This window comes from Dryas octopetala, chromosome 3, assembly GCF_963921425.1.
Source record: "Dryas octopetala chromosome 3, drDryOcto1.1, whole genome shotgun sequence".
Lineage (NCBI taxonomy): Eukaryota > Viridiplantae > Streptophyta > Magnoliopsida > Rosales > Rosaceae > Dryas > Dryas octopetala.
Window position 1 is genome coordinate 10,075,657 of NC_141368.1, and position 118,721 is coordinate 10,194,377.

The following is a 118,721-nucleotide window of genomic DNA, read 5'->3' on the forward strand; positions in this document are numbered from 1 at the left end:
CAGCATTAACGACCAAGTCATCATTTTTAACAGAATTTTTGATAGAATAAAATAAAATGAGACATAAATATAAGTTACAGATGATAATTTGAGATAAAAACGTTTTCAAATAACAATATAAAAATGAATTACAATTTTGAGTGATAAATTGATAGTTAAGACTTTAATATTTAGAGATTTTTTTATTAACGGGTAAAGACCATAAAGTTAAGAAGTGGGCAAAAAAAAAAAAAAAAAAGGGTAAAGTTAAGAGTTGTAAGACTCATCCCTCTCTGCAAGTTGTGTGCTGTTGAGTTGCTGAGTATGATTAGATTGATAGTGAGAGGTTTTGTTTGCTTCGTTAACAGCACAGCCCCCTACTGGTCTATTTTAAATGGAGTGTTGTGTTGTGTTTCTTTGGTTGGCTTGGCTTGGTCTCTTTCCTTTACTTGGCCTCTTTCATGTTAACATAAGATTGCCCATTATTAATTACAAACATTATGTAACATAAAATGGGGTCAATGGGTCATACCTAGGAATTAATAATTGATGACCAGTGGTTTGCATTCATTGTTTATTCTTTTTGTTTTTCTCTTTGAAATGGGGTCATAGAAATTAATAATTCACATTTTTTTTGTACTAAGTTTGGAGTATGCTATGTCTATTCCTCTTTCTATTTCTTGTTTTGCTATGTTCAACCCTCTATGTATTCCTCGTAGAGGTTTTTATACAATGGTGAATTATTATATGATTTCAAAAATTATTTAAGTTCATTATCAAGTAATCCATTTATTTACATATACAATGTTAATTAGGGAAATTGAAAGAATTTTTTTATATCTTTTAAAACGTATGAACATATTTAAACAAAAAATATACCCCAATTTAAGATGTCTCATATGTGTGTATGTATAAAGTTTGTCGTTAGGGCAGTTGTTAGGCTCATTGTAAATAACAACATCGATCCACCAACAAGTGCAAGTTTTATATATTTTCGAGTACAGATTGATCAATACTATTTTAGATTTTAGCTATTAAATTTACTATTTTAGGTTATTGAGAATGAATGAAAATAAATTACAAATAGACAAATTCAAGTTTTCGATTGGTCACGATCGGTTGGCTTAATTACGAGATTTTTTATTTATTTTTTAGTTGAGAGAGGAGATCAAATTTGAGTGCATTATGAATAATTTTACAACCCTTCTAATTGAACTAGTCAACAACTACAATTGCCTACGATGAGATTAACCACTCTAGTTATCATATAAGATTAATGAAAAAACAATCAAAGAGCTAGAACCAACCAGCATCTATTGTCCAAGCTAATTTTTGATCATCACATAGTTAAATAATTTATTTTTTATAAAATGATTTGAGAGATCATTATCAAATTATCAAAGATGTTGCCAAAGATATCCTTATTCCAGATTTTTGTTTTATGCTCTTAAGTCTCTGAAAAATATGTCACGAGTTCTAAGTTTCTAACTTCTAAGAACAAAATTTGACAAAATTGATCACACTGGCAACATGGACATCGCCCACCTGGCTAATTTGTCATTGTACATATATCTATATACACAGAAATGATCGACACAATTTTAGGAGGGTGCATGATTATCAGTAACTTTCTTGATATTTGTGTTATTATACAAACAATATATAATAATTTTTACTTAATATTTTTATATTTTATTCATGTATAATTTTTAGAATTAAATACAAAAATGATTTATGAACTAGCTTTATATTAATTCTCAATTTGATTCACTCTATAAAAAATGTCAATTTGGTTTACGAATTTTTCAAGTTGTATCAAAATTAACTTCCATCCGAAAATTAACAGAATAAGTCACATAAAAATATGATAAACGGACTGAAATGCTCCTGAAAATGTGGTCACTTACTATATACATGACTAGTTTTCTATGAAAATTAACGTTTTTAAAAACTTTCGTCTTTTTCTTCAAATTTAAAAAATAATAATATTTTTAAAAAATTTTGAATAAATTTTTTTTAAAAAAATTAAAACTAAAAAAAAAAAAACAAATGGGGGGGTGGGGGGAGTTGGGCAGGGGGAGGGTCGGGGGTTTGGGTAAGGGGTGAGAGGGCTAGGTTGGGTAAGGTGGGGAAAGGGGCGACGAGATTGAGGGTGGGTCGGGCAAGGAAAGAGGGGATGATGGCTGGGGGCGGGGAGGGGATGGGTGTGCGATGGAGCTGGGGCTGGGGGGAGGAGGTGCAACGAAGGCTGGGGGTTGGGGGTGCGACGACGTTGGGGTTGGGGGGGAGGGGGTGGGTCGGGCAGGGAGAAGAGGAGAAGGAAGAGGAAGGGGAAAGGGAAGGGGTGGGGCTGGGGGGAGGGGGTGGGTATGGCAGGGAGAGGGGAAGAGGGGGATGGGAAAAAAAGTTTAAGAAATTTTTAAAAATATTCAAAAATTTTAAGAAATTTTAGAAAATTTTTTAGTAAAAAGTTTTTTAAAATATTATTATTTTTAAAATTTAAAGAAAAAGACAAAAATACCCCTACCATGTCAGCAGATAACGGTTTATTTGACAAAAAAACTAACGGAGGTACTATTTTGACACAAAATGAAAGTTGAAATACTTTTTTGAAAGTTTTCAAAGTTAGGGTACTAAATTGAAACAACATATAAAATTGAAGTCCTAATTTGTAATTTTCTCAATTTATATAGACTAACAAAAATATAGTACCATGCAGAATTAAATATATACCAATTTTGTTTGACTGTTACATGTATATAAATTTATTAATATATTTGACTAATATAAAAAGAATTTATCAATATTTATTGTTATAAAATTAATTTGCCGTAAGGAAGAGGGGCCGGCCCACTGGGACTGGTGAGTGGTGACGACGTGACGTGTTTCCTGGGTGAGTCTCCAGCGGCTTAGGGTGCTCTGTCGTATATTGGGATTCTTGTACGTTGAGGATGTCAGACCATGTGCCACGTGGCGAAAAGTGATTGGGCAACGGAAGAGGTCCCAAGTGGATATTCCCTACCCGAGAAAACGCCATCTGGTTACACCTGAAAAACGTGTCATGGTATCGGAATTTGGGTTTGGAAACCCTTTGAGAACCGTGAGCTTCTTCAATGAAGTGTCACGCAGCAGCTTTTGAAGATCCAGTGCCCCGCGCGCACTGCCTTTAATGTACATATCTTCAACTTCATCCACCGCATATTAATACATGGAAGACAATAAATATGTTTATTAATGCATGGAAGATATGGTCCATGACACCATGGCTAGTAGCCTAGTAATGTCATGGAGACTACATTTTAATATTACATAGTTTCTTACTTTTTTAATAGAGATATGTAGTTATATTAATTGATCACACATTTAAGGTATATAATATGGTATTGTATAATTATATATCTTGGTGGAGAGATCTAACTCCTTAGGAGTCATTATGCTTTTCCAATATGAGATATTTCTCTTAGGGTCTGTTTGGTTTGCGAAATTATTTTTTTGGACAATTAATTCTTATGAATTTTTCAGAGAGAAAGAAATGTAAGATTCTCATTTATGTGTTTGATAATGCTAAAAAAGTAAATAGGAATAGATTTTTATTTCTATTCCCATGTTTGATTTGTACAACAATATAAAATAAAAATGGTTCAGTTTTAAAGTATACCCTCATTTATTATATATATAATAAATAAATTAAATGTGTACAGTTTTTTGATAGAGACAATATTTTCAAATATTGAAATGGGTAAAATGGTCTTGGAAAAGTATCATTAATGGTTTTTCATTAGAAGGAAAAACCAAACCCAAGCTAAGTAAAAAAAAAAAGATTTTTGATGTCTGCACTTATCAAAAATGAGAATGCAATTATTTTGCCATTCCCAAACTTCCAAACCTTGAACCAAATGATCCCTTAAAAGTCACTCAAGTTTAATACATAAACAATTTATAATAAATAATGTGAAAGCAAATGTAGCTGTTGGGTCAACAAATATTACATACTATGGTATATATATCACATGGATAGTTTCACCCCATTAACATATACGTACGTTGTGAAAACTCCCAAGTCCTAAACTTATGAAACCGATGATCACTACATATCACGAAACTTGATTTTGATGCATCATATGGTGTCACAGAACTTAATGGTGATGGTTCAAGTATGGAGGGTTACATATAAGTTGACTATTACTAGTACGCATGCTTTAATGTTAATTAGCAATTGTTTTATTCACGTAGTGAGACCAAAGAACATTTCAGTTGAAATTGTAAAACACTAATGTTAGAAATCACCAAACTTACTCGTTCAATGATATATACACATATTTGTATTTTATATGTTAGATATATATATGTAAAGTTTAGAGTGAGTTCATATTTAAATAAATTAAAGACTATCATAATATCTTATGAATAAAATTTATATGAACAAATATGACTATTCTTTTACACCATATATATATATTTGTTTCTTTAACTATAATCTATATATTCTAATCATGTTGTAAATGTAAATACGGAGTGAGATTAAGTTTTTATATGATGTTAAGAGGTTTCTTCAACTAAGATTTTGAGGTTGGGGTTAACACAAGCGGTGAAAGTAAAGTGAAATAAGGATTCAAAATAAATTATGTCCAATGTTCCATTCCCTCAAATATAACAACAAAAAAAAATTATTAGTCTGGTGCACGAAAGTTGGCCTAAATACCCTCGGCTACAAAAAAAAAAAAAAGTTTTTTCAATTCCAAAAAGCTACCAAATAGGATTAAGGCCCCGTTTGGGATTGCGGTGGAAGACCCAAAAGTTGCTGTGGATGACAATTCTCAATCACCTACAGCAGTTTTGGTGTTTGGTAAAAAAATTAAAACCTGATTTTTCTCACAATTCTCAACTTTTCACAACAAAAACAGAAAGCAGGTTTCTAGGTGCTTTTGAAAGCTGCAGTGAATCACAGGAACAATGAATATTTTATTTTACCCATAATATCCTCATTGATTTCTATATTTTTAATTTGTTTATTTTAAATTAAAAAATATGTCTATTGTTAGTTATATTTTATATTGTGATAATTAATTATGATATTTTATTTGCATGATTAAAATTATAATATACCTAAAAAAAAATATACATACTTATTTAATAATGTTATTCTTAGAAAAATTAATGCTAATAAAAATTTGTAGCCAAAAATTTAAAAAACAAGTAAAACACATTTTATTTTTACCAAACAAATAAGTGAAAGACATTTTTAGCATCATGTTTATTTTAGTAATTATACACAGTCACAACACTTTTACATTAATATTTACCAAACACTTTGATACTGTTTTTTGCACTAACAACACTTTTGAAAACATACTTTACCAAACACTCGGTTGCTTTACTTTACAGCTGACTTTACTTCACAGCTGTTTTACCTCACAACTGTTTTTTCACACAGCAATACCAAACTGGCCTATTAGGTTTCTTCCATTATAAATGTAAACAAATAGATTATTAATTTATAGTGGTATTCTCTCTCTAATATATGTTACAAAATACAAATGTTTCAAATCCAAATACCTAAATAAGAAAAACAATATAATCAATAAATATATTATAAATCATCTTATATGACAGGAGTGAGAAAATCTCTTCTTTTGATTTTGCATTTTTTTTATCGTAGTGGTTCAATTCTCATATAATAACTTAATCATTATCCAATAATCGTGACATGAAGTGTTTGCATTATCATAAAAGTGTTCAACAAGGTGATAACATCCAATTATCCTTAGTAAGCAACCAAAGATTAGCCAATAAAATGGCCACTATTAAGCACGAAACCTCATCATTTGGAAAAGAAATTGAAAGGCCAACCAATTGCTTTTTTATATGGTGCTGCATTTGTATATTTATATGAGAAATGGAGAGAATCATTTGTTTGTTTCGATTTTTGTATTAAGAGTGAATTTTATACAAATATGATATGTGTCTTAATGTTTCATAGTTAAATTAATCAATGTTCTTCACTATATAATAAAATATTAGTATGGGCATCAATTTATTTTAGAAAGAAAATTGTCTCACCACCATTAACATCAAGTATTAGTGTATTGCACATATTACATCTTGGTTTTGTTACACTCGGGTTAACATTGACACATGTCACGGTGAGTACAATTGAACTAGTACTTGTGCATTGTCATGAAGCGACATAATTCACTTTTATTACATGAGACATATAATTACGAGACTTCATCTCACAATAAAGTGTGGAAACTACAAATATGAGTCTCACGCAATAACAGATTCAGAAATGTTTCTTTACCAGATAAAACGAAGAAATATCTTGTTTCGCTTATTTTAATTTATGAGTGAGTTAGTGAAAACAAAATAACTTTCAAATACACGCATTGATGTAAAAAAATTATTGTATATAATCAATACATCGTTGTGACATAACATATTTTTCTTACAAAATTAATTGTCTCTTAAAACATTTCTACAAACACATTACCCCAACTTTAAAGATCAAATTAATATTTCTTGGGTCAAACATCTCATATTTGATCAAGAGAAGAAATATGAGTTTATGGAGTCAATTAAACCATATTACTACTCTAATTAAGAACATTTTGAGAGTTTCGCAATAATTAAAATCCCATTATAATTAAACAAAGTTTCATTCAATTAAAGAATATTTTTGAATTAATCAACTAGTCCAATGTCGACCCAATGTAGAAAACAAATACATCATTAAGGTTTCATCAAAAGAAAATGTTATTAGAAGTTTTAAGGGATTTAAAGAGGGAGACAAGAATGAGACAAGAATCAAACTCTTACTCTTACTCTAGTATCCAGATTGAGTTAAACCAAAATTTTTCACAAAAAAAAAAAGGAAAAAAGAAATGTATACATATTTAAAGGAGACTTATTTAATGATTTATTGAAAGAGGTACACAAAAATAATGAAAGAGCCAACCCACAGCATATAAAATCCCAACCAAAGTCACCAATTGATAAGGATATATATATTAACTTATTAAGAAGTCTGCAAACTCGTAATTACCTGAAAACGAAGACTTCTCCCCCCTCTAAATTCTCTCTGCAAGTTGCCAGCCAACCCAGAGAGACAAAGAGAAAGAGGGCGATAAAATCATAAAAGAGCTCTCCAATACAGTAAAAAAACTATCCCTCCTCTCTTTCTCTCTCTCTCTCTCTCTCGTCCTCACTTTCTCTCTCTAGATTTTCCATGTATGGTACTCTCATTCTTTATGGCAAATACTAAATAGTCACCGTAATCAACCCGATACCATCATATTCCCCTTATATATATTTATTTATATATAAAATCGTTTCTCTTTCTTTGTTTTGGGAAGGTCAACATGCAAGTGTGTCACCAGCCATAATGAATTTCATATATTCCCGCATTGGTTTTTGATCATATAGAGTATTAGAGTTAGACCATTTCTCAAAGCCTTTCTTCTTTTTCTTCTTCTTCTTCCCTAGTCTCGTTGATTTTGAGCTTTCTGTGAGTTGTGTACCCAATACCCAATATCCATTTACCCAATACTGAGTTGGGTCGGTCTCTGTGAGAGAAAAAAGGGATTGAAAGCGATGAAGAACGAAGAGCAAGCGAGGTTCCTTTTTGGGATTTCGCTCTCTGACAGACCAAAATGGAAACAATTCCTCCTTTGCTCTTCTGGGTTCTTCTTTGGCTACCTTGTCAACGGTATCTGTGAGGTATTTCACTCTCCTTTTTGAATTTTTATAATTATTAAAAGTTTTTTTGTAGTCGGTTCCTGTTTGGTTGCCGAGAAACTGGAAATGACGCAAAATCGGTGATCTAAAGTTTTGTTTTTTTGTTTGGTTCGTGGGAAATTTTTTCTGAATGTGTCATTCTTTTGTCTTTGGTTATTCAATTTTCTGTTTGTTTTCTTAGAAACCAAGCAAAGGCAAGCATTAGCTTTTGAGCAAGGTTTATGATTTGTCTAATAAGAATTTTACTGTTCTTCTCTTTGTTTGGTTGCAGAGAAAATTGAGCAAATAAATATAAAATGCAACTTTATTCCTCTGTTCTGTTACGGGACCAAATGACTTATTATTTTATGAGTTTTCTTTATCAGGAATCAAAAATATTATTTTTGATTGAATACAATTCATTGCACGTTCAGGAATGAATTAAATTTTGGTACAATGCATCAAAATTAGTCCATTTTTCTAAATATTTATTTTTTAAATTGCTAATAAGTAATAACCTTAATTTTTGTCTAATTTTCAGGAATATGTGTATAACAGGCTGCACTTCAGGTAAGTTTGCCATATGGGTATTTCTTTTTTCATTTGCGAAGTGTTTGGTTTTGGGTTTCAATTATAACCTGTTTGTTTAAGTTTCTGACGGATTTCTTGTTCCAGCTATGGTTGGTACTTCACATTTGTACAAGGATTTGTGTATCTTTTTCTTATTTACTTCCAAGGCTTCACCACCAAGCAAATGGTGAACCCATGGAAGACTTATGTGAAGCTCTCTGCTGTGCTTATGGGTTCCCATGGGCTCACCAAAGGCTCCTTGGCTTTTCTCAACTATCCTGCACAGCTCATGTTCAAATCAACAAAGGTAAACAGCAAATACCATTATAATTAAACTTGTTTTTTTCTTCTAAGCAGTCGATTTTAGCTGGATAATTATTAACTGCTGAAACAAATTCAGAGTAAAAAAAGGTTTCTCTTCTTCTTCTTCGTCTTCAATTTTGGGGTGGGCGTTTTTACCTTTTAGAGTTAAAGAGTTCAGTTTGAGTTGCTTATAAAACGCATTATTTTTAAAGCTAGTTGATGCTTTTTTGGTTACAAGCTATTTGATGCTTTTGGAATATTAGATCTCTGATATATGGCAGTTATACATTATTATACTCTCTATTTTTCATTGTTGGAATTGTCAACTGTAACGGACTGTATATGCCAAGTGCCAACTACAGTTACTCTGTATCTTCTGATGTTTAGCTTCATGCTTTTGGCATTTCAGGTTCTGCCTGTGATGGTAATGGGAGCCTTCATACCCGGTCTGAGACGGAAATACCCTCCTCATGAATACGTTTCTGCAATACTTTTGGTTGTGGGTTTGATCCTATTCACCTTAGCAGATGCACAAACATCTCCCAACTTCAGCGTGATCGGAGTTTTGATGGTATCAGGTGCTCTAGTCATGGATTCCTTTTTGGGTAATTTGCAAGAAGCAATATTTACCATGAATCCCGAAACCACACAGGTGATATTTTCCTCCTATATTTCTCTTTTCGGGTTCTTAAAAACGTGAATTAGAAACATGTTCATGGAAAAGTTGTGACTTCACATATGATTTTGCTCTTTCTTTAATTCCTAATACACAGATGGAGATGCTGTTTTGCTCTACAGTAGTTGGTCTGCCTTTCTTGATTCCACCCATGCTTTTGACAGGGGAATTATTCAAAGCATGGAGTGCATGTTATCAGGTAACTTACAATTGCAAAATCCTTTTATTCCACTTTGTTCCATGCCTCACAAACCTCACACTTTCTAAGCAATCTTTTGGTATTATATTGCAGCATCCATACGTGTATGGCATATTAGTCTTCGAAGCCATGGCAACGTTTATTGGCCAAGTCTCCGTCCTTTCCCTCATTGCGCTTTTTGGTGCTGCCACCACAGCCATGGTACATTCTTCTCACAAGCCTTGTTTGGCCTAGATTTGTGAAAATTTGATATCAAAACCTGTTATATACATATGACCACTCACATTTAATGGGATTAGTCTTTATTTCAACTGGCATTTTCAAAGCAAGGACCTTGTTTCCTGGTTTCTAGGAACATTAATTGAATAGAGTACAATGTGAATTCTATAAATTCTTCTTGGGATTGTATTTTTCATTGAACTTTTTAATGACAGATTACAACGGCTAGAAAGGCAGTGACATTACTGCTATCATACTTGATATTCACAAAGCCATTAACTGAAGAGCATGGGACTGGACTTCTGCTCATAGCTATGGGGATCACATTGAAGCTCTTACCTGAGAACAAACCCAACCAGAGGGTTTCTGCAAAACCCAAGAGTTCAAAACCAGCTCATAAGGAAGACCAAAGAATTCAACTTGAAAATGGTGGAGAAAATGAAGAAAAGAGTCCATTGGTCTGAAATCATGAACTCTGCGTCAAAGAGCACCTCATTAATTTATGTTATTAGCTTTTTATTTCTTTATTTGGTTATTTTTTTCAATTCTTTCTATTTTTGTCAAGTGTTAGTAATCCCAAAGTTACCAGCTGTCTTTTTCTTTTTGTTAATGTTTTGGACTATGAAGGAATTTTAGATGTTATGATTTATTAAATATACTGAAGCTTTTAGTTCCATTCACACCTAAAATAACCCAACAAATTATTTTTAGAAGCAAGGGAAACTCATTTTTGCTTGCTCAACATTGAATTATTGAAGGAATGGGGAAAATCTTGCTCAATGGGTTGACCCTTTACCTCTTCTAATTTATACTTTCTTACATGTGTGAAGCTCATAATTCAATGTTGGTACAATTTGAATATAGAGTATAATTGTTATTTAATAATGCCACTTAACTGACCACGTGGACAGAGCCCAACATGTTAAACGGCACGTGGTCTTACTTGGAATGTAAGAATGAAGAATTCAATAGCTAGCCCTATTATGTGTAGGTTAAGCTTAACATAAGCTGGTTTATCAAGAATTCTCTAATACGGATAGAAAATGTGAGCTTAATGCAGGATATTAGTCAAGAAATCTCGACACTATAAAAAACAGAAAAAAAAGAAAAAGACAAATTGTATGAAAAATGATCACAAGATTGGCTAAACAAGAATTATAGACTTATAGTGAAACTAAAATCAAGGTTTTCTGGGTCAAAAAACTAAAATCAAGTTTGAATTATAGTGAAATTAATCTTATAATCCTTAATTTTATTGAAATCAATTATGACATATAAGGACAAAATTTGAAATTAGAATCTCCTCTTTAGATTAGAGATGTGACTGCCAATTGATTTACATGGTGATCATAAATGAAGTTACTTAAGGTGTGATTATCGCCATTAAGAAGGTTACTTGTGTATTTAATGAAGATAATTATTCATAAAAGTAGTTGTTTGGAAAGATAATCCCATTGCTATGGATTTTCGTGTATAATGTGAAAGTCGACAAATTATGTATTGTTATTAACTTATTATTGTTCAACTCGTGACTGAAACGACAAAAAAAGAAATTAACTAAATGAATTTTGAAGTATTTTTATTTTCTATTTTGGGTTTTCATTGATTGTTTCGTGGAGAAACGACAATCAATTGAAGCTGCCTGCACTTCTATAATATGATAAGCTAGCAATTGAGTTCGGTTCACCGTCAATTTGCTTCGGTTGGGTTAAGTAAGAAGAAGATGAAGAATAGAAAGGTGAAGAGAATTGGTTTGGTTTCTTCTACACTTTGACTCACTCATTGAACAATATGTGAGGGGTTGGACACTTGGACATTGCTTAATGAGACTACATTTTTTGTACTGTTTTTCTCTTTCTTGTTGTATTGGAGGGAATCAAACTCTGAATTTAATCTAATTCTAATTCTTACCCTACCCACTCACCACTTGGACTAATCAAATGACTTACTTTTCTCCTAAAGATATAACTTACTTGTATGGACGGGTCCATTTTTATTTAAGAAATAGAATACATATGGTACATGTAATATTATTGTTATTTGAAACTTTAAAGAACCACATATGCTGAACAACTTGCGTGGACACATGTGAGAGGGAGATTGTGGACATTAAAATTTGGGAACAATTCACCTCTCATTGATGTCCTGTCACTCTAACAAAGATATGAAGATTTCTCTCATAAGCTTCAATGACTACACTTGTACTAGTCTTTGGATGTTATGTGAGCAAAATGATCAATTAAGCATAACTTACTAGCGTCCTTAATTATGTTATTTTTTTTGTATCTTCAGTTCGTTCAATATCCAAAAATTGATCAACAAGAGTCAGACAAGTGGGGAATGTTGTGGTAAACCAAAAAAATTTGGGTAAAGCCGGATCTAAATGTTGGCTAGGTAAGCGTCTTATGGTAAGAGGAGTTGTTATGAACCCTGTAAACCACCCTTATGAGGTGGTGAAGGGAGGGCCCCAATTGGTAAGAAAAATCCCACAATCCCTTGGGGTTATCCTGCACTTGGAAGAACAAGTAGAAAAAAGAATAAATATTATTGCAGAAAAAAAAGGAATAAATATAGAGATAATTTTTGGTTACATTGGAAGGAATCGAAATCGAAACCTAAACCTAATCTAATTTTAACTCTCACGGTCTTACCCCACCCACCCTCACCACTTGTGCTAACTTCATGGGCTTAAATATAGAGATAAATTGATTCTTCGCAAAATGTGTTTATATTATGATTATCTTAGAAAAACGTCACCAACTCAGCGTTTATAATTTAGAATTTAAATGTTTTGGGTTTAAAATTTGTATATTAAAATTTATATTAGAAAGATAATTAATAGAAATATAAATAACACATTTTTTGAACAAAAAAATAATATTAACACAAAAAATCCATCAAGAGAGTATCTGGCCAACTATTCTCATGAAGAGTCAATCTCATTTGTTAATGTTTTTAATGTTGATATTGTACCTATGTGAAATTTGTACGAAATGTTGGAATCATTCTTTGGCCCATTTTGCTTTGAGTTGTAACCAAATGGCTTGTTGGTTTGGTGAGATCCCCCCTTGGTTGGATCCTCTCCCCTAATATTTATTTGTAATCCCCTCCTCTTACTTCAATAATACCAGCATATATAGGCTCTCAAAAAATAAACAATAAAAATGTACTCGATGCGAGAGCATACAAACACTCTCTCACTTTTTAATAATATTCCCCGATATAAAATAAGGTCCGTTGATTTTAGGTACCAAATTATAATATTTTTTCATTTTAACTACCAAAATATTTATGTCATTTTACTTTAGGTACTAAATTTCAGTTTAGGTACCAATTTTAAAAAACATAGTTATATCGAGCTGTGACTGTCTAACAGTCATAACGTTTTTATTGATTTGTTGTTTTTTCAATATTTGCAAGGCTTAAACTTTAATATTTAGTTTTTGAGTTATATGACTTCATCCCCCAAGCTTAAATCAAAAGTATTAAACTCTTAAAAATTTTAAATTTTTATAAATTTGAAACAGTCACAGTTTAATCACAACTGTGACTGTTCGATAGTCACAACTATATAACAAACTGATTTGTGACCTAATCCAAAATGTCTTACTCTAGGTTAGTACCTAAACTAAAAAAAATTAATGACTTGCTGCTTTATTGTGATGTAGGACGAGTTAGGGTTCGATTTAAGAAAAATAAAAGCAGGAAAAGAAAGCGGCTGAAAATTAGCAAGAAAACACGAAATAAAGAAACAAATCATATGCAGTTAATATGGCGACATAAAAGGCAGGAAAGAATATTTTGGTGTCAGAATTGGGCGCATAATATATCGATTTCAAGGGAAACGACGAGATCTACAAGACTCATAGTAAAACTATGAGCCCGTTCAGTTTTTGGCCAAATTCCTTTGTTTAGGGCCTCAAAATAGCGTTTTAATTATTTTCCGAATTTTCAGACATTTTATTTATTTTCGCTTCTATTTTATTTGGGTTTCCTAATGTATGTGGGCTTTAGTTATGAGGTTGTTAGTGCCCTAGGGTTTTCCTAAACATATTTAAGCAATTTTATAATTGCTTGGAGGGGGATTATTCAGTTTATCAATATTAAAAAACGAGGGTTTTCTCTCAATCTCTCTGGTGGACTCCAGAATTTGTTACTTTTAGGGTTTCGCTTGAATCCCTTAGATTCTCGCTGCGTCATATTGAAAAACTATTGATATTTGATATTTAATCCTAATTTTCTATATAAAATACTATTAAAAATTGTACGAATTTGTCATTGTACTTATATTCAAAACTATTAAATCCTAAATAAAAATTACCTAATTCTATTTTGATAGCAATATCATTTTGGATATAAATATAAGCAAAACATTGTATTTCGTTGATGTGAAATGTATGTTGCTTTTATAGTCTCTATTCCAACATATTTAGTGTACATACATCTCAAGCCCATTAAGTAATCCACATTGATTAATTTCGATTCAAGACTAATTTTGGATTTGCATTTTTGTTATATAATATCAAAGTTCAAAGTTTGTAAATGAATTAAGGACCACTAGGGATTACAAATGATGTGCAATGTTGATTCATATATCATATATGTGTCCACTTGGCTGTAAATTTAGAACAATAATTTTGGAATTCCCAACATTATTTAATTTTTGTAATAAGTTGATTGGATATTTTTGAGGCACACGAGAATGCCACGAACCTTATCCAACATCCATGCATAAGGCAGACGACTCATCACTCATACATAACACCAAGAAAGTGAGGCTTCTGGCCACGTGTCAAGCCAATTGCATGCATGACGACACTTTATCTTAATTTGTTTATATATTTACCCTTGAAACCATATATGAAACTGTGAAAACATTTGGACCATAAACAGTAAAATTATTGAAGTTGGTTCAAAAAAAGGTTTGAAAATTTAGAAATTGAATGGCAGCTGAGAGCAACAGCACCAGCACCAGGTGCAGGCTAATCCAAGCAGATGGGGATATTGAAAATGGAGAAAGCAATGGAAAGAAGAGTGAGAGACCAAAAGAGCCATGGAAAGGAGAGTATGCCAAAAGCATTCTCTATGCTGGTCTTGATGCCATTGTCACTTGCTTTTCTCTCATCGCTTCTATCTCTGCTAGCCGCAGTTCCTCTGGTAATCAATCACAATTTTCTTTTTTCTTCTCTTTTCTTGAACATGATGTATATATATACCCAAAGGAACTAATCACTATCACTGCTTATCTTTTTAAGTGCTTTCTGGATAAGAGTACTGTTATTTGGACTATCTTATTTTTATCTATAATTTTTCTAATAGATGTGAAACTTATTAATATAGGGCCTACACAAGTGAGTTACACTTCTATTAAAGAGGCGATACACAAAGATGTCAATTGAAATTGTCTAAATAATTTATTCAATTTAGATAGCCACTTTATATGAAGTGCTTCTACATGTCTTGTTTTACGTGTTTCTAACAAAAGTGCTGCCAACAAGTCCTACGCTATTAAGTAAAAGCGCTTCGTAAATAAGCACTCTAGACAAGCGCTTTATATCTTCATTGAATTCATTGGATTAGATAAGTTGAATGGTGGAAGAGCAATGATGTTAGCACACTAATGTGACAAATAGATTGAATTATAAGAAACCAGCTCTAGAATGCATTATCTCACACTTGTCCCTTAGAATATATAGTGAAGTACTATCTGTTTGGAGGGCCATCAAATTGTTTTGGTTCTATATAATATAATATAGTAGTGTTATATAGAATAGTATCTTACAACTCAAAAAGGAATACAGAAAACAAATCCAAATAATTAATTAAAATCAATTAACTTCTTATATAGTGTGGTTGAGCTTGTATAATTCTTGTATCACCAAGTTGATCACTATAATTGATAAACTCCTTTGTTCATTAACAACTGTGTTTGTAGTGGAAGTGCTGGTGCTTGGATTTTCAAACCTGGTGGCAGATGGGATATCCATGGGGTTTGGAGATTTTATGTCCAGCAGCAGCGAGAAGGATGTGACTGCCAAAGAAAGGCAACTGACTGAATGGGATGTCACTAATCACAGTGTTCCTGAGCAGATGAAGTTGCTTCACCAATATCAAGCACTTGGGATGGATGTTAATGATGCCACCACGGTATATAATATATTATGCTGCATCTTAATCCCTCTAAAATTATTTGGATCACATTTACTGACTAAATCTAATATATTAGAGATGTGGTCGACAATATAGTCAATAAATGTAATTCAAATAGCAGCACTTTTGGACTTGGTATCAAGTTGTTTATTATACCACTTGCGGAGAATCATTGTTACTGGAACTTTATTACTCTGTACAAGGTTGTCACCATTTTCGCAAAATACAAGAACATTTTGGTGCATGAGAAGATGATGGCTAAAGAAATGCAACCGTCCGATCAAGCAGAAAAGCCATGGAAGAATGGCCTTGTCACGTTCGCCGCCTTCCTCGTGTTTGGCAGTGCTCCTCTCCTCTCTTTCATCATCCTTATCCCATTTACAAAGAATGACTCGGTTAAGTTTGCTGGCGCTTGTGTGCTCTCTGCACTTGCCCTCGCGCTTCTTGGGGCTGCAAAGGCCAAGATTGCAGGCCAGAACTATGCATTTTCTGTGGCTATTACTCTCTTCAATGGTGCCATTGCTGCAACTTCTGCTTATGGCTTAGGGTGGACACTAAAGAACATAGCTGGTCTAGAAGACTGAAGACAATGAGCAAGAAAAAGAAGCGAAGACTCTCCTTGATTTCAAAATTTTTGGAGGCTTTTCTGGGGCTAGCATTGTAGATATATGTGGTATATGCAAAAGCTTATGGACAGTGAACTATGTGGCCGGCCTAATTTTCTTTTCTTGCACACTACGTCTACAAGATAATGTGTGCCAATATACTAGGCCATGAGCTACACTATTGGCTTGACTTCCAACAATGAATACAGAATAAGACTACATAGGCTTGCATAATTTATTCAAGTATTTACCAAAATAGTTAGCACTCGAGATTGGCATATTGTCAAAACTCTTTTCATTTCACTTGGGAATAAACATGTGTTTCAGTTTACAGAGGTTAGTAACCAAAGAATTTGGGAATGAAAAGGTCTACCCTTATTACATGAAGCAAATCAATACATGATGACTAGCATGCACCAGAAAGAATAATTACAAGCACTAACAGAGTCTAAGATTCAGCTTTCGTAAATAACACTATCTTCTGATGTACATCACTGCCCTCAAGGTTCAACTAGGCAACAATGCAAGATTTTATGTAACCAATTAGTTCCCTTCGCTGAGGGCTAATTGCAGGGCGTGTTCTGCTTCCTTGAGGAATAATCGAGTGAGTTGCTTTTGGCCTCGCCTATATACTATGCTAGACCACATGTTTCTACTCATCAACTTGTCTTGTGTAGTTCCATTTGTCTGTTCACTGCAGCCAGCAAATGAGAATGGAAATCCAAGATTAGCAAGCATATTGAGTTTTTCTGCAAGGATTCTTATGTTGAAAAGAGACTGATTGGAGTTAGAGATGCAAAACAACAACAATCGAGTTGATGCAAAATACTAGGGAAGTTCAGTCTAGGTAACAAACATAAGGAAAGTTCCAATACCACATAAAAAACCAAAAATTTCAAATGCTCCTTTCCATGTTACCATCTTAAATCAGTCTGCGCATGGTGCGGCTTAAGTTTTGAAGACGATCGGCAATATATCACTTTCTTTGTTTTTCCTTTAAAATAACTGATTGATTTGAGTGAGAAACAATACTCAAGGCAAGGATGGTACCTTAAATTGTTCTCATGACCCATATGCTGATTTTCACTTTCAATAATGTGTGCGTTTTTAAGCAAATTGGTGTCACTGTCCTCTGTACCAGAACAATCTTGAAGATCCGTCATCCTTGCATACAGAAAATTTGGTTAGGTAGCCAAAAATACGTATTATATTATATGTTACATTTCTTTGGACACTAGCTGGTATATCAACTATGGTATCCCCTTTAATATGCTCAATTATGTCAGTTTCTGATCAATCTCATAGTGTCGGCATGTAGATTGGGAAGTTTAATCCTTATTATAATAAATTGCCAAATTATCAGCGAACTAACATTCAATGATGGTTTCCAGTGGTCACCTCATATTAAGAAGATCAACAAGTATTTGCAAAGCTCCAGAATCGCCGCAAGCCTCCCATACTGCCGCTCGAACTTCTGAATCAGATGGTTGCCCTCCCCCTCCAGATCTAACAAGCTTTAAAATAACAGATTCAACTAGGGGTAGAGTCAGGGAAGCAAATGATTCAAAACAGACGTGTTTGTAACTTTCTTATAAATGATAATGCAGAGCATAGCTGAAACACCATATGTCTATGCATAGCTAGTAAAACTGAAATGGCAAAGTATTTGATGAAAGAAATTACATAGCTAAAGAATCAGTACCTCTTCCAGCAACGATGAAACATGAAACAGTTCATCCTCCTGCATGGCTATGGTCCTCAAGGCTGTCAAAAAGTTTTCAGGGAAAACCAAGCTGTGTAAATATGATGGCATCTTGCGCTGACCACTCCAACTATAGCTGCAAACATGGTCAAGCTTGCACTTATCACTTCCTTCATCATTTGAGTTGCCTACTGGGAAAAAGCCATGATCCAATAAACTTCTAGGTAAGAGACACCTCATTTCGGCCTTCTGTGAACAACCAGGTTTATGAATAATGAAGAAATGAAAAAGAATAAAAAAATTTAGAAAAAATTCCATTGGTCCACTTTAAGTTCCCTCACATTATTAATGTTCTCCTTGATTTAACAGAAGTCAGAAGTAGCATAACATGAAGTTCAAAAACAGAAAATAGCGGACCTGTGCTTCAAGAAGCTGTGCTTTCGAGTCAGAAAATGGAACATTTTGAATGGCTTCTACTGGATAATGGACCTGTATAGATCATCGTACCATTAATTATTCATGTACCAAGTCTTAATCAGCTCAGATAAGTTGTGTTATTAATTTTTGTATCAAGTTTAAGATGGAACAAAACGACAGAAACAGGGATAAAAAGATCCATACATCTATAACACCAAAGAGTAAGGGTTAAGATTCTTTGTATCAAGTTTGAAACAATATCAGCATTGAGGAGTATTTTAAATAACAAAAGAACATTTAAGACAAGTCCATACAACCTACATCAAATATAGAGGCATTACCATGAGATAGTCATCTGGATTACCATCAAGGACGAAACCATACAGATAAAGTAGTTCCTGCATCAAACATAAGATAATTGCCCTTACTCAGAAAGTTGATGAAGCTGTTCAAATGATAAAGTGGATAGAAAAACAAGGTCAGTGATATGACATCAGAGACCAAATAGTTGAAATAAGGCTTTCTTCAATTTAAGTTTGAATTAAGTGATTTCCAAACATAAACAACAATGGCAAGTCAAAACTAAGTGAAATGTCAAAATTTGTCAGTCTCATTTCATAACCCTAAGTAAGAAATGTATGCTCAAAGGATAAAAACTTCACATGAAATGAAGGAAAGTAGCACATGAATGAAACAAGGTTCCAGAATATAAGCAGATGCAAGGATACTCCAGGACAAAGGTAACCTTTTTGAAGAAATTATGTTAAGTTACTAGGAAGAAGATCAAGTCTCATGGCACCAGTTATGAGATATACAGAGTTAACTAGTACAATTTATAAGTAATTTTGGAATCAGATATAAAAAATATCTAAATGAAAACAGACAGTACCTCATTTCCTTTGTTACCATAACTTATGGAAATTTCTCCCCCAATCTGAAAGGGTTGTCCAGCTGAAAAAAGAGAAATGCCATGGTAAGTAAGATAACCCAGATTATTAGACCAAAGAAGAGAAATGAAAACAAGTTTAGGAAAACTTCAATAGCAACTTTAACAGTTACATAAAACTTGTAAGTGATGGAAACAATGTGAAATGTCATAAACCTGCCACATAGAAAAAAGAAGAGAAATGGTAACGAGTATTGCGACATTTGAATAGCAACGGTCACATTACATAAAGCTCATACGCTATGGAACCAATACAAGATCATATGGTTGGACAAAACATAAAACTACTGAATTCCAGCAAACGAAAAAAACGCTACTGATGAAAAGAGGATACTACCAGAAAGAAGGTACATAGAAAAAGGAACTCCAGTAATCGATCCTGTTTCATCAACTTCCCACGTTGCTGCTGCCTTTAGATCTGAATAGCCACATGATTTCAGCTAGTAAGGTATAACTGCAAGCATATAAGAAAATGAAGATATTCTCTCTCTCACCCTCTCCCTCTCCCTCCAAAAATCTGGTTCCAGGTCCTGGTGAGGCTTGAATTCATTCAAGATACTTTTATGCAAAATAAAATAATGGAACCAATGCCAATGTGAAAAACTCATTCAGTTGTTTAGTTGGTGGAAGAACCTTTAAAAAAAAAAAAACTCAGAAGATACATGGAGAAAAGTATAGGAACTAGCATTCACTAGAGTAGAATGAGTTGAACTGCTACAGGCTCCACAGGTTATTAGAATATTGTAACAAAAATATTTCTAAAAAATAGACTTGATGAACAACTGGCATACCATGGTTGCAAAAGTCAATGCCAGGAACAAGACCCTCCACCCAGACAGTCTCTTTTTGTTTTGACATGGTTGTCACTCCATCAACTTCAGTATCACCCCTGTCAACCTGACATCCTAATTAGAGAAATCACTAATATTAGTTCATTTTATATCAAAAAATACCAAATCCAGCATCCAGAATATAATGATAAAGTACATTGAAAGATTTCTCATCAATAATTAGTGAGGGAGAAATATGGCTTTACCTTTGCCGTCCATTCCATTAACCAACTCTTCTCTGCAAGTATCATTAGTAGAAGAAACCTCATAATTTTTGTCATTTGGAGCACTGCCATTAGTGTTTTCTTGAATTTTGGGAAATACATAAGAATGCGGAAGGGGAATGTTTAAAGCACGAGTCCAAAATACAGAATTAGCCCTAGCATGATAGCAATTGTGAAATATAAGCAACAAAAGTCTAAAGCACCATGAACAGACATTATTAAGGAGAGGATTCAATTAAGAAATCATAAAGTTAATTTCTGAAGATGGTACCTACCAAAGGAAATCTTCAAAGCACACATCTCTGCAAAAGGAAGCAACAACAATTGTAAATGGTCAGTAATTAGAAACCATAGTAAGCATTTAAGATGCATATAACTTATCATAATGTTTATCATCCTGAATGTTGTTCAACGAGCAATTTTAGATAGCATCTTACAATATTACATGTTCACTAGTCACCAGTCACTAGTACCATAATGACAGATGAAGGCTCAATATCACAAAAAATTGGACAATCTGCCATCAAATACCAGATCTCAAGAATTTGGACCTTTGGTTTAAGGAGAACCACAAAATCATTTAAAAGCAGCATGAGCACACAGACAACTAACACCTCAATTATGTGACTACATAGGTCCACTAACTGGGTGGTGATTCCATGATAAATTGTGGTCTGGAGCCTGAGAGCCTAACTTTATCTATCATAACAAATTGCTTAATAATGTTTCCATAGGATTTCAACATCAGCTGTATATTTATCAATCCAACATTATTTAGGACAAAGTCTTGGGACTGGGCATGAGAAGCACAACAAGAAAAGTTTCGCACAGACCTAACTTTATTCTAGGGGTTTACTACGAAGCCCAAAAATGATAATGATGCCAGGATGATTTCAATGTTAGTATCTAATGTACTGGAATCTTCTAATAAAACGAACAAAAAGTATACAATTAATTATTACAAAACTAATCATTCATATCATAGAGTACCTCTGTGATTCCCGAAATAAATACTTACAAACATAGAAAATTTAGTAAAAAAATATATATGACCATTGACTTGATAGGACCTACTAATTTAGTTCTCAAATGAAAATTAAAGTAAAAAAATCCATTTCTGACACACCTTTCTGAATTCCCGTCAAGAGTTAACAGTTTCTTCACCAGAGCCTTCAGTTTATCCTCATATACAGACAGCAAGTTTTTCTTCTGTAAGATAAACCTGACTTTGGTCACATATACTACACAAAGAAGATAAAACTTCAACCATTGATAGAAGTATATATCATAAATGATGTCTAGATATTTTGCCAAACTACATAAAACAAAGAAAGCTTTGGTATGCTAGGAAGCCAAATGAGCTAAGAGTGAGAAACCATATAGAAATAAATTTCAGCATTAATATCAATACCATTGAAGTTAGCTTTTCATGATGTGCAAATTACCCCCACAAATGGCAGTATCAATATCACATCAATACTAGTTTATGCTAAATGCCCACCACACACCCTGAATACTAGCTAAAACTTAAAAGCATTTGTGGGCATGCCATAAGAATAATTTGCATAAGTGTATCGTACATATTATTATCTATACCATTCATCTTCTTAGAAGGACCACAATAAACCACCATTGCATCAATTTATCCACATTAAATCACATGTATCTGTATATAACCTACATTTGAATCTTTATATTCCATGGCTACATGCCCAAACATCTTTTACCTGCATTTCAGTAGCTCGATGCAATGTTGTCCCTTTTAGCTCCAAAAGCTCATCATCAGTAAACCAAAGTGGATTGCCAAAAGTGGTCGGAAGCATATCAAGGTACCTGATGTTATCTTCCACCCAAATGAAGCTCAGCCACCAAAGAAACAAAGAAATTTGTAATTGACAATTCAACAAATGCATTCTATACATACGGCTTCCAAGAAGAATTCTTGCGGAGGCGCTCCACTGTTAGAAACAAAATCATCAAGAACCTATCATCTACGTCTCCTTCTTCAAACATTGCTCTACATTCTGGTCCAATAAGAGGATCTTGCAAAACTCTCATAGGAGTTATTGCTAAATCCAGAGGAACAACTAATAGGACCCCTGAAATATATTTCCAAAAATCAACCAAAATTATGCTCTGCTTGTCAGAGTGTTACAACCTATTTCCACATAAAAAATAAAAAAAGAATATCTTGAACTAGTATATGAAATTTTGGACACCCTTCTCTTACAGTTACAATGCAGTTTTATAGGGATAAATTCTGACCCACATGTTCTCAGCTGTCAAAATGAGCAAATACATAGATAAACAAAAACCCACTAACTTATGCGTAAGAGGAAGAGTTGGGTTACCATTAGAAACATCATTAGCCGAAAAAATACCAAACCCTTTGTTGGAATCAGAGTACTTGATCTCGCACCCACGTAGCTCCACCCCATTAACCTGAATTCAAAACCCAAATGATCAAAAACACAGTTGCACTGTTTGGTTGATGATCAGAGCTTATAGGATAGTGTAAAAACTATGGGCACCTGTAACCACTGGAGGAATCGTTCGAGTTTGGCCTCTTCTTGTGGGCTCGCCATTGCTGAAGTTGACTGTTTCTAGAGAGAGAGTGAGAGTGAGGGGTTTAGCAATTAGCAGCTTCAGCTTGAAGTGTAGCAATTAGCAGCTTCTTCAAGTTTTTCAATGTCGTATTATATATGGGGTCGTCAAAAGGTTCAAGGCCAACCTCAGCAAAAAATAAAATAAAAAGAATAATAAAAAGAAAAGAAAAAAGAAAAAACGAATGTGATCATCATCGTATATCATTTCTATAGACGTGGCAAAATCAGATGCGTCCACTAGAAAAACAGTGGCGGGTAAATCACACAGAAGAAGCCTCCGGCCAGACAGATCCGAACGATACACAAAGTCACAAACTTGCAATTGTTTTAGCCCATAATCGGTAATCAAACGCTTCCCATTATCTGTAATTCGCTTTCGTTTTTTTGAATGTTGTGAAGAAAAATATGTATAACTCATTTGCGACATTGCATTGCATTCTCTTATTCACCAAAAAAACAAGACATTGCACTGCATTCTCTTAGTTGTCCATTGTGTTTTTTTTTTTTTTTTACCGGTTTTGCTATCTGGGTATGTGCCTGTGATACTGATTTTTGCCATGTTTTGGTATGTCCTTACAGGTCAAGTTTTAGCTAAGCTTAAAAAAAATGCTGAGCTTGTTTTTTCTTTTTGGTGCACATAATCTTAAACAGTAAAAAAAAAGTGTTGTATAAAAGTGGCGTTTTCATGTCGTAGCTATTGCAAATTATATATCCTGTTGGTTTAGAAATAAAGTTGTCACAAATGATTATTAGATTATGATTTGTGAGTGCACTAGTATAGTTATAGCTGTGATTCAATATCGGGGCATTAGTTTTTTTTTATATCTTTTTAAAATTATTGTAGTGTTCAGGGGGTGCTCATTGTTGTTTTTGCTCTTTGATGAAACCAAAATTGATTATTTTTTGACAGTTATTCATGTGTTCACGCATGTACGCAATTACTATGATAAGCTCTTCCTAAAGCGAATGTGATTATTATCCTTTCATATATCTACAATGTGCAAATATTGTGTAGTTTGGAGATGACATATAAGTGGACATACATTTTTAACTTGTCTGTCTCTAAGATTTGTATATGAGCATTTTGATACTCAAGCCCCATACCCTTTTTAACCTTGCGGATGAGATCAATTGATAGTTGAACCCTACTTTGGGTCGTGATAAATGCTTCTTGGTGTTCTTAATTTGTATACATTTTTTGACTATTTATTTCCAAATAGTGGATACCGTGTACATGAATTGAAGAGTCCAAGTTCACAGATGCCTAGTGCTGCGATATTGCCATCTCCAGTTTTGTTATGGAGGTTCAAGGTTTGGTTTTTTAATTATTCCATAACTTTCCAGTTTATAGCATTCATATTCATCTTTGTCATTGATCCTCTAGCACATTAACTTTTCAGGTTCTACTTTTCATGATATGGGGATTCAGCTGTTGCAAGGTCACTGTTAATCCTTCCGTTCTTAATCTACATGTAGAAGGTTATGGATGCTTTTGGGGCATTGTTTGGGACATTCTTTATGATTTTGTTACCATGCTTAAACTTGAAATTTTGTTTTCAAACAGATTGGATGGGATTCTGTCATGATAATGAATGCAGACTTGCGTAATTTATTCTTATATGAGGTGTTTTTGTATTATAACCCTCTCCTCCTCGTGGTGAGCTTTGATAGTTTTTTTTTAACTTGTTCTTAACGTTGATTAATTTTAGATGAAGATTTTATAGCAGCTTACCTATTAATCTTGTTGCAGACTTTGATGGTTTGGCTCTGGGGAGTGAACTTATGGGTTTTTTCACAGGCCAATGTTGGTTATGCAAAAGTATTTGATCTTGATCAAAATCACCTAACTCACAAAGAAATATGGAAGGTATTCCTGCATTTGGGTATAATTGGATGTTAACTGTCACTTCGTCTGCTTTCCTTATGTCTCTTTGCCCCCCCACCTCACCCTCTTCATTTTTTTAAAAAAAGTCTGATATCTCTCGTCTTTTGTGGTTGTATTAAATATTGTGGAACACGAGAAGAAAATACTAATACATATGCTGAGATATAAATTTTTGGATGGCCTTTCTTGAGCCTTTATATGCAAGAAAAAAAGTTTCAAATTTCCACCACCTCTCGAGCTTTCTTTTGGCAACATTAATCCTCCTCTCTGAAGATTTATTCATCAACTCCAAGAATGGTGCCTTTGAATATGGAAATAAGAGGATAATAGTACACAGTAAGTTTTACGACAAATTATAATATGTTAAGGTAGTAAATTTTACAGGATTAGGTTCCCTAATATTGGGGGGGGGGGGGGGTGTGTGGGCTGGAATTGCTCACTCTAGTTTTTGGAAATTTACATTGTACATGCATGGACATGTCACCAATGTATGTTCATGTGCCTGTTCTTGTACTCGTATGTGCATACGTATATGTAACTTGCACATGACCAAGGCAGATCCATGCTATAACATTGATATTGTGCAAACCATAAAGACTGCTGAGTTGCATTGTCCAGAGGCTCTTCTGGTCTAAACCCTTATATTAGAACTCTGCTCTTTACACCATTCAATAATATTATACATTGTATGTTCCATCTTAATTATTCAATTAATAATTGACCACTATAACTGATCTTTTTTTTTCTCCTATGACACATGTAAGTGATTGCCTTCTCAAAGCAATCTGTCTGTTTCATGTAGCCATCTTTTAATACATTGGTTGTTATTATGTCAAGAAGTTGCTTCATACTTGTATGTTTATCCTGATTGACCTTGTTGAGATATAGTTAGTGTCATCAGAATGCATGTTTCTTTTTTTCTTTTTCCTTCCTAGTATTGAGTTTACAATTGTTTGGCTTTTTTATGTGCAGTGTAGCACTTGGATGACAATCATTGTCCCTACTAGCATGACCACGTACCTCTATCTTTACTCTCATGGAAAAGTATCATTGGCAGCATCACAACCAGTGTATTATCAACCCCGTCTCTTAATTTGCTCCTAGCTTTGGTTTCCTTTAATTTTGATTGCACGCTTAAGACAGTAGTTTCCATTGGTTTATTGATCACCTTCCTCTAATATTATGATGTGTAGAAGATATTGATCACTCTTAGTTTCTGATTTAACCTTTTTGTCTGCTATTATAACCTGTGTGATGTAGTCTTTATTTACTGCAAATAAAAGATGCCAGCAAATGAACTGCATCACGCTTTACAAATAAATGCAGTTTTTGTATGTATTATATGTGTCTCTTTTGTATTGCACTAGAATTGCAATGGCTCACTAGTCTTGCCATTATATTTTCTGCATCGGATAAGTGTTTCTAAGTTGTCTGTATACTTATTGCAGGTAACCCTGTATATTGCTTCTGCTATGGTTCTGATATTCCCCTTTGATATTTTTTATTTGTCTTCTCGTTACTTCTTGTTAAGGACGCTATGGAGGATAGCTCTTCCATTGCAGGCAAGTTTTTGTCATGTAGTTTGTACTCGTGGTACTTGACAAGGGCACATTTTACAAAAAAATCCTTAGGCAAAATTAATATTATGGAATGCTGTGCTTTCCTGTCTTCCCTCAGGACTTAGTCTTACTCAATGTTTGACAAGATTACATAAGTTTAAAACCAAAAAAGTATTTGTCAACTCCTGGAATCCATAAGATTACATAAGCTAAAAAATTTGAGGTTCCTGCTAAATTGACAAGACTTACTGTGTTTTTGGGTGTAGAAATAAAATAGCCTGATAAGTACAATAAGTATTTGATCTTTTAATTGTGCTTATAGTAAATCTATGAAGGAAAACTTATCATAAGAAAAGAATCATCAAATGAGGGAAACAAAAAAACTGTATCTATTCAAAGCACCATGGATCATTTTGGTCTCTTGGTGGATGACATTCATAGAGCTAAGTTAGCTAAACATTTGTCAATTAAGTGAAATAGATCTTTTCAAAATGCAGGCTATAACATTTCCTGACTTTTTCTTGGCTGATATCCTAACTTCTATGGCAAAGGTATGAATCTATAGCCCTTGAAGTCATTGTCTTTAAACAATCACTTGTTTCTCTGCCTTTGAATATTAGACACTTTTTATTACATTTAAGTTGCTACTTTCCCATTGGCCAAAAAAAAAAAGTTGCTACTTTTCCCATCTGTCATCCTACCTCCAAAGTTTTTCTGTTGAAATAATTTTGTTCTTAATAGATTAATTACATTTATTCTTGTAACAGCTTGTAATTTTTAATTGTATACAGGTATTTTCAGATTTGGAACGTTCAGTCTGTAGAATGGTTCATCAGCAGGTAAGTGTTCAAGCATTGAATTTATTTCCTTACGCATGCTGATCTTCCAAAGCCAACTAACCTTCACCATGGTTCTTTTTGGAGGATTATGCTTCCATTCTTCCTTTCATATCTACAATTTTGATTTGTGTTTCTGTATCATTTAAATGTGTTTGTCATAAGGATTTGCTAAGCTCACTGAAAAATTTGAAGCTCAATGACCAAGGAAAAATTGTATAATAATTATCATTACAGTATAAAACAAAATCCCACCCATTAATTGGCTTATTCCTAATGAATGAATTATATAGGTTCTGTTTATTAATCCATTTCTGAGTTATTTTTAAGGAAACAAGACTGCAAATTATCCTTTGCACAGTTTCCATTTCATATTTGTTTTGTAATAGGTCAGCAAAGTTTTGTGACAAATTTTGGTCTATAACTCTCTCTCTTCTATGTTCATGTGGGTTTTAGTTTGTTACTTAACATGATGTGGAAGAATTTGTTTTTATGTTTCTTTAATTTCAACCTTTGGCCTGTATGTGTGAATTTTCTCCAGATCTGGCAGAGATTATTAAGATGATTTTTTTTTTTTTAATATGCAGGTTGCAACTATTGCATGGCTGGAAGCTGATTCAGTTTGTGGCAGCCATTCAATTGCAATCCCTCTAGTGCTTGTGTTTCCTTATCTTTTCCGTTTATTTCAATGTCTTCGTCAATACAAGGATACAAAAGAAAAGACAACCCTTTTCAATGGTAATAGCTCTTGATACCTTCCTCCCTCTTTGAGTGCTTGTTACCTATAATTGCCATTTTGGTGAATTGTAAAATGTGCTAGCTATCCTTTTTTCACTTTCAGATGAATTGCAATTGTGCTTGGTTCTAAAGTTACATGGCATTGGATGGTATAATTTGGTTTTGTTGGATTATTGTGGAAGTTCTCCATAAAGCTTTATAACTAATTAAAAACACTATCTTGGGCCTCAAAATTTGTTTTAGTATGTTAATGCATGAGAAGAGAATTTTATGGAGGGAAAAAAAGAAAAGAGTGAATTATTCATAATTTATGAATTTATTATTCAAGCACCAGTTTCTAGCTACTATTCTTTTTTTTAATAGAAAGAGGCTACGTCATAAGTGTATGATTTGTTGCTCTTATATGTAGGCAAACTATCTAAAGGTGCTACGCAAATGGTTTTCCTATGATCTATATATAACAAAACCAATTGACTGAATTCCTTTTCCTTCTTCTAAGCATCAATCTAACCCACATATTGACAAATTTACTTTTGAAATTATTGTGGCTGTTATGTGGCATATAATCACTTGAAGTTTTTGGTTCTTAAATTTGTGCATATGAAGCTCCTTTTAGCATGGTGTCCTCTTTGTCTTCAAATTTTGTACATTCTTTTTGGATCCCTTAAGCGGAATTGGCATTTTAAGCTAAATCACTATAGATGTAGCCTATGTTAAAGAAACCTATTTTTTCATTTGTACTCGTATCTATAGATGTAGCCTATGTTAAAGAAGCCTAAAGGCATGCACCTTTAGTATATTGCTTCTCTCAATAGAATCATGCCCTACTTTTTTTCTGCTGCTGCTATCATATCATTTTAACTCCATATGAATGTGCTTTTCAGCTTTAAAATATTCGACTGCAGTCCCAGTGATTTTTCTTTCGGCCCTTAAATATCATCTCTTCCCTGATAGGTGGACAAACTTTTATCGCCCACTTTGGCTTCTGTCGAGTGTTGTTAACTCACTTTATTCGTTCTACTGGGATATAGCTCGAGATTGGGACTTGAGGTATGATAGCTTAGGCCATTTTGGATTTTTCTTCTTACATTGAAATTGAATCCGTTTATATTTGCAAGCATTTTGAGGGCTGAAACTGGAAGCCATGGTATATAGTATATAGTACTCTAAAGTGGACATTCACTGCACAACATTCTTCGAGTCTACCCTGCAATGTGGTCCAATGATCCTAACTGTCGATATTTTAGAGTCTTCATTGTTATTTCTTCGTTTAAATCTCAATTTTCCCCTTTGTTCAACAGTGGTTTCTCTCGGAATTTCAAGTTCAGCAAACCGAGTTTATTTTCCAACCTGTTCTGTGGAAGGAAAAGGGTAAGTAGTTAGTGAGTCAGATAGACTTGGTTTTATTATATATCAGTTTGCAGAGCTTTTATTAGAAACGTTGTCTACCTTTCACAATGCAGATATATTACTGGGCAATAGGAAGCAACCTGATTCTGCGATGCACATGGACATACAAATTCTCGGCTCATCTCCGTCACAACTACTTGACAGTGTTTACAGTCACTGCATTGGAGATTCTTCGACGCTTTCAATGGATATTCTTTCGAGTCGAAAATGAGTTCAATAAGATCAGCAGGTCAAACCTTGATCAGCTTCCCTTGACTGTTATCCAGGCAGAAGAAGAGAAGTTACTTGGCACTATCAATCACAGTGTATAGAGTATTTTTAGCAACCAATTTCAACCCCTGAGTTCTTTTTCTCTTTGATAACAGGCTTAGCTTTAGCTAGTATCATGTTTCAGCCTCAAGCCTCAAGCATTGCACGACAATTATATTTGTAAAGCACAAGTGCAAGTTTTGACCTTTCTCTATCCCAATCCAGATTTCTATAAATTCTATTTATTGTCCAAGTTTTGTTTCCAAACTCAGTCCTTATTTAATGTTTGACCTTCCTCAACCCTCAAGCATTGCAGTACAATTATATTTCAATTCAAAGATTGTAACATTCATTTCTAGTTGAGATTAAATACCAGGTCTAACACATTTTCTATTTCAACTACTAAAATTTTTTGTCATTTAAGTTTGAGTACCAGGTTTAAGTTTAACCAAAACGTTTGTTTTAGTGTTTGCATTTTAGTTTAAGGTTTTAAATTTAGTGTTTAATCTTTAGGCTTTAAGATTTCAACTCTCAATCCTAAATCCCTGAAGCCTTAAACTCTTAAATAAAACTTAAACTTTATGAACTCTAATGTGAGCAGTCACAATAATATACAAAACACTATTGATTGATTCATGTATCAGCAGATCAGTCCAATACTAATTTATCGATTGGATCACCCTTTATTATTCTGATCACAATGCAGATTTCATTTTTCAAATCACTCTTAAAATATTACTTCTGTAAAAATTCAACAAAATAAAAAATCGTTTAGTTATGCAATTGTGATAAAATAAACATATAATTTTGTAAAAGTTAGATAATAGCCACGTAACTAAATGATTTTCGATTTATTTAACATTTTGCAAAAATGATTTTTAAAGTGAAATTTTGAAAATGTACAATTAGAAACTACACTGCATAATAAAATAGTAAAACAAATATCAGTGAAAAAAAAAAAAAGGAAAAAGTAAATAGCATTCCTGGTGGGACTAACAAAGGTGGGTTCAAACTTCGAAACTAAAGCGTGGGAGCTACGCAAAACTATTCGTAAGAAAGTAATGAAACGATTCGTTCTGTACTTTTTCCTTGGGCGGGTAGGACTCCCGCTAAAGCGTGGGAGCTACGCAAAACTACGATACTATATAAACCTCTCGATCACTGTCTATCAACTACAATTAGCGTACAATCAAATCTCCAAACACCAAACTCTTTCTGATTCATTAGGGTTTCGCATTCACTCGCTCTCTCTCGCTCTCCTCTCTCTCCTCTCTCTGTCATTGTTCGGCGATTTACATTGATCGATCGATTGGGCTTCGCAATCAGCTAAAAGAGAAGACCCAAGACTAGGAATCGATCGAATTAGCTTCAAAGCTCTCTCTCTCTCAGGTTTGCTTCTTCTCCGTACTCCGTACGCGTCTCTGCAATCGCACTGTACGATTTAGGGGTTTCTTCTTTTTACGTGTTACCCGCCATTGATGAATCCCCAAGAGGCTGTTTTTTGGCCGATCGCGCCTACATTAAGGATGATGATGCTGTTGTTGTCTGGGTCTGATGCTGGGTCAGGCTCGGTGTCTAGGGTTTCCATATTAGGGTTAATTTTATTTTTATTTAGGATACGCGACAATTTAGTTTGAAAATTTTGCGTATTACAATTTTCATGGATTTGAAGGATTCGACATCGAGGGTTTCTCGAATCTTGCAGTGTAGGGTTTCTCCAATCTTACAGTGTTCTTCCTCCGTCGATTGGAATTTCAATATTTGTTGGGTTTCGTATATTAGTTATATGAAGAATGGACGAAATATTGAAATTGGGAATCTGGGGCATCAGAGATCAAGGGTTCTGTGGCACTTGTTAGTATTTTTAGTCATTCATTGTGTTCATGCTGTCCGAGAAATTAAGGGTTTTCTATATTTTTTTGTTTATAGTATGGCCGTTAAGGTAGAAAGGAGACACAGACAGATACCGGAGAGATCAGTGTATGCTCGACCAGCAGGAGCACCTTCAAAAACTGTTTGCGCGTTTTGGCTTAAAGGAAGATGCACTAAGCCAAACTGTAGGTTCCTGCACTCGGATGCACCACTCCCACCGATGAACCCTCCTCATATTACAAAGCAGAAGGCTTTTGTTTGGACCAAGGAGGGAAATACTACTGAAAAGGGCAATGCTTGTACTGCAACCCAGAAGAGCAATGCTTGTACTGCTACTCAGAAGAGCTGTGGTTCTACTGCTACTCAGAAAAGCAATGTTTGTGCTGCTACTCAGAAAAGCAATGTTTGTGTTGCTGCCCAGAAAAGCAATGATATTACTGTTGTCCAGAAAAGCAATGCTTCTACTGCTGCCCAGAAAAGCAATGCTTCTACTGCTGCCCAGAAAAGCAATGCTTCTACTGATACCCAGAAAAGCAATGCTTCTACTGACACCAAGAAAAGCAATGCAATTCAGACGTCCCCAGAACAGGTCATTCAGACGTCCCCAGAACAGGTCTGCAAGTTCTGGGTAAGAGGAAACTGTGTCAAAGGTGATCAGTGCCCATATTTGCATAAATGGTTTTGTGGAGATGGCTTCTCAATGTTGGCAAAGCTCCAAGGGCACAAGAAGGTAGTTGTAATTGTAAATATGTATTTTTGTGAATTTGTGCTGTTCTCTGTTTATATCTTAAGAGCAAAAACTAAGTTTGCTGTTACTTTTTATGTTCATGTTAGTGTGTAATTATATCAGTTATTGGCGACTTTCAAAATTATAATTTTTATACTGTCAAACTCAGTTGTTTATAGAAGATAAAAACACACACAAAGTAAGTTTTTTCTTTTTTGCATATTTTGATATCCTAAAGAAAAAAAAGCAAATTTACCTTTACCTTTTTTTCTCCACTTTTATTAGACATAGATAACTCTATTTTCTTCCTCTTCATTTACGAATTTGGACAATCATTTAATGGTTAAATGTATGTTAACAGGCTGTCACTGGTATTGCGCTTCCTGAAGGATCTGACCAGCTTTATTCAGCCGGTATAGATGGAACAGCCAGAATTTGGGACTGCCGTACTGGTCAGTGTGGCAGAGTGATTAATCTGGGTGGTGAAGCAGGCTCTTTAATTAGTGAGGGCCCATGGGTTTTTGTTGGTGTACCAAATGTTGTTAAGGTATTTGAGCATGGTCATCTTTATTTCATTGTTGTAATTGTTACATATGGTACTTGTAGCTTGGTTGTATGAATTTATATGCTGATTGTGCTTGATGCTGCAGGCATGGAACATTCAGACAAATGCTGAATTTTGCCTGAACGGACCTGTTGGCCAAGTGCACGCCATGGTAGTTGCTAATGAAATGCTTTTTGCCGGGGCACAGGTAAAGAGCCTACCAGTTCTGCAAATTTCTTAATTGTTGCATTGCTGGGATTTTAGGATATATCTTCATCCATTTATTCATAGTGCATTGGCTTAAAATATCTGCTTCCTTTTATTCCGCAGGATGGTGCTATATGGGTGTGGAAAGGTTGTTCCGAAACTAATCCATTTCATCTTGCTGCAACTCTGAAAGGCCACACTCGTCCTGTGGTATGTTTAACTGTTGGGCGCAACAGGCTTTACTCGGGATCTGTGGACAATACAATCAGGGTAAGTTTGTGCCGAATTTGTTTGGTCTGATTCTGAATTCTGAAGTACTTTGGTAGTCAATGTGTGCTAGAATGATTTATTGATATCTTATTTTTGTTTCAGGTGTGGGACCTTGTTACTTTACAGTGTATTAGGACACTAAATGGGCATTCTGATGCGGTGATGTCTCTTCTTTGCTGGGATCAGTTTTTGTTCTCATGCTCATTGGACCACACAATAAAGGTGTGGGTTGCCACTGAAGAAGACAACTTGGAAGTGACCTATACTCACTCTGAAGAACATGTATGTTATTATCTCAACCCCTTCCATATTCATTATATAGTTTCAGTAATCTTATGTAGATTTACGTTGTTTATAGTTTTATAGCCATACGGTATCAGGTCATCTGGGGTTCCTAGTGAACTAGAAAAACAAGTAGACCATCAATTTGTCTCATTCAATTTCCTCTTCTGCTGTAATATTTTTGCATGAACTGTTGGCTGTTGCTATGTTGGTGTTCTCAAATGTGTAGTTATTAGGAGAATTATCTATTTGATAAAATTTTGTTTGGTGTGCTCAGTTTTAGAATGACGTTTCAAAATGTTTTCTGTTATAGTGGATCTATAAAATAATCGAGTTTCTGATTTTAGTATGTTTTAGATTTAAGTGAGCATTGTTTTTAGGATATGGTCACTAACCAAATTTTATTATGCTATTCTACATGCAACAGGGTGTTCTTGCTCTTTGCGGAATGACAGACACAGAAGATAAGCCAATCTTGTTCTGCTCATGCAATGACAATTCTGTTCGCCTATACGAACTGCCTTCGTAAGTACACTACGCCAGATTCTTCTTGCTCTAAATCTAATTCTTTTTTATAAGAAATTCCATTTCTCACTTTAAAATTGATTCTATGATCTGTTGTTGTAGATTTACTGAGAGGGGTAGATTATTTGCCAGAAAAGAAGTTCAAACGATTCAAGTAGCACCTGGGGGACTATTCTTCAGTGGGGATGCCACTGGTCTCCTTTCTGTTTGGAAGTGGCTGGAGCCTGGCCTCAAGGCAGCGTCTTCATGAGCGGGCTTCCACCAACAGCTCCTCCCCAACATTTTATTAGAACCCAATTGTTTTGGTTCTTCGATGCCTATATTGGTAGCAATTTTGTATATAAATTTTACAACTATTCAGTTATAAAAATTAAATGTTCATTGCATATCAAATTGTCGACCGAAAAAAAAAAGAGTTGAGAATCTATTATTGTCCTTTGACATATTTAATGGAAGAACCCCTATAATCAAAACATTCAAACCTACCAAGTAGAATGTGAGATAGCATTTGAATATTCATGACTCGTACAGCATCCCGCATTAGAGAAATTCGAAGATCAACTGCAATTATTGTTTTTTTTATAATATAGATCCAAGTGCAATTAGTAGTGATCCCATCATTATAAATTGTCAGTCGAACAATTTCTGTCACACGTCAATCCAAAATGAGATGATGTTGCTATATAATGCACCAAACAAATGGTTAAGATCAGCAGTGAGACCCACTTTGACACTTACTGTAATGCACTTGCACTTCGTAAAACAATATTTTAGCATAATGTGCGAAACGAGAGAAGTAGCACTGACTTTGGAATTGGCTAGGGAGAGGACCCGATGTTGCTAACATGTCCTGGATGGTTTTCATTTTTCTTGAAAGAATCTTTAGTGGTTAAGAAAAACCAACCACATGATGAAGAGACTTCGTAATGTTTGCATGATCTATTCTCCATAGTTTGTTTGTAAAAGATATTCACAATATTTTGGTAGTGTAATATACTATATATATGGTAAATATCACCTCAAAAAAATATATGGTAAATAAGATTATCAATTATATGTACTAATTGTAGAGCTCTTATGGTGTTAGACTTTCAATAAACAAATGAGTTATTGGGGGAAATTAAAGAGTTGGTAAGTTATGAAAACATATATGCAACCACACAGTGAAAAGTGTGTTGTCAATTCAAAATTAAAATACTTGAGAACTCCAATATAAGCATTTTCATCCATTATTCTTCAACATCACTAATAGACCAGAGTATCGTACTACTATTTCCACCCAATACCTCCAAAACATATCCTTGTTCATCGAACTTTACTGCTATGAGATCTACTGTTAACCATGGAACAACCGAAGTTTGTGGAAGCTCCTTAATTCCCCTCCTCCTATTCAGTGTTACCCAAAATTCTCCTTTGTTATTTCTCTTAATATTATCCACAACCCTTTACAATTGAGAAACAAGTTTAATCGTATAAGTTTTGGGTCCCTGAAGTAAAGCCTATTAATTTTACTTTTGGCGCTTCCATCTATTAATATGAATTTTTTCTCCTTATTGTAATCATAATATTTTTTGATCTTTTAACAAAAAAAAATTCAAAAGACAATAAATTCTGATGCATTTTAATATTTATATTAAGATGTAATTAAACTATATGTCCAATTTAAAAAGAATATACAAAATATTATTTTAAATAACATTTAGAACCATACCATACCATAAAAAAAATATATAGAAAAACAGGAAAAAAACAAAGAAATAATCTACCAAGTTTTCATTGCATGGAAAAACAAGGAGGTAGTATTTGCACTTGCTTTTATAAACTAAATAAATGATAAAATATATAATATTAATATAAATACGTAATCAATTGGCATAATTTCATAAATATTGGATTGGATTGCCTTCGGAATTTTTCGGATAGGAATTCGGATTAAATCGGAATTTACATAAACATTTCAATTCCAATTCAATTTTTTTCTAAATTTTTGGATTTTGAATTTGATGCGGGCGGTCCAAAATTGGAAACTTCAAATTGAAATTGGTCAAATTCGAATTTTCCAATTCAAATCACATCCCTAGTTTAGGCCCAAAACCAAATAGACCAAATCGTGCCTCACCCTAATAGATTTGTTTCTCACATTTCTGTTTTTTAAAAGACTCAAGATTGTTATCAACTTTGAGAAGAAGCTCTTCCCACCACATATACACTTAAATACAAGACATACGATTCAACAATGGGATTCCACTTGCTGCCGCGACTAATCATACAAGTCTTTATTGTCTATAGGTCATCTTTACTTGGAACCATTTAGTTTCAATTTGTAATTGATCATATTTACAATATTGCCTTCTATCCCATTACTATTATCTAAATCGAAATAGAAAGAATGGGTATCATCAATAGGAAGATTGATAAGCTATTCACCATGAACTGCTCCCTAAATGCCCACCATTCATCCTTGAATGAATCATTTGATTTATTATGATGATGCATCCAAATTTGTAATACCACTTGTCCCATGACCCATGACCCATGGATTCTTTGCATCCACAATTAGGATTCAAAAGCAATTGATCTGTTTTGGTCCTAGAAAAAGACTTGGGAATCTTAAAGGGACCATTCACAAAATTTGTAACTAACCTTGGGCCCAAAAGTACTCTTCAACAAAATGGACCACATTACTTTAAAAACAAAAAAAATTAAAAAACACATTACATTGGTGGGGGTTTAATGGTTTATAACTACAGTAATAAAACACTTAGGAGGGTATATTCAATTAAGATTTTAAATGATTTTGGTGAAATTAAAAAGTCTGGTGGTATTCAATCAAAACTTTTAAAGAATTTATAAAAGTCTTGTACTATTCAATCAATACTTTTAAAAAGTCTATGGTATTCAATTAAGACTTTTAGAGAGTCTATAAAAGTGACATGGTATTCAAAAAATCATTGACTTTATTAAATGATAGACTTTAAAAGACTTTCATGGACTTTGTAGTGTAAATTATGTTATATCAAAGTCAATAATTCTCCAGCGTTTTACCCTGCAGATTTCAAATGATTTCAAATATTAAAAAGCTATTAAAAAAGTTGTATTTATTTATTTTTTTAAGAGTGATGCCAAAACCCCCTAATCTTATTTTTTCACCCACCTCTTAATTTATTTTTTTCTAATTACTATATTCTCTTATATTAATTTTCTTTTTCTCTTATATTTAATTGACTCATCATCCTGGGTTGGAACCAACAGCGCTGCCACAATGCAATGTAACAACAAAATATTCAAACCAACCACTTCACAGTCTTTAAGTACTCAACAAAATCACAAGATTATATATTCATAATTTGAGAAATAATGTTACCACCACATCATATCATGTTCTCAACCTGTCAATTCAATTAGACAAATTCTAACAACTCGTTAAAACACAATATTTGACAGTCTAACAACATAAAATTCATAACACTTATAATAAATTATGGAACAAAATAATTTTGGTCCCTACAATTCTAGCCCCAACTTTTTATATTGTTTGCAATATTAGGACAATTTATAACACATGCATCTCGGTCTTGAAGCTCATCCCCATTCCACTCACTCACGGAGGACAAAAAAATAAAAATCATATTGGAGAAATCCTAAAATAAGTAATAAAAAATTATATCAAAGTTATTAGAAAGTCTATAAAAATCCTTCAAATTATATGAGAAAAGTCAGGGAAACTCTAAATAGAATTCTGTCAAAGTCTATGTGGAGTTTATGAAAGTCATTAAAAATTCATCAACTCTACCAAAGTCAATGACTTTTAAAAACTCTACAAAAGTCCATTAAAATCTTAATTAAATACACCCCCCTTAACTTTTTTGGTTGCTGCTATTTAGACTTGTCCAATCTATCAGTGTCCTCAATATATTTTATATACTCCACATAAATTTAAAATTATTTAAATTAAAATTTTTTTACATTTTATCCATCTGAATTTTGAGCTTAATCTCATTTTACCACCTAAAAAAAAATTATATCAATTTATCATCTAAATTAAAAATTTGTTATAATGTATCACTTTTGTCTCATTTTGTTTAAATTTTTGTTAAAAATAAGAGTGTTTTGCTCCTTTTCAAGTTCCTATTGTTAGAAAAAATAATTTTTTTTACATTTTATTTGCTTTAACATAATAAAAAACTGACTTAAAAGACCAAAACACTCTTATTTTTAACAAAAATTTAGACAAAATGAATCATAAATAGTACATTACAACAAATTTTTAATGGTAAATTGACACAATTTTTTGTTTAGATGTTGAAATGAAATTGAGCTCAAAGTTCAGGTGGGTAAAATGTAATAAAGCCTACTCAAAATTTATTAACATACCCAACATTTTTTTCCCAAAATACCCTTACTCAAACCAACAAATAGCTAACCTATTCTCACTATGTACACCCAACACACACCCAATTTTACCAAACACCATCCAACACCTTCACCACTACCAAACACCCTTTGAAAACGTCGGTGACTTACCAGAAAACACTCTTTGAAACGTTTGGTGGCTTACCATCATCATCTCTAACTCCACGACACAGTAGGAAGCAAATCCCCTACAAGCAGACCTTGACATCCAACATCCGCCGATCTCGACTTCAGCCTCGGCAAGGCCCAACACCAAAACTTTCTTTGTTCCAGAGGAAGCGTAGGTAGTCATGGTGAACTTATGGTCGCTCTGTTAATCCTCAAAGAAAATCTTTAGCTTTCTTGAGATATCAATGTAAGGACATGGACTGCCCATTTTTTCCAGAAAAGATTGCAATCAGAATACACAAAAACTATGAAAAGCCCAAAAGGGATTGATTCTCTGTAGTTCTAAGAAGCAGAAATTCAACACCAAAACTTCACTCTCTCTCTCGTCTTCTCCCTTGGAATTCACTCAAAGTCACCATTAAAATTTCTTGAAGAAAACCCAAATCTCAAAAGCATCGACAGTATGTAAGATTGTAAGGTTGAGAGCATCGCCCCCTTTCATTCTTCCTAAAAATTACCCTTTTTTGCTGCAATCCAATTTCATCAGTAATTGCTATATATCTTTATAATTAATAGTTTTCTATCTCCATGACCACAACTTCTATTTCAATTGAGTCAAAACATGGAGCCCTGTAAGCGTTTTTTCGTTTTTTTTTTTTTTTTTTTGCAAAAGTTGTGTAAGCTTTTGTAGGAGTGCATTTTCCAGAGAAATACTTAATGCTACATGTCCTTCAATTAATTTAATTTTTTAAAAGCTAATCATCAAACTAAATGACAAATGGAATTCTGTAATTTTTCCTTTGCCTTGGAGATCTGGTGTACGTTGGGAGAGGAGAGGGAAGGTCAAGTTTCAGCGTTTGATACTTTGAGGGAGAGAAAGAAGAGAGGAAGAGTGTCCTGACTCATGGGGTTCAAAATTAGTGGACAAATGTCAGATTTTAATTGGTTATCCATGCCACGTCAGTGGCATGACATGCAGTACGTCCCTACAGAAGTTTTTCTCCTTTGGGTAAGATGAAGTTGGGTACAGAGATCATGTTGAGTTCGGGAATAGGTTGAAGTTTGTATTTTAATTAATTGTATGTCCTTTTTAGTCAATTTACATTAGATTATAATAGGAATATATTATTTATTAAAGTGTTGAGAATACTAATAAATTTGTTAAGTCTAAATAGCAGCACCCAACTTTTTTTTAATTAAATCCTATTTTAATGGGATGCAGTCATATTTTTTTAAGGCATGGTCTTGAATTATAGCCACTTAACTGTGTTTTCTTTGGCTAACACAAAACTTAAAGTTGATATGGTGGATTGGTTCAGGTTGGTTTCCCCACTAATGAAGTTTGCTTTTTACCTAGAAATTTTCTCGTTCAACACCAAAAAGTTTCTTGTACATGCATGTACCTCAATTAGTGTCACTTATCTTATAGTTAATTTGATGTTTGTGACTTTGTGCTTTTAATTTGGTTTCTGCAGTTGATTAATTTATTCCTCTGCTTTTAGAGCGTGCTTTTTCTTAAAGTCAAGACAGGTCTAATTGAGAGGTAGATCCAAGGAATGAAATTTCGTTTTTTTGGGTCACCGAAATTTTATCACATACCCAATTGTTTTCGGTAATTATTTCGGCGAAATTGGCGAAATTTCGCCGAAATTTGGGGGCTGGTTTCGGAAAAATGACAAAATCTTCGATCCGCCGCCGTGCGGGGTCGTCGGAGCCAGGGAAGCACATGGGCAGACTCACCGTGACGAGAGGAAGACAACCCAGGTGATGGGAGGTCGCGTCGTCGCCGGAAAAGTGAGATCGCCGCCGGAGCTCCAAGGATCGGCCTCAGCTGGTTCGCGACTCGGGGGAGGTTTCTGGGCTGCGCCGCCACCAGGGGGAGGAAGAAAGATGAACGGCGACGAGATCTGGGCCGGTCCCGCTGCCAGCCATGGCTGGACGCGCCGCCACGCGCCGGTGGCAGGCGCGGCGAAGGTGAGGCACGCGAGAGAGAGAGAGAGAGAGAGAGAGAGAGAGAGAGAGAGAGAGAGAGAGAGAGAGAGAGAGAGAGAGAACCAGGAGAGAGGAGAGAGAAAGGGATAAAAATCTGATTTTTGGGTTTTAAAACCCCTTTTGTAAAAATTACAAAATTGCCCTTTACTTCAAATGTCCGTAACTTTCAAACCATAACTTCGATCGACGGGTGCTACGTGTCTACGAACTCGTGAACTCGAGACCTATCCAACGTGCCCAAAGTCCGAATCAAAAGTCCACTAAATTTAAAAGTTAACTTTGGGTCAAGCCTAATTTAAAACAAAAATAATTAAATAATTAAAATTAAATTAAAACCTTTTTAAATTCCAAATAAATTCTCAAAATCCTTAAAATAAATTCTCAAAATATTTAAAATAATTATTTGGAAAATACAGGGTTTCACAGAAAAGGGGCTGGGAGGGGCTGGGTGAGGGGGGGTGTGTCGGGGATGGACTGGGTTGGGGGGAGAGAGGCAGGGGCTGGTGCTTGGTGGGGAAGAATACCCTAAAGGGCCTAAATCATAATATCTTATACCATATGGTCCATATCTTAAAGAACATACAGTATATAGAGTTTAGTGCATAGATTATAGAGTATAAAGAGTATTAGAATATATAGAGTATATAGGGTTTAGTATTAGGGTTAGTGTATAAATTATAGAGTATAAAGAATATACTGATTTCATTATTCATTATACTAATTTTGTTTAACAGTTTTTGCCTCCAACGCGCATTATATTCATCTTATATCACATGAAACCTATTATATAATTTGGTTTCTTCAATGTTTTTTATTAATATAGTAGATAATATGTTAAATAAACATATGGTCAAGTTTCATTCAAAATTTCCATATTTTGATAACAATTTCCGTCGTTTTTATCTAATTTTATCGAAATCGAAATTTTAATCGAAATTTCCACGAAAATTTCCGTCGAAATTTCCATCGAAAATTTCCTCGAAACCGAAATTTTACTCCTTGGGTAGATCCCTTTTAAACACCAATAAGCTGTCATATATGAATATCTAAAATCTTGCAGCACTGTTTTCTATTTTTAACACAAACAGTTTGAAAGGAAAAGAAAAATATTGGGCTATATGTCGATGGTTGAAGACATGATTTTATCATACTGTAAATTTGGATAATTAATTTGCCAGATTTAATTTTAACTATTAATTATGTTGACCGGCCAGAATACAAAATCTGACAATATAAACATGTTTAACCACATATAACTTATCTCAACAGTGAACAATTAAAATATATATTTGCATGGCTTATGTTTCTTTTTAGTCTTTTACATGGCTTATGTTGATTCTGGCCGAGGAGTAAAATTTCAGATTTTGCAGAAATTTTGATGGAAATTTTAAGAAATTTTAAATTTCGATAAAAATTAGACAGAAATGACGAAAATTGCTATCAAAATACGAAAATTTTGAATGAAATTTTACCATATGTTTATTTAATATATTATTTACTACATTGATAAAAAATATTGAAGAAATTTAATTATATAACAGGTTTTATGTTATTTAAGATGAATATAATGCGCGCTGGAGACAAATACTATTAAATAAAATTAGTATAATGAATAAATGAAATTAGTATATTCTTTATACTCTATAATCTATATACTAAACATATAGACTCTATATTATTTATGATATGGTATAATATATTAGGGTTTAGGTCTTTAAGGGTATTTTTAATTATTTTTTATATAGAAATATATTAGGATTTAGAGTTTAAAAACAACTAAACGAAACCCCAAAATTTTTTTTTTCTTTCCAATTGCCCAAATGCCCCAAACCCCAATCAACCCCTTAACCCTCTTCTTTTTTTCTTTTTTTTTTCTTTTTTCTTCCTTTTCCTTCCTGTGAGTCATTTCTTTATTTGTTGTTCACTTTTTCACTTTCCAAACCTTTTTCTTTCTTTTATTTTATTTTATTCTTTCTCTATCCAGCCAATCCCACATTCCTAGTTTCCCACCTCCTTTTCTCTTTAACTCCCAAAAGGGCCAAAACAACATAGCTCGTTCTCTTCTTTTATTTTATACTGACATTACATTTATTTCCTCTTGGCATCTTCCCCACTCAGCAAATCTCTTCTGATACTTGCATTTGTGATGTATTTTGAAATCAAACTGTATTTTTTGGGTCCTACGGCCGTGACTTTCCTCTCATCTCTCTCCCTGCCCAGTCACATCTTTTCCTCCTTCCTCATTTTTTTCTCCCTCCTCTTCTCCTTGATCTCTTCTCCTTCTCTTGGGCCGCCGAGATCTGGCCAGATTTGGTTGGGTTTGTGCAATTAAGTGAGCGAAGAGTTGGGCCAGTTGGGTTTATTTTCGTTGGCTGGGTTTGATAGTTCAGTTGTTTGAACTGTTTTATTTTGCCAAAGACAGAAAAGGAGAAGACAAGGAGAGGACATGGAGAAGACAGAGAGAAGCGGTAAGAGCAAAATTTCACAAATTTCGGCGAAATCTTGACGAATGCTTGTTAAAATTTCGATACCACTAAAAATTGAAATTTAACTCCTTTTTCTTATACTTGTGGCTTCATGACCGCATTTTTAATAGGAATTTTTGTTTTCTTTCACCACACCTTTGATACCTCCACCAGTCAGTGTTTAAAAATCTTTCAATTTATTGTACAAGTTCCAAAACAATTCTAATTTGGAGCTGAAGATAAAGAAAGAAATTGGTGGGTGGTGAGTTCTTTTTTCCTTCTTTGGAGAATAGAGATATCGCATTTATATGGGTCAAATATCAGTAACAATTACAACATAGATAACCAAGAAGAAGAAAAATCAATAGTAAATTAGGATAAACCACTCGAAACATATTTTTTCTTAAGAGTAACCCACCATAATTTTTTTTGGGAAGTTTAACCCTTTGACTAATGTCCACATAAACAACTTTCCTTATATTATTGGATGAGTCAGCTTAATTTAAAACTAAAAGTTTATTTTTTTCTAAGATACCCTTTATCATATTTAGGTAATATTACGAGTAGTTAATGCTATTTATCTCTATTAATTAATAATATTTCAGTTGTTTATCTCTATTAATCAATAATATCTCTATTAATTATATATATACGTATATCACATGTCTTAAATTAAGTGTTTTAATGAATTTTAGGGGATTCATTTTCTAGGAAAATTGGAGAATTAATGGCAATTAAAGAGTGACAATTTGAAAACAAATATTAATTACATAATGGCATAATTTGTAAATAGTAGAAATCTAATGGAATATTGTAATCCTACGTGGAGTAGGATTTTAAATATGGGCTTTAACTATTAAAAAAAAGTAATGGTCTTAAACTCTAAAAAAATGCAATTTAATGGACTAATGTCGAAATCAACAAAAAATCAATAACGATTAACGGTTGTGGTTCAAAGTTATGACATTAGACGACTATAACTATATTACTTGTCATTAAATTGTCCTAGCAACTCATGCATTTGATGTTTTCTTTAAAAGTAACACACGGTGTTTGATAAAATGACTCAAAAAAACCAACATATGGACAAACAAAATAAGCTTATTCCTTTTTCATAAGGCTAAATTTCACTTTTAGTCCATGTAGTTTGGATTAAGTTTCATTTTAGTTTCTATAGTTTCAGTTATTTTGATTTTGGTCATGTAGTTTACCAATTATTGTAATTCAAGAACACATTAACATTTTTGTCAATTAATTTATTAAATTCGTCATTAAATCGCTATTAGTATATAAAGTATATGACCAAATCACAATAGTTTATAAAATATGTGACCAAAAAGATAATAAATTTAACGATTTGATAAACGAAAATATTAACATATTCTTGAATTACAACGATTTATAATTGAAACTAAATGACCAAAATTATAATAATTAAAACTATATGAATCAAAGTAAAACTTAATTGAAATTACATGAACTAGTAAAATTTAACTTTTTCATAATTCCCTCGTTTATCATAAAAGTTTTAAAACCAATTCGTTGTTCTTCTAAGATTTTTGAAAGGTGGGAAACCCTTGTAAACAATGGAGTATAACACAAAAGAGACAAGTTGATATTTACCGAAATGGATAAAATTGTGGTGAGAATATTCCTAGTGGACCATATAGAACACATAAAGTTAATTAACACGTGATTTGGTACAACAAAGTATATGCCAACCAAATTGACCTATTGATGCTTCCTGTCCCTAGTAAATTAAGGACTCCAGTCCACCGTCCACGTGGAAGATATGCTGTCCTGAACAAAAGATTTGATCCTACAAAATCATATAATATTAACATTTTACTTTTAACGTACACGTGTCGCTCCCCATTCATAATAAGAAAGTATGTGTCACACATCACATTGCACGTGGAATACGTTGGTTTGTTTAACTTTTTTTTTTTTTTTCTTTTTTTGGTTTAGGGTTTAGGCTTGGCTATAACTTTATGTTTTGGAACCTATCTAAAGTCCAAACTGTTAAAGTTGAGTGTTTGTTTATTTGTTTGAGAGGTATTTGTTTGTTTTTTTGTTAGAGATCGAGGTGTTTGTTTGTTACTTCCAGAAAGAAATGTGGTGTTTGTAACTTTGTACATTATTTTTCTCTCTTTATTGTGTGAAGAGAGTGGATATATACGCAATAATGCAATATGCCCTTTCAAGTTATTATTTTATGTTTTAATGCATGAATGTTAGAGTTAATTACCATTTGATTTAGTGGATGATATACATACAATCTCTTTTTAACAGAATAAGTCATGAATTTAAATCTTATGTACATATGTCAATTGATTTAGGAAAAAAAAATATGCATGCTAAAAGTTAAAGCATCAAATCCTACACAAATTGCAAAATGGAGTGAAAACGATCATGGTAACCAATCTACACGAATTGGGTTATCTTGAGCAAATATGCTAAGTTGCTAACCAATCTAAACATTTATGTTTTTGAATTTAGATATTCAATTTGTCAAAAGCGTACGTGGAAACCATTAAAAATGAATTGGAGCGGAGTGAATTAGTCTATTTGGATTGATTGATTTTGAACATTCTCTTTTATTCTTATAGACTTATAGTTTGACATATATTATTGTTAGATTGTCTAATCAATATCACTGATCATAGAAATAGAGTTTAATTTAAACATATAATTTTGGTTAAAAATTGATAACATAACTAAATAGATTGTTTGAATAAAAATCATTTATCAATCCCTTAGTGTAGGTATAAATTGATCGATGAACGCTCTAAAACTAACTGATTAGTAAGTTAATACAAAATTAACCACCATTTTGAACCCATCACATGAGTAATTTTAAAATTCGAACCGTTAATTTTTTAGACTCCACTTCAAAGATTTTTATTACAAAAAATCAACTAAATCAGATATCATTTAATAATCTAAATGTGATTAAATAAATAGTCGAACGTTATATTTCGATAAAAACATATAAATTATTGTTATTATAATTAAATAGCTAAAATACTTTTGATTTTAAATTTTTTTTACAGTGATGATCCTTACAGTGGGTCTAAAAAATAAACAGTTCGAATTATAAAATTATATTATGTGGTAGGTTAAAAAAAATAATTAACTTCGTATTAATTAATTAATTTATTAACTAATTACTTTTGACCATTTCTTAAATTTATATATATATATATATCTCTCTACTTTACTCTGGTTGCATTTCGCCCCCACTCCCTACCCCTACCCATAGCACTCGACCTGAGATCACGTGGCTTTGAGACGCTCACCTATAATATGAGATAAAATCTGTTTTGAGGGCCACAAAAAAAAGAACATGCACCACACATTGGAGACATCAAGTTAATCAATAAGGTCCCATTTATTCATTATTGCAAAAAGCAGAAAGTTGGGTGTTGAACTGTTTGGTGGCAGGTCATACTCGATCTAAAGAACTCCTTGTTTTATTCACCAGGCTAGTTCAACATGTAAATCATTAATTATTAAGGCTAAAGCTAGTGATCTCTCTCTCTCTCTCTCTCTCTCTCTCTCTCTCTCTCTCTCTCTCTCTCTCTCTCTCTCTCTCTCCTCCCACTTAACGTACTATATATGCTGTTAAGTACTCCTACTCTTTTGCAGTGCAAATATATATATATTCAGGAATCCACTGAAGGGTTTCAATGTACTTCATGAATTAATTGAACTTCCACGACCACGGAGAGCTACTCTTTAACTGTAAGTGCTTTGCATTATGCATGTACATATATATATAGGTAAGTTTAAGTGTATATACTTACACATACACACTGTATATATGAAAATTCTTCTTTTTTCTTTTGCTAAATAGTTTGGAAACATAACAATATTATGTTGACTTCTAATTGGATGTGTAAAACATGCATTATTAGGCAGCTTTAAGTACGCATGCTTAATTATACTTACAAATTAACCTATAGTTTTTCAACAACATTACTTTAGCTATGACCGCCCAATACGTACATGAAAAGATGTATGCATACCGCGATATATGTTAATAATGCTGGTGTACGCTATTGCATGCCTTTAATAATGTGGTTATAGCTAGCATTTCTATAATATGGGCTAATTGACCTATATATAAAGCATAAGTAACTGGCTTATTGCATCATCATAACATGTATGACTGTAACAGTACGTAACGATGTGGTTAATATATTCAAATTATAACACGTATATAATTTTAAAAATATTATTCAAAATTTAAAATTTTGGATGTTAATATTTAATTATTCATATAATTATAATTTAAATTAATTAATCACATCATCACGTCACAACAGTTATATAAGAAAATTTCTCATATCATGACCATGTTTTAATTTCCATAACGAGGTAATTGTCTTATATTTTTTTGTAAAGTACATAGACGGGTTTTCGGTGTACGTGTATATAAAACGAACTCATTTAATTTTAGGGAAAAAAATAATTTTGGTCCCTGTGTTTTACTCCGAAAACATATTTAGTCTTTGTGATTTCAAAATTTCACATTTGGTTCTTGTGTTTTATATTGTTTGCAATCTTAAGACATTTGGTACTCAACAAGAAATTTGTTCTCAAAATGAAACTAATAACTTGCTTATACTTGAGATCTCAATAATTTTGGGTCAAAAATCATGTTTGTAGCCTTCAATTTGATTTTCAAACAAAAATTTAAAGAAATCCCAAACTTATAGTTCAAACTAAAAAAATTTTGTGACCCTCAATTCTTTAGCAAATAAATACGAAAATGAAAATGAAATTAGTTTTAGAAAACTCATGGTCCTTTAATCCCCCAACAAAAATTTTCTTAATAACACATCGATTAATTATCCCCAAATTGAAATTTTGAGTTTTTTAAAATTGTCCTAAAATTGTAAAGAACAAAAAACATAGATCAAATATAGAGTTTTGAAGAGGAGTGCTCTAAAGCTAACTAGTTAGCAAGTTAATAAGAAACTAACCATGCTTTTGGGCTCACCACATAACTAATTTCATAATTTGAACTATCAATTATTTAGGCCCTACTTCAAAAATCATTATTGCAAAAAATTAACTAAATTTAAAATCATGTAGTCATCTAATTGAGATCAAATAAATAGACGATCAGTATTTTCGATAAAAGCATATAAATAGTTGTTATTATAATCAAATGGCTAAATGACTTCCGATTTTAAAAATTTTTTACAGGGATAATCTTTGAAGTAGGGGTTAAAAAATAGACGGTTCGGATTTTGATATTACATTATGCAGTGGACCCAATAGGGTGGTTAGTTTTGTATTAACTTACTAACCAGTTAATTTTAGAGTATTCTTAGAGTTTTGAAACCACGGACACCAAATTTGTTACCAAAAACGTTTTTTTCCCTTAATTTTATGCATGGCTTGTAAGCCTTTCCAAACGACGACACGTGTATATGTACCCGTTCCCGGAAATTGGCCACATAAACAAATTTCGCGCGAGATTCATGACATTGTACTCTCTCTTTCAGTTAACAGAACAGAACAGACTACAGAGCTCCTCTCTCTCTCTCTCTCTCTCTCTCTCTCTCTCTCTCTCTCTCTCTCTCTCTCTTTCTCTCTCCCTCTTTCTCTGAGGTTTGCATTAGAATTTGGAATCCGTTTCCTACAGCTTTCAAGATTCTGGAATCCCATTCCACCAGATTTGGATTCCATACTTATATGGACTTTCTTGCTCTGCTCTGCTCTGCTCCGCTCCCTCCTAACCCATTCTTTGAAAAGTCACTTGGGCATTTACCAAAACATGTTTACAAATTACAACCTGTAGAAGATGAACAATAGGGTTTTCAGTTTGGATTGGTAATATTCTCTTTCTCAAGTCCCTAACTTCTGGGTTTGTTTTTAACTTTGTGTAGGACCAAGTTTATGAACCCACCAGTACTGGGGAACCCCATTACTGTTTCAGGGTTTGGATTTGATTTTGTTCTCTTCTAGGGTATCTAAGATTTCATTTTGGTTAATTACATATCTGGGTATTTTTTTTCTATGTTTATTTCTTCAACTATTTTATTGGAAATTTAATGTTGACTACAAAACTTGAGAGTTGACTTTTGTGAATTTGAAAGTTTTTCTCAGAAGGAGAGTGAAGTTGAGAAAAATGGGGCAAATCAAAGATTTAATTTTTTTGTTTGAATTAATTCCATTTCTGTAGTGTTTCCTATTATCTTTCTTGTATTTCTTTTGGAAGGAAATGGAACCCAACAAAATGAATTATCATAGAGAAATTTTCTCCAATATGTCCTTCTGTTTTGTAAGGTTACATGATGTTAGGTACAAAATAATGAAAATGTTATATTACAAAATCTTGTATTCATTTTTCTGGTCAACCAAACATATAATTAACATTTAAAAAGAAAGAAACTGTTACCATGTATGAGTTGATTTCCATTTGTTGCTTTGTCAATTCTTATAAGTAGTCGAGAAAAATATACTACACTAGTACCTAAGTTTCTATCTGCTTTAATCTTTGATGTGCTGCTCATCTTCTGTTTACAGAATAATTGATTCTGAAAGATGGTTGCCTTTGGGAAGAAGTTAAGAGAATTACAAGTTCAAGAATGGCAAGGGTATTTTCGAATAGTTTTAATCAGTAATTTGACCTGAAAATGCTTTTTTGCTAGACTTAATTCGTTTATTTCGTTTCAGATACTATATTGACTATAAGTTAATGAAGAAGAAACTCCACCGATATACACAACAAATTGAAGTTGGAACACAAAATCGTCTCCATGTTCTCAAGGACTTCTCTAGATTGCTGGATAGTCAGGTAACCATTATTGCATATAGGACTTATGTTCTTATTTACATGACCAATAAAAGTATGACTCAAACTGATAATCACATAAAGGATATTCTAATTGACTCAAATATGGTTTTTTTTTTTACCAAAAAAAAAAAAAAATTGAACTTTTTAACTTTTTGCCATATCATTTCATTTTTGTTCTTATTGACATCAAAGCATAAACTTTGCCAGTGGACAATTTAAGTGTTAGACATATACTGTGAGCATGAAAGAAATTCTTCTTTTTCTTGTTTTAAATTTCAGATTGAAAAGATTGTCATGTTTCTGCTGGAGCAACAAGGAGTGCTTGCAAGCAGGTTATCCAATCTTGGAGAACACTATGATTCCATCTTACAGCAGGTAGATGGAGCAAAAATATCTGAACTGCAAGAAGCATATAGATCAGTTGGACAAGATCTTTTAAGAATTCTCGTTTTTGTTGAGATGAATGCTATCGGGCTGCGTAAGATATTGAAGAAGTTTGATAAGCGGTTTGGCTATAAATTTGCTGATTACTATGTCAAAACTCGTGCGAATCATCCTTATTCTCAGCTACGACAAGTGTGCAAGCATGTGGTAATGTGTCGAATTTGTTCTCTTTCTTAATTATTTTTCACTTTCAGCTGAAGCTTAGTGATTTGTTGGTATATTGTAACAACTATGCAAAAATAAATTAGCTTCTACTGTCTCTACATTGAATACAAGCATCAAAAGCTAGTGGCTATATGTGCAGGGTATTGGGGCTGTTGTTGGAGCCATATCAAGAAACCTTGCAAATCTTCAAGATCATTGTGGGAGCTACATATCAATATATGATCAGCCTGCTTTTTCCCACCCGGTTTACTCTAATATCCATTGAAGTATTACATGCAACGTTGATACTCTCTTCTAATATATGTTATTGAATTTCAAAATGTTTTTGCTAGAACTAGAATTTTTCTTATGTTCATGGCCAGTCATCTATATTCACAAGGCATAATGTATTGGCAAACATCTAATGATGGCTTCCACTGCAATTATATTTTTAATATGTTAATATTTCTTAGAAATCAATATTTACCAAATTAAGTTTTTAATAGGAATCACTCAACATGTCAATCCTCTCTCTCTCTCTCTCTCTCTCTCGTTTCTGCTGTTCCTTCTCATATAACCTTATACTTCTATGTGTTGTTGAAGTTTTGTTTAAGTAATATATACTAGGAGCTAATAATTTAATTTTTTGGCCTCAAATTTTCAGATCCAGACACAATAACAAATTTAGGATAAAAACAACGGACAATTTCTGGCTAAAGTGTTTTGTTTTGTTTCCAGTGTAATGTAACACACAACTTATCATAAAGTCTAAGTTATGGAGTACATTTATGTATGAACCGTTAGATATGAAAAGTTTATTTGAACCATAAATAATTATGACCAAGTCCAAATATGAGTGGCATGCATAATTTCAGTACTGAAATTTCCATGTGTTTAAGTTTTTTTTTTTATAGTTTTTTACATGATAATTATGTGTTTACATATGGGGGTATTATATGAATAATTCTAATACTTTACACCAGCATATGGTAGCGGTCACCTTTTAGATGGTTCACTTTATACATTACAACTGACATTTAAATATTTAATGAATCCTATTTTGCAGGATCCTGTTGTTCATTCTATTAGAGCAGCTGTGGACAGGTTATCAAACTCAACAAGTTTCCTTCATTATTTGGGAAAACATGCACTTATTATGCAGGACGAGTTACCAAGTCCATCTATGGATCAGGCTGATGACCAAAGATATCATTTCATGTCACTTCTCTTGAACTTGGCAAACACATTTCTGTATATGGTTAATACATATATAATTGTCCCAACAGCTGACAATTATTCCATGACCCTTGGAGCAGCAGCAACAGTCTGTGGTGTTGTGATTGGGTCAATGGCTGTTGCCCAGGTGTTTTCTTCAGTTTATTTCAGTGCATGGTCAAATAGATCATACATGAGACCACTTGTATTCAGTAGCATCATTCTTCTTGTGGGAAATACTTTATATGCACTGGCTTATGATCTTAATTCAATATCAGTACTTCTGATTGGTCGACTATGCTGTGGGTAAGTGAGTATTTTATAGTGAAACTTACATTTGATTTTCGATTAGCCGATTACTATTGCATGTCATTTTTTAATGTTGATTGCAATTTTGGAATATATTATGCATGATCTCTGCTTTCATGTCATAAGTAGTATGTAGTATCCTTTGTAAGTGATTAGGGTGTATTTGTTCTTTTGCATTATGTTTTTCAAAAGGATTTTGGTTTTACTCCAAACTTTCATTTAGAGTTGTTTTTGATTGTGTGAAATTACTGTGAATAAGCATAGTGCTGATTATGCTTGTTTAAGATCTTGTGATTCTGTTACTGCATTAGTACAAAGTTTATATTCGTATTCAGGATTTCTTTTCAAAGGATTCAGTATGTTCGTTTTGCTTTATTAATCTACATACTGATGCTATCAATTTTGCAGGTTAGGTTCTGCAAGAGCAGTTAATAGGCGTTACATCAGTGATTGTGTACCTCTTAAATTGCGAATGCAGGCTTCTGCTGGTTTTGTAAGCGCTGGTGCACTTGGAATGGCATGTGGTCCTGCTCTTGCTTGTTTACTCCAAACTAATTTCAAGATTTACAATTTGACATTCAATGAAGACACATTACCTGGTTGGATTATGGCTCTCGCATGGCTTATGTATTTGCTGTGGTTGTGGATTTCTTTTAGAGAGCCTTCTTATGAGACTAAAGAAAATCTTGTTCCACAGGAAGCTAATTCTGGTTTGTAAACAAGATTGCTTAGTTATTTTGAACAGACAATTTTTCCTGATGATGTCCCAATTTATACAATAAAATTTTGGATCCTTTATCCTTTGTGCTATTAATGTTCACTCTTGTCATCTCTTATGCCACAATTTTCTCCATTACTAATGCAGAGTTTGTTTGGAACAGGGAAATCTGTAAATATTTCTGTGGAGAATGGTTCTACACAACCATTGTTGATGAACTCCAAAGCTAAGCAACCAGATAAAGATGACGACGAAGACTGTGATGATGCTGAAGAAGATTCTGAGGAAATCCAGAAACCAGTCAATTCGCTCATGTCAGCATATAGATTACTTACACCATCAGTAAAGGTCTGGAGTTTTACTAATTCTCATTTGAAATCATCAACTATTATGCACTTATTTCTGTGTTAGAATAGGTGGCTATTTGATGCTTTCCTTCAAGGAATATGGTAGAACAATCTCTATTTTATACAGAAAATTTAAATGTGGTATTTTGTATTATCAAGTTAATCATCTATTAGATTCAACTTTGAAACTCACACACTAACATTTTAGAGACAAAATACTCTTCTCCTTGTAGTTGAAATCGTCATGCATAAAAGGGAGAGGGTGGAACATTCACCAAAGCAACTTAAAGATTACTAGTTTTTGGGGGGCTCTAGAATTTGCATATTGGTTTTCTAAAACTACAGAAACAAAGATTACATAATTTATTAAGATCAAAAGAGGGCAATACATCTTATAATTTATTATAACATTGACAGCATGAAGTCAGAAAGTTAAATGTAGGTCACAAAATTCAGGCATTTTGTGGCTTTTGGGAGACAAATCTATTTAGGTATGTGAAAATCTGAAGAATGGAGCTACATGATGTTGTAATTGAACATTTTAGATCCTCTCAATCCTATTTTACTTTGGTTTTCTTAGATGTTCTTCATTCATTTCACCTTTTTCATCTCTCAAGCTGGCTTGGTATGGTAAAGCAGGATCATCTATCACTGGTTTATATCTTTCTTCTCCTTTGAACTTGTTCCTATCTCTGTCATGATATCTTACTTGAATCTTGCTACTGCTCACCAGGTTCAATTATTCATATATTTTATGCTCAAATATGCTATGGAGATTGTACTTGCTGAATCCAGTGTCATCACTGGATATTATTTTATTTGGTCAAATAGCAGTGTGGCAATCTTTCTTGCATGTCTCGGGCTAACCGTGCTTCCAGTCAATGCTATTGTTGGAAGCTACATTGGCAACATGTTTGAAGAAAGGTAGACCTTCAAGTATGAGAAGTACTATATTATTATTATCTGCTATTACTCACCAACTGATGCATATTTCTTCTCACTGCTTACCTGGTTGCAGGCAAGTTCTACTGGCATCTGAAATTTTGGTATGCATAGGTATTCTGCTAAGCTTCAACATATTGATCCCTTACTCTGTGCCTCAATATGTCGGCTCAGCCCTTATAACATTCGTGTCAGCTGAAGTCCTTGAAGGTAAGCATTTGACACATTTTGCCCCAAAGAATCCTCAATTTGTTTTTGGATTCACCAAATTATAAGGGAACAATGCTGTAAATCATTATTCCATTTTTTGGTGGGTTGCTTTTGAAATGTTCTCAAAGTTCCCTTTGCCTCTCAACCATGCGCTCTTCATTAGAAAAGATGGCATCATTCTACAAGTTGCTATATATCACATTTCTTTTCTCAACATTGCTTTACCTCCTCGACATGAACAAATGACAGTTGCTACACTAATCCAGGTGTGAACTTATCACTCCTATCTCGTGTCATGTCATCGAGGCTTTCTCGTGGGACTTACAATGGTGGACTGCTTTCAACGGAAGCAGGGACTCTGGCTCGGGTAATTGCAGATGGAACAATAACCCTGTCTGGGTATTTGGGTGAGAGCAAGCTCTTGAATACCACCTTAGTTCCTTCACTGTTCATCTGTGTCTGCTCCATTGTGGCCACCTGCTTCACCTACAACTCTCTCTACTAATTTCCATCCCTTCTCTTGTTTTTAATGTTGTATATTAAAACTAAACTCACTCAGTATGAGTCAATGTCAACAATGCTTTTTTATTGCTGGTCTTCATATCATTTCAAATGAAAATGACATGAGCCTTTTACATATATTATATATATATATATATATGTTTACCATGTGCTCCAAATGGTATAGGAGCTTAATAAGACACCTTAATTTTCATGTTTCATTTGACATTCTCCAATTAAGAAAATTTCAATAGAAATGAGAATTTTTCATCGTCCAAATAGGAAAGTCGAACAAACAAACATATTCTTTGTGAATGTTAAGGACAGCCACTTATACAGCCGTGAGTGATAATCAACTTTGTTTGGATTTTATAATAAATTCCACACACATCAACAATTGATAAACGTTCACATACCATATGCGGCGACTGTCCAAAGCAAAACTCAACATATCCGATTATTAAATGATTTGGTCCAAGTACGACACAAAGCACCTTCAAAAGTGCTTGGAAGATTGTGAGTCAAGATGTGATAGAAGCCATAAAGTCTTTCTTTGCTTCAGGCAGAGCCCATTTTACATGGGCCGGGCTGGCCCGTTTTACACCCAGGTGGACCAAGTATTTCCCTCCCTTTCCAAAATTTCGAGATTTTAGGGACTGACGTGACGGTTATCCAAAATTTTGCACACTACAAAGATCGTTCACACGAAACCGTAAATCCATTGATTTTGTACAGAGACAGAGACAGAGAAAGAGAGAAAGATGAAGATCACGGCCTTGCTGGTCCTCAAGTGTGACCCGGAAGGATCCGACCCGATCATTTTAGCCATTGCCTCCGATACCAAGCAGTTCGGCTTCTTCCAGAGCTCCTTTGCCAAGGAATTCATCGTCTTCGGCGCTCGCACCGCCTCCAAACGGACAACGACTTTCCGTCAAGCACCAAGGTTGAGTCAGAGTTTAAGATTTTCGCCAATATTTAACTCTGACATATTATTATTATTATTATTATTCCAATTTGTGTTTCTTTGTAAAATTGCAAATTGGGTCACTGTGGACATGTGGGACAAATGGTCTTGCTCCCAGAGTCTCAGGTTTAGCAATGCAATCATTTTGAATATGTTTCTTGGACACCCATTTGCTTTTTTTTTTTTTTTGGTCAGAATCCGTGTATAACATCTGCATTTCTTTTTTTTGCTTCTTCATATATTTATTAGAGTATAAAGTGCATTCTTACAACAGCAATGGTCTTTGTGCGTTGGGCTTTATAGATGACCACTATCCAGTCCGAAGTGCATTTTCTCTGCTCAACCAGGTTACTCCATGCTCATTAAATCAATTCATTTCACTATTTTGGTCAATGTATGCCTTCTCTAGGAGCAGAATTGTATTCATACATTCTATAATCCGCCTCATTTGTTGTTCCTTGCCTCCTGTGTAACTTGTTACTCAAGATATGTTTGGTAGTTTGGATTATGTTCTATGAGATATGATTCCCATGGTACAAACTTTAGTGTTATACGCGCGGTTAGGAATTTCTGAGTGGCTTCTACTTATTGAAATGACACAATCATTGGCTGAAATTAATGCTTTATCGCTGCTAATTTGGGGCGTGTCTTCCATGGCCTTCACCATTCCCCAATAACAAACTATTGAAGTTTCTGGCTAGTTGTGTCAACTAAGTAGACACCTGGTAAGATGCTGTGGTCCAATTGGCTTTGGATTACAATTACTTGTGTCTGAGATTTTTGCAAATTTGGTTTAATGGACTGCCTTATATATGGTGCTCCAAATTTGTTTAATCTTGTGTTATCAGTAGTGATTAATTGGTATGATTTCCAGGTGCTAGATGAATATCAGAAAAAATTCGGTGATTCTTGGAGGACCACACAAGAGGACAACACACAACCATGGCCCTATTTGAATGAGGCTCTGACAAAATTCCAGGTGTGCCTGTTAATCTGTTTTCTTGTTTATTTAGCTGGAATCATAAGCCAGCAGATGGTTAATTTTGTTTTGTTTTAACATAAGTTATTAAATGAAGATTGTGTTTTCTGTTTTTACAAAATGATGAAGTTTCATGAGTTATAACTGAAGCCACTTTTCTTCTTTCTTTCTTCATTTTCAAATTTCAGGACCCTGAAGAGGCTGATAAGTTGTTGAAAATTAATAGGGAATTGGATGAAACAAAAATTATCCTTGTGAGTATAGTGAATTACTTTAGCTACATCTTGCTTGACCTACTGTTGTCTTGCTTTTTTTTATTTTTTATTTTTTATTTTTTTATAACCTTTGCAACAGTTGATTTAGTACATTCGTTTGTTGGATGTCTTTTTTCTATTTATGTGGAACCGTCAACTTGACATATTCATTTTGTTTAGTTATCTTCAACTTAAATACTTATCAACTGAAAATTTTTCCCTGAAATATGTTGTGGCAGACATCTTTTACCTTATAATTTATCTGCAATATGCCCTATCATATTGGTCACCTCCTGCATTTCTCTTCCGGCTTACTTATTTCCTTCTTTGCTGCAGCATAAGACCATTGATAGTGTGCTTGCACGAGGTGAGAGACTGGACAGTTTAGTTGAGAAGAGTTCAGATCTTAGTGCAGCATCACAGGTACATGCACACAATGTTTGTGCTACGATTATGCATTTGCCACTGCACACTCACATCGTACATATTATCTTCATGTGTGCGTAATCCCATGTTAATTACCTATTATTTCAAGCCTGATGTCAAACGCTTCGAAATCCTTTAATATCAAGAGAAGTTGGTAGAACACTACATAGGTTCTTTGCATACCATTCATTTAATGGTTAAAGTACTTAATGATGTGATACTCTACCCATCACTAGAAAGTGCCATTGTTTAAAATGACCTATTGTCTGGCTGCCTCATGTTCATTGCAAAGAGTTGTTTTTTAGGGTTTGCATACTGGCATTTGCCTAGTAGCTCGTGATATAAAGCCTTATTTTGGTTCTTTGTTTCATATCTTCGGGTTGTGGCTGTGAGGATTCAATAGACTAATACCCTCAGTGTCAGTTTCACTTTTTCCTTTTTTTAATTTATTCCTGGTTTAGGAAAATTGACTTCATGAATCTGTTTGCTAAATTTTGCCAAAGTTATTTGTGTTCGTATTTCAAGCTTGCATGGATCATTGGAGAGATAGACATTCTGACCTTCTTTTTTTTTTTTTTGCCCTTTTTTCTTTAATTACTTAGTGAGGAAAGGATCATGTTCTGTAATTCCTTCTGCAAACGAAAATATGTTAAACCACACTTTTTGCTTCTTAGATTTTTGGAAGTAACTGTACCTGAAGTTTATTTCTAATCTGAGAATCTGATGAGACAATTGTTTTTGAAACAGATGTTCTACAGCCAAGCAAGAAACGCCAATCGGTGTTGTACCATATTATAAGCTTCTGAGGCAAGCAGCTATCCTGCAATGACAATCCCTTGATATGGTGTTGAAGCTGATGGATGACAAATTGATGATTGTAATATGTTCATATCATTTGTCAACTGTTTGCTAGGCAGAATTTTGTAGATTTTTCTCATTTTCTTATACATCAAAGAAAGAAGGGAAACCAAATATTATTGATGGAAAGAACTGAGATTTAGTACGATCATACATATATAAAAGGTCCACGATTGTTCGGCACGTTTTAGTTCTGTATTAAAGAGTTACAGGCTTGTCTGTGAGGTACTGTTTGTTTTGTGAGTACTTCGATGCTCAACCCACATCTTTGTCAAGATGAGTTGGCTAGACTTGAGTGTGAATTAATTACACTGTTATGGTCCATATAGCTTGGGTAGTGGAAGCTGTGGATCATCACAGGTTGATCACATAATTTGAAGTTAACATGATCAATGATGTTGGGGGACATGATGGACATCAAACCATAGCTGGGTTGAAAGATAATAATTAACCGAAAGAGTAAAGTTTAAAGATGTATGGATCCAAGTGCCATCCTTGGATTCTTTATAATAACTAATAATCTTGAAATATCATTCAGACAAAACAAAATAAAGAAAGTCCACACAGGCCAAAAACAGAAAAATAACCGGATGGAAATTCTTAGGCACATTTTGTTCGCATGTACACCTTTAAACTATAGGTTTCAGACTTTGCATCCACAAAAAAAAATTGATAAACAAAAACTAAACATAAATGAAAATATTGTAGAAGAGGTTTTACTTTTTTTTTTTTGGCCAGGAAGAGATTCTACTTTTAAAAGTTCACAAAAATTCCTAAAAAACTGAACTACCCTTGTTTAAAGAATTGAATACCCTTTCCTTACCACCGTTTTCCTTCAATCTTTTATAGTTTTATGAGTAGAGGCTCATTTGAAAGAGTCTTTCTCTACAGGATTTAATTTTTTACAAGGATATGACAGTTGCGTAGTTGAGAAGGTTGAGTTTGGATATGAGATGTACTTTGGGTTTTTCACAGTTAGAATAAGAGGAAAAAAACTTGAGAAACTTTAGGATATAATTTTAGAAGTGTCAAAATATACATTAGGAGGTCACTAGGTACAATTTAAAATGCATTAAGGGTATAAACATTTAAAATGTCTCGAGCTACGAACTGAAATTCTTAAGAAATGACTTGGGATACCCTAAGGAACGACTTGAGATGCCCTAAGGCACGACTTGAGAAATTATAGGGTATGACTTTAGAAGTGTCAAACATGACTTGAGATGTCACTAGGTACAATTTGAAATGCATCAAAAATATAAATATTTAAAATTTACAATGAACGACTTGAGATGCCCTAAGACACGACTTGAGAAACTCCAGGATATGACTTTAGAAGTGTTAAAATATAACTTGGGATGTCACTAGGTCCAATTTGAAATGCATCAAGGGTATAAACATTTAAAATTCTCAAGGAACGACTTGGCATGCCCTAAGGAATTACTTGAGATGCGCTAAGGCACGACTTAAGAAACTCTAGGGTATGACTTTAGAAGTGTCAGAACATGACTTGAGATGTCACTATGTACAATTTGAAATGCATCAAGGGTATAAACATTTAAAATGCCTTGAGCTATGAATTGAAATTCTCAATGAACGACTAAGGATGCCCTAATGAACGACTAAAGATGCCTTAATGAACGACTTGAGATGCCCTAAGGAACGTGAGAAACTCTATGCTATGACTTCAGAAGTGTCAAAATATGACTTTTGATGTCACTAGGTACAATTTTAAATGCATCAAGGGTATAAACATTTAAAATTCTCAATGAACGACTTGGGATGTCTTAAAAAACGACTTAGGATGCTCTAAGGTACGATTTGAGAAACTCAAGTGTATGACTTAAGAAGTGTCAAAACATGACTTGAGATGTCAGTAGGTACAATTTGAAATACATTAAGGGTATAAAACATTTAAAATGTCTCGAGCTACGAACTAAAATTCTCAAGAAATGACTTGAGATGCCTTAAGGAACGACTTGAGATGCCCTAAGACACGACTTGAGAAACTCTAGAGTTTGACTTTAGAAGTGTCAAAACATGACTTAAGATGTCACTAGCTATAATTTGAAATGTATCAAGAGCATAAATATTTAAAATTTTCAAGGAACGACTTGAGATGTCCTGAGGAACGACTTGAGATGTTCTAAGGCACGACTTGAGAAACTCTAGGATATGACTTTAAAAGTGTTAAAATATGACTTGAGATGTCACTAGATACAATTTGAAATGCATCAAGAGTATAAACATTTAAAATTCTCAAGGAACGACTTGGGATGCCCTAATGAATGACTTGAGATGCTCTAAGGCACGACTTAAGAAAGTCTAGGGTATGATTTTAGAAGTGTCAAAGCATGACTTAAGATGTCACTAAATACAATTTGAAATGCATTAAGGATATAAACATTTAAAATATCTTGAGTTATGAATTGAAATTCTCAATGAACGACTAAGGATGCCTTAAGGAACGACTTGAGATGCCTTAAGGAACTACTTGAGAAACTCTATGATATGACTTTAGAAGAGTCAAAACATAACTTGGGATGTCACTAGATATAATTTAAAATACATTAAGGGTATAAACATTTTAAATGACTCGAGCTACGAACTGAAATTCTCAAAAAATGACTTAGGATGCCCTAAGCAATGACTTGAGATGCCTTAAAAGACGACTTGAGAAACTCTTGGGATTGACTTTAAAAGTGTCAAAATATGAGTTGGGATATTACTAGCTACAATTTGAAATGCATCAAGGGTATAAACATTTAAATGACACGAACTACGAACTGAAATTATCAAGGAACGCTTAGGATGCCTTAAGGAACGACTTGAGATGCCCTAAGAGACTACTTGAGAAACTCTAGGGTATGACTTTAGAAGTGTCAAAACATGATTTGAGATGTCACTAGGTACAAATTGAAATGCATCAAGGGTACAAACTTTTAAAATTCTTAAGAAACGACTTGGGATGCCCTAAGGTACGACTTGAGAAACTTTAGGGTATGACTTTGGAAGTGTCAAAACATGAATTGAGATGTCACTAGGTACAATTTGAAATGCATCGAGCTACGAACTGAAATTCTCAAGGAACGACTTGAGATGTCCTAACTCCTAAGAAACGACTTGAGAAACTCTAAGGTATGAAAGAAGTATCAAAACATGACTTGAGATGTCACTAGGTACAATTTGAAATGCATAAAAAATATAAACATTTAAAATTCTCAAGTAACGACTTGGAATGGCCTTAGAAACAACTTAGAATGCCCTAAGGAATGACTTGAGATGCCCGAAGACACAACTTGAAAAACTTTAGGATATGACTTTGGAATCGTCAAAACATGACTTGAGATGTCACTAAGTACAATTTGAAATGCATCAAGGGTATAAACATTTTAAATGCCTCGAGCTACGAACTGAATTCTCAAGGAACGACTTATGATGCTTTAAGAAACGACTTAAGATGCCCTAAGGCACAACTTGAGAAACTCTAGGGGTATGATTTTAGAAGTGTCAAAACATGACTTACGATGTCACTTGGTACAATTTGAAATGCATCAAGGGTATAAACATTTAAAATGCCTCGAGCTACGAACTGAAATTCTCAAGGAATGACTTGAGATGCCCTAAGGAACGACTTGAAAAACTCTAGGGTATGACTTTAGAAGTGTCAAAACATAACTTGGGATGTTACTAGGTACAATTTGAAATGCATCAAGGGTATAAACATTTAAAATTCTCAAGGAACGACTTAGGATGCCCTAAGAAACGACTTGGGATGCTCTAAGGAACGACTTGAGATGCCCTAAGGTACGACTTGAGATACTCTAGGGTATGACTTTAGAAGTGCCAAAACATGACTTAGTATGTTACTAGGTACAATTTGAAATGCATCAAGGGTATAAACATTTAAAATGCCTCGAGCTACGAATTGAAATTCTTAAGGAACGACTTGGGATGTCTTAAGGAACGACTTGAGATATCTTAAGATACGACTTGAAAAACTTTAGGGTATGACTTTAGAAGTGTCAAAACATGACTTTGGATGTGACTAGGTACAATTTGATATTCATCAAGAGTATAAACATTTAAAATTCTCAAGGAATGACTTGAGATGTCCTAAGACACAACTTGAGAAACTCTAGGGTATGACTTTGGAAGCGTCAAAACACGAAATAGGATGTCACTAAGTACAACTTGAAATGCATCAAGGGAATAAATATTAAAAATGCCTTGAGCTACGAACTGAAATTCTCAAAGAATGACTTGGGATGCTCTAAGGAACGACTTGAGATGCCTTAAGGCACAACTTGAGAAATTTTAGGGTATAACTTGAAAAGTGTCAAAATAAGACTTGAGATGTCACTAGGTACAATTGGAAATGCATCAAGGGTATAAGCATTTAAAATTCTCAAGGAACTACTTGGGATTCTCTAAGACAATCATTTAAATGAGTAGTTTTCTTAAAAGTTATGTTTTATATATTAATTTCTACAAGATTTTAGTAGAGTCAAGATTGTTGAATTTGGACATTTAGTTGAGAGGAGTATAATAATTGGCAATTGGTATCCATTCGCAGGTGCAGCGTGACTTCATGGTACATATTATGTGGTTATACAATACCTTATACATATATGTGAACATGCTCTAATATCATTAAAAAAATTGGAGCAGCAAATCCAAAATTAATTAAAAATAGGAAGAAAACTTCAAGACCCTTATAAACACTTATACAAAGTTATAACTTATAACTATAAACTCTATTTTCTTACATACAATCGATATATCTATCTCTGATCATCAGGTAATATATCATGATCCTTCTTTTATAGTGAAAAAAATAGTGACTTTTTTCCTTCTAGATTTGTAAAGTTTGAGTTATTTCTCTAAAGATGTCATTAAAATGGACAGTTTGTACAAGATTGCTAGACAGCTAGACTGCTAAACTTATGGCCAAAAGGGGTATCTTGATCTAAATTTCTTTTATCTTTTTCGTATTTTGATACGAATTTATTTTAAATTTTCGAAAAATAAAAAGGAAATCCTAAATACAAATATTAAATAGTAAATACTGACATGCCAGCAGAAAGCTCGTAAGTCCGAGGCTTGGGAAGAGTTCGAAACCGAACCAGAAACTAGCACCGCAATACTTCAACTTCCTCCAGACACTGCCTCATCCAACTGTGTCTCGTTCTCTCTCTAGACTTCTGGGTTCCAATTAATTCTAGTCTCTAGAGAGAGCGAGAGTGATAAACGAGAGGGCTCTGTGAATAAATGGCAGCAGCAGCGTCTGATTTGCCTGAGGGGACTGTGCAGAACGTACTGGAACAAGACACCCTCAAGTGGGTCTTTGTTGGTGGCAAAGGTGGTGTGGGCAAAACCACTTGTAGCTCAATCCTCTCGATCCTTCTCTCCAGGGTCAGATCCTCTGTTTTGATTATCTCCACCGACCCTGCTCACAATCTCAGCGATGCTTTTCAACAAAAGTTCACCAAGACTCCAACTTTGGTTAATGGGTTCTCCAATCTCTATGCTATGGTGCGCTTTTCAATTCACAATTTTGTCTCTTTTCTATTATTTATACTGTTTTTCTGTTGTTGGTGTTTTTCTGAATTTTGGATTTTGGCAATTTTTTGTTTTTTTTGTTGAATTTGGGAAATACCCGGTTGTTGGATATATTGTTTTGATTGATTATGAAGGTGTATTTCTTAGAATTTGGTGATATTTAATAACATTGAGAATTCCCAGTTCATAGATTTGAGTTTTGTTTTAGCTCTGTGAACAATTAGTTGAGAATTTGATTTTCCTTTTCTCAAAGTAGAGCATTCCCTGGCCTAATTTATGCTGCCGAATCTTTACCTCTTTATCCATGCCTGATATTTGTATGTATTATTTATATTCTCATGTTACTTACATGTGTGTGTGTGTGTGTGTGTGCATGCATGTGTTTGTGTATGTCTGGTTTGCATTTTATGCAGTCTCATTCTTTGGTTATGATCCTACATAGGAAGTGGATCCTACTGTTGAGCATGAAGACATGGGCGGGGCAGATGGAATGGATAGTTTGTTTTCTGAGCTAGCAAGTGCCATTCCGGGAATTGATGAGGCCATGAGCTTTGCAGAGATGTTAAAGTGAGACTGATGTTCCCTTATGTTTTTTTCTTTGCAACTCATACTTGCTGTTTATTGGTAGAGTTCCTTGCATATGCTTATTTTACTTTAGTAATTTACCAACCAATGTTCTAAATCATTTGCGCGAATTATTCCCTGCAGATTGGTCCAAACAATGGATTATTCTGTTATAGTATTTGACACTGCACCAACCGGGCATACACTTCGTCTGTTGCAGTTTCCATCAACTTTGGAGAAAGGTCTAGCGAAAGTGATGTCTTTGAAAAATAAATTTGGCGGTTTAATGAGTCAGGTATTTATAGAGTTATAGTGAGTACAAAAATCCATCTTTAGCATGCCCCCCATCGCCAAAAATACACCATATTATTTTCAGAAAATATTTTGGCTAGTATTATGTATCTATCCCTTAATATTGAGATTCCATGTTACTTTCTTAAGTGGGGTATGATGATCTTGTCTTAGTTATGTGCTGTTCTGAAATACACTCTATTTTCTTTTGCAAGGATTAGGCTTACTGGGTTCATCTAATATTTTATTGGGGCTCCTTAAGTTTGCAGATTCCATGGTAATTTTCACCAAAATATGTGGATTTAAAATGAGAGATTTAGGTTTCAATTTTAAATTTTTCATGTTAATAAAGTTCATATTGCAAATCTGACTATTTGAGATAAGGTGTACTTCAAATAATCAAGAAAAAATGTCATTTCAAAATCACTTAAATATACAATTTTATTTTCAATTCCTAGCAAAAATATCAAACTGTCTGTTTTAATGTTTTCTTAATGGCGTTTGATGTAAATATTACTAAGTAGTCAAATCCAAACCCCTTCTTGAAAATCCAGATATCCCAATGCAATCTTAGTGAATTCTGAAATCCTGGGCTTCCAGTAGATTTTTCCATTGACCAACAGTTCCCATTATGGTAATTTATATGTTAAATCAAAATAATGTGCTTCAGGGTACACTATGCACAGTTTGTCCTTGTGTGTTCATTTTTCATGAAATATATGTTCCTTTGGGTCATGTATCTGATCTCAAATCAAGTGGTCTTTTACTCCAATTGGACCAGGAGTGAAGGTTGTTTGTTTGTGAAACACGTGTCTTCATCCCTGCTTTTAGCATGTCTGCATGTTTGAAGCTCCTATTGATCTTAGGACTGAATCAGGAAGGATAATACTTTCAATTTTACGGGTGCTGCACATCCTTTTTGCCAGTATTTTAGTCAAATAATTATGTTGCAATTGCCATTGCCGTTTTTGAACCCCTTTGTCATATCTTCCCTTGTATGCAAACTTGTTTCAATTTTTTTTGGGCTGAGTTTTGTAAGCTTTTAATTGTTTGGTTACTACTGTTTCTATGTTGATGATATTAAGTTTTTATAAATTGTTTGAGACAGATGACCCGCATGTTTGGTGTTGATGATGAATTTGGAGAGGATGCAATTCTGGGAAAGCTTGAGGGCATGAAAGACGTGATTGAGCAAGTTAATAGGCAATTCAAAGACCCAGTAAGTCTGCCAATTCAATTTTCTTGAACTGTTGGTTTTGTAGGTATCAAGTTTATGGTTTTGGAAAGGATGGCTATTGTGTGGTGACAAACAGTGTTTTGGATCTGTAGTACATTAGAATAAAGCTATAAAATGTGAATGAAAATAAGAATAAAGTATTTTCCTTGTTTGGGTTTTGGGTCCTTTGAAGAAAGAAAGTATTTTTGCCACTTTAGTGGACAGAAGCTAACCCTTCTGGTTTCTTCTTTATCATGAATCTACAGTAGTTATACTTTTAGCATTCTCAGGTTTGAAAGGACAAGGAATTTTGAGGTTCTTTTCAAAGTCATAGGTGACTTTCCAAATTTCATCAATCTTGCTTGCCTTTTTGGGGTTTTGGGGTTTTGGGGAGAGAGGGGCGTGTGTTGGAACCCTTATGTCAGTTTCTTGGAGTTGTGTATTTAGAATCATCATGAAAACCAAATGAAAATTTCCAAATTTATAGGCATTTGTGGATGCACTGATGTCTCACTTTTTGGCAGGACATGACAACCTTTGTCTGTGTTTGCATCCCAGAGTTCCTCTCTCTGTATGAAACAGAGAGACTGGTGCAGGAACTCGCCAAATTTGAGATAGATACACACAATATTATCATCAACCAAGTACTTTATGACGAAGAAGGTAAGCCTTTCATGTCCTTTTATGTCCTTTTACTTTTGACTTTTTAATGGTTTGAGTATAGGTTTTAACTATTGCCTATTGGTAATTCTTTTGTTGTAGGTTCAGAATCCAAATTACTCAAAGCAAGAATGCGAATGCAACAAAAGTACCTTGACCAGTTCTACATGTTGTATGATGACTTTCACATCACCAAGCTGCCATTGCTGCCAGAAGAGGTAAACCACAGTGCCAAAATTTATGGAACTTTGACTTCTTGTTCTGTGAAGAAGGGGGTTGCTAATTTGTGTACTTTACAATGTGCTTCCCTTTACTCTCAATTTGAGCAATGTCAGTGTTAAGGTCACTTTAATATGGTCCATTTCTATCTACAATTGTAGTAACTGTGGACCCATTTCAAGGATGGAATTTTCGCATGATTTACCCACCTACAATTGCTTTTGTTCTCTTTAGTTCTTGAGAATTAATCCTTTCTCTGGTTTTTAATTTGCTTTGCAAGTATTCTGTGCGCTTAATCTTTTTGTTTAGTTATTTTTTGTTCAAATTCTCTTATATTTTTTGGTAGAATAATTAACTAGCTGTGGGAAAAGTGAGAAATGTGATTCTAAGGGGAAGTATTGGCATGATGTTAGAGGATGAAACTAATATTTGTTAGTTGATGGGCTCTGTAAGACCCCACCTGATAATTTCTATCCACCAAAATCTGAGGCCTTTATATTATAGTGTTTGATTTTATTCAAATTTTTATATCGTACTCTTATACAATGAGATGACATTTCATAGGGAACATTGCAAATGAGTATTATTTTCTGTGGTATGTTGTGATTAACCCATCACTTTTCATGGCTTCTACTCTTGGTTATCATAACTTTTGAAATTTGTATGAATATTTTCATCAAACTTATCCCAAACCTGAAAGTTGTCATTGTATATGCAATATAACAATCATTGGCTGTTTTTTATTTATCAACCCTTTGATTATTGTTGGGTTTTGTAGGTTACTGGAGTCGAACCTTTGAAAGCATTTTCAAATAATTTTTTGACACCGTATCAACCTTCCACTGGCAGAGGCACAGTAGAAGAGTTAGAGCAAAGGGTGTCCATGCTAAGGCAGCAGTTGAAAGATGCCGAAACAGAACTAGAAAGACTAAGAAAAGGAAAGCAAAAGGTCTGATGATGCCATATTCACCAGTATTTCCATTCTTTTCTAGTTTAGCCTATCAGATGGCGTCGGCTCCCCAGCGTTGGGCTACCAGGAGAATTCAAGTCTCCCTTTTTACTGCTGATTGATGTTTTCAGGTTGTTTGTTTCATTTAATGATTTTTTTCGGTTCTCTAAGTTAGATAATAATAATTGCCATGTCTTATACAGACCTATGTGTATACTCTAATTAATGTGATTTATTTCATTCAAGATGTTTAAAACAGAACAAATTATAGAAGAAACTCTTTTCTTTTTCCTTCTCTCTTCTAGTTGATAAGTATGTCAGATAATGTTGCAATTTTGTTCTGGAAGCAATAGTTAATTGATTTTAAGATTGTATACATTGGATTCTGGGACTATTGTGGATATGAATTAGCATTTTATAGTGATTTAAATAATTTGTTTTTCTCTTTTTAGTACTTTCTAATCAGAAAGTTTGGGATGGCAATTAAGATCATTGATTAGGCGAGAGCACTGACAATAGAGACTACAATCAAATGCCGTGTTAAACATAGAAGACTTACAAAATACTGTCAAATAACGTATTAAAAATGCCATGTTTGGTTTCTATGTAACTTTCTAAATGTGGTTTCTGTTTTAATAAATACCATTACTAAATGGATTTTTGCAGTGAGAAATGAGAATGCCCATCCAAGACATGCATGCATATAGAAATCATTTCCTTAGGAAGTTGGAGAGATAATTATACTTACACCCTCTGAGGTTTATCATTTTTTCACGTACACCCCCTGAGGTTTCAAAACGGTTGCATATAACCTCCTATAGTAAGACAAAAATGATAAGAAATTATGCAAAAAAGCATGTTAAGGGGTGAAATAGCCTAATAAGATTACTTAAAGTGTAAGGTCCAACCTCAATATAAATATTTTTTTTTTGTTTATTTTTTTTTTGTAGGGGGTTATATGCAATAGTTTTGAAACCTCAGGGGGTATATGTGAAAAGATGATAAACTTCAAGAACTGTAAGTGTAATTAACTCGAAAGTTGGAAAAAGGAAATAAAACAATACCGCATTCTTACAATTGGTCACTACTATTGGTACAATGATATTTTTCACTATTTTATTGGAAGATGTTACAAGTTGGAATCTTCCACCTCTAAGATTAACAAAAGAGCTAATTAGGTTTAGATCCCTTAAATTTTTTTTTTGGGATAATCATTAACTTAAAATTAGGAAAAGACAATTTGGATATTGAAAAGATAAAACTTTTTAGAAAAAAATTCAGAAATGCTGACATATAATTAATAGTCTGATGTAGCATTGAAAAAAGAACTTAAATACCAATGTAAAGGACTTAAATATTAATTTGAAATCACTACCAACTTTTGTCTAAACATTTTTGTTTCAGGGATCTAAGCCTAATTGGCTCTTAAAAAATCAGTTGTGAATGAATAACGAGAGGAACCCGAATTACGAAGTATCAAATAGTTTTGCATGCCCTTGCTTTTGTTGTGATTTAATTTCAACGTTTATGCATATATATAATTTCTTGACTTAGCTTTTACTTAATTGGGATTTCCCTTGGTCATTTCTATCAATGAAAATTATTTCCGACTTGAAAAAAAAAAAAAATTCCCGCAGTTTTGGTTACCAACATAATGAAAACTTCTATATAATGAATATATGCACTTATTGTTTTTATGTCTATCAATACATGATTTAACGCGTAATAAAAAAGATAGACACATCAAATCTATACACCCATGTCAATTTTTTTCCTCTCCAGATCTATAAAACCGAATCCAGCAACGGTAAATAAATGAAATGGAAAATCCTTTTATCTTTGGTAAAAAATGAGGACCTCAACTTTACACTAATAGAACCCCATCTGGTCAACTAGCAGACGCACATATGGTTTATGGTCTAGTAATTTATATCCACCCATTTGACGAAAATCCTATGACTAAGAAACAATTGTGAGAAAAAGAATATCATCTCATAAAACCGCTCAAAAAGTTAGTACAAGTACCGATTGTAAACTATCAACAGTTAGAACTGTATGGCACATTTACGAGTAGTCATGGATTCAAAAGATTCAACACTGCCTGATCTCCCAATATGCCACATCAAAGATCCACGTCCAACAAATTTCTTGGGAGTTTCCCATCATTTCAACAATCAAGAATTTGCATGTAGTTCTGCAATGAGTATTTTTCCTTGCTGCTAGTGCTGGTTAAGGTTTATAAAATCCACTAACGAACCAACATTCGTGCAGCAGCAGCATGCTACCGACGAAATTGCTACCGATGTACATTAGCCCACATTTGCACCTGCATGAGAAAGTATAATCAGGAGAGAGAGAGAGAGAGAGAGAGAGAGAGAGAGAGAGAGAGAGATGTAATCAGTGTGAATGCAAACAACTACCTGCTACTTCCAAAATACTGGGTTTTTTATTGAGTCTAAAGTACTGATTTTATAATGGAAAAACTAATTAAAAAACAAAAGTTTATTCACTTCTATAAAATCCTACTGTCACTGCAACATTAGTTTCTCACATATTTGGATTTAGTAAACACTGTCAATATTATGCACCCTCTGTGTGTGTGTGCGTTCTGGTTTATGAGGGTGGGACGATCCTCATTTCTATATGTCTGCCTCCTTTGTTTCATAACCCTTCAGACTTCTATGGATTCATAATTCTGCTAAAACCTTTAAATTCTCACATTATTTTAGCTATATGACATCATCCATATGTCTATAACTTTTAAGACTACCATTTACAATAAATTATCATAGAAAATAGACGTGAGAAACTTGTAAGCAAATGATAAATACAACCATGTAATCAAATAAACATACTTCAAGTTGGAAGCGAAGACATCTGAATTTGGTCCCCCAACATCTCATTTGATGGATCAGAAGTTTGAAAAGAATCTTTTCTACCACGTTCCAAAGAAGTTGCCTCATATATCCCTGCAATTGTTATTCAAATTTATGGACAAGTTAAGCAAAATTTAACTATAAAAAATATAGCAGAAAAAAGAAAAAAGCAGATAACCCCCATAATCCAATCTGTATCAGATACCAAAACCAACAAGTGTGCACGTGTGTGCTTCCTTGCAGAAATGAGACACAGAACTTTGCAGCAAAGGCAAGAGGAAATGCAAAGAAGTGAACGAAAAATTAACAGAAAATACTTACTAAATAAATGAAATCTAGTCTACCAATAAATACTTCATTTTCAGTAAAATTAAAAAGACATGAAATAAGAAAACGAGAATAATGTTGATCACAATCTCAATCACAATGATACCAACAATGCAGTAATAAATGTTATAAACATACCAAAGCCCAAAATTAAGCAGCAAATTAGGAAGCCTGTAAGAGAAAAGTCCATTTTGTACACAATCTCCATAACGATTATGCATCCTCCAGCTACCATTAGATGCCTTGGAGAAGAGAAAACCATGTGTAATCTACAAAGCATTAAGAGCATTACTGATCAAACCCAAAGTATATAAAAAAGAAAACAGCTTAGTCAATTCAATATAGTAACAACATTATATAGCATATCCTCTATCTTTTATAGTTTTAGCAGATTTATTTTATATGACAAAGATTACTCTTGGTCTGTCCATGGCACCCAAAAAATAAAAGATAATAATACAAATATCATGTCTTGCATATAGTTGATCTGGTATTAATAGCCATCACTTTGTAGTGAAGGGCCACCAAACAAGAATCTGGAAGAAAAATATGCATCATTGTTTTGTTATTTCTTTAGAAGTATAAGAACCATATGCAATTTTTTTCATCAAAATCAATTGTTCAGAATTAACTATGAACAGCCAGTGGAGCAAGATCACTAAATGCTATTGCTAGAAAACATTTAAGTAAAAAATTTCCACAAAGGCATGAAAGAACTTTAATCAAGCACTTTTACATAGCAATGGCCAGAACTGCAGTGAAAAGTTGTAAAATATACCTCTCTTCCGCGATACTATCAACATAGAATACCAAGATAACTCCAAACAGAATGGTGCTCAAAAAAGCCCAAGTAGAGAATGGCACCTTGTTGCTGCTAGTTGAAGGTGACCCCTACGTGCTCCAACAAAAAGAACAGGAAAAATTAGAAGACAAAGAAAAAGGGGAGGGAGGCAAAGAAAAATAAGAAAACAGACATTAAACAAGGCAGGCCCCATAAAATCAAACTACTCCAGGAAATGTAAATCTAATCAAATTCAACCTAGGACCTCAGATCATATCATAGAACTTACTATGATTATGTCCCACATGGCCACAGGAAACAGGAAACACGTTGCAGAAGCAATAGTTAATGCATGAAGTCGCCTTTTAAGTTGATTCTGAAAGCACAGAAATCAGCAACAATGATTTTTTAATTGTTTATATAAATTGAAAAATAAACAGAGATATACTCCCTGGGATGTTTAGAACAAAATAGTATGAATAAGATAACTGAAGATAGATGAATATCAGAAATTAGCACCTTCAGTGAAACACGCCGCGCAATCACCCTCCTCAATGTTGACAAGATTCCAGCAAAGATTGGAACTGCCATCTCTTTCATACCCAATACTTGTTCTGTCTGAACCTCAGCATCAGGGCTATCTTTAAATGGTAGCTTCAGGTTAAGTCACAATAACACACTAAAAAACATGATCATTGTTTTCATAACAGAACATGAAATTGAAGAAATGGGAACGAGGGAATAACAATAAAACACCATTAACTTAAATAATCCTATGCAGTGGTGAAAGAACAGCAGTTTCAATATAAGAGAGGATATAGAATGGAGAATATGTCGCCATGGCCCACCCTTGAGATAAGAAGTAGAAAGATGCCACCATTGCAATAAGCCCGCCCACCTGGTAAAAGATGAAACATCCATGTGAGTAAAGAAGAATTGGATATCTCTTATTTTTCAATTAAAACATTTTGGTTTCAAGTCACCAGGACTGTAGATTTTGTACTTCTATTCCTTTTGATAAATCTTGAATAAAGCTTGAATGCATAAAAGTCCATACTCCAACCAGCCTAATTGGTTAAGTCTATTTGATATAGCTTGAGAGAAAATAATGGCATCTTTTGTCCCACTTTAGATAATTATAATGAAGCGATAAAGTGGCCAATGACTTTAGAGAAGGCTTTCACTTAAAGAAAAACATGCTGAACATAAAACCTTAGCTTATGTGCTCAAAGGATAATGGTAGACAATTGATATGAAGCAAACAATCTAAGCAAAGAATCAGGCATTAAGCAAGCTACCTTTTTCCAAATGTGGCCCTTCCGCCCATACAATACTGCAGACAGTACTCCAAGGATAGCACCAGAATACTCTGCCAATATAGCTCTACCATAATATGGAATGATAAAAAAATCAGTTCTATTTGTTCAAATTATGTAAATTTTGATATCAAGTCACCATATGTTTATTGCTACTGGCTGATTGTTCCTCAAAGTCAGTAGCAGGGTGTTGTAGCCAGCATTATCATAAGAGGAGTGAGATACACTAATGCATTTCATGCCAATCTTATTATAATATTTTCAACTATAATTTGGTGTGACCTCTCTTCTTCGTTTTTCTGGATTGAATTGAGAACATGAATAGACATAATTTTGACTACAAGGGGTTGAGAACATGAATAGACATAATTTGAAATTTTGAATAAATAGAAAAAGAAAAAGTAATTAAATTAATTCATACAATTGAAACCTATATAAACAAGTACTTGAAGTGCTTAGTAGTAGTATCTGAAATATTATAAACTGAGCCTACCTAAGAGGTCCACATGATTTAAGGCCCTTTCCCCATAAAATGAAGTATAAAGCTGTTATTCCACCATTTATTATAGAAGGCACGACCTGTAAAACAACTGGAACTACTCAATAAGTATAAAATGGGAATCATATGAGTAAATTTTTTTGATGCCTTTTTCATGTATTCTCTAATAAAAGCAATAATTTTAAGGAACCTGTGTATTTGAGAGTGGCCTGCCCTTCCAAGGCTTTTGCAAGATTAGAAATAGGATGGATGCTGGGATCAGACAAGTGAAGAGAAAAAGTACAACTGAAGCTCCCGTTTCAGACAAATAGCGGTACAGGGAGTAAATTGACCATATTCTCAAGAAATTGCCAACAATATGGATTATTTGCAAAGGAGTTTGCCTACATTAAGGTAATATCATTGGTACAATTAGTTGCAGTTAAAAAGAACAACAAAGTAAAAACACATAATATACTTAACCCACCCAAAAGAAAAATATTATAATTATATATTGACATATTAGATATAAAATGATAAGGCTCAGGACTTCATAGGTTCTTCCATTAGGGCTTTTTTCTATTTTTTTCTTTTGGGCACCAGAGGTTTAACAAAACAACAAACCAAAAATGAGGCCTTGCTAACACACCAGAAAAAAAAAAAAAAAAAAAAAAAGCAAGAAAAACCTAATTCCTAGTCAAGCTGCAATCTGATTACAACAACAAAACCCAGACTCAATAGTAGACCATGCAGCAGCCACATGTCTTCCTTCAACATTGTACATTAGCTACTGAGAACAGCTTCTGTACTTACCCAGGTGTTAATGCTCCTTATTAGTTACTACAAAGTGAAAATTTATAATTCCTTAACCTGTAGCCACAGATTGAACCTCCTTAAAAATGCAATTAATACCTGCTGATTCATGGGTTAAGGAAATAAACATAATTTCCATTACATTAACAGTAAAACCTAATGATAGCTGGTAAATGGTATCAATCAACTCGTTGGCAAACCAAGGTGGGGGATATCATAGAGTTGAGGTGGGGGGAAGGAGACCCATTCACTATATCCATTCATGCGGCAACTAAAATAACCATCATTTTCCTGGCTACAACTGAACTTTAAATTACCATATAAGTAGTGTTAAAAAAAGGAATAATAATCAACATCAATTGTATAACGCATTATGCTTAATTAGACAATGGTCCCTCGAATCCACCACTGCATTCTTAACCTTCCTCACAGAATAGAAAGTTGGGCAGAACATCTCAAAGCAGGCAGCTAATTGCCACCCAACCAAAGTTACAACTAGTTCATACTCAACCAAGCCCAACTTAACATTTTGACTAAGCTAAGCTTATTTTTCTTCTATTTTCATCCTTTTTTATCATATTTATTCACTTATTCAATCACTCATATTCTCGAACCCTTCAACACCAAGAAAACTAAGAACCAAATTTCCTACGCAACCAAAAGATTGGCAGTTTCATGAAAACCATAACCAAGATTTTATACTCGGAAGTAGTCTAAATAAATACAACAGTTAACAACAAAAAATTCGTATATTTTTCTGAGAAACCAAACACAACCTTAAGGTTTTACCATTCAAATCTTCAAAAAACAAAAAATTCACAGGAATGAGATTGGATTGGCTCACCTGAAATGAGGAGGAGATCCTCGATCTTCAGCAATTTTTCCCGGAGACATCATTTTCGAAACGAATGCTTAATCGCAAAGTTAATCACAGAAATTTAAACATTCACACATTTAATCGCTGATTATATGCTCCTCTGTTGCTTCATCAGTCATAGCCATACGAATCGCCGAAACTTGGATTCCTTCAGTAGCGAAGAAGAAAGCAAACGTGGCTTGGCTTGAGGCTTGAGCAGACCTTGAGCAAACACCTTCAAGCTTTTCTCTCAGCTTCCATTTCATCAGTTCAGGCTGTTCAGCTTCTGTAATAAGGCTTCCATCGGCCCACTCTGAGCTCCGGAATCGGAGAATTTCTTGGGCTTAAGTCACTGGGCCTGGACTCGGATATGATTGACATTGGGCCGGAGAAGTGCCTCCTCGCTTCCTTTCTTTCTCTCCCTATTTTCTTTTTGGGTTATTTTTTTCAAAGTTCACTTTAAAAATGAAGTTGATAACTCAGCCCACTTACTACAGAAAATCTTAGTCTGGTACACTTTAATGAGAAGTGTGCAACATAGAAGTTTCCGAGCACTCGACAATTGTCATTGTGTGACAATAGCTAATTAAATTGCAAAAAACATTTGTGTTATATTGTTATTAACAAACAATGGAAATCATTGTCACTGTGTGATAGTGACAATTTGCCAAGTTTTCAAAAAAAAAAATTCATTGAGCGCTCGACGCAAAAGACATAACGTGAGTTTTATTTGTATGAAGTTGACCTATTTATTATTGCAACTTTTTAGGTGAGTTTGTTTATCATTAAAAACTTTAAAATGAATTTTAGAGTATTTGTTTTTCTTTTCCTCACGTGAACGGCATGTATTATTGGCTGAACAAAAATATGAATGAAATAATGAGTAATTAACGGAATGGGCCACATTGGCCTACTTAAAAGTTTTCGGGAATGATTAGCCAAATTTTTAGTTTGAGGGGTAATTTGACATTCTAGTCATTGTTAAGAGGGCAAAATAAGAATCCTAACCCAATTAGGAATTAATTCCTTGGCGATCAAGTAATGGATAGATCGATGAGTTTGAATCCTATAAATAAGTAGGGGTGCGATATATTGAGGCTCAAAGGACTTGGCTCTCTGACTTGTCTAATATTCTTCTTGGTCTTGTACACTTTGATTACGCCGGCCAGAATTTTATTTAATGGAAGGGATGGATGATTTGGCTGTTATAATGGACAAATTGGGGTCTCTAAACCTCAATAAGGAAGAGGAGATGCCATCACGGGAGCAGGCGGCTAAGCCGGTACTTAATGTAGCGATGCTGAATTGGATCAGAACAAGGTTGACTGAGTTTGATGTTGCACTGGATGCGTTTGAGGGAAGGGATTTACCTGACTTTAAAAAAAAGAAACTCACTGCCATAAGAGCTTCAGTGCAATCTGCCAAAGCCCTCCTGGAACATGTAGCTACCCGCATAGTGCATTGAGACATTAATTACTTTTCTTTTTTTTGGTTTCGATCTTAATTTTCTCAATTTTCTGGATGTTATATTAATTAGCAGCCGATTCAATTTATGAATTTGCGCATCGATTATAATAAGAAAGATATTAATCGATCTCTTTTAATTGAGGTTTTATATATATTGCTACTTACCCTAGCTACTTTGTTTCTGTGTGTGCATGCCCCACTTGGTAATATGCAATTATATATAGTATGTTCTTCATCAGTTCAGCTTCTGTAATATACAAGCCTTCCATTGGTCCAGAATCGGACACGATTAATATTGGGCCGGGGCACCTCTTTCCTCTCTTTCTCTCTTTTCTTTTTTAATTTTCTTTGGACACTCGAATATTTACAACATTTCTATAAATCTATAACCAAAACAATGTACAACTTGACGTAACATAACCCTAAAAAGTAAGGAAATATAGGAAATTATTATGATAAGCTTAGAAACAGCAGGCCGAAGATATATATATATATATTGATCATTATATTGATGTTTTATGAATTAAAAAAAGTAAGGAAGAGGAGATGCAATCAGCGTTGCAGGTGGCGCAGACAAAGTTTGAAGAAGCGATGCGCAATTGCAATTGCATCGATCAGACAAAGGTTGACTAAGATTGAAGTTGAACTGGATGCATTTGAGGGAAAGGATTTACCTCACTTGACCAAAAAATTAAAAACTAAGGACTTTATTTAGAAAAAATAAGGGCTTTATTTAGAAAAAAAAAAAAAAGTCATAAAGTTTTTTTCTAAATAAGAAACGTTAGAAAGATTAAACTGTAATTTTCCCAAAAAAAAAAAAATCCTATTTGTGACAATTTTGGATTAGGGTTTTCTAAGGAAAATGGACAGCCCAGATTTGAAGTCCCCGACCCTTCTACCACTATAAATTAAACTCAACCCTTCTTCTCGATCTCAAGTATTGATCTGAGGTCTAAACCCTAGCCGCCCAACTGCCGAAGCCTGCGCGTCACAAATGGGTACTCTACTCTCTGTTTCTCTCTCACACTACCCACACCCTAGATACAGTTCCATTTTCATATGAAACGTACTCATGGGTACGTCGATCTCTTCCTATATATATATTATAACATGATTATGTTGGTTTTCCTTTGTTTTGGTGACATTATATAGGAGCTTACAAGTATTTGGCGGAGCTATGGAAGAAGAAGCAATCCGATGTGATGAGCTGCCTGGATAGGGTTCGCTGTTGGTCGTATCGTCAGCATCCTTCTATAGTTCGAGTCACAAGGCCCACACGCCCTGATAAGGCTCATACCTTGGGTTACAAGGCCAAACAAGTAATGATCGTTAATAATTTCATTATTATTATTATTATTTTTGAATTAACAATTTCATTAATATATGACATTCAGTTGATCTCACTGTTGATATTCTGTTATTCTACTTGTTTTGTTTGTTTTGTTATTCTACTTGTTTGTATGGCCAAGGTTACTAACGTACAGGGTTGATTATGGTCTTATTTTAATTTGGTGCATATATATCTATTATATATATATATAGACGTCTAGTGCTTTATTGGTTACTTCATGCCCTTCTTCAATGGAACATATATATCACGTACACGTACTGTTTCAATTAATGAGCATGCATATATGTAGGCCAGGCTTTGTCTTGGGCACTGTTTCTTTATGATGTGCACCAGTAGGCCTGCATTCATTCTGCTATATATATTGTATGTCGTGTGGTTAAGTACGTAGCATGATCTGATGCTTATGCTCCTAATTAAGTAGAGGTTGCTTGTTATTTTCTTATCTTTTCATGCTTCACACAAGTGGCTATCTTTTTAGGTAAGTAAATTAGTGGTTTGTCATTTACAGTTAGCAGACTCTTAGTTAATTTTTATTAATTTCGATCTTGTGGCCCTTGAATATGTAATCTAGTACGTACAAATGAATTGTTCCTGCAGGGTTATGTGGTTTATCGTGTGCGTGTAAGGCGTGGTGGTCGCAAGAGGTTGGTTCCCAAGGGCATTGTATATGGGAAGCCTAGAAACCAAGGTGTGACCCAACTCAAGTCCCAGCGCAGCAATAGATGTGTTGCTGAGGAGCGGGCTAGTCGTAAGTTGGGAGGCCTTAGGGTTCTCAACTCCTACTGGATCAGTGAGGATTCGACGTTCAAGTACTTTGAGGTAATTCTGGTTGATGTTGCACAAAATGCTATTCGAAACGACCCAAGAATCAACTGGCTGTGCAATCCTGTTCACAAGCACAGAGAGCTTCGCGGGCTCACTTCTGCTGGGAAGAAATGCAAGGGAATGCGTGGAAAGGGAAACTTGCGCCACAAGGCACGACCTTCCCGCAGGGCAAACTGGAAGAGAAACAACACCCTCTCCCTTCCACGCTTGCGTTGATTAATGGTCGTCGATCTCTTTCGACTTTCTTTTGTTGGATTTGCTTGCATTGCTTGATACTTTTGCTTGTTTCAATTTTCTAGTGGCTATTGTTTTATATATTATGTCGTACGTTATGGTTTGCACACCTATATATATTTTTGACTTTACATAGGCTGAGGGGGTATTATAATTTTAAGGTTGTCAAATATGATTCATATTCATCATCCATGAATTATGAATTGGTGCAAATCTTGTTGTCACATACTTCAGCGTGGGGATATGACATCATTATCTTTCTCTTTTTTGGTTTCTTTTCTTTATTTTCTTGGATGTTTTATTAGCAGCCGATATTGAATTTATGAATGCGCGCATTCGATTACAATAAGAAAGATATAAATATCTTTTTATTGAGGTTTAATATATATTGCTACTTAGCTATATGTTTTTAATATATACATTCTCATTTTAATATATGTTCTTTTTGTATTATGGGATTTCTTCGCCTTACCAGTCAATAGATCGAGGAAGCTTTTTTTTTTTTTTTGTTTGGTGAGGAATAGAAGCAGCTTCAACTCGGTATGATATATATTAAACGAGTAGAGCATTTCTTAATCTGATTTAGCCATGAATCTCTCTATAAGTATACTATATATAGTACGTACAGATTCTTCCACCGGCCATTTTCTAAGAAGACATGATAACTCTGGTTCCTAATATATCTTGTTTCATGGTGTGACCGTGGTACTTGAACTCAATTATTGTATTGAAAAACAAGCATATTGTTTATTGTTTATTTCTAGCCAACTGTAATTTATAAACGGTTACAATTTTGATAATTAATGTACTATACATCAATAGTAATTCAAGAGCAAATTGAACGACTTAATGGATGAAAGATGTGTATACAATAGTCCATAGCAATTTTGATAACTAATGTTAATGTATCCCCTCATATTAAAGATGTGTATACATGTATTACAAAAGTGTAGTAATTTTTTTTTTTTTTAAATAATAGCTAGGTATCCCACCTTTTTTTTAGAGTGTTGTTATATGCATACCCTATTTCCTCTCACTACACACCCCTTTCTCATTACACACCCCTCACATTACCAAACTATACCTATTACATTCAAATTAATTTCTATCACCAAATTTTCTCACTACATACCCACCCCACACTCCCAAACCACCACACAACCATAGCCATTGTTAACACTTAGAGATATGCCCTAACTTCAAATTTTTTTCATTCAAATATAAATCTAAGGTTTCCTATCTAATTTCAATTGTTTAATCAATTGGGGTGAACATGTTCGCAGCTTGTTTGGCACCGATCTGCCGAACCAATTAGGTTCATTAGGCAGCAATCTGTTGAACAAAATATTTCCTTGTCTCTCTTCTTCTTCCCTCTATCTTTTTCTCTTTCTCTCATTTCTCTCTCTCTCTCTCTTTCTATTTCTTTTGTCTCGTTGACCAGGACCTATAGGGACAAAAGAGAGAGAGAGAGAGAGAGAGAGAGAGAGTGCGAAGAGAGAGAAGGGGAAGAAAGAAAGAGAGAGAGAAGGGAAGAAATAGAGAGACAGAGAGGGGAAGGGGTAGGTTGAACTGCCAGCGACGAGGGTAGCTAAAGATAGGTTGCCGCCAACGGGGGTGGCTGAGGGTAAGGTGTTTAGTTGTTGTTTTTTTAATTTTTAATTTTTCCTTTTTTCCTTTATTGTCTTTTTATATTTTGTTAAATTTATAATTTTAAAAAGGGGGGGGCTATTCAGACCACCCCATTTTGCTGAGTTGACCACCCCCCTAATTTTTTGCCCATTTTTGCCCATTTTGCCCTCCTCTCCTCCTCCCCCACCCAGCCACCACTCCCCCACCGATCCCCTCCCCTCCCCAGCCCGCCCCCAGCCAGCCCACCCCTACCCAGCCAGCCCGCACCCCCTCACCTCAAGCCCCGCCGCCGTCGCACCCATCCCCAGCCCGCCCGCACCCCCTCACCCAAGCCCAGCCCCCGTCGCACCCATCCCCAGCCCGCCCGCACCCCCGTCGCACCCATCCCCAGCCCGCCCGCACCCCCTCACCTCAAGCCCCGCCGCCGTCGCACCCATCCCCAGCCCGCCCGCACACCCATCCCCAAGCCCAGCCCCCGTCGCACCCATCCCCAGCCCGCCCACAGAGAGAGGGAAGAGAGAGAGAGAGAGAAGGGAGATCGGGCGGCAGGGAGGGCTGGGTGGGTCGCGCCGGCGATGGGGAGGGGCGGGGTCGACCGGCGAAGGGGAGGAGTGGGTCGCGCTGGCGGCGGGGAGAGCTGGGTGGGTCGCGCAGGCGGCGGGGAGGGTGGCCGGCCAAAATTGGAGGGTGAGGTTTTTTTTTTATGTAGGGGCAAAATGGGCAAAAAAAGATAAAAAATTAATGGGGTGGTGAACTCAGCATTTTTGGCTGGTGGGAATAGCCCCCCCCCCCTTTTAAAAATTCAAAAGAAGGGGTATATAGTGAGGAAAAATGAGTTGTGACCCAAATCCTACCCCTTTTTTTGGACTGACCCAAATCCTACCCTTACGAATGCACTCATTGGGGTGTGCAAAACCCATATCCAATTCATTTGATTCTATGCTCCCCTAGCCTATAATCTTATCAGGCCGCAAAATCTCAGCCATCCAAGTAGGAGACACCTTAAGAACCACACCGTCCAGACTCGAGTCTATATTCAGAAATAAATAAATATAAAGTATACAGTATCACGGCTAGAAACCTTTACAAATCTACAAATCTAACCCGATCAACGGTCCAGATCAAAGGACCCATTTGCAGCATAAAACAGAAACCATACCACAGCGAGCCCTCTCTCTGCGCATCTTGCAGTTTCGCATCAGCGGCCGAGAAGTCCATAGCCAAATTACCTAAAAGGGCTTCTCCGGTTCTCCCTCTGCGTCTCTGGTATTCTGGGTCGTGTCCAAAAGGGCCAAAAGGCGCAAAGACTGAGTACGAGGGTGGCTTTGCCTTAGCGAAGTTTGGGTTGATTGTTGGGACAGGCAGAGTCTTTCCATCTGTTCCTTTTGGTTTTTCTGAGAGAGATTGGGAGACTATGGAGGCTTATAAGAGATGGGTTAGGGAGAACAAGGACTATGTGCACTCGCTGGAGTCTCTGGCCAATGTGAACTTTCTCAAATTCTATAAATTTCATTACTTTCTCTGTTCATGTTTATCAATTTGATGTGAATTTATCGGCATATTCTGTGCTTTTTTCTAGTTTATTGGATTGTCTATGCTATTTGGTTGACTGTGTTTTCAATGTTCTTAGAAATGGAGAAAATCTGATAAAAATGCAATATTTTTTTTTTGGTACAACATAAAAGGGCAATACTTAATATCGTTATAACTATAAATATGAATTCAGTGTCAAGTGTCAACTCATATGGATGTTGATTCTCACCAAGAAAAGAAAAAACTCATATGGCTGTTGACCATTTGTCATACATAACTTTTTATTTTTGAGGAAACAAGAGTCATATATACTTGGGAAGCAGTATTTGTGGCATACTTTTTGGAGTCTCGGGCTAATGTATAACTCTTTAGTAAAAAATTACACTCACAAATTACTTTGTACCCTTGTTTAGTTTTTTTGTATGGTTGGTTTTCCTTTTTCTTCTTTATAATATCCATGGTAGCTCAAAAATGGTGGCTCTGAGAAGAATCTGGTCATGACTGTTTTGGAAAGTAATGTCATGCAAGTGCTCTCGCTAGTGGTTAATGCAAGCCATTTCAAGTACCAGCAGTCCTTATTTATTCTCTGATCATTAATATTGAACCAATCAGCCTTGTTTATGCATGTTGATGATGCCAATTGTTTAGGTTTCTCTTTGTGGGTTTTCTTTATCGACCATGGTAACTTATAATTGTAGAAAATTCATGGGATGGTTGGCCTTCAATTGTGTGTAATTTTAAAATTCTTGGTATCTTATCTAGTGTTCAAAACTTCTGTACAGGGATTCACGTGGCTTCTACCTGAACGGTTTTCTGAATCAGAGATAGGACCAGAAGCAGGTTTTTTGAAACTTTGGTAACATTTGGCTACTTCTTGGAGCTTAGAAATTGACAGGGCTTCTTTTCTTTTTCTGAGTAATTATATAGTTTTCTCTGAAGTAATTGTAGATTTTATAAAAATAAGATGTTTGGCTGCTGAGAAAATGATGGAATATTATTAAAATTCAAAATTTAAATTTTACATTTAAACATTTTCAATTACCTCAAAATCGGAATTAGACACATAATTTCTTGGACTTATTGAGCAGACCTTTACTTTTCTGGTTTCCGAATAATGAACACTCTGGAAAGCATATTTAATTACATTATTTTTCCAGCATTTGTCTTGCCAATTGAATAACATATAATTAATGTCTCATTCTGATTTTTTATTCTCTTCGTCGTGCATATGTGTGTGAATATACATCAGTGTAATGCAGAGATTGGTAATTTTTATTGAATATGATCTTGTGCAGTAACTACTCTCTTGGGAATTATAACTGCTATCAATGAACATATAATCGACACAGCTCCTCCTCCAAGGCACATTGGCTCTGCTGAGAGTTATTCGTTTCCTTATTCATTGTGTATATCTGCACTAAAGGACTTGGAAACATTGGTTGAAGTTGTTGCTCAACAGTATTTTGGTGATGAGAAGAAATGGAATTTCATTGCTATTATGGAGGCCACCAAGTAAGGACTGTTTGTTTTTTTAGCATAAGTCACTTGATAGTTTCAAGCAATTATTGTGTGTAGGCTTCTGTTTATTACCTCATTACGGGACTTCATTGTTTATCAGGGTGCTAGTTAGGTTAGCTTTGTTCCGGAACAGTGGATATAAGATGCTTCTGCACGGAGGACAGACACCAAATGATGAAAAGCATTTGGATGCTTCAAATCCTCAACGTATAATTGGTGGTTTTTTAAAGCCTGGAGGGCAAAATGGGCCTGGCCACTTGAGAAGTAATCATAGACTGGACCCATGGAATTTGGAAGGAAGTGCACTATCTGCTTTGAGTAGGTTTGGAGAAAATGCTAGGACAGTTTCAGATCCTGTATGGTTGCGTAGGGTTCAACACCAGCGTGCAATTATGGAGCCTCCACGTAACTATACATATACAATTTACAGACTGAATAAGATATGTAACTACAATTTATATTAAGTTTTTATTAATATAGATATTGGTTTCTTACAGCTCCAGTGGTTGAGAGGTTGACTCTATCCAGAATATTGTCTGAAAAGGGTCTTCATGGTGCTTTATTTGTGATTGGGGAAGCGCTGTTTATAACAAGACCACTTATCTATGTTTTATTTATTCGAAAATATGGAGTTCGCTCATGGATTCCTTGGTTTCTTTCGCTGGCTATGGACTTCACTGGGATGGGCATTCTTTCAAAAATTACTTCTTCCACGGGTGGTACAAAAGAGCAGCAGTTTCATCTTTCTGTCTCCGAAAAGGATGAGGTTAGGTTTTCCAAAATGCTTAGCTTTTAGACTTTGAGGACCTGGCTTGTTAACCTTCTACAAAGTATGGTATATATTATCTTTGAAATTGACTATCCATTGGCAATAGTCCCTCACCACAGTTGGTGCTGAATAGCTCTTAATATTATGGCATGGATTCAGGTTAGGAGAAGAAAGCTGTTATGGGCACTTTACCTCATGAGAGATCCGTTTTTCAGCAAGTATACCAGGTACTGCTGATAGTTTTAAATAGAGAGTGGTGCCATTGCCACCCTACAAACTACTCACCCCACCTACATAGGTCATGGAGCAGCCTGCACCCCTCCCCCCCTTCCCCTTTTTTGGTTTTATGCCGGCAGCCCCATGCTTGGGATGTTTGGGCAGTTCAATTTTTTTTAAATCTTTGTCCTTTTAGGTAATTATGTAAAAGGACAAACTTATAACTAAAATTTTATTAAATAGGAGGTGGGGAAGTAAAGTGGTAGGTGGCAATAGCACCACTCTTGAATAAATTGATAATAGGTTCCTGATTTTCCTAAGGAAGAATAAATCATGTGTTCTGTGACTATTGTTGTCAAACATTTTAGGCAAAGACTTGAAAGCACGGAGAAAGTGTTGGAACCTGTACCTATTATTGGGTTTCTTGCAGGTTGGTTTAACATTTTCTTTTTGTTCATTTTATGCTGTATTGCTACTTTTCAAAGCTGAGTTTTTTATGTATTTAGAATTTGATCCTTAAAAAAAAAATCTTTGGTCTGTGCAGCAAAACTAGTAGAGCTTCTTATAGGAGCTCAGACGAGGTATACTTACATGTCAGGATCATAAGATGGAGGCTTCAATGAGTTATGGCTCTTAGAGTTCGCATTTGTTTAGGTGAAGTAATACCCCCAACTGTATGATGTATTTTGAAGTGTTCTAAACTTCTGAACACTGACAAATGTATCAAATGGCTGTTTCAAGTTTGTTACATTGTCAAAAGAAAAAGGAAATGAGAAAATGCTATCGATCAACATGTGGTGTGCATGTAATAGGGATCAGGTGAAAGCTTTCTCAGATAACATAGAGAAGAATTAGAAATTGCTCTTTAGTTGTCTCTTTGAGTAAGTTTGGATTAATATTGGTTATGTTTTCTTTCACTGTTCCAATTTTCATTTGATATACCGTGAGTGGTTTCAACCTTATAGCTAATTGGCTGCTCATACATGGCTACGAAATTCAAATACATAACATTCAATCTCAGTTGTCTTATAACTGCTCATTGGCATCTCTCACTACAGGCCATCGTATCCAATATTTGTTGACAAACTAAAGTAAATTAATCTGGAAAGCAGTGTGTTAACTCTCCTTTTTTTTTTTTGGGTGATTAGTGTGTTAACTCTTGATGGGTGTACAAATTTACTTATAAAACCAAGTTTTGCAATGCCGTTTTTTTTATGTGGTATCCTTCTTGGCAAGGCTGCGAATCTTGTCATTGTATTCCATATAGCTTAAAGACATAAATATGCATAAATTAAACCCTTATTTGTGAAGGGACCCAACCGTGTTTATAGCAACACCCAAAAAGTACATATGTTAAGAGAAGAATGCTCGACCTCCTTTTAACTTTCTTCTACCTTCTTTCTCTTTACTGGACTAATGTACATGAATAGATTCATGATGGACGGTGAGGGTTGAAAGCCAGTGGTAATTAAGTTAGGCAAATATTCTAGTCAAGAACTCTCCCACCACCATGTTGTTTTTTGGATTTACTCCACTACTATATAAGAAAATCTTAAACCATAGGTGTATCATTTGCAGAGTCACCAGACTCAACAGTCACCACAAATTTTTTATTTTTTGGTAAGCAGTCAACACAATTTGCTTCCCCCACCATAATTATTCGTTCCTATTTGATAATTTTAAACATGCATACATCCCTTCCATAGCTTAATTGTCAAGTAGGAGAAAACATTTTATGGCTTATATCCAAGTCTAAGTTTTTAAAAGTAAGAAGCCAAAATGAGTAAATTTACTTAAAAGCTGTGTCATCAATTAAACCAGTTTATCATAGTGATTGGTATATCACATTGTTCCCCTTCTCCATCCCATTCCTAAGTAACTGAGGTTCTGCCAATGGGATGGGACTAGAACTACAAATGATCTAAGGTGTTAGTGAGTAGAGTTGTAGCTCAAGCTTCAAGCATGATCAAGGCAAAGAATGGCATTAATTTCAACCCCCCAACACCACCATAGACAAGAGAAAACAGTAACATGCAGCATATGATGCATAATATTGAACACTCATTTACCCAAAAGAAAGAATGCCAGCAAACGAGGAGGTGAAAAGTTGTAGATTGCTGCTTAATACTAATAACATGGCAAAGTAGTTTGAACATTTGACTGGAGTAAATTCACAATCACACTTGAGCAGGCAAATTCTTAAAAAAAATACAATGGCTCCAGTTGAACTAACAAAAGTTAAAAGACAAGAATAAAGTCAAATATAAAAAGAGGATAGACATGAGAGGTTGAGACCCCTCCTTGACACTGCCAAAGCAGAAAGTGCAAAGAAGATCCAAAAACTTGAGTAAGTGCATGGAAAATCCGGTACTCGACCACATGACGGTTCTAATGACCATACTTCTGAAACTCCCACTCGCTGTTATCTGTATTAACAAGACAACGACAACAAAAATTAGAAACAACAAAACATTAATGTGCTATAAGAGCATCAGGGAAAGAAAATATAATAGAAGGCCAGTAAGGGAAGAGGATTTAAGGCCTAAACCATACCCAGTGGACACACTTGGCGGGTCTTCAGCCATCGGCTGATGCAGTGGAAGTGGAAAGCATGGTTACAAACCCCTACAGAGATAAAAAGAACCAACACTTCAGACAAGGAGACACCACATGTTTAATGCTAGATGCAACTATAATCAGAATAATTTTAGTCCAAAAGAAAAGATAACTGGGGTGCCCACACACACAAGGAAGACTATCAATTCCAACACATTTCAAGCATGAATTCACAAAGATCAGTATATGATGTGTGCCACCAGTTTCAAACAATAATAGAGACCAGTGCCATAAGGTGAATGAGTGGTATACACACAGTAAAATACACATTCGAGGGCAGAGAGAATTCATATCAATAAAAGATATTCAAGCAAGATAATGTCAGAGAATGTGATGATATAGTTTTGGAATACATTTCTTTTGATCAAACAAGAATCTCCCCTTTTGAAAGGAGTTTTCCTTTTATTTTCTTCTTTACATGTAAAGAGCCTAACACACCGACTAAAAAACTCAGGGAGACGTAGATGTATAATTTCTCAAGCACCATGTAAATATTTGCATGATCTCAAGTGCGGAATAAAAATATAGTAATACACTGAATTCTTTTCTTTCACTATATATATTATATCAGACCGAAAAAAAACTTCAATGATAAAGAATTAAAGATAATATGCTGCCCAATTAAAACATGGGAAAAAAGAAAACAAATAGGGCATCCAAGAAAAACCACAAAGGATTTAACATTAAATACAAGAAACTTTTTAGATACCCATGAACCAGATTGATGGTGAAATAATATAAATGCGATCTATACAAACTATACTGAAACTGAATCAATATCAAGGGAATAGCAAACATAACAAAGTCTTAAATTATTTGCATATATATATAAACTTGATGAAATTAGGGTTTGAAAGCTGAAGCATACCCCAAGCAACTGTACACTCCTCGCTTGTGGCACTTGCCTGGTTCGCTTGGCACTCGATGCCTACTCACAACCAAACCAGAAAGAAAATAAATAAATAAATAATATAATCAAGAAAAATGAAACCGAAGAAACTAATTAAAAAAAGAAACTCACAGAGATCCATGATATGGTTCCTGCAGATGGCACAGTTATCAACCACAATATCTGCACACCACAAACCAAAACAACATCACTACATGATTCAAATACCAAATTAATTGAAACCCTAAATCCAAAAGAAAATCAGAGGAATTATGGTTAGGGTTTGAAGTGGTTACCCCAAGCCCAGAGAGCTACGGCGTTCCACTTCTTGATCTCGAAACGCTTGGGCTTCTTGGTGGAAGAAGGACCTGCACTACTGGAGGCCTCGCCTACTGGAACCATAGGTACGTCAGAGTCCAATGTCGCCATTGCTTCGCTGCAAAATTAGCAAAAAAAACTTCAAAAAGTCAAAAAAACCGCATCGAATATCTCCCAATATGGGATTAATTTATATCACCACGAGTTCAAAAAATGGATTAAGTTATAATTAACCACATAATTACAATTTACAAGAACCCAGTAATACTTCCATGCTTGGTCCCAAAATTCCAACAATCCCGGAAAATTGAATTCATGAATTATCAACGTACGTACCGAATAGTGATTATCTCTCTCTCTCTCTCTCTCGAAAAGAGAACGCACGAGATTTCTTAGAACAGGAGACAGAGATCGAGCAAGACTTGGAGAGACTGAAACCGATGGTGGCGAATCGAGTTTGCCGGGTATTTTAAATTGGGTCGGGTCTTTTATGTTGGTTCCGGGTATTCCTATTGCTAATGGAATTTATTTTGTTGACTATATACTATAGTATACTATCAAAAACACAATTTGTGATTGGCATAAAAATAAAAAAAAACACAATTTGTGATTAAAAAAAATAAAGAAAGTTTGTTGATATTGTTCGTGCTAATCTTGTATTTTTAGTTGTATTCTTTTTAGGATACTATGTTGTCATCCCATATTTTTCAACCACATAGTTGCATCTTATGACACTATTATGTTGTCATCCCAAAGCTTCTATCACAAAAGTTATTAACAAAATAATTTTGGAGTTGTCTTGGTGGTTACCAGTGCCCTACGAGTCTTAGGGGAAGGCCTATCGATCCCCTCAATTTGCTTACTATACCCATCCGATGAATTTTTTTTTATAAAATTCTTATTTTTACTCTTTGAATAAGATTTTATCAGACCGAAACTCCCTTGCAACCTCTCTCTCTTTATTTTCCTCCAACTTTGGCAATAAGAGTAGGGCGACAACCTCGTTGGCCTTCTGATCCAAGAATGGCGACCGTTATTCTAGAGGCTAGTAAGGCCTATGATGAGAGCCAAAATTTGTGACCTAAACTCATTTTGGGTCTCAAATAGTGTTTATAAACTTTCATGTTTGCAAAAATTATATCATTGTTAATATTTTAATAAATCTTCAAAATGAGATTAATATTAAATATATTGATGAAATTTTTGTGTACAAGATAAAAGAATGTGAAGAATAACTATGAATTAATAAGGTATATATAGGGCTTTGGGTTTTTTAGCCTCTAGAAATTTAGGGGGATTTTTAAAAACTATAAATTGATATAGTCAAAACTATTTGTGTAAAATCTACCTCAGCTATAGTTCATGGGACCCCCTTAGGATCGCTTCGCCTATGGCAACATAGGTGGGTGTGGGTGGAAAGGAAATACCAAAAGAGAAAAATAGAGAGAGATAGAGAGAGAGAGAGAGAGAGAGAGAGAGGAGGTGAGTGTGCCGGTGGTGGGGGCGACCATAAGGTCAGGAGAGGATGAATTGGGTTGGGGTGTTGGGACTTGGGAGGTTCTAGAAAATTTTTCTTTTTTTGTGTCTATTTTTTTATTTTATTTTAATTTTTTAGTTTTATAATTCATTTAGGGGCAAAATTGGAATGTTTGAAAAAAATTACTTTTGGGGTTAACTCAGTAATTATGGTTGGTGTATTTATAATTATTTCCAAAAATAAGTTGTTTTCTTTTAATTTATGTATAAATTTACTAATAAAAATTGAACAGTATTAGAAATTTTAAATTTGAATTTCAAATGATGTATTAATATTTTATTAATTCATATATGATCCCTCTAAAGATTATTTATTTCACAACAAATAACTAATATATATAATAATACATCATTTAAGATACAAATTTAAAATATAAATTTAGAATCTCTAATAATATTATTGATAAAAACTACCGAGGGCAATGCCATTTGTCGATGAGGTGGCCTATTTGGCAAGGCAGTAAAACCTGTGAGGCTGTGATGGGTCCCATATAGCATAAAGAAAATTGGGCCCCGAAGGGTAGCCATTTAGAAAGTAGAAAGTAGAAGGGACCACTTAAGCAAGTGGGTCTCAGCCCTACCCCATTGTGCCCTACGCAAGCAGTGAGGCCCATCACTGAGATCAGGGAGAACCTGTGGGGCCCACCACTCTAGAGTCCCTCCCCAACACAGCGGCACAACTCTGACCCACTTTGTAAAAAAGACTATATCCCTATGTGGTAAGGTCCACCATAGATGGTGGGATTCACAAATAAAAAAATGCTAAATGGATGACATTAACCCTATTCTATTTATAATCTGATTATCATATTCAACTTATCAACTCAAATTCGATTAACAACAAATTTGGATCGATTGGTGTAAATTATTAACCCTAATGCATATTTGATTGTCAAACTAATCAGTCTAGAGCTTTTCATTGCTATATATTTGTCCAACTTACATATATTTTAGAACAAATTTCACTTTGCACACTTAAGGTTTGCCTTGATTCATAATTAAGTTTTTGTGGTTTTAATTTTCTCAAATTGAAACCTAACATTTGAAATTTTATACAATGTGGACCCTCAATTAAAACGTTAAGTGATGATGTGGCAAAGTAGGGGCCCACTTTTTACTGACATAACATGCTTTTGGGCCCACCTTTATAATTGTGTGGAAGCTAAGTAGATGCCACATAGATAGTAATTGATAATTTTTTTTTTAAAAGAATATATTCTTTGCAAATTATTGAAAGCAATTAAAATGTCAATTCAATATAAGAAAATTTAAAAAATCCAAATGAAATTACACCTCTTTTCTTTCCTCACAAGAAAAAAGGTGGGACCCAAGGGTGCTATGTCAGCAAAAGTAGGTTCTTACTTTTGCCACATCATCACTTAACATCTTAATTTACAATTAAACAAACAGAGGGTCTATATTATAAGATATTTCAATGTTGGGTTTCAATTTGAAAAATTAAAACCATAGGAACCAAGTTATGAATTAAGACAAACCTTAAAGGTGCAAAGTGAAATTTACTTTATATTTTATGTGTTATGTTTCTCTCATTGGATGTTTTACTACTATTAGAAGGCTCCTTATGCACCTAATCTCACAAACACAGTCATAAAACTGTTTTGGTGGTTCTATCAAAAAAACCTGTTTTAGTGGTCTTTTGACACTAGCATATAACGAAGGTGTTTGGGCCACACCTAGGAGGAATGACCTTGTAGCACATTAATGGGCCAATTAAAATTGGTAACCACATTAATAAAACGCATTTCACTGTTGGTTTCAACTTTCAACTCACTTATGGAGCCATTACTTTTACCCTTTTTTCTAGTATGTGGCTATTTGACAACGAGGGATGACAAATATGTGTAACTAATATAAAGAGCTATAGATATCTTTCAAGTACAGTATGCCTAATCCAGCATAGGAAATTAAAGTGAAATTGGAATGGTAGAAGAAAAAAAAATCAGAATGATATTTATTCAATATTAATTAATATTTTCTGTTTTTTTTTTTGTTATATCAAATTTTGCATCGTGTTCATATAGAAGATGAGTTGTCAGAAAATTGTGGTAAGCTGCATTTGGGGCATGATAGAAGGTTTACAAGAATTTGGTGTTGGAGTAGAAGCTTGTCGGATTTTTGTGCTTTGTTAAACCATTATTAAACCTCGAGAATTTAAGTTGTTAGAAAATAAACCATAAAATATATTAAGATAACACTTTTTCACACGTGTAACCCCATATTACAAGAAATATGTTAAAGGTTTCAAACTCAAAAGCTTCTAAAATTATAGATCTAACACCATATTGAACGACCACTAAACCTAAATTATTAATGAATGAGCCTACAAATACAATGTATATCAATCCGACAATTTATTTATTGCACACCAAAAATATCATGCTTCAGTTTCCCAAATATCATACCCACAACTTTTATTCTTTTCTTTATCTGCTTTTTGTGTGCTTCGTATTGTCTAAGATACATGTTAGGCATGGTTCCCTTTATAGCAAGGAAAATTCTCTTAGGATTCATTAGGCTTGTGAATGAAATTGGTGTTTTTATGATATGCCGCGCTCTAAACTAAGATAGAGTTGGGTCCACAAGAGTGTGAGTTAAGGCCTTTCACACAACTTATTGGCATTGGAACTGTTGGATGACAAAAGTGTTAATTCGATCTCCTTCGTTGGAGGGCATACTCTTTTCAATGTTAGTGACTATAAAGATGTGTGTGTGTGTGTGTGTATGCGTTGTACATTAACATGATAATTATATTAGGTGATGTTATTGGCACTAAGAAAAACCTTCTAAACTCACTCAAAAAGCTCCATAAAGAAAAAGAAATCAAATTAGATTAAAATAAGATGAGAAATTGATAGGACTTAGATTAAAACTTTTGTTGCGAAAAAAAGGGCCCAAATTTGGTTTACTCATTTCGCGTCTAAATTATAAAGGTTCGTTGATGGATTTTCTTTAAGAAGATGCTATTTATCTTAACACTTTCTTTAAATTACTCTTTTTCAACTTACATGACATTCTTACATTGAACTTTATAAAAAAATAAAAACTAAAAAAGATAAAGATAAATCATGTTGAATGAATTAATGCCATGTATGTTGGGAAAAGTGTCGGGACAATTAGTATTATCCTTTTCTTTAATAAAAAGAGTTGTGCGTTTCAAATTTTACTTTTCCTATTTAGTTTTGCAGAGCAACAACCGTGTCCGGATTTGATCTATGTACTCGGAAATTCATTCAATGACTTCATGGTCGGCAAAGAAGTCTCAAGAAGCATCTGGACTTGCGATGCACTCACTCCTGTTACGAGAATGAAATCACGCCCCAACTTGACTCGAGACCAAGACTTCTTACAATTAATACACAACTTTTTCTTGAATCAACAAATAATTATTAATAAATACATAATGAAAGCTAATGCGTTTTCCAAAAGGGAATTTTGTAAAAAAGGCTTTATCAAGTCATTTCTTACATCAACCCCCGTCATATTATAATACGTAAATTAGTTACACTACATTACATGTTTTAAGTTTATACAAAACTATTGCTTGAATAGTAGAGGGAAATTTCAAAACACTCATTTAAAATTGAATCGGGTGATGTATTTGTGAATGTGTAGGCTAATTGGTCTATTGGAACTTCAAATTTGTTCCTAATAGTAAATGACTCTAAATAATATTAGTGCATTTTCTCTCATTGGACCCATCACCACCTTTTTTTTTTTTTTTTTTTTTTCCCAAATGATACTTTAAGTCTATGTACTTTCATGATATTTTTACTTTGGTAATGTTATTTTAATTTTGGCAATTTTAATCATGTTTTTTTCAATATGATAGCAATTAGTCTAAATCATTAACCTCGTTTAAATTTATGATGGAAAATTAGATGTGCATTGCACATGAGTGACATTTCAGACATCTTACTCCACCCACCTAAATACTTATATAATCTCATACCCGCCCTTACATGCACTTAGTATGAAAAATAAGAAATTTCAACGACAAACTAAATATGTTAAATGACGAGTAGGGAATTAAAATGTATTTAGGTGGACTTAAATATTCAAAATGATACTTATGTGCAGAGTACGTGCTTCCATGTCGAATTTCCGTTAACAATTTAATCAATGTAAATTATTTGGACTTAATTACTATTGTATAGAAAGTATAAGACCAAAATCATTGAAAATAAAAGTACATGACCAAATTGGAAATATTGTGAAAGTATAGGGACCAAAAGTGTTATTTGGTCCTTTTTTTTTTTTTTTTTTAAACCCATCACCACCTTTGACTCAACCGAAAAGATAAAACCCTATCACATGGGCCCACTCCGCGTCATCATCCGTGTGCCCAACTCGATGTGTGATGGCCATCAGACCGCAGATTTCTTCATCCTTGTTTTTTTTTTTCTTGCTAATAATCAAATAGTTAAATGAAATCTCTCATATTATGTCACCCATCCCAGACTATAAATACCACAGTACATAACTACATATAGAAACGCTGTTTATGTTTAAGCTTCCCTCCAGTCTCTCTGTGTTGTACTCCAACTTCGCAACTCTTTTTCCCGAGAAAATTTCATCTCTCTGCAACTTATAATCTGTGATTCTATCTGGGTTTTGCTCCTTCTCAACTGGGTCTTCCTTATTTCTGCTCTATAAGATGGCTATGATTCAAAAACAGCAACTCGAAGCAGACCACGACACCCCAGCCGTCTATCTCAGAATCAACGGTGGTGGTGGAGAAGGAGGAGATCACTCGGAGGAGCAGCCAAATGGCCACCACCACCGCAACATCAACAACAACGTGGGCCCCACCAACCGCACCGAGTCTCCACCGCCGCAACAGGTGCAGGCTCTCGTGCTTGCGCCGAAGCAAGAGCCAGAAGCAGAGCACAGGCCACCGGCTAATCCGGTCATGCCAGTTGCCGCGCACGTGCCAAAGCGGGCCTCCACGAAGGACCGTCACACGAAAGTGGAGGGGCGCGGTCGAAGGATCCGAATGCCCGCCACGTGCGCGGCCCGGATCTTCCAGCTGACCCGGGAGCTCGGGCACAAGTCCGACGGCGAGACCATCCGGTGGCTGTTGGAGCATGCCGAGCCGGCCATCGTCGCCGCCACCGGAACCGGAACAGTCCCGGCTATCGCCATGTCCGTGAACGGTTCCCTCAAAATCCCCACCACCGCTCCCAACCCGAAACCCGGCGACCCGCCCGACAAGAAAAAGCGCAAACGGGCCTCCAACAGCGAGTACGTGGACTTAAACGACGGCGTTTCTCTCTCAGCCGGCTTGGCTCCTTTAACCACCCAACAACAACAACAACAACAACAACCACCGCTTCCGCCACCACCGACAACACCACAAGCGGTGATTCCTCAAGGGATGGTCCCCATGTGGGCCATACCATCAAACGCCGTTGTTCCGGGCACGTTCTTCATGGTCCCGCCCATGGCTTCCATTACCACAGCATCGACCCAACCTCACATATTCACATTTCCAGCCACTGCCGGCCCTTTTATCAACATTTCAGCCAGACCCATATCCGCTTTTGTCTCCTCCATGGCCAATATGGTCACCCCCGTTCAACTCCAAACGACGTCGTTTATGGCTCCCAGTTCAGCCACTACAACGAATAGTACCATTGCCACCACCACCACCACCGCCACCACTCAGACGCTCAGAGACTTCTCTCTAGAAATCCGCGACAAAAAGGAGCTTCAGTTCATGTCTCGCCTTTCAAAACATTGACGAACGCAAAAAACCCAGAAACTGCTTTTTGGCGGCGAAATCTCGACGTCGACGATCTTGGCATGACCTTCGTTCTCGGCGTCGTATGGGGTTTAGTTTTTTTTTTTTTTTTCTCTATTTGTTTGGGGGAAGGGGATCACGTGGTCACGTGAGGGAGGGATTTAAGGGGACGCACGTGTGAAGTGGGGTCGGATTAGGCGGAGGTGGGGACCACATAGGGGGGTTTTGCTCTGTGGACCGGGTAAAGGATGGTGCCTGGTGGTGGGTGAGAGTATAATATTTTATAGAAGGTGGGCCCACCCCATCTCTCTGTCCATGTGATGCTGGTTGCGGGGCCCAAGAGGAGGGGGCACCACGGTGGGGCCCAAGTGGACCGCTGGAGCACTATTACCAAGGCGGCCTTCGCGTGTGGTGGTCCCCACGGAGGGGGTTGAGGGGGGCCGACGGGAATGCCGACACGTGTCCGCTTTATAGGTGTTTGTTGTTGTTGGGGACCTGGGGTTGTGGAATGTGCAATGTGGGCCTTCGCAAAATGGAAACATGACGGTGATGAGGATGAAGATGGGCGCATTAGATGATACGCCTAGTCGTATTATTAACTTTTGTTTTTTTTTTGTTTTTTTTGTTTTTTTTTCATGTTTGGTGTCATTAGATGAGAATTGTAAATGTACCCGTACGGCCGTACCGTACAGCACTATTTAGTCATTGACCTAATTTTCTCCTAATTTTTTTTGGGGTCTGAATTTTCTCCTAATTTTGACATCCACTTCTATTACTCATTTACTCTACTCTTTTATTTTTGTAATTTTTCATTGGAAATCTTTGCATTCTCTTCTCCACAATTATATTTTGCATTTAAACTCGGGAGGTGTTTTAGACTAATAAACATTTGGTTAAGTGAGTGACACACGATCTTCATTTGTTCCAACTCAAAAGATAATTAATTAATAAGAAATAAAAACTAAAACTCCAGTACTTTTAGAGTTTGCACACTCAATATTTTTCTATGTTTAGTGTACTTGCGGTTAACTGTAGTAGAGAAACTCTCTAAATGATTATATTGGACAAGCTTAAATCACAAAATAATAGTACTCATGTTCATGGGACATAGAGGCTATTGGCACCTGGTGACAAATTATGTTTTGGGAAAATTTATCTAAATTTGATAAGCCCATTTGTGTGTTTTCACTTTTTATGAATACTAAGATAAATAAATATAGCCAATTTGGAAAGTGAGGATTGGTCCCTAAGCCAATGAAAAAAATTGATTCTATTAACTATAGTTATTTTTGGAAATTAGACTAGAACTAAAAAGACATTTTATTCGTTATTTTTCATCCAAAAAGAGAAGAAACAATAAACTCAAGTTGTGTAATACCAATAAAAATACCAAAAAGGCAAATCAGATAATATTCCATGCTTCTTTTAACCTCACCATCAAAGCTGACCTTTCATGCTCCATTTTGAAGTTCAACATTGACATTATTATTCATGATCAAAATTCAAACACCTCTATAATTCATATAGACAATACAACATTAGGTGGTACAAGCTTTTCAACCTTTATACCTAATCAAACTTTCAGGGCTTTCTAGTTTCTATCATGATGCAACACTTGCAGATGACTTCAACTTCTTCGGTGGTGGGTTTCCTCCAGAGAAGACGACATATGAATAGAAGCATAACATTGCAGCACTAATGGCAGCATAAAAACCTGTTGGAAATACTTTCTTTGTCAATGAGTAGGTCTGCAGGTTCTTCCACAGAAGGACGACTGCCAAAGCTGCTTGCCCCAGAATGAATGGTAAACTGGATTTCCCTTGTCTCCATATCTTTAAGCTGAAGGTGCTAAGGGCTAGCAATGCCCCTCCGAACAGGATGCCAGAGGTCAGGGAGGCCGGATTTCTAGAAATGACAAAACCAATAAGTCCACCACCTAGAACCATCCCGCCAAATGGAATGCCGAAACAGAAATCATGAATCTTGGCTGCTCTCTTTGGTGGAACAACGTGGTCATCACCTAAGATGGGATCTGACTTTGCTGTGGATGCATCACCTGTGTAACTGGAACTAGTCTTGATGTTGGAACCGCCTTCAAGACTCATAACAATAGTCGACAAAGACTTGGGGTGGAGAGTGGTTGGATAAAGGAGCGTCCGCTTCGGGAGGTGGAAGTGGCGACGATTCATGGCAGAGAAGCATGAGAGTTGTGAGGTTGTTGTTGCTGCCATTGCTCTCATGTAGTTTGGGTTTGACAGCCAAAAGTCTAAGTATTGGGAACTAGCAAACATATAAGGCAAAATGGGTTATTAGTTCTGTGCTGACAGAACTCCAAATTTCAGTTAATGTAATTTCCTGCATAAGTATATCAAATATTTAAAGAAATAAAAGAAATTTTATTCAAAAACAATTTTCAAAATATTTCTTGCATACATATCGAGGATGAAAAACAAACAGTTTTTGTGAAGGATACCAAACTCCACATTAGTTTCTTCTAAAGTCTCATATAAAATGATTCTCTCGCATGGAAATGAATCTGAAATGACAGGATATATGGAGTAGTTCAATGATATTCATTTTCCCCACAAAAACATTCAAATTGATAGCTATCAAGAAAATGGAAAACCCAAATTTGATCATTGTTGCTCACTATCATGTTAACAATAACACCATGCCCATAATCACTCACTCACACACACACACACACACACACATTGAATGCTCATACTGTCGTACTAGTCACAGAGTCAGTAGGAGAATTACATTCATGTCAAGCCAATACCTTGAAAAGGTATCAGATACAATTCTAACGATTGATTCCTAATCATGAAAAAAAAGAAATAAAAATACCCATCTTTAAATCCCAGCCGCCAGAAATCAAATAAATAAACAAATAAATCCCAGCTTACAAATCACCAGTAATTGCACTTAATTACAAGAATTCAGTAATATATGCATGCTTGGTCCCAAAATTTTAGAAATCACGGAAAAAGGAAAGCTTTCATGAAATCTGGAGTTTACCTGCAGATCGGGAACAAGGGAATCTAACGGGGGATGAAGAGTGAGAGAATGAGCAAGAGGGAGTGAGGGAACAGTGAACGATTGGGATGTGACGGAGTGGATGACGCCTTGAACAGAGCGAGCTTTGGTAGCAGTCTTCAATGGAGGCTCAAGGAAAAGAGAAAACAACGTGTCTGCCAGGGCTCTGAGCCTCTGATTCTGATGTTGTTTTACAAGGCTTTTTTGGTCCTTTTCTAGTTTTTTTTGCTTATTTTAACATTTTCTAAAATTTTCAAAAAATGAAATTTTTTTTTTAAATATTTAAAGAATAAATTTAGAATGCTATCTAGTATCTACCTCTCTTTCCTACTTCTTCACCCGCCTTCTTCTTTATTTTTCTCACTTTACGGTGTAATATTATGATCATAATTGTTCATTTTTTATATCACCTTTTAAATATTATTTTTATAAAAAATTAACTAAATCAAAAATCATTTAATCATATAATAGTTATCAAATACACAGACGATGAATTTAAATATTACAAAAATTATTTATTTATTTGATCACAGTTACATAACCAAACGATTTACGATTTAGTTAATTTTTTTAAGAGATGATCTTTAAAAAGTAATCTAAAAAAAGAACGGTTTCGATTATTAAACTACACTGCAGAATAAGAAAAATAAAAAAAAAGGTCGGTAAAAAAGGTAAAAAAGAGAAAATAGATAGCATTTCTCGAGAAGTATTATCGGTATGATTACAAGTAGATGGTCAAGTGAAGTGAAGTCAAATGGAATTGGCCTAAATCCAAATTCCATTAATTTATAACTGTATTATTAAATTTGGATCATATATATTCAGATTATGGAGTCCTCAACACATAAATCATTTATTTAAGGACCTATATATGATAGTTGACGGGGTAGCTCCATTAGAAGAGCTGTAGGAATGCCCTAACCCCTAAGTCAGTCCCAAGTGCACTCAAGTTCGACCCCTCCCCTAATCCAAAAAACATAAAATTTTAGTAGTGTCATATTTAATGCTGTTATTTTCTTGTATGTATTTCTTTTTTATTTTGAATGTAAATGTATGGCCTGTATGGGTATTTTCAATAAATAAAAAACTTTAAATTCCTCTCATACAATATTTATTTAAGGAGGAAATTACAGATTTGGTTCATTTATTTTATATCTAGTTCAATTTTCGTCAACGATCTTTTTTAAGTTATGTTTTGGTTCACTAATTGTTTTATTTGTTCAATAAAGGTCCAGATTTGTGACTTTAAATCTTTTGGGTTGTGTTTTCTTCAATTATAAATGAAGTATAAGTTATATTTCATCATTTTTTAGTCATAAAAACAAATTTAGAGTATTAGAATTTAAGAGAATTGAGATTGGGTGAAGTTTGAAAAATTGACAGTTTCGAGTACCCTACTTTGGGGTCAATTATCTTGAGTTTTAGAACTCTAATTTGAATGATCTTTATATGGTTGTAAAGAAGAAATGTATACCTTTAAAACAAGTATATGTTTGCTGAATTTGAGTGAAATTTGATAGGGTAAAAGACAGACCAAATTTGAGAAATAAATCTGGACCTTTATTGAACAAATGAAACAATTAGTGAACCAAAACAGAACTTAAAAAAGATTGTGGACCAAAATTGAACTAGGCATAAAATAACTGGACTAAATATGTAATTTCCTCTTTATTTAAGATATTGAATTATTGAAAAAGTACATTATATATCATATTAAATCAAATTAGATTAGCACTATTTCGTATTTGATTTTTTTTCCTTGGCCAAGATATTTGATTTGTTAATTAACAAATTATCTTTTTCTAGAAGTTTTTGGGAACTCAAAATCGTCCAAGGAAAATTTTACCATACTAAAAAATCATAATAATAAATTTTTTGTCATTATGACAATTATTTTTTGAATGGTAAATCATGTGTAAAGTGAAAATTTTCAAGTTTCAATTTTTTTACGCAATCTGGAGAGATAAGCAAATGAGCTTCATCCAATCATGTATATGCTAAAATAAAAACATCACAAATACTCATGTATAAATCAATTATGATGAAATGAGTCAAATGTTTTTTCCCTTATCTTAAAAAAAAAAAACATTAAACAAATTCACAACTGTAAATAGCATTTCCAACAGTTGGCACCAAAGAGGAAATTGAAAACTCACTCAACTCAAATTTTGAATTTTCTCCCAATTCCTTTGTGAAAGTTACACGAGCATATATTTCTCTTGAGTGAGTATATAACATCCCAAATTATATGACAATGAATAAATTTAACTATACCAATCAAGAAAGATAATCGAAAAAGTAAGTACAAATAGGAAGAGCAAAAGAAAGGTCCTGCTGCTGCTATTTCGCTGAATCGCTTGGGAGAGCTCTTTGTTGCCAAGCTGTACATTCATTGTAGCTTCAACTGCCTGTTGAAGGGAACAGGGATAATTAGCAGTAGACCTTGGAAATACATATATAACAATTCCTTTATATAAGATTCAAACATATACCAGAAATTCAGAGGTAATAGGACCAAATAATAAGCTACGGACAAACATATATCATATATTCATATATCTAACCACCTGATCATACAGTTGCTCTATTTGTTGAGCTTGTTGGAGAACATGTGTGGAGATAAGGTGATTCAGTGCAGACATTTCGACCATCTTAGTTTCAGTTTGTTGAACTGCATCTAGAAGGCTAGTCAGCTCTACCTGCATTACATACCAAGAACAGCAGTAAGCAACTTTATACACTTGAGGGTTTTGACACAACAGGAGGTAAAAAAATCAACAGAGAGCAAAGATTCTGATGACCTGAAGGGCACGCGTTTCATCATCCAAGAGTTGTTGTTGGACTGTTAACGGCTCAGGTTGAAATTCATCAGGTTCCTTGCGCTCCAAATTGTTAGAGTTAGAGGTCTCTGCAGATTTTGAATTCGTAATCCGGTTAAGTTTTCTTCTTGGTATTGCCCTATTAATGGAATCTTGGAAGCGTATGGCTCTTAGCCGATCAAACTGTGACGTGACTGAATGGAGTCTCTCGCTTAAAATCAAAACCTGCAGTTTAAAAACATGCATTATATAATTAAATTACCAAATGACGTTTTCATTCCAAGCAAATATTTTTACATTGAGGAATATGAAGGTTCTAATTAACTTGATTGGATAACAGTCACCCAATAATCTGGTAAGATAAAATTTAGCTCAAGAAAGAACAAAGAAAATGGACAGGAGTTCCCAATCCAACACAACCAGGGTGGAGAAAAGAGTGGTTTCTGTCTTGGAGTGCATAGGCATACGTGGAACAAATATATAATTTCAATTGATATACTTAATATAACATGAGAAAGAATCATACCACACCATGTTTGTGTGCTATAGTATCCACATTAGAGTAATCGGTCCTAATGCCAAGCCAGCCCTTTGAGTTTGCCTCCTCATCATTTATGCTATTTTTGAGAACATCAATTTGTTCTTGGCATGCTTTAATAAAAGCACCAACCTGCACATGATGATCCATGGAAATAAGTAAGCACAATATAAAACCATACAGCTTCATCCAAAAGAATCCAAGAAGCAAAGCAAAAGAATTTTAATAAATTATAGTCCACAACCAATTTACCAAACATCGTTCTTACAAATATATGCAAGTGATATAAAGGAACTAAGTTCAACATTACAGAAACTACAATTTATTGTTGCATATACACATCAATACACTTTGGAAGACAAATTGAACAGCATGCACATTCGAATACTAAAGAGTTGTACAATGAACCGATTTTTGTAAACACCCACAATTCTAATAATTAGTAAACGAGAAAAAAAAACCCAGTAAATTTATTAAATAAAATGAGAAAAAATTTGTCATTTTGACTATGATAACTTACTTCATGCTCAATGCTATCTCTTTCCTGTTCAGTGGTGCGATGCAGATCCACATAATCCTTTCGATGTTTCAACATGAACTGTTCCAGAGCTCCAATGCTTTCAAGCTGGTTCATTTAACAAATTAAATGAATTAAATACAAGGAAAATTAGCAAAGATGAAGAAGAAGAAGAAGAAGAATAAGCACAGTGGCAAATGTGTAAATAAATACCGTCTTGAGGGCAGCTCTGGTGAAAGGGGACCTTTGCCGAGGTTGATGTATAATGAAATTTGCCAAAATGGCTGCCAATTTGGACTGTAAATTTGCAGATAAAGACTTTGATTTGCAACCAAAAAAAATCGTAATTTCAATAAATTAAAGAGAGTAATGATGGAATTAATTTACAAACCTCATTGTAACCCAGAGAAAGAGCAGTGTGGCGCACAGCGTCTTTGAAATCTTCCATTCTATCCCTGACTTTGGCCATTCTATACGATCGAAGCCCTAACCCTAACCCTAATTATCCCCAATTCCAAATTGCTTATATTAGCTAAAAAATATATTGAAAATTGAAGAACTGAGACCAATTAACAGCTTGAGAACAATGGACAATCCAAGATCAAGAGAAGTAGTGAAGAGTGAGCCTTGAGTAGAGAAGAAAATCGAAAACTGAGAAAGTGAGAGAGCGGAGGGCAGAAGATTGGGCCTGGGGTGGGCCGGACCCTGTAAATTTGGGCCTGGAAATAAATTCAACGAATAGCCCATAAGAAAGAAGTCCAGCCCATATTGTAGGTTTCTCAAACTTTCTAGGACTCTCGGAGCAACAACCACTTCGATTCGTAGCTGAGCAAATTTTCAATTGGGGTTTTTGTTTTGGCCATCAATTTTCAATTGGCGTTTGTATTGGCCTTTTGCCAGGTACAAGTTTCTGTATTTATTCAGATAGTTTCGTTGTCAATCAGAGTTTTGATATGGCCTTATAATTTGGTGTTTTATTTTTGTTATAGATTTTGAATATAGGGTTTCTTTTTTTGTTTTTAATTTTTATTTATTTATTTGGGCTCTGTGTTTTGGTATAGAAATGCGGAAGTTCCTGGACCTGTGATTCTGGGTTTAGTGTTTTTTGCTTTGTTTCAAACAGTGAGCATGAGGTTTGTGCTTTATTGTCTGGAAAAGAAGAATAGTTGTTATACTTCAATTAGAAAAACATGTTTTTTTTTTTTAATTTCTTATTATGTAGTGTTTATAATGATTGAGAGTGAGTTAAATATGGATGAGAGATGGGTTTCAAGGTTGAGTGGATATGGGACATTATACAACAGCAGTGCATAGTTTTAGGAATATACATTTTACTTGTTAGATTATGATTCTGTGTTTATAATCTCACACTATATGCAGTAAGTTTACTATTTTATTGTGTTTTTTTTATCCATGCAGGATTATATATAATACTTGTGATTTTTTAACAAAGTGTTATTTATCACCAATTTAGCTATTGGATTTTTCTGCTTCCTTTTTCTTTCATTGTTGGTTAATTGAATGAGTAATGGATCATAACGCACTGCAAGAGTTCTCTGTGCCTGACGATGTTTCTCAAACACTTTTAAGTGTGTCAAACTCATCCACCCTCATAGAATCCTTGGAAAATTTAACACAAGTTTGTAGGACGGCTGATGGTCGCGAAGATCTTGCCTCTAAGAATATTCTCCCCACAGTCATCCAGCTCATCCAATCTCTCCCTTGCACTTCTGGTCGCCACCTTCTTGCATTATCTTTAAAGCTCCTACGAAATCTTTGTGCGGGGGTGGTTGCAAATCAGAACTCATTTGTTGAACAAAATGGAGTTGCAATCATAGCAAATGTTTTGAGCTCTGTAAATCTTTCTTCGGAGCCAGATTCTGGGTTCATTCGTATGGGGTTGCAAGTGCTTGCTAATGTTTCATTGGCTGGAGAACGACATCAGCATGCAATTTGGCAGCAACTTTTTCCGGAAGAATTTGTTGCTCTTGCAAGAGTGCGGCGCCGGGAGACTTGTGATCCATTGTGCATGATTATCTATGCTTGCTGTGATGGAAGCCCTGAACTGGTTGAAAAGCTATGCAGTGATTGTGGATTAACTATTGTGAAAGAGACTGTAAAGACTACTGCTGCAGGTGACTTTGTATATTCTTTTCTTGTATCTTACATTTATTTAATTGTTCACTTTTTATCTTACACTAATATTCTATTTTTTTGTATCTTACATTTAATTCATTGCTACCTTAGCTTCAATTAAGTTTCTCCGTTGAAATCTAATTATTAATGAAATGAGCCCTAATTTGTACCTTTCTATCTTTTGGGTGCCTTAACAGTTGGTTTTGGAGAAGATTGGCTCAAGTTGCTTCTTTCAAGAATCTGCTTAGAAGGACCTTACTTCCAGTCACTTTTCTCTAATTTAGGCTTTGTTGGTGATACTGAGAATGGTGAAGATACTGAACTTAGAGAAGACTTTTTCTCAACTGAGCAAGCATTTTTGTTGAGAATCGTATCAGACATCTTGAATGAGCGCCTTCAAGAGATTACCGTTCCTATTGGTTTTGCTTTGTGTGCTTTTGGAATATTCAAGAAATCTGTTGGGGCTTTTAATCATGCCACAAGAAGCGAGTCCGGACTTCCAACTGGCTCTATTCCAATAGATGTTCTAGGATACTCACTCATCATTTTGAGAGATATATGTGCCCAACAGACTTTAGGAGGCTCTAAAGAGAAATTGGTGGATGCTGTTGATGTTTTGATATCCTATGGTCTCATCGAATTACTTTTATGTTTGCTTCGTGATCTTGAGCCGCCAGAAATAATTAGGAAAGCTATCAAACAAGGTGAGAACCGAGATGGAACAAATTCTTGTTCGTCAAAACCCTGCCCTTACAAAGGATTTCGGAGAGACATAGTTGCAGTCATTGGCAATTGTGCATGGGGAAGGAAACATGTACAAGATGAGGTCAGACAAAAGGATGGGATTCTTCTGCTCTTACAACAGTGTGTTGTTGATGAAGACAACCCATTCTTAAGGGAGTGGGGCATTTGGGCTGTCAAGAACTTATTGGAGAGGAATGAAGAAAACCAGCAGGCAGTGGCTGAATTGCAGCTTCAAGGGTCTGTTGAAGTGCCTGAACTTGCTAGACTTGGTCTCCGAGTAGAGGTGAACCCAGAAACTAGACGCCCAAGGCTTGTTAATGTCTCATGAAGAATTTAGTTAAGCCAAAGCTGATTACTGATGCTGGTCATGTATTTCAAACGCTTGATGGTATTCTGATCATAAATTTTTGCAAAGCTTAACTTAATATTGTTCGCATGTGGTCTCTTTGTAATCTGGTCTGATTGGCAAACAAAATTTGACGAGAATTTGCCTTTGATTATGTCATTATATAGGAGTTAAGTGATCAGGCACAAATTATGCATCATTAGACACAATTTGTTAGTTTTTGCTTGTATTACTTACTAGTAAAATCTCTCTTGATGTTCATTAGGAGCAATATATTAGAGAATTGATGGATGGTTCTTTCTCATTTTATAACAATGGTACTGTTATCAGACTGCTTTTCCCCCTCCCTTCCTCTAAATAATTAATTACCATCACTCTTCCTTCCTCTAAATTAATTACTCACTGATATATTTGCTATATATGCCTGATGGTTATGTTTTGGTGACGGAAATGTCTGCTGGGAACATACAATCGACCGCTACCTATATATTAATTATTCCTTCTCTGTTAATGCATGTTTCTATTACTGTGGCTTAACTTTATGGGTTAATGGTTTTCTAATCATTAATTTTTACCAAGCTTAACATAATTTTGTTCTCCTGTGGTCTCTTTGTATACTGGTCTCATTGGCAAATAGAGTTATGTTATGGAAAGAGCACGACAGAAAATTGAGGGCACAGCTCAATATGCAACAAGGCAAACTCATAATGGACTACTACTGTATGATGATGGAAGCCATTAAGTTAAAGCTAATCTTTAAGAACTTGAACGGATGAACGTATATGAGGGAGCAATTTTGTGAGAAAGATGTAGTTAACAGTAAAGATGCACAATCAGAAGTATAATAAGAACTAATCATTTCCTTTCATTCATGTTCGTATAAGAAAAAGTTCTGTATAATTTGAACAGTGTTTCAAGTTGACCACAAACAAAAAACAAAAGATGCAAAATCTGAAGTATAACAATCTACAAAGCAGGTGGGGGTCTAACAATGTCCTATACCAAATGGTCAAAAAGTTGTACAAAGGGTTTGCTCAAGAAAGAAAAATCCAAAATTGTTGTACTCTGTATTTGAAGTCGTCTTTGATATCCCACAACTGGATGTGTTCACAGATCATATGGTCAGGTTTTCTTGAATGCCAAGGAACGAACCGGTTATATTTCCTCCCACATCCGGGAAATTCTCAGATCCAGGAAGCGGCGTCACTTTGCCTTTTCGATCAACTTCAACTGGATACTTCAATAAATGACCCCTCATCTCTGTTACCTCCTCGGCAGCAAATTGTTTCCAGTTCATCTCACCCATTGATCTAATTCTCCTTACACATTCAAGACTCTCTGGTTCTGTGAAACAGTCCTCGATAGTTCCGGTGTGCTCTGCCCATAGCGACATTCTGTATCCAAATATCTATGAAGCAGACATTCACAACAACAGGAAATTAGGTACCATATATGAACTTAATTTAACATCCTTGAAACAATGAAATGATTAAACAACATATATATTCTTTCATGACATTTTATAATTTGTCTTTCTTAAGAATGACACCAGTTGTGCTAAGTGTTCCACTCTAGAAATTCTATTAGTGCCTCCAAATGTTGAGGATAATGATCAAGAACACTCTGTTCTTGGCAGACTTGCTTCTTACCTAGTCCTATGGCAAATTATGACTTGTAGAATATGCTTCATCAAATATTTATGCTTCAATTAAAACAAAGTTGAAGTGAAGCATACATAAAATCACCATTATGTTCCTTTTATAGATGATAATAACTCAAAACCAACATATAATCTCATTTTATGGTTACCTGTCCACGAGGACTACACAGCTTTCTCGCCCAGGTACTATGAGGTTGGTAGGCCCCCATTGCAATTTCAGTGTCTCTTGTCCCTTCCATAGAGCGCTGATTGATGTTTGCAGATCCAATTATTACATACTCGTCATCAACTATCATACCTTTTGAATGAACATAAATCATAAATCGCCTGCTTTTTTGACTAAGTGCCTGGAAACATGAGATACAACACATAAGTATACTTATGGTAAAAATGCATACAATGAAAAATAAGTAATTAATAAAAATAAAACATTTGATAAATGTCAACTCTCTCTCTCTCTCTCTCTCAATTTACATCAAAACCAGAATGTAAATAGAACATCTGGTGTGGTGCTAGTAGGCGACTCCTGCCTACAGGAGTAAATGAACCCAATATTGTTGGTAATAAAAAATATACCTGAGGAGTGTTTGCTGCAGTAGGACTTCCAGAGACTAATGTTTCATTTCCATCTACAGCCTCACGATTGCCAAGACAGAAGAAGTTTAAATAGTCTTGCGGGGAGAATGCACCCTCCAGCCCAGCTTCCACTAAAGCCTTGTAAATCGTCTCATACATCATTTGCATTGTCTTGTGCTGCAACAAGTAACAAAAGATCCCAGATAAACAAAATGCAGAGCTCAAGGGTGAAGCTATTGTGCATTAAATGTTTTACTAGTCCACTGTAGTTTCTACCTTACCATCCACTCACATGAAAACATGATTAATCTTTTTAATTTACTTTAATAATTTGTCCTTCCTTTAAACGACAGTTTTCACAATGATATAATAAGAAAAAGCAATGTAACAACCCAATAATGTCTCCTCTAAAGGTGCTAATTTCAATTGAAATTTGGGTTCCGAGGTCATTTAACTCCCCTAGATCTCCCACAATGCATAACCGATGTAGAACTTAGGGGCAACACAATCTTCCTTACTTTAAGCCCTGATGTCCTCGTCAGGAGAGGAATTACATGTATTCCAATGGACAAACCTTTCCGATGGGGAATAAAACCATTTACCAACCCACAGAATGAGTATCACAAATACCCTCAATTCTTTCTGATTTACACATATGACAGAGATATTCCATGTTAAGCAATCCAACTTGTGTGTTAAAATCAATATATATGCCAAATCAAATTTTGCTTATTACAGAAATTAAACGGAATAGGTAGAAGTATTAATTAATGGCATTCTTGACAAGCATAGGTTTCAACTACCAAGTTAATAATTGAAGCCCACCTGCCAAAATAGAATTCTTTGTGTTGCTGCACCAGTTGGAACACCCTCCGGCCACATTGGAATGACGATATATGCAGCAAATCTCTCATTTGCTCTGATTTTACTAGCAATCTTAAGGGCAATTTCCATAGGAATCAAATTATTAGCACCTGCATAAAGATCCAAAAATAGTATGACCATATGAGCATGATTCTAGATTCAAAATATACAGTTCACAATGACAATAGAAGTATTTTGATTGTTTTGGAGGTCAGGTGACAAATTTAAATTGGGGTAAAAGGTTTTCCAGTACCCCACCTTACCACTCCACAATACTGCTAAGCAACAAAAAAACAAAACAAAATTCCACTTTTGTTTTGCCTTTTTATAATTTATAATTAATAAAATTGATATTAATAATAAAATATAACCTCAGTAAACAGATGTTATATATTTATTACATAGAACGAATATAATTTCCTATATAATAAAAAAAAGCAATTATACACAATTTAAGTTACACAGATATTAAATCAAAATTTAGTATATATAAAAAATTTACTGCATTACAATTATAAAGGTTTTGAAATAATATACTTGTCTAGTCAATGAAACCAAAAGGACAATTGCAAAAAATTGCAGTTTCTATGGTGCCAGAGATACATAAATATTCGTTGAAAGTGACACATACCATGCTTTAATGTCTCATTCTAACATTTTAAAATATCATAAATTGTTGGACACAATTCCATACAAGTAGGCCATGACCACTACAAAAATTCTGAGATTAGGCATTGTTAACATGACTTGACCAAAAATAAAAACTAGAACTCTTTTCCATTTCCCATCAATGTGTTTTAAGATTTCAATTATTTTTCTCTATTAACAATATCAGTACATTTGTTTGGTTTACTTAATAGTGTACTCAATTACTGTAACATTTTATCATGTCTAGGTCCATGTCCAGCCCAGGTAACTAAGAAAAAGGGGAAAGTTTTAAAACTGATTAGGATCTTATGTAACTTATCCACTAGCCATATCAAATTGTGGAGGTTGACAAAATAATAATAATAAGTATATATGGTAGAGATTTGGGGACATGTCAGACAATGCATGTGCATTTTGATATTCTATTAAATGAATGATTGACCTGTTTAATTAGGGTCATCCAAAAGGTCAAAGAAAATTTCCAATTCTAGCTGTCACTCCATTTGACGTAAAACAGTGGCTATTTAAGTAATATTCATTAGCTCTTATATATAGGTTCAAGTTCTAGATGCTTTTCTATTATGGACCTAATGTTTTGAACTTTTTACACACTCAAGTGCTTCCATATTAACCCCATACAACTGTAAAACTTATGTCCATTCATCATTTTGTGTTGACTGAAAAGATGACTATAAATGCATTCTTTAAAGAAGCACATTTTACCTATTTGTAGCTATCAATATGGTCTCTTCACACAAAAATGTTCCTCACCTAATTCTTTATGTGAATTCCAATTGAATGAGGACCCAATGAAATACTGATTCTCTATATAAATGAAATGCTGGGCAGCACGGATGGCCTTCACGTATGCTGTATGTATGCTCATGTCAATCAGCACATTCTTTCCGCACACCAAGTTCTGTTACAATGGATCATTAATCACCAGTCCAAATTTCAACTACCAAAAGATCACAGTAAAGAGAAAATTATAAGTAAATGTTCTTTCACCTTGCTAGTGGCTTCTTTTGGATCCTTTGGGAAAAAACCTTTAACAGAATTTGAATCAATTGAACGAAAAATCTGCATTGTTGAAACACCAAGAAAAAATATTTCCATTTGTAAGTGAATAAATATATGCAAATTAATTCAATAAATAATCAGTTACGACCTTATTACCTGAACATGCCAAGTTTCAGGATCATTCTCACTAGTGGAGGCAGCATGGGACGCTCCTATGATGTCTGGAATCCTTTCTAACCTGAGCAAAGAATCACCATATGCACTTTTCTTCAGTTTTTTCATCCCGTGTGGTTTTGAAGCCTTTACCCAGCGCTCCTCAAAGTTGGTCAGAACATCATATGCTGCTGGACCATCAAGTCTAGAGTGCAAGTCATGCCAAGGCTCTCTTGGACAACCAGCAGTGCTACCCTTCGAAGTGATAACCCATATAGATAAATAGCAGAGAAAAATTGCCATTAAGTTTTTTATTTATGTAAAGTTGACATTAATCTTGTAAAGTTCTCTAGTATGAACATTAAGAAAAAAAAAACATAGATTGCATAATCTAATAGGACATCAATGGATGAATGGTGACTAGATTATGCATACTGGGGAAAAAATAATAATGACATTGATTGTGAAGTTAACACTAGTTAAGAACAATTGTATTGTAATGAATAGAAATTATATCTATTAATATTGAAGTTTTAATGTATACTATGACCTCAAAAAGAATTTATATGATTTGTGAGTGCCCCTCTAAATTAAAATTTCTGGCTATACCACCAAGTAAAATATAGTACTCTATAATAAGGTTATAATTTGAGCTATAACCTACCATTTATTTTCTTGAATGGAGTACAAATAAAATGTAAAGTGTGTTACTACTTAACTATATAGCTACTCATTACTATGAATATTAAGAGATGGTTTAATAATTACCGTGTATGTTGGGTTGTGATAGTCATCTTTATGCAGCGTTTGTAACGTCCTAAATAGAGGATGATGTGGATTATCATACCGCCCATCACATAAGTCAAGTCCTCCAACAAAAGCTATGATTTTCCTCCTATTGTTGCCAGCATCAGCATCCACAATTACAGTTTTCTGATGGTGTGTATAGATCGTCCCAACTTCCTAGGAATCCAAAATACAGGAAACAGTTCAATGCAAAACATTGCACAACAAAGGAAAAATTATAGAATTTAATCAATAACACAATACACCTAAAGCAGTTATATCACTGGATTGAGTTAAGCCTTAATCCCAGCTAATTGAGGTCAGAAAAACAGTTATCTTACGGCTAACATAAAAATCAATAACACAATATTGTTCTGCTGTTTCACTTACATATATTAAATTGCTTAGTTTTCAATTAATATGCAAAAAGAAAGCTTTAGATATATACTGATATTTCCCAAAACTACAATAAACTGTGAAAGCTTACGGAATCTCCAAAATTTTGTAATACTATAAAGCCTGTGGAGAGCTATAATAGACCGACTTAAACATTAAATCAAGTTCAGAAAATAATAGGACTATAAGAATAAAAACAGAATTAGATACGCAAATATAAATTAAGAAAAATGACAACAAACATTATTCGGTTAGATGCTACATATAGTGATGCCAAAACAAAATCAAGATAAAAGCAAATAATGGTTCATTATGCCTAACCCTTTGCTTGACCCAGCTATGTCGTTTTCCAGCAGTGCGGGGGCAAAGTAAGACTTGCACTGAAGAGTGCTTGAAAAATCGGCGAATTTCCTCATCATGGGTTTGCATGATTCCATCCTGCAACAAATAATTTATTATGCTCAATTGAAAAACAAATACAACAAAGGTTTCCAATTAGAATTTAAAAGAGAATATACTTGTAAAAAAATTCAAGAAAATGATGATATCATTGACTCTATCAACAAAGTCAGTTTCCCCCATCTAAACCACTCTACATAATAGCCAACTTCTGGTATTAACTTCCCTGGTAATTCAATAGTCAACTGCTATAATATGATTTTTTTGATGTAACCTAGTCTAAGTAAAAGGACTTACATCTAAGAATTTCACAAATCATGATGGAGTTACATAAAGATAACAAAACAATAGTTGAAGTCTAGAACATAGTCTGTGAAGATATCATTTGACCAAAAAAAAGTCTCTGAAGATAGAATAACTATTCCAGAATTTGAAAATTTGAAGGGTACTTACTGTCTTATAACCCAAAATGCTCCTTGAAGTGGGGTCATCCCAAACAAGCAGCAGCACTCTCACTCCTTCTTGCGACTTGGACCTCAGAAGATCCCCTATGGTGCAATCTGATGCACCGCCAGCATCCCGAATTAGTCTGACATTGTGCCAAACTGACCACCCAGCAATGTAAACCAAACGCCGGGCCTGACGTATTGCATCAAAAATGTCATGCCAACATTTCCCATGCACATACGGCATCCCCCCATCTAAAATAAAGTTTGGAAGGCACCCGTCTGGGACATGGGCATCTTGATAAAGAGTTACTTTTCCACCTTTCCTAAGAGGAAAATATGTGCCAGGAACCCCATAATAATCAGGGCCTGCCCCCACTCCATTATGGTAAATGCTCAAATTCTCAATTGGAGTGTACTGAATTGAAAGCCTTAGAACAGCTCCAGCTTTACAAGGCTTCCCACTAGCATTCAGGATCGGGTAAATTCCCTCAATTCTTGCTCCCGAGTATATCTGTTCTACTGGGATTGCTACAATTCCAATAAGCTGGGACCCCACAAGATCACTATCCTTAACAACAAAGTGCACTTCAGCAGCATAATGTGCTACTGGGACATTGAAGTGTTGCGTCCAAACAGGAAACTCAGAATTGTTAATCACATATGTTCTCCCAATTACAGCATTTGCAACTGAAATTGAAACATATGGATCACTAGTAATCTTACGGCTCGACTGCCCTTCACCTTTTCTGCTTCCACTCCCTGGTAACCTCGAAAACATATCCCCCAAAGTCTTGTGGAACATGTCCATATTCGGAAGGTTTTTTGCTTCATATACCCAAATGTCAAAATTCCCATGTAAAAGCAACACCTTCAAGGACCCTTTGTTCTGCAATGGAACAATCTGCAAAGTCTGGCTATTAAATGAACTTGAATGGGAATAACCAGAATGACTTGGTGATTCAAGTTTACCTGAATAAGACATCTCCCAACTACTTGAAAAAGAGCTATTAGGATACCCATAAAACTCCCCCAGCTTATCATACCTTGCACTTGCAGGTGAACTTGTCAATGGTGACACTGAATGTGCTGGGGACGCAGCAGGGTCAGTTGGTTGATTGTCAGACAAACGCACATTACTCAAAAGCTGATCCAAGGGCGGGTAAGCAGAAGAGTGAGGAGGGATGGGTTCTGTAACATGATCAGGACTGAAACCCGTCCCAAGTCCTACGGGACAACTTCCATGCCGCTGATGAGGCAAGCTGCTGGAATGCAGAAGAGTTTGATGTGGGCTTTCAAGAGGCGGCGGGTAAGCCCCGGACTCTTGGTAATGGTAATGGGAATGGGAAGAATCATACTTGAAAGTGCTATGGTGTTGAAGTAGAGGACCACTGTGGGTAATTGGATGAGATGGGTATGGATATGGATAGGGAGGTTGGTTATAGTCTAAAGGGCCTGAATGGGAGGCTGAAGAAGGTGATGGTGGGTATGCAGAAGGTGATGGTGAGTATGCAGGAGTTGATGGTGGGTATGCAGGAGTTGCTGGTGGGTATGCAGAAGGGTATGGCCATGAATTCTGGTATGGGTATGGATATGGAGCAGGTTGGTATTGATCTGGAGGTGGGTATTGACCAGGAGGTTGAGGAGGAGGGTACTGATAAGAATGCTGGTATGAGTATGGGTATGGGTATGGTGAACCATTGTTATCCATTACAAGATCCTGGTTCTTTTTGACAGATATTCAATAACAACTTCAATATCACAAAGATATCAACATGATATGTAATGGTTTTTCAAGGAAAATTCGATAATACATACATAGATTCTTTTCTGAACTTGATATCTCCAAAAAAGAAACCCCCTTGATATATCTAATGGGTTTCTATCAAAAAGAGATGGCTTATAGTTTGAGGGTTTATAATTGGGGACAAAAAATGAATCTTCTATGAGAGGAGCACAAGATAGAGCAAAATATCAAATGGGTTTCTATCACAAAGAGATGGCTTATAGTTTGAGGGTTTATAATTGGGGACAAAAAAAGAATCTTCTATGAGAGGAGCACAAGATAGAGCAAAATATCAAATGGGTTTTTGTTCGTAGTGAGAAAGAATTATATAAAATAAGAAAAGATCAACAGATTTATACCTTTATAAAAGAAAAGCTTAAACAAAGTCCAGCTTTGGGATTCCTGAGAGAGAGAGGATACCTCCTGAGGTAATATGATACAGGAAAATTGAAAGAATGCAGTAGGAACCTTCTTTGAAGATGCAGAAGAAGAAGAAGAAGAAAAAATTTAGAAAAGAGAGAAAAAAACTGGACTTTCTGAGATCAAGCATTCATGATTCTTCGTGTTTGACAACGTGTGCAGCGCCAATTTACAGTTAAAGCCGGTCACAGTTTAACGTTTTATCCACGTGGAGGATCCTCATTGGCTGAAGGTGTGAAGAGTAAGAGCCACCTCAGTTTCTTTGTTTCTTTTTTTGATCTCATCTCAATTCTCACTTGACGTCACCACCAAGGCATTCATCTCTCACACGTTTTTGTTTCTTTATTTCTTTCTCATAGAAAATACAAAAAGACAATCCATAAAATTGGACGACGTGTGTCTTTAACTTTAAGCAACTTCGACAAGTACGAAGTAAATGAAAATGATGCGTCACTTAGGGTTTCGTTTGATAACGTTTTATAAAATAATTTTTTATTTTATAAATTTAAAAAATGATGAAAATACGTTTAGTTGCCATATTAAGAAAACAGTTTTTGAAAAATATAAAATAGAATTTCTAGTTTACAGTGTAAATTCAGAAAACCACTAAATGATGTTTTCAGTAAATTTAGAAAACATAGATAACACAGATACAAATAAAAAAAATTACAACTGAAAAAAAAAATGTGATCTGCACCTCCTCCCCACCTAGCCAGACCCACCTTCGGCGGCAGCCCTACCCCCCGCCGCTACCCACCTCACCCATCTCTCTTCATCTCTCCTCTATTTCTCTATTTCTTTTTCTTTTTTTCTCTCTCTTCCCATCTCTCAAAATATACTTTGTAATCCCTCTATAGTTTCCAATTCCCGCTTCAATAAATAGATCAAGACTCTCCGTAACATCCATGACAGGAAGCTCACGAACCTTAACAACTTTTACATAGAGAAAATATATCTGTTCAACTAGATCATAAGTGCTTGCAGTGTTGTCTCCATTAATAATACGGCCACCAACAACTCTTCCACCTCCAAGGTAGTCGCGCCGGCTGAGGTAGGTTGGATTTTATAAAACTTCTCTTCTTTTTAATTATATATTTTATGAAATTGATTAATAATAATTTATAATTAATATCTTTTGTGAATATAATTATTTTGTTGTAATAATTGGTTAATATCAAATGTGTTTTCATTATTTTTGTTTTATATAATTGTTTTTCAATTACGCTACCAGACGCCTTCTTATATTTTGAGAATGCAAAATTTAATTTGTCATTTTCATTTTACAATACAGTTTTTAAAAAATTGTTCTGTAAAACGTTACCAGACGGGCCCTTAATTATTGTTTACCCCGAAAAAGAGAAATAATGGGACTATTCCGTAACACTATATTCTTTACACAAATTTTTAATGGGGTTTATTTCATATAGAATTTTAACAATTCGAATAGTTTAATTTTTTAGGTCTCCATTAAAGAATTATCCTTACAAAAAATTAGGTAAATCGGAAATCATTTACCTACAAAATTTAATCTTTGTAGGTAAATGTTTTCCGATTTATCTAATTTTTTGCAAAGATTATCTTTGAATGGAAACCTAAAAATAAACGATTCGGATAGTTGAAATCTTATATGGAATGATACTCATTGAAAAATTGTGTAAAAAATATAGTGTCATGAATCATTCTCCAATAAACAATATCACAAATAGAATATCTGGTATATATGCACTCGAATCATCTACATATAATCCGAATGGATCTTATATAAGAATTCTTTATATCAATAATACTTTTATGCGTAAAAGATTCTCGTATAAGATTTCGTTCGGACAAACTTCTTGTATATAATTTACAGAAATAATTCATACAGAGATACATGTTCGAACTAAGTGACGCATGTGTGAATACGAGAATCCCAATAGAATAATAATTAGTTTTCGAAATAAATTTTTTTAATTACTTTAAAGTAAATCAAATTTTAAAAATTAAATTACTTTAAAATCCATTTTACAGCTCTTAATGATAAACAAACTGACCTAAAAAAGTTGCAATGATAAGTAGGTTCACTTTGTACAAATAAATCTCATGTTATGTTTATTCTGCGTTTTTTGTGCCGAGCGCTCGGTGGGACTTTGGCATAAATTCAATTTAGACACATAATTATATATGTCATTTCAACGGGGTCCATAAACTTTAAAATATTTCAAATATTTATCCAATTTATTATATAAATTGAAAAATGGACTTCCGTCCATCGATTTGTTGAGAAATCAGTCAAATGCCAGCTTGGCTTTAGCTGACGGAGATTAATTGGCGACGTGACGCCAACTCAGCATACATTTCCCACCAAATGAGTGACACATGTCCACCTGACACGGGCCCACACACCCATCACATCTTTTCCGCTCGTCAAACGCTTTCCTGACCATTTAGTCTCCCAAAAACATCACGTTTTTCCCCAAATTCGAATATAAATCTATCACCTGTGTTCGACGAGTGATAAAGAGATGATGAGTTTGTGGGCCCGTGTCAGGGATTAGGTGGACATGTGTCACCGTGTCGCTCATTTGGCAGAAAAAGTTTGCTGAGATGGCCCCACGTTGCTAAGTAATCCCGGTCAGCAAAAGTCAAACTGACATTTAACTGATCTCTCAACGAATCAATGGACGGAAGTTTATTTTTCAATTTAGATAATAGATCAGGTATATATTTGAAATATTTTAAAATTCGTGGACCCCGTTGAAATGACATATATAATTACGTGTTTAAATTGAATTTATGCCTTTTTTTTTTTTTAATTGAGCAAATTGTCATTATCGTACAATGGCAATTAATAACACTATAACACGAGTGTTTTTTACAATTTAAATAGTTACTGTCGCACAATGACAATTATTGCTACTGCCTGACAATGACAATTGCCAAGCACTCACTCATTGGATTGTACCAAGTTCTCGATGAAAGTGCCGAGCGCTCAACTCATTAAAGTGGATTATCCTGTCACCATGTTTTTGCAGGTCGACCGGCCGATCATGGGTTTTTCATATTGGACTTAAAAAAAAAAAAAAAAAAAAAAACCTCAATTTTAAATCTATCATAATCATAACTTATTATCTTAATATCTCTAAACAAAAGAGGCATAAATGAGAAATAGGTAAGGGCGCTTAATTAGCACACATTAAAGTTTGAAAACACTACAAGTCTACAAGAGATCATAAATAATAATCATGAAAATTAGCACACATTAAAGTGTGAAAACACTACAAGTCTACAAGAGATCATAAATAATAATCCTGATATGCTAATATTATGCTATACGACAACATAGTGAAAGCCTATGGTTTAGCTCAAGTGGTGAGGGTGGGTGAGATAATTAAGGAGCTATTAGGATTAGGTTAGGTCCAGGGCTTGATTTCCTTCAATATAAAAAAAAAAAAAAATTATGCTATAAGAACAATGCGATTAGGGAGTATGAATAGCACTTCCCTTCTAGTAATAGTAGTAATAGCCCTAATATG

General features: G+C 34.7%; 15 protein-coding genes and 2 pseudogenes across 23 annotated transcripts; 11 read left to right on the plus strand and 6 right to left on the minus strand.

The window, feature by feature from the left end:
* Positions 1 to 7,035: 7,035 nt before the first annotated feature.
* Positions 7,036 to 10,335, plus strand: LOC147290698 (UDP-galactose/UDP-glucose transporter 2-like). Of its 2 annotated transcripts, XM_086235718.1 has the most exons (7): positions 7,036 to 7,695; positions 8,234 to 8,262; positions 8,368 to 8,569; positions 8,975 to 9,217; positions 9,339 to 9,440; positions 9,534 to 9,641; positions 9,875 to 10,335. In XM_086235718.1, the coding sequence occupies exons 1-7, from the start codon at positions 7,570 to 7,572 to the stop codon at positions 10,121 to 10,123; spliced, it is 1,059 nt and encodes a 352-aa protein (XP_086091844.1). In that variant the 5' UTR covers positions 7,036 to 7,569; the 3' UTR covers positions 10,124 to 10,335. The 2 variants fall into 2 exon arrangements, with proteins under 2 accessions (XP_086091844.1, XP_086091843.1); XM_086235717.1 differs by having other exon boundaries at positions 9,339 to 9,641.
* Positions 10,336 to 14,533: 4,198 nt separating this feature from the next.
* LOC147290699 (uncharacterized) lies at positions 14,534 to 16,513 on the plus strand. The gene is made up of 3 exons (XM_086237685.1): positions 14,534 to 14,816; positions 15,595 to 15,806; positions 16,013 to 16,513. The coding sequence occupies exons 1-3, from the start codon at positions 14,603 to 14,605 to the stop codon at positions 16,391 to 16,393; spliced, it is 807 nt and encodes a 268-aa protein (XP_086093811.1). The 5' UTR covers positions 14,534 to 14,602; the 3' UTR covers positions 16,394 to 16,513.
* A 253-nt stretch (positions 16,514 to 16,766) lies between these two features.
* Positions 16,767 to 23,189, minus strand: LOC147290700 (SET domain-containing protein). Of its 2 annotated transcripts, none has more exons than XM_086237683.1 (16): positions 23,065 to 23,189; positions 22,885 to 22,975; positions 22,458 to 22,632; positions 22,261 to 22,366; positions 21,660 to 21,742; positions 20,809 to 20,835; positions 20,516 to 20,688; positions 20,271 to 20,384; positions 19,817 to 19,897; positions 19,423 to 19,484; positions 18,875 to 18,931; positions 18,534 to 18,605; positions 18,117 to 18,362; positions 17,813 to 17,928; positions 17,465 to 17,578; positions 16,767 to 17,108 (listed from the first exon to the last, which is right to left on the minus strand). In XM_086237683.1, exons 1-16 carry the CDS (start codon positions 23,116 to 23,118, stop codon positions 16,958 to 16,960), a joined length of 1,722 nt encoding a protein of 573 aa, XP_086093809.1. In that variant the 5' UTR covers positions 23,119 to 23,189; the 3' UTR covers positions 16,767 to 16,957. The 2 variants fall into 2 exon arrangements, with proteins under 2 accessions (XP_086093809.1, XP_086093808.1); XM_086237682.1 differs by having other exon boundaries at positions 18,117 to 18,365.
* Positions 23,190 to 24,303: 1,114 nt separating this feature from the next.
* LOC147290701 (uncharacterized) lies at positions 24,304 to 30,077 on the plus strand. Its single transcript, XM_086235824.1, has 12 exons — positions 24,304 to 24,450; positions 24,540 to 24,578; positions 24,704 to 24,796; positions 24,890 to 25,006; positions 25,997 to 26,092; positions 26,473 to 26,586; positions 27,081 to 27,134; positions 27,375 to 27,422; positions 28,007 to 28,157; positions 29,042 to 29,207; positions 29,459 to 29,528; positions 29,621 to 30,077. The coding sequence occupies exons 1-12, from the start codon at positions 24,304 to 24,306 to the stop codon at positions 29,876 to 29,878; spliced, it is 1,353 nt and encodes a 450-aa protein (XP_086091950.1). The 3' UTR covers positions 29,879 to 30,077.
* A 929-nt stretch (positions 30,078 to 31,006) lies between these two features.
* On the plus strand, positions 31,007 to 34,647 carry LOC147290702 (zinc finger CCCH domain-containing protein 48-like). Of its 2 annotated transcripts, XM_086235487.1 has the most exons (8): positions 31,007 to 31,205; positions 31,746 to 32,418; positions 32,777 to 32,962; positions 33,066 to 33,167; positions 33,290 to 33,436; positions 33,539 to 33,718; positions 34,146 to 34,243; positions 34,346 to 34,647. In XM_086235487.1, exons 2-8 carry the CDS (start codon positions 31,747 to 31,749, stop codon positions 34,491 to 34,493), a joined length of 1,533 nt encoding a protein of 510 aa, XP_086091613.1. In that variant the 5' UTR covers positions 31,007 to 31,205; position 31,746; the 3' UTR covers positions 34,494 to 34,647. The 2 variants fall into 2 exon arrangements, with proteins under 2 accessions (XP_086091613.1, XP_086091612.1); XM_086235486.1 differs by having other exon boundaries at positions 31,007 to 32,418.
* A 14,127-nt stretch (positions 34,648 to 48,774) lies between these two features.
* LOC147290703 (SPX domain-containing membrane protein At4g22990-like) lies at positions 48,775 to 55,083 on the plus strand. Of its 2 annotated transcripts, XM_086236569.1 has the most exons (11): positions 48,775 to 49,065; positions 49,762 to 49,832; positions 49,912 to 50,032; positions 50,312 to 50,623; positions 50,781 to 50,885; positions 51,687 to 52,141; positions 52,553 to 52,854; positions 53,026 to 53,210; positions 53,943 to 54,133; positions 54,228 to 54,361; positions 54,628 to 55,083. In XM_086236569.1, the coding sequence occupies exons 2-11, from the start codon at positions 49,780 to 49,782 to the stop codon at positions 54,864 to 54,866; spliced, it is 2,097 nt and encodes a 698-aa protein (XP_086092695.1). In that variant the 5' UTR covers positions 48,775 to 49,065; positions 49,762 to 49,779; the 3' UTR covers positions 54,867 to 55,083. The 2 variants fall into 2 exon arrangements, with proteins under 2 accessions (XP_086092695.1, XP_086092696.1); XM_086236570.1 differs by lacking the exons at positions 48,775 to 49,065; positions 49,762 to 49,832; positions 49,912 to 50,032 and having other exon boundaries at positions 50,430 to 50,623; positions 50,781 to 50,907.
* A 526-nt stretch (positions 55,084 to 55,609) lies between these two features.
* LOC147290704 (VAMP-like protein YKT61) lies at positions 55,610 to 58,505 on the plus strand (annotated as a pseudogene). The gene is made up of 6 exons (XR_015121279.1): positions 55,610 to 55,805; positions 56,076 to 56,173; positions 56,701 to 56,805; positions 56,994 to 57,059; positions 57,396 to 57,482; positions 58,233 to 58,505. The product of XR_015121279.1 is annotated as a VAMP-like protein YKT61 (transcript).
* Positions 58,506 to 63,434: 4,929 nt separating this feature from the next.
* On the plus strand, positions 63,435 to 68,095 carry LOC147290705 (P-loop containing nucleoside triphosphate hydrolases superfamily protein). Its single transcript, XM_086236450.1, has 7 exons — positions 63,435 to 63,878; positions 64,348 to 64,472; positions 64,614 to 64,764; positions 65,869 to 65,979; positions 66,501 to 66,639; positions 66,739 to 66,854; positions 67,634 to 68,095. The coding sequence occupies exons 1-7, from the start codon at positions 63,615 to 63,617 to the stop codon at positions 67,808 to 67,810; spliced, it is 1,083 nt and encodes a 360-aa protein (XP_086092576.1). The 5' UTR covers positions 63,435 to 63,614; the 3' UTR covers positions 67,811 to 68,095.
* Positions 68,096 to 69,456: 1,361 nt separating this feature from the next.
* Positions 69,457 to 75,498, minus strand: LOC147290706 (zinc transporter). The gene is made up of 11 exons (XM_086237393.1): positions 75,240 to 75,498; positions 73,794 to 73,986; positions 73,598 to 73,683; positions 73,087 to 73,171; positions 72,608 to 72,686; positions 72,308 to 72,438; positions 72,078 to 72,164; positions 71,786 to 71,898; positions 71,146 to 71,276; positions 70,660 to 70,773; positions 69,457 to 70,130 (listed from the first exon to the last, which is right to left on the minus strand). Exons 1-10 carry the CDS (start codon positions 75,290 to 75,292, stop codon positions 70,661 to 70,663), a joined length of 1,071 nt encoding a protein of 356 aa, XP_086093519.1. The 5' UTR covers positions 75,293 to 75,498; the 3' UTR covers positions 69,457 to 70,130; position 70,660.
* A 2,214-nt stretch (positions 75,499 to 77,712) lies between these two features.
* On the plus strand, positions 77,713 to 79,110 carry LOC147290707 (large ribosomal subunit protein eL15 pseudogene; annotated as a pseudogene).
* Positions 79,111 to 81,876: 2,766 nt separating this feature from the next.
* Positions 81,877 to 85,710, plus strand: SSE1 (shrunken seed protein (SSE1)). The gene is made up of 8 exons (XM_086237477.1): positions 81,877 to 82,240; positions 83,073 to 83,130; positions 83,586 to 83,802; positions 83,909 to 84,213; positions 84,306 to 84,574; positions 84,737 to 84,804; positions 85,162 to 85,223; positions 85,338 to 85,710. Exons 1-8 carry the CDS (start codon positions 82,172 to 82,174, stop codon positions 85,397 to 85,399), a joined length of 1,110 nt encoding a protein of 369 aa, XP_086093603.1. The 5' UTR covers positions 81,877 to 82,171; the 3' UTR covers positions 85,400 to 85,710.
* A 1,179-nt stretch (positions 85,711 to 86,889) lies between these two features.
* LOC147290709 (RING-box protein 1a) lies at positions 86,890 to 89,119 on the minus strand. 2 transcript variants are annotated; one of them, XM_086236304.1, is made up of 6 exons: positions 88,953 to 89,119; positions 88,595 to 88,734; positions 88,431 to 88,481; positions 88,278 to 88,337; positions 87,347 to 87,418; positions 86,890 to 87,219 (listed from the first exon to the last, which is right to left on the minus strand). In XM_086236304.1, exons 2-6 carry the CDS (start codon positions 88,725 to 88,727, stop codon positions 87,182 to 87,184), a joined length of 354 nt encoding a protein of 117 aa, XP_086092430.1. In that variant the 5' UTR covers positions 88,728 to 88,734; positions 88,953 to 89,119; the 3' UTR covers positions 86,890 to 87,181. The 2 variants fall into 2 exon arrangements, with proteins under 2 accessions (XP_086092430.1, XP_086092429.1); XM_086236303.1 differs by having other exon boundaries at positions 88,862 to 89,098.
* Positions 89,120 to 94,682: 5,563 nt separating this feature from the next.
* TCP9 (TCP family transcription factor) lies at positions 94,683 to 96,011 on the plus strand. Its single transcript, XM_086238044.1, has one exon. The coding sequence runs from the start codon at positions 94,828 to 94,830 to the stop codon at positions 95,911 to 95,913; it is 1,086 nt and encodes a 361-aa protein (XP_086094170.1). The 5' UTR covers positions 94,683 to 94,827; the 3' UTR covers positions 95,914 to 96,011.
* A 1,304-nt stretch (positions 96,012 to 97,315) lies between these two features.
* Positions 97,316 to 99,151, minus strand: LOC147290711 (Transmembrane proteins 14C). The gene is made up of 2 exons (XM_086237482.1): positions 98,935 to 99,151; positions 97,316 to 98,193 (listed from the first exon to the last, which is right to left on the minus strand). The coding sequence occupies exon 2, from the start codon at positions 98,151 to 98,153 to the stop codon at positions 97,515 to 97,517; it is 639 nt and encodes a 212-aa protein (XP_086093608.1). The 5' UTR covers positions 98,154 to 98,193; positions 98,935 to 99,151; the 3' UTR covers positions 97,316 to 97,514.
* Positions 99,152 to 101,013: 1,862 nt separating this feature from the next.
* SYP81 (syntaxin of plants 81) lies at positions 101,014 to 103,454 on the minus strand. The gene is made up of 7 exons (XM_086238127.1): positions 103,218 to 103,454; positions 103,040 to 103,123; positions 102,830 to 102,934; positions 102,298 to 102,441; positions 101,754 to 101,996; positions 101,520 to 101,651; positions 101,014 to 101,360 (listed from the first exon to the last, which is right to left on the minus strand). Exons 1-7 carry the CDS (start codon positions 103,293 to 103,295, stop codon positions 101,217 to 101,219), a joined length of 930 nt encoding a protein of 309 aa, XP_086094253.1. The 5' UTR covers positions 103,296 to 103,454; the 3' UTR covers positions 101,014 to 101,216.
* A 74-nt stretch (positions 103,455 to 103,528) lies between these two features.
* Positions 103,529 to 106,387, plus strand: MEE50 (ARM repeat superfamily protein). 3 transcript variants are annotated; one of them, XM_086238125.1, is made up of 3 exons: positions 103,529 to 103,726; positions 104,246 to 104,961; positions 105,160 to 106,387. In XM_086238125.1, the coding sequence occupies exons 2-3, from the start codon at positions 104,355 to 104,357 to the stop codon at positions 106,032 to 106,034; spliced, it is 1,482 nt and encodes a 493-aa protein (XP_086094251.1). In that variant the 5' UTR covers positions 103,529 to 103,726; positions 104,246 to 104,354; the 3' UTR covers positions 106,035 to 106,387. The 3 variants fall into 3 exon arrangements, with proteins under 3 accessions (XP_086094251.1, XP_086094250.1, XP_086094252.1); XM_086238126.1 differs by lacking the exon at positions 103,529 to 103,726 and adding an exon at positions 103,918 to 103,959; XM_086238124.1 differs by lacking the exon at positions 103,529 to 103,726 and having other exon boundaries at positions 103,749 to 104,961.
* Positions 106,388 to 106,892: 505 nt separating this feature from the next.
* Positions 106,893 to 115,327, minus strand: LOC147290714 (phospholipase D gamma 1-like). The gene is made up of 10 exons (XM_086234904.1): positions 113,008 to 115,327; positions 112,477 to 112,593; positions 111,742 to 111,936; positions 110,977 to 111,228; positions 110,809 to 110,880; positions 110,572 to 110,719; positions 109,114 to 109,262; positions 108,289 to 108,465; positions 107,862 to 108,059; positions 106,893 to 107,460 (listed from the first exon to the last, which is right to left on the minus strand). The coding sequence occupies exons 1-10, from the start codon at positions 114,709 to 114,711 to the stop codon at positions 107,167 to 107,169; spliced, it is 3,306 nt and encodes a 1,101-aa protein (XP_086091030.1). The 5' UTR covers positions 114,712 to 115,327; the 3' UTR covers positions 106,893 to 107,166.
* Between the last annotated feature and the right edge of the window lie 3,394 nt (positions 115,328 to 118,721).

What these genes read in the sequence shown, in the direction of transcription:
- LOC147290698 (XM_086235717.1), top strand. Translation starts at nt 7,570, where the DNA reads ATGAAGAACGAAGAGCAAGCGAGGTTCCTTTTTGGGATTTCGCTCTCT. An exon ending in TGAATCCCGAAACCACACAG is followed by an intron (nt 9,218 to 9,338) that starts GTGATATTTTCC and finishes CCTAATACACAG; the next exon opens with ATGGAGATGCTGTTTTGCTC. An exon ending in GTGCTGCCACCACAGCCATG is followed by an intron (nt 9,642 to 9,874) that starts GTACATTCTTCT and finishes TTTTAATGACAG; the next exon opens with ATTACAACGGCTAGAAAGGC.
- LOC147290699 (XM_086237685.1), top strand. Translation starts at nt 14,603, where the DNA reads ATGGCAGCTGAGAGCAACAGCACCAGCACCAGGTGCAGGCTAATCCAA. An exon ending in TGCTAGCCGCAGTTCCTCTG is followed by an intron (nt 14,817 to 15,594) that starts GTAATCAATCAC and finishes CTGTGTTTGTAG; the next exon opens with TGGAAGTGCTGGTGCTTGGA. An exon ending in ATGTTAATGATGCCACCACG is followed by an intron (nt 15,807 to 16,012) that starts GTATATAATATA and finishes ACTCTGTACAAG; the next exon opens with GTTGTCACCATTTTCGCAAA.
- LOC147290700 (XM_086237682.1), bottom strand. Translation starts at nt 23,118, where the DNA reads ATGGCGAGCCCACAAGAAGAGGCCAAACTCGAACGATTCCTCCAGTGG. An exon ending in ATCGAGCTACTGAAATGCAG is followed by an intron (nt 21,743 to 22,260) that starts GTAAAAGATGTT and finishes TTTATCTTACAG; the next exon opens with AAGAAAAACTTGCTGTCTGT. An exon ending in CACAGCTTCTTGAAGCACAG is followed by an intron (nt 18,366 to 18,533) that starts GTCCGCTATTTT and finishes GGTTGTTCACAG; the next exon opens with AAGGCCGAAATGAGGTGTCT.
- LOC147290701 (XM_086235824.1), top strand. Translation starts at nt 24,304, where the DNA reads ATGCTTCTTGGTGTTCTTAATTTGTATACATTTTTTGACTATTTATTT. An exon ending in CTCACAAAGAAATATGGAAG is followed by an intron (nt 25,007 to 25,996) that starts GTATTCCTGCAT and finishes TTTTATGTGCAG; the next exon opens with TGTAGCACTTGGATGACAAT. An exon ending in TGTTCTGTGGAAGGAAAAGG is followed by an intron (nt 29,529 to 29,620) that starts GTAAGTAGTTAG and finishes TTCACAATGCAG; the next exon opens with ATATATTACTGGGCAATAGG.
- LOC147290702 (XM_086235486.1), top strand. Translation starts at nt 31,477, where the DNA reads ATGGATTTGAAGGATTCGACATCGAGGGTTTCTCGAATCTTGCAGTGT. An exon ending in GTGTACCAAATGTTGTTAAG is followed by an intron (nt 32,963 to 33,065) that starts GTATTTGAGCAT and finishes TTGATGCTGCAG; the next exon opens with GCATGGAACATTCAGACAAA. An exon ending in ATACTCACTCTGAAGAACAT is followed by an intron (nt 33,719 to 34,145) that starts GTATGTTATTAT and finishes TACATGCAACAG; the next exon opens with GGTGTTCTTGCTCTTTGCGG.
- LOC147290703 (XM_086236569.1), top strand. Translation starts at nt 49,780, where the DNA reads ATGGTTGCCTTTGGGAAGAAGTTAAGAGAATTACAAGTTCAAGAATGG. An exon ending in TACTTACACCATCAGTAAAG is followed by an intron (nt 53,211 to 53,942) that starts GTCTGGAGTTTT and finishes ACTGCTCACCAG; the next exon opens with GTTCAATTATTCATATATTT. An exon ending in GTCAGCTGAAGTCCTTGAAG is followed by an intron (nt 54,362 to 54,627) that starts GTAAGCATTTGA and finishes ACACTAATCCAG; the next exon opens with GTGTGAACTTATCACTCCTA.
- LOC147290705 (XM_086236450.1), top strand. Translation starts at nt 63,615, where the DNA reads ATGGCAGCAGCAGCGTCTGATTTGCCTGAGGGGACTGTGCAGAACGTA. An exon ending in TCTCCAATCTCTATGCTATG is followed by an intron (nt 63,879 to 64,347) that starts GTGCGCTTTTCA and finishes GATCCTACATAG; the next exon opens with GAAGTGGATCCTACTGTTGA. An exon ending in AGCTTTGCAGAGATGTTAAA is followed by an intron (nt 64,473 to 64,613) that starts GTGAGACTGATG and finishes TATTCCCTGCAG; the next exon opens with ATTGGTCCAAACAATGGATT.
- LOC147290706 (XM_086237393.1), bottom strand. Translation starts at nt 75,292, where the DNA reads ATGATGTCTCCGGGAAAAATTGCTGAAGATCGAGGATCTCCTCCTCAT. An exon ending in GGATCTCCTCCTCATTTCAG is followed by an intron (nt 73,987 to 75,239) that starts GTGAGCCAATCC and finishes ACCTTAATGTAG; the next exon opens with GCAAACTCCTTTGCAAATAA. An exon ending in AAATCATGTGGACCTCTTAG is followed by an intron (nt 73,172 to 73,597) that starts GTAGGCTCAGTT and finishes ATATTATGGTAG; the next exon opens with AGCTATATTGGCAGAGTATT.
- SSE1 (XM_086237477.1), top strand. Translation starts at nt 82,172, where the DNA reads ATGGAGGCTTATAAGAGATGGGTTAGGGAGAACAAGGACTATGTGCAC. An exon ending in CGCTGGAGTCTCTGGCCAAT is followed by an intron (nt 82,241 to 83,072) that starts GTGAACTTTCTC and finishes ACTTCTGTACAG; the next exon opens with GGATTCACGTGGCTTCTACC. An exon ending in TTTTTCAGCAAGTATACCAG is followed by an intron (nt 84,805 to 85,161) that starts GTACTGCTGATA and finishes CAAACATTTTAG; the next exon opens with GCAAAGACTTGAAAGCACGG.
- LOC147290709 (XM_086236303.1), bottom strand. Translation starts at nt 88,890, where the DNA reads ATGGAAGTATTACTGGGTTCTTGTAAATT. An exon ending in CGTAGCTCTCTGGGCTTGGG is followed by an intron (nt 88,482 to 88,594) that starts GTAACCACTTCA and finishes TGTGGTGTGCAG; the next exon opens with ATATTGTGGTTGATAACTGT. An exon ending in GGAGTGTACAGTTGCTTGGG is followed by an intron (nt 87,419 to 88,277) that starts GTATGCTTCAGC and finishes TTATCTCTGTAG; the next exon opens with GGGTTTGTAACCATGCTTTC.
- TCP9 (XM_086238044.1), top strand. Translation starts at nt 94,828, where the DNA reads ATGGCTATGATTCAAAAACAGCAACTCGAAGCAGACCACGACACCCCA.
- LOC147290711 (XM_086237482.1), bottom strand. Translation starts at nt 98,153, where the DNA reads ATGAGAGCAATGGCAGCAACAACAACCTCACAACTCTCATGCTTCTCT.
- SYP81 (XM_086238127.1), bottom strand. Translation starts at nt 103,295, where the DNA reads ATGGCCAAAGTCAGGGATAGAATGGAAGATTTCAAAGACGCTGTGCGC. An exon ending in TTTCTCTGGGTTACAATGAG is followed by an intron (nt 103,124 to 103,217) that starts GTTTGTAAATTA and finishes GCAAATTTACAG; the next exon opens with TCCAAATTGGCAGCCATTTT. An exon ending in TAGAGCAACTGTATGATCAG is followed by an intron (nt 101,361 to 101,519) that starts GTGGTTAGATAT and finishes TCCCTTCAACAG; the next exon opens with GCAGTTGAAGCTACAATGAA.
- MEE50 (XM_086238125.1), top strand. Translation starts at nt 104,355, where the DNA reads ATGGATCATAACGCACTGCAAGAGTTCTCTGTGCCTGACGATGTTTCT. An exon ending in TGTAAAGACTACTGCTGCAG is followed by an intron (nt 104,962 to 105,159) that starts GTGACTTTGTAT and finishes GTGCCTTAACAG; the next exon opens with TTGGTTTTGGAGAAGATTGG.
- LOC147290714 (XM_086234904.1), bottom strand. Translation starts at nt 114,711, where the DNA reads ATGGATAACAATGGTTCACCATACCCATACCCATACTCATACCAGCAT. An exon ending in CTGCAGCAAACACTCCTCAG is followed by an intron (nt 108,060 to 108,288) that starts GTATATTTTTTA and finishes TCATGTTTCCAG; the next exon opens with GCACTTAGTCAAAAAAGCAG. An exon ending in TGTGTAGTCCTCGTGGACAG is followed by an intron (nt 107,461 to 107,861) that starts GTAACCATAAAA and finishes TCTGCTTCATAG; the next exon opens with ATATTTGGATACAGAATGTC.